Raw genomic sequence first — 114,935 nt, 5'->3', positions numbered from 1 at the left:
CATGATGCTGCTGCCCGGCCACCACATTCCTGTAGGGGAGATTTTTTACTTTTTCCTGTCCAAATAAGAGTTTATTATCTTGGAGAAAGGCGATTAACAGGTGTCACTTTATTATATTTTTTTATATGGAAGATGTCAAAGGACCAAGAATGGGGAATAAATAATGGGCACACAACATTTTTGATTAAGGAATAATTCAAGTAAAAAATTTACACAGTGATTTCATAAGTGTGTTTTGTATTTTAAGCAGCACAACTAAACACGTCTTGTAAAAAAAAACGACTGCATACAAAAAGCTTTTTTTCTTTTCATTTGTGTACTTTATTATTTAAACTGAGATTCAGACTTTTCATAATTTGCCACTTTCTAAAAATCTCCTAGCTAAACATTTTTGGCAAAAACAAAACAAAAACTTGCAAGTAATTTTGCTGACAAAGACAAACTGACAAAATATAACAAAACATTAACAGGAAACATAATAATTACAAAAAGTTACATTCAATTTTCAAGAGATGACGCCTGCTTCTCTTTAGGGAGGAGCAGCTGTGGGTCCCCCTGAGTTTGACTGTAAATGACCCACAGCGCTCCCCCTACATTATTTAAACTCAACATTACTGCAGTAGGAAGAACAAAGAGCCAGTCTGCTCATACACAGACGAGACTGTGTTTTATCCCTTTAAATTCACATGCTCGAACAGGAACACAACTCAAACATAACACCATTCCTGAAATGAAAGGCAACAGGACGACATCCTGGTTCCTCTCTGTGTTATTGTTATCTCAGTCTCACAGAAAATAAAGACAAAGTGTATTTCATCTGTACCTACAACGCAATATGAAACAATTAAAATCACTTCTGTATCTGTATAAGCTGCACGAGGCCCAACCAGAATCTGTACTCCACTACAGCTGTAGTTATTGTGGGGTAGGAGGACAGTATCTTATCCCAGGTAAAATACTTCACATCACATGGACATAGTGTTTTTGGTTCACAAACTAAGCATGAGTGTCGTTTTCAGATTCTGGATTGATGAACAACACAGATAATATGAATACATCACAGGATTTGAGTTAGAATGGAAATGTGTATCCTCCTTTTCAAGATAACAATGATCCACTGTATCAAAAATCCATTTTATCTTGAAAAACAACCGATTTAAAAAAGAGCCAAACTTGATTTTGTGGAAATTAATGATTAAGAATCGCAGAGTATCGTTTTCCTCCTGCGTTCCTGGAGTACAACACATGATACAGTCGTAAAATGAGTAAGAGAACACTGGAATTGACAACATTTCACACAAAGATAGGATGCTTTACAACGAATCTCTTGCCAATATACAACGGTGACCTTATAAAAAAAAAAAAAAATCTTTGGTTTACATTGTTTGCTTTTTAAAAAAAGAAAGAAAGCTAAACTGATTGTGTCACATCTCAGCCCAAACGTTTCCTCTGATTGAATCCTCTGCAGAATCCTCTGATTAAAAATACAGCATTGTGAAAACACGCGTACATCCACTGACCTTTCTGAAATCTCTCATATGCAATACAATCATTAAAAACTGCAATCATTACCATTTGTGACATCGTAAAGGATAGTCTTTTTAAAATGAAAACATTAAATCTGAATAATAGAATCATATACTTCATAGATTGATTGTTTAAAATGTACTTTATATATAGCTCTAACCAGGAAATATCTCAAATACAAACTTTAATATCATCTTAATAATTTTGTAAAATTTATTTTTCACTCATTCACAAGGTGAAAAATCAGTGGGTGCACATTTACACATGACTGCACTGTTGCAACACAGACTACTATCAATATAATATATTGTATTTAACGCTTATTATTTTGAGCTACAATGTACAGATGTCTGCTTGCAACAGTTTTCGAGGAACTCTGCGAGAGGATAATTTGGTTTGTGTGCATAAGATTGATTATTAATTGTCACTCCATCGTCATTAAGTGCCTGTGAATCCTGCTGGCACTTTCCCAGAGATTTAACCCGCAACTCTCTACTCTCATTTTGTCGCAGGTCAAGGCCACTAATGTGCAAGGCTTCGTTTGTGGAGCAGCACTTCAACTGATCTCCAAGGCCGCGTTTAAAATCTTTGGTCGAATGTGTTCTGATTATTTCACCACTCCTCAGTAACCTTCTGCCAGAGATTAGTTGAGAGACTAAAATAAACTTGGGTAGCAAACAACTCTTTGGGTAAATAGCGTCACGGTCACCGCTGCACATTGGCTGATAATATAAAACTACTTGGCAGACAAGTGCTAATCTTTATCTACTCTACAGCAAAGCAAAAATACTACTTGGAACAAAACTACAATGTGTACTCGGTAGTACATATCTTCTAACAAAAATATAGATTTTTCATGGTGTTCATTCAATTCTTCACTTTCATCTCTGATTAAACACTTCCATTGCTTTTCTTTTGTAAAATCCTTCTTCATGTGATGCATCCTCATGTGGAGCATCTCCCTCAGAGAGATTAGGCTTTGGTTTCAGCCTCCGAGGGGCTTTTTCCACATTAAGGCCAATTGTAAAGCTTTTCTGTACCGGCATGCCGCTGTAAGCACTTCTGGTGTGAATTTTTACATGAACAAAAAGGAAGAAGTCAACAAACACGAGGGTCTGTTGTAAGAACAGACATTGTCGGACCTGAGGAGAAACTACAGAGGGGGATTCCCTCTGGAGGGGGGGGGGGGGCACACACAATATCTGAGATACATTCATTGCATATTCTATTAGGCAATTACACACTACAACAGTTTAGTACTGAGAAGATACCCTGTCAGTTCACCATGTAACACTACATGACTTTTCAAATGTACTAAACCTTGTTCCCTGAGTTTAGGAAACCAATGAGACAATAAAATAACTTGTTAAACGAGGTAGTATAAAACAGGAGTAGCAAGGGCAGCTGCACACTGACACACAGACATTCATCATTCCTTTCATTCCATTACTCAATAATGGACAAAATGAACACAAAAAAATATTAATACTGGCTCAGTACCTCAGCGACATCTGAGGAGATAAATAACAAACTGTTCATGTGTTTTACATCCTTCAGTCCACAGCACAGGTGGAGCGAGGAAGAAGCGGCAGCGCCCTCACCATCCAGTAAATCAGGACAAAGTAAGAGAAAAAGACAAAAACAGGATGACAATCAGAAAGAAAGTCACCAGGAAGTATAAAATGTGTTGGAGCTGAAGCCCGTCAAATAACGTAGGTATAAGTAGTTATTAAATATACATTGGAAAGTTTACCCGGAGGTAAACTGAGGTAGATAATCAGCGACAGGGACTCACTCTTCCCTTTCGCTCCAGTGATAAAACTCTCTTAAATAATGTCGGAAATGTCACTTTTCACATTTTGGACAATCTTCTTTTAACATTCATGGTGGGTGAGATTTTTCTTTTCAAAAACAAACAAGCACAAATTAAGAGAGAATAAAGAAAAAAATACATTCATTAAAAGAAAAAACAAAGACGTGAAAGAAGTCAAAGTACCTTCACTGCCAACATTCTTTATAGTGTAAAAGGCCAACAATGGCATTTTTACACTATAACAAATGAGGAATAAGGTAAAGAAAAAAAAAGTCTCTCTACACCTGTCTCTCTCTTTCTCTCTCTCTCATACGGACATTCAAGCCTGTGGTAACTTCCAACAGGAAATAACTTCAGCGGTGTGACATCGATGAATTTTAGTCAAATCTGTCTGTGGCGGGCTGAGTTAGTCCCTTTTCTATTTCTTTGTGTTATTTTCTTTTCTTGGTGACTACTACATTGTTGTATCATGTAGAATACCCCATGTCCCTAAAGGCCCAACTATCCCTTTAATATTTCTGTTATGGAGTGTAAATAAACAAAATGAATACCACTTCATTTACACTCACTCTCTCACTCTCACACACACACACACACACACACACACACACACACACACACACACACACACACACACACACACACACACACACACACACACACACACACACACACACACACACAGCATTGCACACAAACTCACAGACATTCCTACAAACTTAGAGAGAAAGTGCAGATTGAGAACTGCCCTGAACCTCGTGGTGACAGCAGTCATTATCAACAGACTTCATTAACTTCGGGTCGGCCTCCGACAGCTCGTTGGGTTCTTCAGCAGGGCCGCTGCAGTCTAAGCCTCCACTGTCCTCCGCTGTCAGAGATGGCGGGCGGCTGCTGGCACCAGATGACAGGTTGGTCATCTCTGTCTCGTCGTGAGAGTAGCGACCCGAGTCACCTGTTTCGTGGCTGCCCTCGCTGTTAGAGGATCCCTCTGTGTCGCCGTGGTGTCCGAGTAGTGCCTGCAGGGTGCAGGGCTGGTCCGGAGAAACTAGCTCGTCCTCGTAGGTTAACATTGTGTTGCCTGACTGGTAGGTGACAGAGCCATGTCTCATATTCTGCAGCAAAGACAAAGTAACCAGTGTTTTTAGCTCATTGTTTAATGAAAGAGAGCTCATTTTCATTTTACACTACCCTTAAACTTAATATTTTCTATAATCCATATTTATGTTTACTACTCAACAAATGTGTTTCCTTTCCTCTAAATCGTATTGCTTTTACATACACAACAACCTCAGTATCCCTCTGACTTCTTACTTGGTTCTTACTTACAGTGGAATCATAATCACCAATTAAGGAGCTCTCGAGCTCTTGTTAGCCTGAACTGATTTGTGTAGTACTTCGTCCTGAGAAGAGCACAACTTCCAACCACCTGAGGCTGAGGTTTGGTAGTCAGGCTTATATGAGACTCAATTGAAGGTAAGAGAATCCCTTATAGTTTACAACTGTGTTGTGGGAACTTTTCTCTACCAAACTACAAATGGTGGATGACAACTGAAACAGCAGGATTTATGATTGTTAATCTTACCTGTACTGCTTTACTGTCCTTCTTCACATTATTGCTGAAGGAGAACCATTTCTTTTTCATCTCAGCACTGGGCTGAACCGGACCAAGACAATTGATCATGAGGCTTGTTCCACCCTACAAGTAAAATACAGTGAATACGATTAAGTCATATCTGGTATGAACTATAAAATAATATGAAAGTGATACGACTTCGAGTGGCTTTACTACTCTTGCAACTACATTTGATGTGGTTCTGATAACTTCCACGACCAACATCTATTTTCCAAACATCTAATTTATACGAATACAATATGTTACTGTTATTTTGTTAACATAACTTATGTACGTTTTAATTACATGTTCCTGTAATAAGTGTTAAGTACCTTTGCATCAATGAAATGGTTCATCATTGGCACAGTCACATCAGCGTTCTCAACTTGTCCGTCAGAGCCCAGCTGTCCTGCAGCCGAGGCCGATGTGCTCACACCTCCTCTGTAAGTTTTAGCAGCTAAAAATTTCCTGCAGGGAAACAAACATGACGTCATTACGGACTGAAAATTCTCCAGGAAACTGTTTTTTTTCTTTTGTTGTGTCCACACAAAGTTAAGTACCTGTTTTTGCCTCGGCAGACAAGAATGAAAGCGCATATGATGATGCAGATGAGAGCAATGCAGACACCCACAGTGATCCCTGTCATTGATTTTTGGTCCAGGTGGTAGAAGCCATCAGAAAAGCCTGCAAAGGATGAGGAAACACAGTCAGGTTATAGCGTATACATCATGATTACCATATATCAGTTTACAAAAGAACCTTGAATAGTTTCCCATCATTAGATATCAAATGATTCAATCAGGACAGTGTTGACGGCACTAACCTGTGGATTGCCGAGGGTCAGAGGAGAGATCTGAAAACACTGTCAGCTCCACTGTGTGAGAGAATGGTCCATCACCCATGTGGTTGGATGCAGAAACTTTCACCAGGTAAACCTGACCAGGCTTCAGGTTCTCCAACAGCGCCATGGTGATAGTCCCTGTTGGTCAGATTTAACTCTGATGTTTAACTGCACATTGTGAAAATATTATTGAAACAGGGCTTTTATCTTCTTAACATTTACTTTTACTGGTGACTGCACCAGTAAAAGTGGTGTTTATTTTATCACATGCTACAGCACAGTGTTTAACTGTGTTTAGTGGTACTTTTTGAATCGGTAGTTCAACATTTTGAGACATTGGTTTATTTTTCTGTACACTCAATATAAAGCTGCAGCTAATTATTTGAGCTTTTCATAAAGATTGATAATACGGGGAATACAGCCAGCCTGACCCTGTCCAAAGGTGACAGGGGATCGTTCCCGTATCCAGTACCACCAAGTCTCTAAGCCACCAGGGTCCCAGAAGAGACTGAAGGGGGTTGGGTGTTCAGTGTGAGTTTATAGGGGGCTGGGCTGAGCTGGTTAGGCTTTGTGAACACTTTCACTTTTGACCCCTTTCCCAGTAAAAGGGAGACAAACTACCTACTCTGACTTAAAAAAAAGAGCAAATATTAGAGGTTCTACTGTTTGTTTCTGAGAAAAATGTCTGCGTTACAAATACACAATTCCCACTTATACAAATGATACTACACAACTATTCTCTAAGCATAAATTCTAAGACAAAAATGATAAGCGTCAATATGTTACTATGTTTTTCTACAGACAACATTACAGGAAATTGTGAATCTTGTTTTAAAGTATGTAAGTACGACCCGAACATCTGCTGAAAATTATAAAGTGAAACTCAAAACATATTGTGCCACTGACTAATTATGGACACAGTGATGTCTGAACATAGAGTAACTAGCAACTCTCTACAGTTACATAGTAAATGGGGTTTCTCCACAGGGACAGAAGATCCAGCTTTTTACAGCAGCACAGAAAACACACAAGCTAAAATCTGTGGGGTGCATCTGGGAGAGAGAGTTGAAAGCTGCAATTTTTTGTATCACTTAGATTAACTCAGGATCGCATGCAAACAGATAAACATTGAAACAGAGAACTAGATGCATTCACCACTGCTGCACTTTGATAGGAATCTGTGGTCTTTGTGTGATCAGGGTCAATAAGTCTGAGCTTGACCAGTCATGGCACCATTCAGAGATCACAATGAACAGACATGGAGTGGATGATCAAATGAGTTACTGATTTCCAATGGACCATTTGTCTGGGACAGGATAGAGGCTTTGTGTCTGCGCCCTCCTCTGGACACCTGTATAATGTCTCTACTTCTCTTCCCACTTCCCTCCTTACCTTCTCTTTGCAGCACTTGCCACTCCCCAGCTATCCACGCGTTTCTGGAGGCGAACAGGATTGTGTAGTGTGTCACGGCGATGTTGGATTCATCTGGAGACTTCCATGAAACCAGCGCAGTGTCGTCCTCAATCAGAGTTACTTTCACGTTGGAAGGGGGGAGCATGGGAGCTGTGGAGGAAAAGAACAAGGTCATAAAATAAAATATCATATATACTACACACAAAGTGTCTTTTCAAAACTCCGACCAACTTTGTTTGTTCATGCAACAACAATAGTTAAAGAAGTACCATTTAAATAAATTTCTACAATAATATTAAAAACAGCACCTCCATCTGTGGCGTAACACCTCAAAAGCACATAAGAACTTACTGAATGGTACAGAAGAGTATATACAGTAAATAATGTTTCGTGCTCACGTTCAGGGAAAGTGCTCTGATAGACCACAGGGCTCCAGGGGCTGGAGAGCTGATCAATGTGAAGGCGAATAGCAAATTCATACTTGGTGTTGGGCTCCAGATCTCGCACCAAGAGGCTCTGCTCATTCCTGCAGAAAAAAGACAGATCAGTTGACTTGAAACCTCTTTTTTTCATCAAACTAAGGTCAAAGCAGAAGAAGTGTCTGAAAATATGTTCATCAGCTCCCCTGTAATAATGGCCAGCAGGTGGTGCTATGGAGCTGTGCTGACTGATAGAGGAGCATCAACACAGAGATACTGTTGAGCTGTGAGCTTCTCCACCCTACAGGTGTGAGGAAAGCATCTGTGCTGTTAAGTGTCATAAATAAACACTTTAGGTGATGTGATTCAGCTGAGTTTAGGCTGTGATGATGGACTACTGCTGAACAGTGAAATTACAGCTAAACTACGGTGTGAGCAACAAAGGGAAGCCATCATGCAGGACGTCACACAAAACCCAGTTACTAGTTATACATGTGGTTTCACTTTACAGTGACACCCTCCTCTACAGACAGGTTAGCAATGAACAGCAGTCACATGAATTTATCGTACTAATCAATAGTAAAGCTCATCAAGTGACCAGGAACAAACATCAATAGGATACAAATGGGCTAACATGTTGGACAAAACTTCATAATATATATAAATCAAACATGTTAAGTTCAGCTATTTGTTTAATTCTGCAAAATAGATTAATGCTGCTTTGAATGAATCGTAGCCATGTGTGTAGAAGATTTTCTTACGTCTGCAGGTAGAGCACCAGGGAGGCGTTCTGCAGATCCACAGGGTTGCAGCGGATGGTGTAGTTGACTGCATTGCCGGAGGTGAAGGCGGGTCTGCCCCAGTGCAGAAACATGGCTGTGGAACTGTTAGTCTTGGCGTACACGTTGTGTGGTGGAGGTGGAGGAGGCACCATTCGATCTCGAACAGCTGAGAGAAACATTATAATGTTATTTTATAATAATAACAACTTGTATAGCACTTATCTAAACAATGTTACAAAGTGCTTCACACAAACAATCCATGGCGAAATGAGGAATGAACTATAATAAAAGGTATTAAGTTCAGTTACATTTTAAGAGCCAAATAACATAAAAAGGTCAAGACCTTCAATTTATTGAGAGACCCAACAGTTCCCAGTTCCATGATCATATATACATGGTATGATCATGCTGCAGGCACACTGAAATAATATCTTCCCAGGTATTCTTTATGACTTACAGACACATCCAGGGGTGCTGATAGTCTGGTCCGCCTGGTAGCCATCTCCGATGAAATTGTAAGCCAGAAGTTTAACGTGGTACTTCTTCCTTGGATCTACATTTAGAAAAAGAGAGAAACCAAAATGTGTAAATAAATCACATCACAGAAACATGAAAAATTGCTTCTAGCCGTAAAATACTTAAGTCTACCATTTGTGGTGTCTCAGATCTGGACTTCGAGTAACTTGGATTTTTAACTTTGGTTTTTTTCTCACCATCACTCTGAATTCAGTGTAATAATTCAATACAGGCCTGATGCCTGGTGCCAGATGACAATGTGATTCTTTCGGCCAACAGGAAGCAGGGGTGCTACATGAAAGAGAGCTGGACTGTGTGGGTGTGGGGTCAGGGAGTGTTTTTTCCAGTTTGATGGTGTGGTGGGAACGAGAGGTGAGGCGGTGTGACAGATGCTCAGTGCCGTGAGTCCTTTGGTCAGTTTCTGCAGCACTCAGGGCAGCAAGAACACAAGAGCTCCTCCACGATCCATCACCCTGTCACCAGGTCTTTTCAGCACCAATAAGACGGACCATTCTCCAGCCCCAACAGGCCTGCTGGTCAGTGGTCACTCCTATTTAGGTCCAGAATCTGGGGGTTAAATCGACTGACAAAATCCCCTGAGAAGGACGTGGCTGATGGTCAACAGCAGTTCCAGGCCTCAGTGACCCTCAAGACCCTTTCCTAAATAGAAGCCATCTGACCAAATGTCCCTTTTAACTTTACAAGTTATATGTTGCATACAATATCAGTTGTGTAAGTCATACATGTTGAGTCTTGACAACATCTAACAAGTAATGTGTTTTGTGAAAGTGTTTTTAAATAAGAACTTTTCACAAATGAACACAAAATCTTATGCATATCACTAGTATTGTGTTCCTGCAAAAAACAAAAGACAAAAAGGCAAACTAACTAATGTTGCAGTATGAGAAATTTAGGAGGACGAGAAAAGAAGGAGACCACAGGAGATGAATGTGTGTCCAGGGAGGTTAAAGGAGTTTAGGAGGGGTGAAGTCGAGTTACTTCCACCCCCATGCAGCCCTGAGGAGTTTCACTGGAGCCAGACCAGGGCCAGCAGGTCAGGCCAAGATAAAACTTTGAAAGAATCTGGGGTCATGGGTGTGGAATATGAGATGAGCCTCTTTTTTTTGCATTTGGATTCTCGCTGCCTACAACTTAACAATTACTTGCAATTCGAATTAAGAGCTACAAGAAAAAACGTACACACTAATCTACAATATAAAGTGTATCATGAGTTGCTGGCAGAGTTATCTTTGCAGAATAGGTTAAATGTTAACTATGTTAAGACTGAACAAAGATATGATCTGCCTGAAAACGAGACACTTCTTTTTGCATGTGTCCACTTCTTAGATAGATAAATAGATGCAATAGATAAATAAATCCAGAAGGTAACTTTTCGTACAATGTCCAGTTTAGTATCTAGAGTTTCTGTGTAGTTTATTACGCCTGTCCACTTCTTAAGAGAGGAGCAGGCATGTATGCACCTCTACCCAGCCCCACATTACAATGGGCCTGCCATAATTATGCGAGAGAGGAGCTCTGAGAGGGGGGAAGCTGTGACATCTGGGCCATGACCTTTGACATGGAATCTTGGCAAGCTAAATCCTGCAAAAGGAGGGGTTACAGGGCTCTTTGAAAGGGGGAGGGTCAAGCTGAGGAAGTGAGTGGAAAAGCAGGGAAACGCCAAGAGTCAAAATAAAATGGCACTTAATAGGTGGTGACAGTGTCCTGATAAGAGAAAACACAGCGGACAGGTTTGTTTTTCACCCACAGTGGAGGAGACACCTGAAGCTCAGCAATGTGTTGGGACCACAAACACTCTTTATTACATCCTGTGGCCTCCACAAACAATGGCATTATATGAAACCCCTAGGATGTTACTTATCCATCCATGACATAACATAACATACCAACTGCACATAATGGCTGCTTATTTTGACTTATTTTTTTCAGTTTGTTTGTGAAATGTCAAACGCCCAACTTCTCAGAGCTAAAGTTAATGTTTTCAACTGCCATGTTTTGTAATTTTACAATGATATGGAAAATAGAAAAAAGTTAAAAAGCTGGAAAGGCTACAATTTGCTGCTTCACGACAAAATTTACAACATATAAATAAAAATATATATGAATGTAGCTGCATTCGTACACATTATATTCTTAGAGCGCTGCATTCTGATTTAGATGCCATTCCTCAAGTAAAGATATTTCCCTGTCCTTCCCACTGGGAAAGATCTCACATGACCTGACTCCATAAATTATGTTGTTGTATTAAAGGGGCATTTTTTTGCCATTTGTGGTCCCCCCCCATTTTTTTTTTTACAACCAAAATGCAGATCCTGTTGGTTTTGTTCAGCCCTGTGAAAGGCCCCCCAGGCCGCACTCAGTAAGCCAGGCCTGAACAGAGGCCATAAATGTCCACTCCTGTATGAACCCTCACACCAGCATCTATCATCTCTCTCTCAACCCCCCCCCTCCCTCTGTTTTGCCTTTACTCATACAAATCAACGCACACATGTGCACACAAACACACAAGCATGTTAAACACCAAAAAAACTTAAAATAATGGCTAGAATACAAAGCTAGTTTTCCAACTACCATGACTAGTTTGAAGAAAGGATTGGAGAAGATGCAACATGGCCTGCAGCTGTGAGATAAATCTACAGTTGTGCACAAAGCTTTGCCTGGTGACGACAGGTATGAGAGGTACTCAATCCATGAATACGGCTAACCGTCCTTCTCATGGACCAAGCAGAGAATACACACAGGAGGAAAGGTCACATCACTGTGTCATTTATACCCAACCGGAGCCCCTCACACACATTCCTCTCGCTCAGGGTGGGCTTTCATTCACTTGGGTCATCATAAGTGATAATTCAACGGCCAGCTCGGAGCATCTTCTGTGCAGCAGTGCACAGAGCTGAATCAACTGTATCCAGTTTTGCCACAGCTGATAGTTCAGAAATCAATGTTATTGGCAAAGACAGGATGGCTGCTGTGTACAACATGACGCTGATTATAGGAAATGCAATTTACAGTACAAGCAGATTTAATTAGCAGAGATCAGCCGCTGAGAAAAAAACACATTCAGCATTCATGTGTCTTGAGGACATAAAATCTGGACTTTTGCATTACAGCATGTGTAGCTTTAAATCTTCAATATGCAGTTAAAAAAATACAGCATCAGAATTTATCTGCAAAAAATAGTTTAATATAAAAGGCATAATATTCTCGCATAGAAGCGAAAATAACCTAAATACTTTGTATTGATTGAAGCATAGAAGTGGCAGAAGCAACATCTACATAAATTATAAAAAAAACAAAGTTCCCTGTTCCCTTTAATTCAGGCCATTTGTTAATTTGGGAGCCAACATTATTTGATGTCATTGTTTGATAGAGGTCTAAAATACATATGGATAGGATACAGGGGTTTCCACAGTAGTTGTAATACTAATATGCTCCACACTGGTGGAAAAGATTACCACAAGATTTAAGGTGAGCACTATAAAGGTGCTTTTTGTAAGTTTTCTCTGCCACAGAACTTGCCATGAGCATCAGCCACGATTGCATTTATAAGAGAAGAGGTAGTAAGGTGTTTTCTGAGCAGAGCTACTTTGCTACTTGTTCAGGGCAGACTGGACGCTACAGTGACTCTGCTGGAAAGCAAAGGGACAGGCAAGGCTAGCTGGTTAGCATGGTAATGAGTTGGAACAAAAAAAGAGTTTCCATTGGCTGTTAATGCAAACACTGGCTGTGTAGCTATAACAAAAACTTACATATAAATTTATAAAGTGAGATTAGGCAACTTTTCCTCTTGTAAGCAAATATATATGCTCAGTTGTGATTAATATGCTCAACTCAGTACACTCTATCATTGAGTGAGTCCACTGACTTTATGACTCCACTCCATTTGTGCGACTGTCAGATCAAATTTTTTTATTTAGCATGGAATAATATCAGGGCTGCTTATAAATCTATATACCCATTTACATTTGTTGTATTCAGTTTTTTTAAAGTTTGCTTTCATTTTAAAATCTAGAAGTTTTAAAGCACAACTTCCTCTCATATACATCAACAATTTGTCTTCCCTTCAATTGATGGTATAGGTACAGTAGTCTTGAAGAAATAAGTAATAATTGGTAATTGGCCTCAAAGCTAATTAGTCAGATTCCTCCGCATAGTGAAGCCTTCTCTGCTGCAGGAAGTGTGTCCTCACAGGAGGTCAGATGCTTCACCTTACACCCCTCTCCTCGTGCAGAGCGCTGCGGCTAATTCGTGAGACAGAAATCTACGAAAAGTAAAACATTGAGCTCACAAGACACCGTCAGTGTTTGGCCTACAGCTTCGTTGGTGACAGGCTGTATTTCCTTAAAGTCTTGGCTAATAAACTCTCTCCGTGGCTTTCAAAGACGAACACAATGAGAGTCTTTGATGTCAATGCTCCTCCAGCAATACATGCTCACAGCAGTCATAAAACACATAATAAATCTGCCTCCACAAAACAGCTTCCCTCTCTTCAAAACACAGCCACGCAAAGCTCCTTTATCAAAGAGGAACAAAAAGATCATTCTTTTTATCCGACTGAAGCTCTATTTTTGTTGTTTGATGCTAATCTTACTGATCGGCTTAATATTTATCTTCAGCAGTGACTGCAGCTTCCTCTTCCTCTTATTCAATAGTCAAAGTGATCTCATTAAGCAAGAAACAGCCTGAGGGGAAAACTCAAAAATATTCTAAAAATATGTCATAACCATTATGACAATAAAATTAACTTTAAATTAATTCACTTATTATTCAATCTCATAATGTCAATATTAAAGTGAGTAGTAAATGCATGTTTCATGGTAAGTGTTTTCTGGCATTAACATAATTCGTAGTTCTGTTTAAATCATTAAACTAAATAACTAACCAAACGCCTGCAGGAGTTAGAGTTGACACCTACAGTAATTTAAAGTTCCTCCTCGTCTTTCTTTCTTTCTTTCTGATCCTGATCCAGCACTGAGCCTCCTGATTTACAAGTCAGCTGCTGACCACCTGGTTGACCCCCTCTGGCCACAGATGGTCAGTTGTCCACTTCTTTGGCCTGAGCCCCCCCCCCCCTTCCTCTTTCAAATGAAAAAAAGGTCAAAATGAATCTGACCTAAAGGCCACTAAGGCTGTGATATCCACAAACACCATCCAGCAGCTGATGAAAAGACACACACACACACTGAAACTCCACACAGAGGTTGGGAGGTCATGGAAGTGGGATGTGATGCTCTTCTGTTCCACACTTCGTCAACCTCTGCTCAGCACATGACAGGACTTGGGCTAATTAATCACTCATGAGTTTGGCTGACAATAGATGCAGCTTTGAAAGACATTCGTCCACCAGGAACTTTACACTTAAGACTTTTTGAATGTGAATAATGTAGTTGACATGCAATTCAAAATCTTTGGATTGTCTTGGAGTAATTTGTAGGAATATATGGGTGCATACTTAAATCCTTCCATGTTTTTTTGTGTTTTGTATCGTGTACATGTGTTTTTCTTTTTATATATATGAACAATGATTCTTCAGCTGGCTAATGACCAAATATAACCACTAATTACTAACATCTACATTCATTAAATGCAACCACTTATCCTCATAAGGTCAATAATTACCCTAATTAAAGTTGGAGAACTATAATTTCTGTCACTGTACTGTTCTCCTCAGTACACCGGGCAATATTGATAAGAATATGTACCTTAAACGTTTATACCTAATAGACAAAAAAACAAACAATCAAACAATAACCTAAAGATATTGCTTTAAGTTGCATGTTCCTATCAGTAGTGCCTGTGTATGATGTGAAGAAAAGTGAGGAAGTTATCTAGCTTTAATTAGCGTAAGGTGTATAAGATGAATGTATGAAATCTAGATGTAAGTCTATGCAGCAGAATGCATCAAAATCCAACTAAATCAGAAACATGTGGCATTAATAGGAAGCTTGTGTCACATGTTATTGAGTGATGGTGTATGTTCACATGAAAACCATGAAATTACTGTCTATAATATCCTGCCTACACAATATACAGGTAGCACAGAAGCAGGAGGATCTCAAATGATCTGAAACCAAACTCACCAAGGCCTCCGATGGTGTGTGTATTATCTGAGGCGCGCAGCTGAACTGGTGTGTTCTCCGGCTGGCTCTCCTCATGATAGAAGAGTCTGTAGCCCTGCACACTGACTGAGTTTCTGTTCGTCAACTGCCAGCGCACCACGATAGTGGTGCAGTTCAAAGGCTCCAAATGCAGCTCAGGAGCCAGAGGTACTATAGAAATAAAAGAAAACATAAATTTTTGTTTTTAGTGATTACTATTTAAATGGGTTTACAATCCTACACTGAAACAAGTTATTTCAGTTTCATGATAATAAAAACACTGGATAAACAGCCATGTGATCAAAATATAGAGTCAAACCATATATTTCATCATCATTTTCATACTGTGCCACATCAAATTATATTAATATCCTTCATACACCTTCATTCCTTCATCCTTCATTGCTATTTATACCACATGACTGAAATTTTTCAGGAACAGGAAGTTGTTCCTAGAAAATTAGAAACTGTTAATGTGATGGACAGGCCCCTGACCAGCTTTTCCTTTGAAAAGTGAAACTACCAGCTGTTTCACACTCAGTGCACACCAGAGGCAACAGCTCTAATAGTCAAGGGAGTGATTTCACACGTTTTTCCTTTAGGAATGAGGGGAATGAAGTTTACCGAAAGAGGACTTCTGTCCTGAGTTTAGATTGGAGACAGGGGGCAACAGAGATGGGCAGGAAAAACAAATCCACCCTTCCCCCCACCACAGAGCTTCAGATGTAGCTCTAAATAGCCAAATACTCTTTCCCACCCGGAGGCCTGAGCGGTTCCCTTTATGACCCATGACTGAAGCCCTCCAGTGTTACTGACAGTGGAAGGCAAAGGTCACAGAGTAACAAACGCAATGCCTTAACAAGATTATTTGAGCAAGCTCTTCTCTTGGTTTCTGTCTGTTTTGTTGCAAGAGTTTAGACAATTCCTCTTTTTAGGTCAAATTCTTCAATGTGTACATGAGAATATTTTTCCTTCATTTTTTTAAATCACAGACTTTTATATCAGAAATCGTTAAGACCGTTCCTAATGCTGTACCTCGTGCACTGGACGCCTTGGGAGTGCGGTGGGATGTCCAGGCCGACTGCTCACCAAACCCTATGCTGGTGGCAGCATTGATACGCAGAAGGTAGATGGTGTCAGGCTGCAGGTTTTCCAGTAGATGATTGGTCTTCTCTCCAGGTAGCTCTATCTGTGAGACTGTATTCTCAGCACTGGTGCGATAGGACAAACGATAGGCAGAGACTCGGCCGCGGCTCAGCTTGTCTGGAAGAGGCTGCCAAGACACCTGGATGTCTGTGGGGCTGCGGCTGGTGAGGCTGAGCTCAGGGGCTCGGAGGGGAACTGCGGACAGAGAAAACAAGATAGATTTGACTGAAAGCAGTTTTGTATCACGCAGTAAAACTAAGATGATTGACCTACCAGATAATACACAAAAAATAAATCATATTAGGGAGCTACAGTTAAAATATGAAAAATATCACCTTTGTTCAGATTTATAACATACTGCTCCAGTTCAAATTAAAGAAGTTAAGATACTAACAAAGTTGGGCAATGACAAGGTACTTGGCGTGACACAGAATAATTTTGTAAGCCATTTATACCTGATCCATTAATATCACTGGCTTTATTAGTACATTGTGGAAAACCTTAGAAATCCATGAATCAACGTTTCATGGCTTGTTTGAATCAATATGATAAATTACTTTGACTGATCAAGTATCAAATTGGATGGAGTAGTCAAAACAGACATTCCTGTCTGGTTTTATTATCCATCAACCGATTTTCAGTCCATTTTATCCATATTTTTCACCCTTATGCAAACTGACCTCGTGGCAGCTGCAGTGTGTAGTGGAAACAGTGATATTTATGATATTAACAATAATACGTTACAGCCACAGATGCTGCTTGAAATGTGAACATTGACATGCAAATCTGACATCAATGATCATGCATGATCAACTTATCTTTACTTTTCCCTGATTAAATGTGGATTACAATTTCTTTACCTCGGGCCCACAGGCCAAGGCCGTAAACAAATGAGGTTTGCCTAGGTTTAAAAAACACCCTAGTGGGATGGGACGTCCAGAACATAGACAGCATAAATATACATGAGCCTGTGTACAAAGACACACACATACATGTACACACACTGTGCACACAAATAACTTGTTTCTTATGTCAACAACAAAGCTCATTCACTGCAGTTTAAACATCTGGTAAACAAACAGTCTCTGAGCTCCCGCTGCATTAACAGTCTAATTAAATGGTAAAAGATCAATTACTCTACCACCCCTCTGCGTCTGATTTTGTATTTACTGTGGGATCGACTTTGTTTATGAGCGTCACTGGGTATGAGCCTCACCATCCTCCAGCGTGTGCTGGAACACGTGGTCCGACATGCGACTGGCTCCCATGGGCATGTAGGCCACAACGTAGAAGGTGTAGTTGCGAGCTGGCTCCAGGTCATCAATAATGTAGCGAGTCGTATCGTTTCCAATGACAACTTGATATTCCTCGTTGTTTAATCCTTGAAAAATGACAACATTGTAAAATGAGTTGAAATACTCAAAATTTCCAATTCATAAAACAACCTAAATGAACAGTATCCCTGCCCTGTCAAGTGATAAACCAATTTTTTCATATTTTGATATTAATTTGATAAATTACAGCAAATTTCAAGAAGATTGTAGGTTTTACTTTATGTACAAGTATATAAAGTGGGACACAAAATCCTATCAATTATTGAGTCCACCAAAAAAAGAGTAAATAATGGCAAAGGTTTAAATTACTGATAACAAAACCTTGTAACAGCTTTTGGTGTGTATGTTTTCATAACAGAATATGTGGCCGGTCTTATCACCTGTGGAAACAAACATTTTGGAAGGCGAGATGCCAGCACAACCATTTGATGCTCTGATAAATATATTCATGTTACACTTCTTCTGGAAGAAACATTACCTTCCTGGAAGGTAAAATAAATAAGTTAAAGAATGCATTAACTGGTGTGTGGAGATTCTTGCCTTCTGATTTTCATCACGTCCAGCAACTAAAGTTTCTATTCAAACTATCAAGTTTGAATGTGTGTGCTCCTGTATAATTTCAGAATACAGTATTTTCCCATGCTTACTAAATTTGTTAAATGGTAACATTTTGTCTTCAATTCAAAATCTTTTTTTTGCATGATAGTGTCATTCAAAATTATTGCAAAAATTAAAATGTTCCCTTCCAACAACAATAAGGGAAACAAATTTACATTAATATCCATGTTCGCATGCACTAACTTTTCAAATAAACCTCAGTGTAATAGTGATTTAATTAGTGCAAAGTCGAAAGAAATGTATTTGTTCCCTGGGTAAAAAGAAAACACCTGGTCTAATTTTAAACCTGGTAAATAAGGTACATAAAAGTTTTTTGAAAGCACTCTCTGTCAGCTCCTCACACTCTGAATGAATCAGTTAGCCTTCCCTGAAACGTGTAACAAAGTCTGCCTTACAGTCCAATCCCTTTACTCTCCCATTGCCCTAACAGAAAACACACTTTAGGACACTCCATCACACAGACTAATTAGTTCCTCTTTTTTGTTAAAGCCTCCATTTACTGCCAGGCCTCTCCGACTGCAACCTCAGGTGAAGAGTGCACTGTCAGATACTCTGTCAATGTCAGTGAATAGCCACTCTTTGTGACTGGGACTGAGGAGATTGTGAAACTAGATCGAAATCAAGTGCAGAAAATCCTTGACAGTTATAAAAGAATAAAGCAGGAGAATTTGTTCAACTTGTTCTTTTTATTTTGACCTCTTTATCCTCAACAAAATCCAGCAGGTGTTTCTTTTTTTCTGGGTGAATTCTGTATGTCTTACTTCCCCCAATTGGAAGTCAGTGGCATTATAATTAAGTGCAGTGCTTGAATGAACAAGCTAACGTTTTTTTTTCTGAGATGCTGTATTGTTAGTATGTGACTCTTGTCAGTTCCCAGGGAAGCTGACAGGCTTTCAGGCTTTTCTGCTGCCACACTACAACCCTTGTGCTTTTTGTGGTTTTGTCTGCATTCTGCTTTTTATCAGCCAAAGGGACCCTGCATCTTGAAACTCCACAGGACTATGGCCTATGAATTCACATTTTAAATGCCAAGAGGGACGTTCAGACTTATTTTAGCAAATTTGAACCTGTGTCACTATTTGGTTTTATTTGAAACCATAACCTGCAGCCTGGATATAATTCCCATGAAAGGTTATTTACACAGTTACCCAGTATTTTAATGATTCTTAATAGATCCCCAACAGAGGGAATATTTCCTTCCAGTTTTAAACACGCTGTGGTCCAACCTCTTTTAAAGAATCTTAATCTTGATCCCCTCTGCTTTCCTATCTCTAAACTTCCATATATATCAAAACTTTTAGAAAAAGTGGTTTGGACTAAACTGTTGTCTTTTATGTGTCAGAATAACATCTTCGAGAAATTTCAATCAGGTTTTAGAGCTTAACACAGTACAGCAACTGCCCTCCTTAAAGTAACCAATGACCTCCTTTTAGCAGCTGATAGAGGAGAGAGCGCAATTTTAATCCTCCTAGACCTAAGTGCAGCCTTTGATACAGTAGATCAAAAACCTGGGTTTGCGTCAAGGACACTGCACTTAGTTGGTTTGATTCCTACCTTTTAGACAGAACCTGCTCGGTCACCAATCACCATAGGTAAATACATATCCTCTAAAACTCACATTACCTGTGGTGTACCACAAGGTTAAATTTTAGGCCAAATGTTATTTTCCATTTATGTGCTTCCTCTTGGCCAAATCATCTGACGCCACAACGTCTCCTTCCACTGCTATGCAGATGACACCTTCAGCTGAGGCCTGATGACCCTGAAAGCCTAGCTGTTGTGTTAGACTGTCTAAATTATGTCAACTGTTGGATGGCACAAAACTGCTTGCAACTCATCAACTCAAAGTCAGAAATAATATTATTCAATCCAACTAAACCCATCAACCACATTGAACTTGGTCCATGGTCGGTCAACGTGAACCCTGTTGCCAGAAACCTTGGTGTACTGTGTGACACAAAACTAAACTTTGAAGCACAGCTAGAAAAGTCCTGTCCTACTTCCTACAAATTGGAACCATCTCCAAAATTAAACCCATACTTTCACACCCAGACTTGTAAAAAGTAATTCCCACACTAGTCTTCTCTAGACTGGACTACTGTAACTCCCTCCTCTCTGGCATAAGCCATAAGTCACTCTCCCCCCTCCAAATAGTTCAGAACACAGCAGCTCGGCTTCTTACTGGTTTTAACAGATGACATCACATCTCCCCCAGCCTCGATTCTCTCCATTGGCTGTTACATTGCTTCCTGCCGAATTGTTATTTCTCTTGTATTTGCATTTTGCTATGCTGTCAAAGCTCTTTGTTAACTCTTTTTTTTAAAAGGTGCTATATAAATAAAGTGTGATTATAATAATAATTATAATTATTATTATCGTAAATGACAAAAAAAGAAGTTCCTTCATTTTCTAGTTTTTTTCAACCTTTGTCCACCAACGGACCACATTTGATTAGCTTGAACATTATACTTTGTAGACAGGTAAAGACAAAGTTTAAGTTCCTGTACTGCTCATGGACAGTAAATGTCTTAATGATTTAACAATTTCCTTCCACCAATTTTGTCCCTGTGAGAAAAAAAGACCAATAAAATGCTCTCTTCTTTGTTTACACACCACTCACCTTCAGCCTTCATGTAGTGCACCGAGTAAGCAATAACTTTATCGGAGTTATACAGAGGTCTCTCCCAAGCCAGAAGGATCGCAGAGCTCGACACGGTGTCAGCTCGGAGGTTCCTGGGTGCGCTCGGTCGATCCTCTGACATCACCACAATGAGCCTCGCCATGGAGAGGACCGATCCCTGCTCATTCTCTGCCTGGCACTGATAGATGGCATCGTCCTCAGGTATGATCTGGTTGATCACCAGTTTGCTGCGGCAGACACACAAACACAGATGGCTTTATCCTGGGGCTTCTTCACTAGGGTCTTTTCACACTATAATTACCACTAACAAGATGGTTGAATAAGGAGCAGGAGCAAGTTATAGGAAACTCACTAAAACCCCATTTGCACAGCTTTAAATTATTTAGTTTCCTTTCTACTGTAGGTATTGTAGTTAATTATTTAGTCCAATTTTTTTTCCCCTTGTCAATAATGACTGTTAAATGAGAGGAGTTACAGCTCATGTTAATTATATCTGTGCAAACAAATAAAAGACATTTGGCATGTCAGAAAAGCAATTTATTTGATCACAGGAATGAATAAATAAACAGAGAGAATAATACCTGTTGTACATCTTGATTCGACCATTTGAGTGAACTCTCTCTCCGTTCTTGAGCCAAGTGATTTGAGGTGTTGGAACTCCTTCAGCTTGGCACACAAAGCGGGCGGTGCCAGCGCGTGGTCGGGTCAGGCTCTCCGGCCACTCCACCAAAGAGGGTGGTGCTTTGGACGAGAACACCAGTGAAACAAATTTAAATATATGAAGCTTTTCATTTATCAATCATCAATGGATAATCCAAGCATACACAAGCAAACTTCTGTGTACTCAGTATCTACCTAACACAGTGACGTTGGCTGAGGCAACAGTAAAGTTCCGTGTGCCAGGAGTGGTGGCTCTGCACAAGTAGACTCCTCCATGCTTGGGCTTGATGTCTGTGATAATGAGGTTGCCATTTCCCAACACTTTAGTGGTGTAAACATCAATGGACTTGCTGTCCGCTCGGCTCCAGGAGATGATGGGTCGGGGATTGCCTGTGGCCATGCACTCCAGGATGGCACTCTGGTGGAGGGACACTGAAATGTTCTGGGGCCCAGTGATGATGCGCGGCCTCTGGGGAAGCTGGGGGCTGAGAGCTGCAGAGAGAGAGGTAGAGGGGGAGGGAGAAAGCTTTAGAGCATATGTTTTTTGTAGGTTCGGTGAAAATGCCATCTCTCTGTTGTCCCTTTAGCGAATGAATAAGCCTTTCAACAAACTAAAGCCGTTTTCAGACATGACCAGACAATAGGCTACAGAGTTTACCCAGAGTTTGCCTTTCACACATGCACAACACAGCAGCAGGTTTTCTGCACATACGCATTCACAACAGCATCGAATCCTTAGCGTTATTCAGGTGAGAGGTGGAGCAGCCGGGTGCAGCAGACAGAGACAGGAAGTGACGTATTACCTCCGCTGCTTAGATCACGTGATCATGTTCACAGCACCCCGACACCGGACGGTGTCGGCTCTTATCACCACAAACTCTCTTGACATCTTGTTATGTATTCATGATCTTTACAAAATACATTTATCCAACGCGAGTTAGGTGACTTACCTGGGGTGACAGTGAGGGGGGCCTCCGTGCTGCGGCGCCGGCTGGCAATGTTGGTGGCAATGCAGCGGTAATTTCCAGCATCTGCCCGCTGCACCCCATGTATTTGAAGAACACCACTGGGCAGGACTGTGATTCTGAAAGAAAGAGACACACACAAATATGGTCCAACTTTTATCACTGAGAAGATTGTGGAACTAAAAAACATGTTCAATGTATGGCTTCAAAAACGAACTGCTGTAGAACAAGGATGTGTGAAATGTCAACAAAAGAGTGCATACCTTTCAGTGGCAAGGGGTAATGTGACCCGATTGAGTTCCCAAGTGATGATGGGAGGAGGGTGGGCACTGATTTTGCAGGAAAACCTCGCGACTGAGCCTTCAGTAACCACTATGGGTGTCGGCTGGATTGCAAAAGAGGAGATACCTGCAGTAAAACAGACCAGAGGGTTTTTTATGTTATGAACTGATATTGATCCAGATGTATGGCTTCTACTAACACATGAGATTTGAAGGGATTTCTCTGCTACAATCAAAAGAGTAGCCATGCTTTTATTCCTCAACACGTTGCCTTTACTGATTATGTCAAAGGAGAATCCTTTCCCTTGAGGTGTTTCTTTGTTGTAAAAGCCGGTGTTGTGTTTCACTCCATTTGTTGTTTCAGTCCTTGCGTTGACACTACCGCACGTTACGAAGTCAAAGCACAGACATGAAATCAGGCTTAAGAGGAATTCCCTTCAATCAGGAAGGAAACATTTTAAATCAATATTATCATAAAATTTGTATTCATGGAACAAATGATTAGTGTAAGATCTCGGATGAATTATTGCCCTCCATCTCCAAACATATTGATGTATTTCAGCCACATCCAGTGGACGTCAGAGAACAGAGATGCCTGCCTATTACCTAAAGCTACAGACCTGCTGAGTGCTGCAGGAAGGTACTGACTGGATTGGAACAGCTACATTCCCTGAGACTGAGCTGTTGCCAGCTACCGGCAAATAAGGCCCAACATGAATTACAACAAGGCCTTTTATCTTGAAACAAAAAAGCCAACCGAACTGTATGATGAAGATTTAAGTTGTTTTGAATTCTTTTTGTTTATAAATGCTCTCTTTGGCAGTGGCTCCTCCTAGGTCATAAAAGCCATTAAGGTCACACACACACTTCTGTCCCATCCCCCTCTGGGCTCAGAAAGCTGCCGAAGCCCGGGATCAATCATTAGTTAAACCAAATCAATTGCACTGATGTTCTGATAGAGAGTGAGCACTGAGAGTACCAAAAGAAAAGAAAATCTAAAAACAATGGGCATCACAGCTGCTAACATTAAATCCATCATCACAAATCAAACCATCAAGGTACAGAGATGCAAATATCAACACACATGAGGATTATTCCAATGGAGCAGAAATATTAAGCTGTATAACTTTTCAGTTATTTGCATTTTCTAAAGCTCCATTTCAAAATGTCTGTGAAACCATCACCACCTAAGTAATAGATGATGTTTAACCTTCTTGCAGCGTGTCATCAGCAATCAGCAAACAAGAGACAGAAACTAGTAGGACATCAATTTAAAAATAAATCTGTTAGAAAACATAGAAAATATCCCAAATGGTTCTATTCTGCCACAAATAGAAATACACATATGTGGACAACTTGAATATGGAAGCTCATTATCTACTTCTGAAGTCAGACACCACACAAGAAACAAACACATGACTTTCTTTGTGACTTGCCCATTGCCTGCCTCAATCGTTAGTGTTAGGGTAGTGAATTGGATATGGACATTTTAATCAGCAGATTCTTCCACAGACATACAATACCATGCTGTAGTAACCTTTGCTTTCAAGAGAGGAAATCCCTCCACTGTCATATATACACAGCAGTGTTTATGAGGGCCATGATGGATGACGGTGTGTAGGCAGTGTTGCCAGGTGTTGTGGTGCTAAACAGCAGTAGAAGTGCCAGAAAAATTTTTAATCAGCTGAATTATGACTTTTACACAATGAACAGCAACGTACCTTAAAATCTCTTAATTAATTTCAATAATGCGTTAATGAAATATAAAATTGTTTACTAAACATCCGTTTCCCACACTTCGGTCTGTGTGACCGATGTCGTTTTTGTTAAACCACAGACAAACTGTCGTCTGATCTTTTTACCAGGGACACATTTAATTTAATTAATCCTGACTGCTTACCCCTCTTAGCTCCGCTGTGGTTGTTTGATGTGAAGACAGCAGTGGACAGAGACCCCCACCCCTCCACACCACCCTCCTCCTCCACCCCCTCAGTTAACGCAGGCTCTTACAAAAATGCCATTAATGTGCTGAAGTGATATGACTGCAGGGCATGAGAGATGAGCTGCACTGATCCTCTGCCTCTCTACTTTGCTGCTCCAGTCGCCAAATGATGGTGGATTGACAAACAGTGAGAAAATCATTGATTATTGATAAAATACTAAGATAATGTGGAAAATCTATATCCAGCTTTGGCCAGAGCACTCCCAACTGAAATTAGGAGGCTGACCTTCTACTTTCTGCCAGGGAACATATAATTTGGAGATTAAAGGATCTTTGTTGCTAAAGGGGTAAAAGAAAAAATGGCTTTAACTTTCCCTCTGAGTCTATACATAGAAACACCTTAGTTTTGTTTGCCATAGTTATTTTCACACCTCAGCCTTTCCCCCAAAAGCATGAAGAAAGAGTTCTGACCATCTGCCCTTCCGAGCAATCTCACCTCTGACCTCTGACCACCACAAATCCTGGCTAGCACCCAACTCAGGCCAGAGCCCCCCGCATGACCACCCTGAACCAGCTCTGCTGCCCTGCAGACTGCCTGCAGATCTCTCACATCATCTTCCAGCTGTTTCAAATGCTGTTTTGTAACAACACCCTTCCCTGCTGTATCAGTGACATCTGCCAGTTGCTGCCAATACAACAACTAAAATAATACATGCATCCCAGCTGCTGCAAGACAGAGCTACACACCTAGAAACGCTCACTCAACACTTTCGCTTTCGGAATCTGCATTATTTTAATACACACAAGTTGTGGCATGTTGAATCACAAAGTTAAAACACAAAGCACGCTTGACTAAAAGTGAGAGTAATGTCATTATAGCTTTTTGGTTCATTACACTGCGTTTTCTTAATGGTCCGAAGGAGAGAAGCTGTATTTGCTTCCCATCAGCTTGCAACAGATGGGCCGGCTGATGGCAGCAGCTCAACAAACTGAAGGTCAGTGGACAGGTCAGGCCCAAACAAAGGTTCCCTTACAAATACCAGGAATTAGTTCAGCCCTCTCTCCTCTGATTACTGTGGTCAGTTTCTGAGCCAGAACACAACATAGCACTGCATACCTTACCTGAATGTTACAACTAGAGGAAAACAGACTTGTCGCTCTCTTTGTGCTCTGATGTAATACTGCAATGGAAGTATGCCTACCATGCTTTTCCTGCTACGAATAACTTTCAAAACAATTTAACTCTCATCTTAACCACAAACCACCTGAATCTTCTTCAGACTTATAAAAGGATATTAGACCTTCAACAATCGGTTTCTGTTGGTTTAGTTGTTTTAGTTGTGAATATACTTTGCAAGGAAGGTGCAGGAAGAAATTCAACCTGTATCTTCAAATACTGACCTAACTGTCGTACTGGTTTGCCCCAGAGCTCATCTTCCACAACTCATATTTAAACAATATGCACTTTCTATATCATACCTAAAATTGACAAGTTCGGGAGCAATATATTATAATGAAATTGTCAAAAAATAATAGTTTTTCAAGACCTAAATGCAGAATGTTTATCAGGAATAAGGCAAATTATTTTTCTATGGAAGAGGATTAATCTCATCAACAGTATCTGTGACTTTATTGTCACCCCCACATGGTTTCAACATTGTAGCTGACAGAAGCAGTTTGTGTTCAGCTCATTAACTATGTGGATGGCATTGATGTCCCCCAACCATCCCTAACCCTGCCCAACCCCCAGGGTGCCGTCTTTTAGGAGACATTAAAATTGATCATCCTCTCCCGATCCTGCAGGCAGCATGTTAAATTGATGGCCTTCAGCATCAGGAGGCCTATGAAAAACCTTCACTGAATTACTAAGATAACCCTCAGAAGTTTAAAATGTACTCATGGGTCCTATTCCTGTGAACTGGTTAAATCTAAATAATTGTATTTACTCATTCCACAACTTCTTCTAAGAAACACAGGTATTTGATCATGTTATAAGTACTTTAAAGTGTTAAATGACACCACAGAAGATTAAAATAAGGCTCTGGGAAAAAAAAAAGAGGGCTGATAAGCAAGAAGGCGAAGAATGCAAAGCTGAAAGAGCCCACAAATCAATCACTCGCTGGTTGGCAGATGTGCCGCTGCTCCACACAGGCTGCAGGATAGTCAACTGACCACTGGCCTGGCTAAACAAAGAACTATTCCCATGAGCAGGGTGACCTCTCAAAGTGCCGGCCGGGTGGGGGGGGGAGTGGTGTGAGAAGGAGCATTTCGACCCCTCCTCCAACCCCTTATCTCTGCCACAAAGTTTTCCAATCATTCAACAGCAACTCTCCACTCACCACAGACAGTGTCTTCATTGTCTTTAATCTCAACCTCACGACACAGAGGTAAAGAAGTCAATGTGTAAACATCTATATGTTGTCTTAACAAAAGTTTGATCCTTTGTCAGAACGTATTCTAAAAATAAGTTGGTGGCTGATAACAAAACAAAACTTGTGTGAATGTTAATATGACAAAACAGAGATAGAAAGACATTTATGAAAAATAAAAGTAGACCCCTCGATGACTATTGCAGCAACTGATAAAACTAGACTCTGTCTCACTGCGCTCCACGTATTGAACAATTAAAGAGACCTTTGACCTCTCGGCCTGCCATTCAGGGGAACCATGGTAACCTTTCGTGTCCAGCAGAGGAGAAAAACAAGATTCCAGGCTTTGCGCGCTCTCACTTAAGGGCATTTCATTCACTCACATCACAGCCCACCCTGTACAAAGTTTGCTTTCGACTTATTGGGGTTTGTAATTGAACCGAGCCGGCGAAAGTCAGATGTATTCCTTAGCAACTTAAATAAAGCTGTGGTGCTGATCTGACTGCCTCTGGACACAGCAGCAAGTTAACATCAACTTTTAAAGTGAACTGCAGCAGCTAAATCTAAAACCTTTTTTGGGCTGAAACACAACAGCTCTACCTGCAACTGACCTCTTGATTATCTAAATTTGCTCATTGGCTTTTGCTTTTTTTAAATGATTTGGCACGAACAGGCACTTTTACTTCACCAGGTAGTGAGACTTGTATCTGTTGGCGTATCCAATCCTCTCAGCTCCTGTGTCAGGTGTTTTGTGGGTTTTGCCTGCATGCTCATGGCAGGAATGCACAGAGCTAAAGCTGAAACCAGTAGTGTTATGATGAGTGAACTGTGGCTGACAACGCTGTCAGCAGCCCCGACAGGAGAGACAGTGTGGTAGAGTTCTCAACTGAGCTGTGACCAAGATACAAATTTCATGTGTATAAACAAGGAGCTGAATCTCCGATTTCCTGCCCATACACAGTCTACTTGTATTAAACTTTACGTCATTTACACCAACCTGAGCCGTACCTGATGATAAATCCTCTGTTTTCATGCTCTACATGCAGTCACATGGTGCAAGAAGCCCCCCCGAAAAACACATCCAACCAACTCAGGAGGCAATCTCTCGACTGAAATCCCAATCAATCTGAGGTCTATTGACAAAAGTCACATGCTGAGGCTCATGTGTCACATTCCTTTTAATCAGGTCCAAATCCCATCTCACCTTTGTGCTTTGGCAAGCCACCGTTTAAGGTGACCCTCCATCACCATCACACTGCTAAATGAACGCTGGTCCACAGTTTCAACAGATGAGCATACAAAGCTCACAGGTTCCCCATGATAATTTTGAAAGCATCATCAACTGCATCTTTGTAAAAAACTAAGTTAATGGGAAAAGAGAGGGCTATAAGAGGCATTTCAATCTACAGCTCTGGAAAAGAGGAACTGAGGCTTCAGGACATAGTGACACCGAGATCAAAATGTTCATAATAAACACTATTTCATTTCTTTCTCTGAAGTTAAAATATACTGGATTTAAATGACACACACATTGCCCACATCCCTGAGCAGACTGTGATGCAACAGGCAGGTGATACAAGAGAGTCATGCTGTTTAATGAGGATTGACACCCCGACATTTTAATCAAAAACGTAAACTTCAACCTCCAAACTTTAACTTTTACAATTAACGTAATTAAGCTTGCGGTGGTGAACAGGTCCGGCTGTTCTATTCCCCTGATATCAGGACAAATAGTTGCCACCAAGGAAAGCCCCTTCTTTTGCGAGCATGGGGAGGTGGGGGGTGGTGTGGACAAAAACAGTCAGAGTGAAAAGCTTTTCACTCTTTCACCAGAGTAGTGAGGCAGAAAACAATTGTGTGCAAAGCCTCCAGCTCCCTCTGACCTGGCAGGGTCTGCCATAAAGTTCGGTCATTTAGACACTCAGGGTTAGGCCAGGGTACTGGGAAACAGCAATTCACATTGGTGTGTGTGTGCGCGTACGTGAGTGTGCGCACACCGCCTGCAACAACCCCCACAGCTACCTCTGTGTCCTTCAACTGAGCATTTCTCAGGTATGTGCAAATTTTATGAGCTTCCAGATAGACCCTCAAGCATGTCTAAGTGCCATTTTAAAACAAACTAGTAAAGCTTACTGGCAGCCTTTAGCACCTCTTAACTTCTATAAAGCAGGTAAATCACTCAATTAATTAATAAAACTAGATTTACTTTATGTACCAGGAAATATTAGCACAACAGCAGGGATGTCAAACCGAGAGACTGTTAAGTTAAATACTACTCAAAACATTTAACTCACACTAATTGCGTCAATTAGTACATGAAGTTTCAGGTACAGACTTTAAAACCAAAACATCCAATATGGAATTAAATTGAAAAAAGGATTATTATTCCAAGAAAAGACATGCAAATCTTTAATCAAATTAAATCTCAGCATCTTGCAAAGTAAATAAATGCATCTTCAAGTGTGAATGCCAACGCAATGCATGAGGGGTAAGGGGGTTAATATACATTCTGCAAAAGTGGCACTGCAAGATGTATGGCCTGTAGGGCAGGAGGAGGGGATATGCGGTCCGAAAAAACTAACTCTGCCTGAAGCTTCTCTACTCCCCCCTTTAAATTACGAGGCCAGTGCTGGAGGAGAAAGCATTCCAAAAGAACAATTCCTCTAGCGATCAGGGTGCAATAACATGAAAGCCCTGGCCTGTGAATAGGGGTCATCTGCTCTTTAGCACTGGAGAGTCGGTATCCTGGACAGCTCCTAACCTTTAAATTCTCCTGCTCCTTCATTTACACACCAATGGGCATATTCCCCCTTACAAACAGTATCTTTATCTTGAGGCTCCAACCGTACAGACTTTGTCCAACTCCCTGCTAGCTGCCCGAAACGCAACACTGAGCAGCGGAAAGTTAAATAAACCAAATAAACAGTAACGTGTACAGGTTGACATTTCTTTGGATGTTTGCTGCAGGGGGGTGGGGGGTTGTGATGTAAACATGATTTGTGCATGGAAATGGTAGCAAACAGAACCAAGTCTTCAAGATTTGACTGCCACCATCACCCTACATGACACCACATGCAACTTTTACAATGACAACACACGATACTCACTTGCGATTGTAAGACGGGCTTTCTGACTCAGGATTGCTCCGTACTTGTTCTGAGCCAGGCACTGATAGAACCCTTCATCTGATTTGTCGGCTCTTCGGCTCTCCACTTCCGAAATATACAGGGAGCCATTGGAGAGAAGATACACTCGCTCGCTCTCCGCCACTTTTACTCCATTCTTGAGCCATCTGAAGTCGATGGGTGCCTCTCCATGCGCCTGACAGTTCAAAATAACAGCTTCTTTTCGCATGGCGGTGACATCATGCGGCTCCTTGATGAAAAACAGCTCGCTAAAGCATAGAACACCTGTAGAAAGAGAGAGAGGAGGGGGGGGAAACAGAGGTAGTTATCAGGATGGGAACTTCTGTAAGGGAGGAGGAGCCCAATAAAGAGTTTAAAGCATTTACACACTAGTCAAACCACTGGCTTAAAGCGATTTAAAAGGCGAATTGTAAATCTGTCTGCATGCTTTTCCCTATCCTCCCTGTAGATATTATCTGCATTCACAGTGTTAGAAGGATTAAAGCTTGACACGGATTAAAACGTCTCCTCTAAAGTGAGGTACCACACTGGACAGGAGGTGTGCCAGCAGGAGGTCCACTGTCCTGTACAGTCATCTCACCGCTGCAGCTTCATAAACTCTTTCTACTCCGCTTTAATCCAATTACTCATGGCTCATAATGTCACATGCTGAAGGTGAAAACAGCTGATCCAATTAGTCCCTTTGGTTTACACAGAAATACACGGCCGCGCTCTGAACATGGACTTTACGTAATGTTTCATTAATCTGAGATCTGAGGGGCCGAGGGACACAGAGACACTGGGTCACTCATAATAGGACACAATCAGGATTCATTACATCAACAGAAGGTTCGTCACTTCTAATTCAAAAGAACAACATAACAAAATGCAAATATTTTCATTTGATAATAAGGATTTTCTCCCAAGTCAAAGGCAAGGAATGTGCCTGAACCCTGATTATAACATGCATCTCTCTTCAGCCATTTATCTCTGTATTGATTTTATATTGGTAGATTGTTTATTGGACAGACACACTGCTTATCCCACTGTTCTGATGTGTCACTGATCAAATCGGTCACAATTAAATACAAAAATACACACATTGTTAATTTTCCATGTTATGTGTTTGGAAAGGAGATGCTGCATCTCAAGGGGGTTCATCCTCTAATTTAGTTTTTCAAAAAATATGTACTCTGGTCTCCTCTGCTCTAACTACTCGTTGTGATCATCAGTGTTTACAGATGATGATATAAGTCACATGTTTGGACACCCACCTTAAACAGAACTGATTATATCTCTTTATATTCAGCTAGTAGAGCCATAGAGTTAACAAGGGTCTAGAAACAGAGCTGTTTCAATGAAGCAGTGAATAAAACCACAGCTGAAAATATATTAACTATTTAAAGTATGTACTATTTAAACAGTTGACAAGTGAACGTAAGAATAAAAAGATAGTTGACTGACAGTCGAATTAGCTGAAACAGGACGGAAACGAGCATTTGGTGTCATGGATTATTTGGTCTTCAGGCTCGTTTATCAGCGGATGTAAAACTTTTTTTCCTTTTTAAGCTGTTTGATAAATGTTGTAACTTCTCAGGAGCTGGAAACTCAAACGTGGTCCGCTCCTGCTGAAGCTCCACAGCTCCGTCCCTAACGTTACTCTGTGTGTTTTCCATCTCACACGAAATGCCCAGGACGTGTTTTATCCTTACCTGAGAGCGGGAGCAGGACGAGGAGGAACAGCAGGCGCTGCTTTAATTTCCCTTTAACAGGCGCCATTTACGTGAGTTGTCCGGGCATCGCTAACTACAGCTGCTCTCCCATGGCTGTTCCCTGCAGATGAGCTGCGCTGCTACTGAGCTCAGGGACCGGGAGAGAGTGCGGAGCTGCATCTTCCTCCTCCACCTCCTCCTCCTCATCATCATCACCGCTGCTCACAGGACAGCTCAGTGCAGCGCCACCTGGCTGCGAGTCACACACAGGACGGTAACAAACACCACGTGCCTCCTGCTCCACATCAACACGTCACACCGCGCACAGCAGCGTTCACACTGCTGACACATCACATGGAATCATCCTCCATAAACAGAAATCACATGATAACTTTTACATACAAGAATATATAGTAAAATGTAGGGATAGACAGATAAATCCTTTATTGATCACCCTGGGGGGGAATTCTCTTTCTTTCTTTCATTTGGCTTCTTTTTGATTAATCATTACTTGACTTTTAATCCCTTTTTAATCTCTTTCATTTAAAAAAACACATAATTTGATTACATTTAATTACTTTTCATGTTGTCTTCTAAAGCCCTTTGTAACTTTATTTAGAAAAGTCCTATATAAATAAAGTTTATAAGTGAGATATTATTTCACAATAAACAATCCAGCAATACGGCTCAGTCTAAGATGTATAATGTAAGTACAAGCAGATATATCCACTCTTAAGCTGGGCCCACCAGGCTACTGTGATTGTAACCCTGCCTTGGCTGAACCTCTTTATACTTTTACACTCTTTATTCAGTATTGTGCCATATTTCACAATCATACCTTATATTGTACCAAAATATACGTATTGATCTGCAAAGATCTCTCACCTGCCAGATACTGTAAGGGTAGATAAATAATTTAAAAAAAACCCTTTCCCTCTGAATCACCACATTAACCAGGAGAATATTGCATGTGAGCTCCAACCACACCTCTCCTCACGATGCATATTTCCACACAAAGTCTATTTATAAGAGAACACAAGTAAAATTAAATTTAAAACTTTTGGCTGCAAAATATATCAAATTTCAGTTTCTTAGTTTCAGGTTTCAGATGTAATCTGTCTGGAATATTAATATTGAATGATCTGAATTAATAACTTAACAGTTGTGAAGTCTGGACCTGACAACAAAACCCAGATCGACCCATGATGAATGTTCTGTTGATCTTTTAACAATGAGACTTGTCCTCCTGCTCACTTTACCAATAACCTTTCACTTTGCCTTATCAATACAACTGGAGCAGTATTGATGAGAGCAGATCTCTCAGTATCAGAGACCGAACGGTCTCTACAGATGGAAAGAAATGTTAATGGAAATGAGTTTGTCTCTTGTTCTTTAAAACCGGGCCCTGCATTACCAGGAAGCATTGATAGGAGCAGGACAGCTGCTGTGTCAATGTCGATATTGATCCGATGTCCATCACTTATTGTGGAGCGAGATCAACCCCCCCCCACACTCTCCAACCTTTATTCAGCAGCTAGACCGCAGCCCAGCTGTGATGTCCACTCAGTCAGAAAAATATGCAAAGCGCTAATTCAGTCACTGGGAAAACTGCTCTCTTTGATAAATCTGGAAAATACAAGAGAATTATCAGTGATATTAACTGAAGCAACAAACAAACAGACACTTGTGCTTATGTTCCATTAAAATGCAGATCACTTTCAATAGTTCTAATTGTCTCAATGAAGTTAATTTTACATGGGTGCTTTATGTTTGTTTCCCATGAGCTTTTCTTATTTAATTTTCGGATGCCATTTTCTCTCTGAAATTGTTTGGGAGAAACGGATGCATGATTTGTTTCTTCAACGCAACTCACGTATAACTTTGTGCAGATAAAAGTCCACTATAAAAGAAACAGTTTTGAGTTTTCTTCCAAAGTAAATGTAGAATCTCACAGTGTTATCTGCATGAAGAAATGTACAAAAAGATGTTGATATCAATGCTAGTTTGAATATATACTTGTTTAATGTAAAATGCAATGTGATGAAATGTAAATGTAAAATTCCCACATTAATCTTCACAATTGCCTCAAGTTATTAAACAGTTAATAATAACATGACCAGTCATAACACATGTTGTTAAAATGACATCCTCTACCACAACATCCTCTCCCACACACACGCACACACACACACACACACACACACAATCAATAACCTATTTGTTTGTTACACTTCCCTTTAAAGTACTTACACTGTGTTACATAACCTAATAAGTGAGCAGAGCCTCAGTTTAGGTTGCAGGCTCCTTCCTTACATAACGTGAGAAAGTGAGAGCCTGGCCTCGTTCATGGTCAGCAAAGTTCTCCCCAGGGTGTTTAATTAATCAGGAATTCAGTATCGGCACCTGCCAATATGGCACAGTTTGTGTGTGTGTGTGGGGGATGCTCGGCCTGCATGTGAACTCCGAAGCCAGATCGATGCAGTAAAAGTCATTATCGGGTTATGAATGTTGGTAAGGTTGTGGGTAAAGGGGGAGCCAACTTCACCAGTGCCTGCTGCCATTGGCCGAGGCCTGTGCCTTGCTGTTACCACACATGCCCATCCCCACTGACCCCAGGGGGTGTCCAAAAGGCCGGCCTGAATAGTGTGTGACCTTTCCACTGACCTGCGTGGAGGGAAGGGGGATTTAGTGCCACGGCAGGGGGAGGGGAGGGGTTGGAGAAATTAGGGCTGTGGCTGCTCATCGGGGTCACACAAAAAGCTCCGACCACAGAGATGTTGACAAGGCTTTCCCACAGCGCTGCTCGTGTTAACAGCCAACAATACATGTGAAGGAACAGTCCAGAGTGTAGGTCGGCAGGCACAAGGGACGATCACAGATTGGTATCTGACTACAAGCGACATGTAGTTTAAATCCAATCCCACGATGAACCCTGGGAAAGGAAGTCAACAGTTCCACATAAAAAAAAGCATAAACAATTATTATAAGTAAGAATAAGTAAAATTCAAGTAGAATTATTGATGTAAGCCTTTAATATGATTTAAAAAACAACAAGTTTTAGTTGACAGAAGTTTTTCAGCTCAGGGAGTTTTAATCCTCAGGGAGAATACAGTGTGTTTCATCTCCCCCAGGTGGAGCAGTTCAGCACTGCATCCAGCTCCTCTGAACAGACTGTTAGTACAAGTTGCACAGAAACACAGTGTGATCATACAGACACAATACATCTAGGGAATTAATTGATAATTTAAAAAATATAAGGCATCAGAATCAATGCTCACAAACAACCATTTCAGGATATTAAACTACTTTAATATCCTGAAATGGTCATTTTAAGTTTTTCTCCACTATTTGATACAGTATTAGATTTTGTGACGCAGAAATCCTTTCGCTCCTGAAGGTTCTCCAACATCCTGACACAATCATCAAAATCACAATAAAAAGGAAACACAAAAAAAAATAAAACCCCCAATAAAAACATAACCTGTTCTGTGCAAGTAATTAAAATAGGTGTGTTCTTTTTATTGGGTAATAATGCAATTCAGCATTGGTTTGGAGTTAGTTGGTCATATGACATGGAAGCTATGGAATTAATAGTTTTTTAGAAAATGTTAACATTCATATAAAATATAAGAAGCTATAATATCTAATAAAAAGAGGTGTGTCCTGTTTGTCTGGGGCTGTAATACAATTTGCCACTTGTTTGGAGACAGATAATCACATGACATGGAAGCTATTAAAAGGTATGTGCTTTTTTAAATATTAACATTAATATAAATAGAGGACACACTAAAATAAAAAGAGGTGTCCTTTTAGTCTAGGGTGGCAATAATATCTGATATCTTTTGGAGTCAGTGGATCACATGACAGCTATTAAAACATCAGTAGTTTACCTCCACCAAGGCCAAACAGTGCCCTCATTAAACATCTAAATTCACTAGATCTAGATTTTTATTTGGATCTGCACTAGATTTCACACACTTTAAACATGCCAGATTTTTTTTTCAAAATTAAAATCCATTAACATTTTTTGAAAATTAAATGAAAATGTTGAAAAATGCCCTATTTCGCAATTTGAAATTAAGTAAAACAAAATTCCTGGACCCATCTATTTATTCATCTAGTTCATCCGTGGGAAACGTCCCACCACTCTGCAAAATTGTAATCAGTTCAGTAGATTGTGCGTAACCCTGCTAAAAATCCTACGCTGACAAAAATATAACCTCCTTTGTAATTAATAAGAAAGTTAGAAATGAAGACACTACATGATTGTTGTTTCTTAATTGTCTTTATTCTTCAGTTATATTTATATTTAATTTGGTGTTCTACAGGTCATCAAATTGGCATTTAACGGCTTTCACCCTCTCACCTGTTGTAAATATGTTGCATGCATGTTGTTGTTTTAATGCACTTGTAGGTGTTCTAATTAAATTCTACAATATATCAGAAATAAAGTGTTGATCTATTCATATTCTTCAGTAGAGAATGATACATACATAACAGTACTTCCATTTAGAGATTAGAACATCAATAAACACAATTAAAGTCTACAGTATATTACAAACAAAGGCCTCCGTATTTAACTTGAAATCAGTGAAAGAAGAGAATGTGCTTATTTTCAGCGATGTTCACATGTAAACATTTAAAACACATGTGCACTTGAAGCATAGGATCATGTTTTTTCAAAGAGGGATTTAAACAGTCTGCAGGTGACAGATTGGCCAAGAATCAGACAGTTTAGAAGTAAGACTCATCAATATTAACAAAGTGCTTCACTTTATAAAAGCGTAAGTATAAAACTGTGTCTTCAGAGACAAGAACCAGCCCATGATACCTTCCTTTATCAAGGACCTGTAAACATGGCAGGCAGTGTAAACACATGTTTTACCATTCAGAAAAAGTTCAAACCACGGCTTAAGTACGGCTACTCTCTTACAAAGGTATGATAAGTGATATTGAAAACAATTATCTGTACACGTTTCGACAACCAACAAAATACATTTCAAAAGTTGTACTCTTAAAAACAGAGCACCACGCTGCAGTTAGACACCCATGATGAGTAGACGAAAACTAAAGACGTTAAACACAGACTATCTGAGAAGATTTCTAAAAGCCACAGCCCAGGACATATAATGTGAATCTATACATATAATTATTACTTTAGTATGAGTAGCTACTTATCATGAATGAAAAACTAAAAAAGATGCATAATGTGGACATGCACCAATATCGTTTTTTTTCTTACTTCAGTTTGACAGTTTGCTTTTTCAGTTAATAGACGGCAAAGTTATATTTGTATGTACAATATATTTTTCTGATAAACTCAAAAATCAAGTGGTATTCAATCGTTATGTCAATATGTACAATTATGCATAGTATTTCAGCACAGTCTAACACTGCATGTAGTCACTTCTTTTCACCTGTGGAAACACCGATACAGTATAATAATTAGTTTAGCCATTTACTGGTCCTGGTACTGGTGCGTCGCTACTATAAAGCTGAATTCATACACTTTGTTCAAGTGTAATCACTCCCACTTGGATATATCTGCACAGTTTCTGCTACAATTATGAGGTGTTAACATTGTGGATTTCCTGCATTAGAGGTTCTAATATACTGGAATGAAAAATGTATAGTTACGTAAAAGAATTCAAATAAAGGAAATGGGGGAGAAAACGTCTTCACATGTGATTTATTTTGGGTTGAATTACCATTTGTATTATTTTCAATCTTCTGTGTGATTTCTTTAAGCAGCTGGGCCAATTTCACTATTCACATTTAGTTTTAAGTAATTTTGGAGTTTAATAGTTCTGGACAATAGACATGGGTGCAAGTCTCATTCATACATCAAACACAGTATACTGTCTTTATATAAACATGAACTTCACCTCAGTATCTTTGACTATTCTAACCCATGGTCCAACTCAACACCCCTCATATGTTTGTATTCATTTAGTGACAGGGACAGGCTTATGGCTAACATAACTACATTAAGTCTCTGATGTGAGAAGCTGAGCATTAAGTGTTTCTGAGGCTGTTCACCCCAAATTAAACTGATGGTTTTACATTCACATTAAATTCTGTAATATTGTCATTTCACCGAATCATGACCTTTAAATATTAAATCTTTTAACAGAACAGATAAAAGTCGATCAACTTTTGAGCGATGTATAAAATGACAACAAAAAAAAAATTCGAATAGTAAGAAAATCTAATTTGTAAACATTACATTCCGTGAATTAATTCCTCGGTCTCTCCAGATTTTAAGTCCTTTTCTCCACGCGTCTCGACAGACGAGCGAAGTGAGAGTTGTGCGACTGTCCTTCATCTGTCACACAGCTGGATGGTTAAGACCCGAGTCTAACGCCAAGCTCGTGTCTCTGCTTGGCATCAGCTTTACTCTGATGGCAGTAAATGTCAGTTCATTCACCACACCACGGATTAATCCACCCCATCGAAACCATAAGCATTCTCAATGGCGATGTGAAGTTTCTCCCTCAGTTCCTCAAATGACTCATAAGGAGGAAGGTCCAGACGGTTGAAGCTGCAGGAGGGTAAAGACAGGAAGTGAATAAAGGTTAAATATCCCATCCGAGAAGAAGTCATAAAAACTTGCATTTGCAGGAATCAACTACAGAATTTTATTTGAGATTTTCACAATTGTCAAAACAACAACGACAAAGTCCTGTATCAAATCTGGTGTGATTTGATACGTGAAACCTTCAATATCAAATAAACAGGTGACCAGCGCTCTGTAGCAGCAGCAGCAGCTCGGACCCATCAATGTAAGTGATGTTACAACAACTGATTCTCCAGTTCAGGGTTCTGTGTACGGAGTCGAGCTTCACTGAACCTTGATTAAACAGGTTAACAGGTCTTTGTGCAGCAGTGTTTGCTCCATGGTTCTGTGGACTGAGTAAAGCAGCCGGTCTTTACCTGCTGTGGCTCAATTACTGCAGGTCACTTTTACTGTTTCAGAAAGAAAACTGCAACCATCATCACCACAGGCCAAATGAAGAGCCCATTCCAAACAGGCAGGTTTAGAACGAGGAGTGGACTAGTTACATATTAATTTGAACTAGTCCTTTTTATACGTCTGTTTTTATTTCCACGACACAAGCTGATAAAAGCTGTGTATTCTTCTTCATGCGTCAATCAGGGCTGATATAGAAATCACCATTTATGATCCCGTATTCTTTCTCCCTCTGAAGCCGCTGAAGCCAGCAATTATTATTTTCTAATCCTATCTCTAAGTATAAAATTGGATTAGACAACATTAATGGTCATCAAGATATTGATCTTGTGCAAACAAGTTAAAAAATAAATAATTAAAAAGGAGAAGGAGAAGGAGATCCCTACATTGTGGCCACATTACAGGAGCATAATAATAGTGAATGTTACTCAGAGTTGTGATAAATCTGATACTACAAACATGGTCTAGAGCAGGGGTCTTCAACGTTTTTCAGGCCAAGGACCCCCAAACTGATGGATAGATAGAGCAGGGACCCCCTACTATATATATTGTATAAAATTGTGTTTTATATTAAACTGGGCCTAGTGCCATGTATAAACATAAATACCCTGTTATTGTGCATTCAATACTAAGCTATTCAAATAATACACAGGTTCATATATTCATGTTTTTATTATTGTGTGTCGATGAATGTGTGCATTGCTGACTGAAAGATAACGTCTTCTGCCTCCATTTATCCGTTCGCTACAATATGTTGGATTCATGTTAATGTGTATTTAAAGACATTTAAATTTGCGGGGAAAAAATTGGTTGCAAAAAAAAATTTGTAATTAAAAAAATATAAAAATTGTCTAATCAACCCAAAATCTTGCGACCCCCCCTGCAGTACCTCCGCGGACCCCCTAGGGGTCGCGGACCCCCTGTTGAAGACCTCTGGTCTGGAGTACATTGCTTAACACAACCATGTTAGATGTTAGAGAAAAGTCCTTACCATGTGTGGGCTCGGGGGAGTTTATCGCGTGTTCCCCACTGCTCAATGGTAAACAGCTGTGGTCCATTAGACCCTGGAAAATAAGACCATCAAATATCAGACAAACAGACATCATCTCATTTGGAATTAATTTACAAGAAACAAAAGTTCAAGCCCCCCGTGAACTGAGGACAAGAGAAAACAGTACAGAGAGAGAAATGTGATGCTCAGTGGACGAAGAGGCAAAGATTGGACACAAAAGACAATAAATATTTGTTTCAGTGGAAAAAGGACAATGTAGAAAGAAACGCAGACATAACAACAACACAGTGGGTGGTAATACAAAATACAATAGATGAGCTCACCATAGAGTTCAGCAAAGCCATTCATAGGGACCCTGGATGTTCCCGTCACAAACTGTAAGAGCCGGATTCGCTTCTCTGCATCCATCAGTAGCACTGTCTAGAATAGCACAACAGAAAACATACAAATAAACAACTAATGCAAACTTAACAACTTCTTAAAAGGAGGAAATACGCAGACAGGTCCATGCCATCCAGCTCCAGATTATTAGCTCCAGGCATGGAAAGTTGACTTACTTTCCAAAACCACTGGATAACTACGAAGTTGGAGCAATAGCCATTCTTGTACTTGGTGTTCTCTCTCCAGTCGTTCACGTCCACGTCTCCGAGACCACACATGAGCAGCTGTGGAGTTGAAATAAGGCAGGTAGACAGATCATTAGTCATCTTTCTAGAAGGAATTTGATCCATTTCAGCACATCAGAAAAACAAAAACTCACCTCGAGCTCATTCTCATCAAAGATCTTGATCAGATCTTGTGGTATCAGCTCAAAGAATCCCTAAAAACACAAAAGTGCCATTTTTATTCAAAGTCTCTGGCAGCTAAACTGATGGTTATGCCACGAAAGTTTTCAAAAGAATTGATACCTCTTTGAATGCAGTCATCTGCTTCTGAATCCTGTTCACAAACCTCCACTGCATCACCAGACTGTCAAACACAAAACAGCAGATCAGCATCAAACCACAACTAAACCCTTAAAAGATCTGTGTTTTTTTTCTTTAAAAGGTCAAGCTCCCATTCTTACTCAATGTATTCCTTCTTGTTGTCATTAGTGATGACAATCTCACTGCCGCCTGGCTTCAGTTCATGTTGATGAGTCTGAACAGGAATAATAATCACATCAATTTACAGAGACCACTTATCACAAAGGGAAAATTGTTGAGGCAGAAACGGGACATTGAGCAAACCTGTCCGAACAGCTCTTCATCGATGGTGAAACTCAAATCCAACTCTGTTGGGTCATTCTCCAAAATCCACATCAAGGAGTTGAAATATTCACTGTCCTGCAAATAAAACAACACAACAACAATAAGAATTAACTTTGTTAGTATAAAACCTTCAAGACAAAGTGCCATTGGAAATTATCTGGATTATTAAATTATTATTTGGATTAAAACAACTAAAACTTTTTTCAACTGAGTTTTAAGAGATGATTAAAACATGTTATTGAAATTGGCCCATTAACCTAAATAAAAATTATGCAGATCATCTGTAATTTGAAGATCTTGATATAGGTATTATTTTCTATTTTAAAAAAGTGATACTCACCACAGACTCCATGTCCTGGAGGGTGATCGGCTTCTGCAGCATCATCTTGTAGAAAGGCCGAATGAAGAAAGCTTTTGAAGAAACAAAGAACGTTTTAGTCACTGCTGTCCTTAATAATATATTTATGATGATACATTTCATAAGCACTCACCATCCAGCAGTTTTCCATGATACACAGCCATGCCTGCCACACGGCCGATGAACTTGAAGTAGGAAAAGTGGTCCTCATTACACAAACCTGAGTTAGGGTTAATCTGCAGTGTGTAGTTGTCCCTGGAAAACAAATCTCATCGTAAATAACACAATAACACTTGGCCAGTCCCTCTCTATAGATAATTGTAGCTCTTTTTTAAGATATCTTTTTGGCCTTAAGCCTTTAATGATAAGACAGAATATAAGCGAGAATGGGGACACATGCAGCAAAGGTGGGAGCACTGACAATTACATCCCTTTTATCTGAGCGATATCTCCAATGATATGACTTGAAGTATGAATTTGATGTAAGTAGCATTGAATACAACCAAGAGAAGTGGATTCTGACTCGGATTCTGACTCAAATTTATAGATTTAGACAGTGAACTAGGATAGAACATCTGAGTCTTTATATATGGCCGACACAATGTAAACTAGAATTAATCTTCCTAGCAACAAATATAAGATGGTGTTCAAATCAGCCAAGGGACGCTGGATTCAGAAGATCTGTCATGAATGTCTTTAATGTACATTTATATATTTGGATTAAACAGGCTCTTTAATGTATGTAGAACACTCGTGCAACCTTTCATTCCCCAAATCTTGTCTTAATTTTTACAGCTAGCTGCCAAAAAAAATTACAAAGTAAAAAACTAAATATAAAACAATACAGATAACAAATGTATCACACTGATCTGTTTTAGACAAGAGACAATGTTTTGACTCACGTGGCAGAATACTCGAACAGTCCGTAGTACGGGTTGAACATCTCCTTGGACATGAGGAAGAACCACTCCCTGGACAAGCCGCCATAGTCCAGTCCTTTCTCTCCCTCAAACTCCAACCACAGTCGTGCCTTCAGCAGATCTGCCCTCTTTACTGAGAGGATGCGTCGGTATGAGTCCTCCAGCACAGCGCTTCGTCTCAGCTTCATCTCAAAGCGATTTGGGATATCAGCCTGCATCAAAATATATTGAGGTCCTTTAAGTTTACAATCATCCGCAGGATAAATAACGAGCGATTTTGAAAGTTTAGACTGAGAAACTGATACAGAGTTTAAAGCAATGCCAGTTTCATCAAATATTTGATATATAAACAACAACAGTTGTCCTTTGAAGACACTCACTGGTTTCTTCAGCTTCTTCCGAAAGTAGTCATACTTCTGTTTATAATCTCTGGAATAAGGCACAGCCTGTAATGAACAAAAAAAAAATCAATTCTAACCTTACAATCTATAGTGTGGCCGATGATTATATATACACACAGGAAATCTGTAAGCTTTAAAGAAAAAACAGTTTTTACTCATACTCACTGGTCCAGTTATAGCTGAGTTCTGTAATCTGGGATCATCCCATTGTGTGGTCTTGGTGTCTGTGTAATAAAATACATGAGAGTACATTAATTAACGAGGAAACACAATTATAATAATATTAGTTCATGATGTGGTTTTTTTTGGTATTAATTGTCATACTCACTGTGATCTATGTAGAATATCCTCCCATCACTGTGAACTCTTTCCTCCCAACCAGGCTAGAATGAAGCAAAATTAAGAAAATAGGGTGGATTTAGACAATTAAATACCATCATGTCTGATCATAAATTACAACTTGGAGCAAATTAGGGTGCCATGTAAGTCTTTTGCCTAAGATCTAAAGCCTAAAGTCAATAAATGCTTTTCAGATGATTGGTTACGGATTTTCGTAACCGATTAATTTACCGCCAGAGGGCCAAGATCAGCAGGGTCAAGTGAGGGTCTCTTCCTCATGTGTACAGGGATCTTTAGTCTGGGGTCTTCCTGTTCAGAGGAAAACAAAAGACAGGCAATGTTTACTCAAGAAATAGTCGTATAGATACTGATAGGGACTCTGTTTTTCACATTTTTATGTTGAGTTAAAGGAAACTATCTTGTTGTGGAAATAAACCCTTGGCTTTGAATTTCTATAGATAGACAGTCTCGAGACTATAGTGGCCATCAGAAGAACTGCACCCCCAAGAGGGTTGTCCCCACTCGGACACAAGAGTAAACAGGAAGCCCTCTTGTCCGCTGTGTTCTCACCCAGGTAGTCGTCTTTGTGGTGTGGTCGATGAAAAACGGTCTTCCATTGGGAGCACTGCGAACTTCCCAACCACCCGGCAAGAATCCAGATTCATATGTGGCCTCTGGGCTTGGTGTGTGCTGAGGAGACGCCTCAGGGGATGTAGTGGGCAGTGGCGGTGGCGGACTTTGGGGTAAACTTGAACCACTCTGTGCTGCTGCTGCTACTGCTGCTGTTGCTGCTGTTGCTGTTGCTGCTGCTGTTGCTGCTGTTGCTGCTGCTGCTGTTGCTGCTGCGTCTGAAGTTTTCTGTCAAAAGAAAAATACATCAATGAAGATTTAGATCAATAAGAGACTAGAATTATTGATAATAATTGGTGGATAATATTGGGGATAAAAATTGTCACGCACAGTGCCAGTATACACCATTTAAAGAATGTACCTGAATGACAGGTCGTGTCCAAGTTGTAGCTCGACTGTTGTGGTTGACAAAATAGCGTCTTCCTTTACTGTCCCTCTTCTCCTCCCACCCTGGAGGCAGGCCAGATGAGGTTGGAATCAGCTGTTGAATGACATGAAAATTGAATTCAGTGATCAATAATCAATCAATCAAATACGGTAATCAAAGTAAAAAAACACCATGTTGGCTTTCTGGCAGAGTCAGAGAACTTGCCATGACAGCAGCATTCTGATGAAAGACAGGTTTGGTAAAATGGAGGTTGGTGTGATTCCTGAAACACTCACCACAGGACTAACAGGATGTTCCTCTCCAGTTGAATTCTGGGAGCTTCTTCTAAAACTGGAATGGCTTGAATTACTAGCATGATCCTGCGGCAGAGGGAAAGGATGCCAAAGACAACAACCATCAATTGGCCATTAATGCATACTCCACCTCCCTCCCTCTCGCCCTGAAAGCTCATTGTTCACATTAATCAAATTACGAGCCTCTCTTCCTCTGACTTTGGTAACCAGAACCTTATGCTGCGCACAACATGACTCACCGTGTGGGAGGTGCGCTGCTCGCCAGCTGTGGCCCCTGAAACTTGCAAGTTTCTCAGCTCGCCACAAAACGAGTGGAACTCCGCAGGTATCTGGGGTGGAGGTGATGCGAGCTGGTTGTTGCTGTGGTACATGGTGGACTCGTCCTCTGTAATGATCTCCCAGCTCTGGAAAACAAGAGCAGGAACCAAAGTCAGATGTAACGATGCAGCTCTGCCAAATTACTCAGTTTTAGTATGCAGTGTAAGTCAATGTGAGTTTCATAGTTAGTTTAATGAGAGTTGACAAAAGTGGTTTTCTTTAAGTGTTTATGCTAAAGCTCTTAGAGGAGAAGCCACAACGTCACTGATACGATTACCACGACAACACCAAGCCACAACATGGCATCTACTGTAAATAGAATAGCTACCAGGACAGACTTTACTATTCCTCTCCCATTCACCTAAAAAGCATTTAAAAAAACTGTTGTAATACTTTTATCCTGCTGAAGTCTAACATTGATTCTCTTTTTAGCTCTGCTTTTGTTCTCTACCACTCCTTAGGGAGAAATCTGGTTCTTTAGCTGATAAATTCTCCACTACGTTCACCAGATAGTAGCTAATTGTGTCCATCTGCCATTTGGTGCTGAGCATGTGAGATTTTACCAGTGAAATGGAACCAAGCTCTGTAGAGTTGAGACATTTTTGTGATTTGAAAACACTTTCACTTCTGTTCAGTTTTGTTACTCTGAATGAACTTTTACCATTTAATACTCATTGTATATTCCTCTAAACAGAAAGGAAAAATACAGGATGGTATCAACAGTGACGGAGGAAAAGCAGGACTTCGTAGAAGGCATGCAAATTCACATTCATCAAAAGAGTTAAATTTACCTCGGGAGACTCTCGTGTGGCATTTTCATCATGGTCTGAGATCTGTCTGCGTGTACTTAACGCATGCTCCACATCTATATCAGTGTTCTGTCTTCTGTGCATCTCCAAATCACTGTCCCTGTTTAGGAAAGACACATACACACAATCAGAACTGCACCCCCAGAAAAAAAGTGATGTACCGTTGCTGGGATTATGGGAGAAGTCTTACTGTATTGTGGGTCGATACCACTGTGTGGTTCTGCTCTCGTGGTTGACAAAGTAGATTCTTCCCAGATTGTCTTGCCGCTCCTCCCAGCCAGGGGGCAGAGGAGGCAGCAGCTGGCTTTGTCTGGGACCTGACATGTCCTGAGCCTCGAGCAGCTCCCAACCAGGCTGCGCAACATTAACAGAAAGTTTCAAAATGGGCGTCACGAGACAGACGGAGACAATATCTTAATAACTGCTTCGTGATTACATAAACCGAAGAAGACTTGCAAATGAGAAGAAAATTCACAAGCTAGGATGAGGACTAAAGCACTGAGTTGACTAAGTCTCATCTGAAGACATCAACAGCATATTTTTAAAGGCCATGGACACACTGTGGGTTAATCATAAGATGGACTTAGACAACCCGTGCTCTAAGAGAGGTCATGTTACTGCTATAACGATTGTTTTAAATTTTGGCATTGGTGAAAAAACTATTATAATGCCAGGGTTATACTATACATGGGTTTTCAATATTTGTTTTTACCTAAATAACTCAAGGTTGCAGATTAATAAGCATGCAATAAATGATTTTCGATTTTTTTTTAAACTGCAGAGAATTGTGCAAATTAACCTATATATATAATGTGTATATTCAGTGTCCAGTCACAGTGACTCTACAAGCTGTAAGGGATATCTTAAAGAAAACATTTACATCTTCATTTAGATTTTTGGGTACATTTGGGTACAAGTAGAAAACCAGAATGACTGGGAACTAAAATCTATGATAAAAAAATTGCAAGAGGATTTGTGATAACTGTGATGGTCACTGGAGATACATTGACTTGTTGCTGAACAAACATTAGCCAAACTTACATCGGGTTCCTCAGTCTGATCGGCTGTTTCCCCCTCTGAACCAGGGTTTTTTGGCAGATAGGTCATTTTGAGACGTAGATGACCTTTAACTCTGGACTTGTGGCTGTGTGACAAACAGAAATTGTTTTTGGAAACAAGTGAGACACTAATATGGTCAAGGATGTTTATAAATAAAATATGAACTGTGAGCTATAATTTCTCCTGCAAATAAACATATGTCAAAATGTAAAGTAAAAGAGGGAAAGATGAAATAACCATGGAATCATGCCAACCTTCGTGGATGAAGCAAAAAATCCTTGAATGTGTATGGCCTTTCTGTGTTAGGATTTTCTGTCTGAGAAAGAAACAAAACAATAAAAAACAGGAAATATTTTATTCCTCAAACACTTAAAGATCTGCATAAATATATCTCCTGCTCAGCCCAGTATCCTGACAAGGAATATTTAAAGATACAGTGACATGAAACAGGGATGACAGTTCACCAAAGGGGCTAATTTGTGGGTGTTGTATTTATAATAAAACATAAATGGATTCAACATAAACATGACAGGCCGTGTTTCCAAAACTATAGACAACGATGTGGAACGGACTCCCGAATAAGGGTGTACATGTTTACATGGTGACATGGGTGAAATTGGTTGTACAGTAACAACCACAGCAAAAACAAAATATGCCTAACTTACAGAAGACAGGGATCTGAAAAGAACAAGGACTCACCGGTATCTGATTCAAGGGGACATCCACCTGTCCCAGAAAGTCATCACGCGTCTGACGGAGAGAGAGAAAGTCACACACGTCAGGATCATGCCAATATGATCTCTTCCTGCACACACGCACGCACACACACACACAGACACTCACACTGGCTGACACATTGTTATACACTGAGACTATCTCTGTGGTGGTGCCATGGTTTTTTCCATTTCCAATCATATCTCTGTCATATCAATACATCTATAATTTTTTCTCATTTGTCTGCTACACTTCCTTTTCGTCACACGCCATTTTCTGCAGCAAACCATATGTGATCATTAGATTAGACAGATAATCTAATGAGAAAATCTCATCCTCGGCACAAACACTGAACCGTTTTACTTCTCGAAACAATGAGTCATATGACTTTTTCCATATATATTTAGCATGTAGCCTGGGTAGGAATGTGTTTATCAGCTCATGATGAATGGCTGCACTGTTATTGCTGCAGAGACTGCGACCAAAATAATGTTAGCATTTGTCAGATAATTTGTCTTTGCTTTGAACACTTCACGCGTTCACTGCATGACACACAGCCGTAACAGCCTCGAAGGCAGAAGGCAGCGGGGTAACGCTCTGCGCTGTGGCAGCCAGCTTTGGGACCAAATTAACGCCCCGGCAGGTCAGACTGTCTAGGCGGTATGGAGTGTTTATGTGAACAAATATAGACGGAGGCCCCCGTTGTCCTTGTACTTCTTATAAGGCATCCAAGAAAAACGGTGAAGTCTCAATTATGAGGTTAACCTGCAATTATGAGTCTGAACAATTAATTTCCCCACATTTTTCAAACCCATTTCTCCCACATGCCTTTTATATTGTGCAAGAATTCTTCAAACTACAATGGAGGGACACGTTTTACAGCTACAATGAAAATCTCAAGTGTACAAAGCCGGACTACACATATATGTATACATATTTAAATGTTTATTTTTTTCTTTGGACGTTTCTAGCTTTTTTATTTATATATTTTATTTTAATAACTTACAGCACCAGGCAGAGACAAGAGAACTAAGAATTTCATTGCATTGATAACTTGTTATTTCTGCATATGAAAATAAAGCCTATGAACCTTTGAACCTTTGATCCTTTAAATAACCACTGCTTATATTATGAACTTGTGTGTATTTTCTTTCCTTTGTTTACAAAATATTTTTTTTTATATTTTATTTTATTTATTTTTTCCCAAACAGCTACAATCCATAAAAAAAAAATCCAGTTTACTCCTAGGTCACAGCAAATAAAGGCAACAAATCAGCTCAACAGAGAAACTGTAACTGAGAACTTTTAGCTATCTTAACTAACACAATTAATCAACAATCAATTTACATTAGAAGTGCAGATAGTATTATGTATTTCAATGTTTTATGCAATTTCCTTTCTTTTTAAATGTTTTGAATGCATTATGTAAAGCACTGTGTTATATAATGAATCATATTTGTGTATACAATGTGCCAAACTTTCCTGCTTTTATAACTGCTGTGCATTTTGAGAATGTATTTGTACAATTTCCTCGAGAGTGAGGTCTTCTAGAATATCCATCTTTGAGGAGGCATCAGTACTCTACTTTATAGACTTAGTAGAATGTTGTATTCCCTGTTGTATTTATGAGTTAATATGAGGTTCTCATCTCATCATCTGTAACAAACAGAATGAACTCTGAAGTGAAATTAATCCATGGAACTTCCTGGACTACAGGGTGAGGTGAGGCAAAGCTTCTAGAGTTAATTCATGCCTTGGACAAGTTTGTCCAATGTAAATGTGCGTTCAGACCATCCCTGAATGTTCATGTGACTCCAACTGCAACTGCAACTGAGTAGAGCATTTGGCATTTAGCAGAGCTGAGCACATACTGTATGAGGCGGTGGCAAACAGCTACAGACGCATGTTTTGGTGTCTGTGAAGCAAGCTCAGTGATATCTATCTCAGCTCGGCAACAACAACGACTTTTGACAGGTGGACTGCAGCTTGTGAAACCTAAACTTCAGAGGAGCTACACAGCTAACGTTATCATTGCAGGCAAATAGTCTGTGATGAAACTGATCGGGGGCTTGACAGTTCAATCTAGTTTTTGAACATTTTAAAGCCTGTTCATGTTGGTTTTAAGCACATGGGGGGTAGGGACACAATTACCTGGGCTCTTTTTGTAAGAGGTAAGTGTTCTAAAAACCACATTATCCCGTATGAAGCAATTTAAGTTCCAACTCGGACTCTGGGCTACCAGCTGACACACTGTCGCCACTCTCCTCACCATGGCTGCTGAGGCTTTCCGACAGAGGGTCCAAATTGCTCTTCCTTGACTCAAATGTAAACTGTTCCCACTTGAAATACAGCGACACGGCTCGACCACAAACACTGCAGCAGCAGCACTGTCAAATATTGACAGTCCATAATAACAAAGATAAAGACCTTGATAAAGATCTAAACTGTGCCTTCATTAGGTTATGACTTTGGTTTTGTTTTTTTTAAACACAGCAGAGGGATCTGTGATTCATTGTCACCTGCCATGTGGTCACACCTGGCCGTTCATTAACTGATGACATGGCATACAGGTTACGAGTGCACTAAAGATAACAACGTCAGACCATGAGTAACACTTTGAGAAGCCACATTACTGGTACTGAAATGAACCAATTATTTGTAGGAACGAGGTAATCCTCTTTATTTCTGCTCTATGAGGAAGGTCATTTGTGAGTACGAAGCTCATTTAGCCACATATAGAAAATAGTGTCAGCACCATTTTTACCTCCACCAAGGAGGTTATGTCTTCAATTCTTGAGACCTTTATTAGTTTTAGCACTTTTACATGCATTTCCTAGTTATTTGAATTATGATGTACTATTTGACAGTCATGTTAAAGCCTCCACACACGTATAGTCCACCCATACAGGTATTTTCTGATCGACCTCTTCTCATGACAAACTGGGTTTGACTGACTCCATTCTCTCCTGTGTAGCTGGGATGACTTGTTCAACAGTTATCACTCTCGGTGTATTGTGACATCATAAATTTCCACAATACCTCCTCCCATTCTCAACCTGTACAGGTTGAATCACTCAGAGCTCTACTTTGAATGAACACAGTCTGAATGTAAACAAAGGTGTGTATTTGATGCAGCACTCTAAGAAGGAGATGTGTGATAGGACACTGGTCTACATATGCATGAAGGTCTATGAACATGAAAGTTAAATAAATAAATACAAGTGCAGCATACTTGATACTTGCTTCCTTCAGTCATGTCTGATATGTTTGGGTCAATTTAACAGATGAAAATACAATCTATATTTAAAAAAGCTAATTTTGATCTTTAAAAAGTAAGAAGACTCACTAATTACTGGAGGAGACCTCCTTACTTGACAACCTGCTAAATGCAGGGGGGTCTGACACCTGATACTTCACAAACACTGCCTGGCAGGGGGACGCGTAGGGAAGGGAACACACCGGACATTTACTGGGAAAGACTCACGCTTCCAACCTGCCTACATTACCATCAACACACACACACACACACACACACACACACACACACACACACACACACACACACACACACACACACACACACACACACACACACACACACACACACACACACACACAATGTCCACAGATGGCTGGCATGACTGTGCGCTGCTCTAGTATCATGCTGTTAAATTTGAATCCACGGGACTGGGCAGTGCGACAGACCACCAGACTATCTGGAGTCAGGGGGAATATTTCAGAGGCACTTTATTTATATCAGCAAGGGGCACTGCTTTTCCCACCACTAAAATTAGCTTGGGTAAATACTTAAGACGATTACTCATAGCACTAACAGAACATCAAAAAACTATTCTAACGTTGAGCAGAGGTCCACACACCAAAAGATAAAACCGCAAATGAAAGACAGGCAATTTTTTTCCTTCTCCTTTGCCCTTTTCTCGGAAACTAATATGCTAATGGATTTACCATAATGTAACCAAATACCTCTGAATGTTTGTCCACATTGGGCTTGTTAATTGCATGACTTAGCTGTAGCCATCTTCTCAGTTACCGAGTGTCGCTCTAGCTTGTGGCGAGCCTAATGGCTGACCCTGAGTAAACAGAGTTTTAAGGATTTGAATGGTGATAGCAGTAAAGGAGAGAAGTACATTGCAGCATATCACCACTATCAAAGATATGTGTAGTATAATAGTGTCAGAAAAATAATCTCTTGAATGCTAAACTTTCTTTTAGGACAACAAATTTAGCAATGAGCCTACATTAATTGATTTGCTGTATTCATGACAGTCAAGCAGTCAAACCAAAGCAGTATGGAATCTACTTTAACCAGTTCAACAACATTAAACGGTATTTAACGCTATTGCATTCCTCCATAGGGCCTTTATGTGTCATGCATCTTCAACCTTTTCAAGTTGTTTGCCTCTAGAAGTCATTAAGAAGTCATTATATTCCCGATGGTAAGAGAGCATTAATCAATTCCAGAATAGAAACTTTACACTCACCTTGGTGATTTGACCTGGGCTCTTTGGCGTATTATTCACTTCAAGGCTTGTGTTTACATCAGTAGCAGAGTTTGGTAACTTAGCAGGACAACAAGGAGTCAAATGTATGTGCACATGTGGGGAAAAGGGGCTACTGAGTTTTGGATTCGAAACATGACATGAAATTCCAGTATTAGCGTAAGGCACCTCCAGGGAAAAGCTCCTTTGTATGGCACGATGACATTGGTTTTCCTCAGCCTTTTCCTGGCTTTTTCCATACGAACAGACCTTCTGGTTTTTCCCTGATGATTTAGTTGAGGAGAACAAACAAGCAGAGGTACTACGATACAGTTTTCTGTGAGGTTCATGTTCGCCCTTAGGGTGTGTGGCTGGATTAAGAGCCCCAGGATATTCCACATTAACTGTAGTTGCGCTTGTAGCTCCTTTCCTGGAAATCATTGGTCTCTGGTGGGCAAAGTGTAGTAGCACGCTGCTAGAGTGACGATTCGATCTGTCTAGGGTTGATGACAGTTCCATTACTTTACTCTTGTCCTCCATTTTGCATTTTGGTTCATCCTGTAAAGGAATATTAAATTGCACCATGTGTTTTGTGTCCCTGAAGTCGCCGGAAAAGCTTCCTTTTGGGAGACGATGGCCAATTACTGCCGTGGTGGTGGACCCTTTGCAGCTCACATCCTCATCATCTTGTGAGAATTCACTGGCAGATGTCTGAAGAGATGACTGGTGAGAACCCAGTGCTTGTAGAAGAGCAGGTAGAGCCACAGGACTTACTGGGGAGGCAGGTGGGGTACTGCAGGGGCTCTCTGGAAATATAACCAAGGAGGAGCACCGTCTCAGTGGGACCTTGGACTTGCAGCGAGGTAGACTCCTCTCCTGGGTGGTCCTGTGCTTTTCTGGAGCCTCTGGCTCAAAGATGCTGTTGCTGCTACAGTACCCAGCATCGCTAGCCATGCTGCTGCTGCACGAGCCTCCATCAGAGGCAGTACCTGCTCCTCCTTCAACTCCCTGCTCTCCATCCTCTGTACTGCCATCCACTTCTCCACTGAACTTACCACAGGGCTGCAGGGAGATCTGCAGAATACTCTTCTTATTACATCCTCCAACGTTAACCCTGGGTATGAACACTGAAGAGTACCGCTGTAGATTAGCATAGTCTGGTGACAGAGGAGTCACCTTCAAGCGGACTGAACTGTGCGCCAGACTCTCTGCGGGGCTGCGAGCTGACACACTGTCTCCACTCTCCTCACCATGGCTGCTGAGGCTTTCTGACAGAGGGTCCGTGTTGCTTCTCCTTGACGCAAAATGCAAGCGGAGCCGACGTGCCATTCGTTTAACTCTCTAATCCCTGCAGCGCCAGTGAGAGTTGCATGATCAAACTTGCTGGTCGGAAAAAAGGGAAGCAAAGCAACTGCTCCAAGCTCTGCTCTGTGATCACAATCATTAGCGGCTGTACATTGCCAAAATAGCTCTGGTGACAACCTACATTCCTGTCCAGGCTGATCTCAGCTTTTAGTCAGAGGAGGTCAGTGGTTCTGTTTGGAGACATGACCCAAACATACGACCTTTGAAACTAGAGCATTCCCTGAGGTTAGCCCCTTTAAGGAGCTTAAACCTTACACAAAATACTAACTTATACAAAAAACTACAGTTTCCTCAGCTGACCTGTTAAATAAGATTAGCTTATTTTAGCTCCTGGATAACTGAGCCCCAGTCAGATTAATATCTACAGCTCCTGTTTTTTCCAGTCTCCTCACTCCCATTTACCCCTCCGGAAAAAAGCAACAGCAACATAGTGGCTCTTTACATTGCATCTTAGATTGAAGCAAACGGTTACATCTGCTTCAGGCCACTCACTCAAGAATCCACTTCCTGCTGCAGCTCTGCTTCTAATGTTTCTGCTGCTCTGTGCCCCCCAAAAATATTTTTACCCACTGCTATTGAATTACAGGAAATTAAGGCAATGACTTTCAACATAATCCTGAATCCTGCATAGCCTCTGAAAATATGCAGGAAAGATTGTAAACGGTAAAACTCATCAAACTTAGTTAATGCAGTACAACTTAAGTCATAAAATGTTTTTTGTTGTTTTTAAATTAATGTTGATTAATGTAAACTTTGCTGTGCGTGTCCTGTAGGGAAATTAATCTGTGAAATACTATCTCTCCAAAGACAAGAATGAAAAATAACTGATTACTTTGACAGTGACACGACACCTGTTATTTGACACCTCATGTAACAGTCATTGATGGTCTGATTTCCACTCCAAGGCTGTTGACAGTCCTATTTATTAATGGCTGCCTATTGAGCCCGGCTGTCCTATTTCAGGACATTACTCTTCAACAGAATCAGTGTCAGTCTAATGTTTAATAGTAGGAGGTACAGCCAGGATAAAGACATGATTCACCGGAGGACACACAATGCTGTGGTAGAGCTCAGAATTGCCATGAAACATTGTGCTTGGATATTATTTGATTATCCAGCCAAAAGGAGCTTTTATTGATGTTGGTGTGGTGGGCCATCAGATAAGATTGGTTACTCACACCACACAGGTCATGTAAGTGGTGTAATATGCCAATAATAACGCAACATAAAGTTGGTGCCCAAATAACACTGTGTCAAAGAGAAAGACCGAAGGACAGGCTACGTTTGGTCTTTAAAGAAAATGTTTGGATTGCTGAGTAAAGTGTTACAGTGGGGTGTGGTTAGAGTAGGGACTGGACATGAGAGACAGGATAGCTCTGTCAATCAACAGGTGCAAACGTAACATGACGTTTTGATACCCTCATTGATTCACGTAATTAATGTAGTACTCATGATTAAAAACTTGTGTGCATATGTATGTGGATAAAAAATTAACAGATGTCACACGTTTCATGGTGATTAATATATTTTCAAAATTAGCCACATTTGTGAGCATTACCCCAAAGTATTCTTAAGATCTCATGTTCACAAGACAAAAATGTGTTTTGTGAGGTCAAAGTGAGCATGACCTTTGACCCTCAAAATCAAATGGGTTCATCCTCCAGTAAACGTGAAGACGTGTAACAAATTTTAAGATATTCTGCGGAGACGTTACTGAGATTTGTGTTAGCAAGAATGTGGTTGCCACGCTTGGAGGCTCATCTGGGCCCTGTTAATATTTGTGGTATCACTCCCACAAAACACCATTTTGAAAAAGGTAAGGGCAACATGTATTGATAATGATCTGTATGAAGTACCACACTGAGAACTCCCTATGGACACAGACTGAATCCCTAACATTTAAATGTACATATCTTTTCTGTTACAAGCAGTTAGTTTCATTTTCAGTGTGTTGCTTGTAGAAACCACTAGAGTAACAGCTCTATAGCAGTTTAACTGACGCTGTTACATCCAGACTGTGTCCAAAATTACTTCTTACTACCTAGTGCTTTCCGCAATATTATTTGACCAATTGATAAAATATTATTATGTGGCTAAAAAGTGTCAGTAATGATAAGTCAGTGAACAAAATCTCAATTTAAAGCTCACTACAGTGTAAACTATACAGTGTTATTATATAGGGAGAAGTGAATGAAAATATTGACAAGAATCTTTTATCAACTCCCCGCATGCTCTCATTGGAGGAATGTCTGTACATACTGTATAACAGCTGTCTCAGGATCGCTGTGATTTGGCAGAATTAGTTTTTTTCTGTGATCAGATTACTGCTAACCAAGCTAGCCACTACTTGATATCTGGAGCTAATGTGTTGCTAATGCATCATTCTCAGTTAATAAGTGCTGAATTACTGTTGACTCCTTGACTTTTTTTTCACTCTCAAGTGTGTGTGTGTTTACAATTCTATTGTACTTTGTATGTGGCCTTCGTCTTGATCTTGCACAACAGCCAGCTCTTTATCATTTAATCGTGTTTTTTTTTCTCCATAACATTTCACGGTGGTCTTTCATTGACGAGGGAGTTACCATGGTAACTTCTGCAGGCAGTGATGTCATGTTCATACCCAATATTCACGCTGTCTCTAGAAGTGACCCAGAGGTCCTGTTCAGATGTGGCATTAACACCCATCCTGAGTGATAAAATCATAAGTGGACAGCTCTAAGTTCATGCGTGAACGCTCTCAAGACTTGAGGACGCACTTGAGATCTGACACATGGCCGCATTCCTTTAGCTGTGTGAACGCAAATGTGTCCATGGCCACATTAAAGGACCTCCTACTCAGCTGACATCCTCTGGCTCGAAATAACTTCATAATGAACTGAAAGTATTTTTAAACTTCTGCGGTTCGCATATATTGTTTTATCTTTGACCACCAACACAATATTAAATATAGAAAAAAATGAACTAACATAATTTGGTCCTTGCATCAATAATGTATGTGTTTATGTGCATATAGAGCAGGGGAGTGAGATGTGATCATGAATGGTCACTTAAGATCCATGTTAATTCCAGGTATGAACACACACTTTCATGTTTGACAGGACATATTAGAACTGAATTATTTTTACTCCACTGGTCCACTGGTGTCTGTACTTGTTTTTTTCCAGATGGTCGAGAGACAACACCTTTGCTAGATTATGGATTAGCCTGGAGCCTTCACTCTCTTCCTTCACCAAACAGTCGAACCTGTTCAGCAAGCACCAGACGTGCTCAACTCAGCATTATCGCAGTGTATATTTTTTACTTTTAGAATTTACAAAATGACTGATCAGAAGCTGCAATGTTCAGAACACACAAAATACCAGTGTAGTGTTGCTTTACTTGGCTCTTTCATATCATCTAACAGTTTTGTGAAATTGGAAAAGAATGAGACTGTGTCTGCATTACAGCATCCAAATTTCATGTAAAAAATTATTTGCATCTACATTTGTGTTTTCAGGCAGTTTTGTAGAGACCTCTGTCCAAGACCTCAACGACAGCTGGCCTGTATAATCAGCTGTATTGGTATTTAAAATGTGATTCCAGTAAAAGTTAATGACAAAAGAAAGTTATCATCTTGACTTTACTGTCACACAGCCCCTGTCTGGGCAACACACTCTTGTTTTCATCTTTACAGTGTTTTAATGCAGTCAAATTCAGTAAAAGGTTGTCCCATTTACATATTTCCGAATATTCAGACAACTGAATAATGAGAATAAAAGAGTCATTTAATAGCAGCCCAGAAAGAAAATCGAAATCCTTATTTCATAATGGCAGCATGAGAGAAAGTGTCAGAAATGGATAAAGGTCAACCTCTGCCAAAAATAAACGCACAAAGTTCTTGGCAAACTGCGCATTACACTTTGATATTTCTTTGATGAAAGTGGAAACAATCAAGCACTGTAAGATTATCCAAAACAATAAGGATTGATTCTGTGGGGACCGCAAACTTCATTGGCGTATTTTTTGTGTATTGCCTGGTCAGATTGTGAATCACAGAAATTACTAGGATTTTTAATTCCTGAACAATTATAATTCATTATATAATGAACAGCACATTTCATTTATTGTAAGGGACATGCCATCAGATCAGGTTTCTCTCTCACTCTCAAAAAATAAACACGTTTCCCACCTGCTCTGCCCATTTCTCTCTGTCAGAGCAGCAGTGACACACGCACATACATACACAGAAACAAGTTTCTGACACACCCTGCAAATTAACACAGACTCTACCTGGAGCATGACAAGGCAGATTTGAATCAGTCACACCCATGTTTGCTTTATCATGTGACTTGTAAACCTGTCATGTGATCAGAGGTTCTAGAAACATTCAGCCAAACTAAAAATAACAGTGATGAAGGAACCATGTTTATAAAGACTATACTGTATGTGAACGTACCGTTTTATGTATGGACCTTGTTGTGTTTCTTTGCTTTGACCTAAAGATGGACTGTAAATGAAAATAAAATAAGAGCCAAATCTCTAGCAAAGTATCAAACTGTTGGATGTTGTTCAAGCTCTACATTTTACATTATATAAGCCAAGAAGAAAACATTACTTCAGTGAAACAAAACACTGCAAGATAAAGACAATGATCAGAAATGCAACAGTTGAGAGGGAGCAGGGTAAAACAATCACATGATTTGCTTTTCATAGCACAGCATTGTTCGTTCTGTGCACAATCTCTTAGGAATGTGACATATTGTGCACGAATCACTAGATCTATAAAAACAAGTGGTTGCAAATGGATGACTGAGACAGTTGTGCACTGACTTGTCTCTTCTCAGTCTAATTTGCTGCTTCTTGTTATAACCACTGAGCAGAGTTTAACATTGAGACAGGTTAGAAGATATTACCCACTTCAATGTTACTGCAGAGCTCCTAAGAAGGAACACACTAATCCTGAAACTGCATGGTGGAGTTCATTCTGTGAGATGTATTTGAGCCCCACCTGTTAGCTATACAATCAATTCAGTTTAACTGCAATTCAGTAAGAAAACAGTAGGACATGTTTAAATAACTACTACAACCTAAATACTAAAAACACAACAGTACAAAATATCTCCTAAGAAATCTGGAGCATGGACAAATGCCGAAATACTTGTTTATTCTAGTGCAGGACACCAACGGCCTCAAATGTGTTAGCGTTTCATACAGGAAGCTCAGTGTCTGACAGCACTGGTGTCCTCTGAACATCAGATCAGCAGGAAAGTGGGTCAGCGGCTCATCTGATAGTATGCTACAACCTGGCACTCCATAAACCTTTAACACAGCTACGCACTATGTGTGTGATCAGTAAGAGAACACTAGACATTGGTGTCAAGAATGTGCTCATGAAACATTCAATCTAATGTGCTAATTGAAACATGATCAACTGTGATGGTTATCGGTTATTACTGATCAAAATTAAGGAGATAGACCTCCCACAAAGATCGTAAAAACAAAACCGTCTGCTATTTATCTGAAGAGGATCTCAACAAACCAGATTAACTTAAAACCAATGGCTATCAGGCAATTATTAAGATACATATGATGGACAAGCAAGACTTAAAAACCATGTCCATTTAACTTGGAAACAAATATGATTTTATTTAATTAGAACCTTATCAACCACACAACAACCCGAACCTAATTTCTTAAAAAGCTGCTACTACACACAGGAAACGTATCCTCGTGTGTCACAACAGAAACCAATTAGCAACATTAGCAACACTTAATATAATATCTCTATTGCACATAACACCCAGTCTTCAAATGTCTTTCTACAGGTGTAAAGCAGCAGGCGTTACAATGTCCTTAAGGTAGCCAGATTTGCCCATATTTACAGCTCTGAATATCAAGGTATCTCGGTTTTCCAACAATATCACACACATCAGGGCAAAATAAGGGCGACTGTATGACAGGCAGAGAAACCAAAGTCAACCTTGCATTGACTGGAGGATATCCTTATCTTCTGAAACATGACACATTCCCATGTTATTCATGGTGTTTCATGGTATACACATAAGGCTACAAAAAAAGATTTATATTAGATTTTGTCTGATTATTTGATTGGGACTCTAATTTGATGAAAGCAGGCAGCTATACACAACATGTGCACATCTGTCTTTAAAATTGTAATCCTTTGTGAGACTACTTCCTGGTTTTGAATTGTGTCCAGCCACTATCAATAATAAAACCATTCATTATGATGCATGTCCCTCTTTAACAAAGCAGCTCTTAAAATTGATCTCCAATGGTTGAAGTAAACACATTAATTCAAAGACATCTTCTAGGGCTTTAAAAAAATATGTACCAACATTTCTTACTATTTCTTGACACTAAAATATTATTTAAAAAAAATAAATAAATCGAGCAACAGATCAATTGATAACAGTATCATTAAAGTTAAAAAAACACAAGTAGAGCAATTCAAAGGAAAGGTTGAATATAAATTATTAACTTACCAGTCGGTTCTCATCAAATACTTCCAACAGCAGACGATGTTTCTGAGGATTAACCTGAAACATACACATAGAGAGTAAGATCAAAACATTGTTTTGTCAACTTTTAGCATTTTATGATTAAATATGATCATGTACCCAGTAGTGTTATGACAGTATGTCAAAACAAGTTCCTGTTTTGTTAAAGCCAGAAATGACTTCCTGGAACATACACTACACTTCAGAGTAAATATTTACACAAGAGTATAAATATTAAGCATTTTAAAATGTTTAATGTAAAGTTTCACTTACTCTGAAAAAGAATTCTTCATTCCATTTTGGGTCCAGCGTCTACAAGTAAGGAGAGGTGGAAAATAATCATTAAATTAAATCATAATATCCAAAAGTTACAAACCAGTGTAACAACAAATGCAGATATTCCCCATCTCACCTTTTTTATTGTTTTGGTCTGAAGACTGGTGATCTCTCCATTGGCGGGGTCATAGAGGGACAGTCTTGTATATGGATCACTGCAAGAAAAAGACAGACATTCAGATGGAGACATCACTCTAGAAATATTTATACAGTCATCATCTACTTTCTGCTCTCTGTGTATTAGTGGTTTGTGTGGTTCTTCGACCACGGGTCTCTGAATTATCTCTTAGGGAAGGAAACACTTTACATCCTTGTATGATCCGATCAGACTGAGAAACGTTGACATAATGGTTCCAGCTCACTTTACAGTCAATAGAAAGTTAACAATTATTGTTATTTTACAATGACTTTATAGAGGCACTGTGACGTGTTTTATAACCACTTCCATCAATCACATTACCCAAATTGCAATGCCACATCAGGCCTGCAGCAAAGTTTGTTGTATTAAATTACTTGTGATACATTAGCGTGATAGTAAACCAGCAATTTTGGCTGTAGCATGAACAAGTTGTTGATCAAGAATTTGAAAGAAAACAAATGTAGGACATAATTATGAAACATAAACGTATTCATGGTTCACTGGCAAATGATTGTAGCTTACATCTACTGGATGTTCGTAGAAAAACTAAATACTGCCATCACTTTCCATTCACTCATAAGTAACAGGAAATTCTCATTACATAATGTACAGGAAGATATTGAGTTGACTTTTACAGGAAAAGAAAAACACATGGCATAAACAAAATCATGAAGACAAAAATCTGTTGTAGCTTGTCGAATGTGGAAATTTGTTGATTTTCTCTTTGATATAGTATTTGTTCTATTAAATATATTTTGGTCTTTGATTGTTGGTCAGAAAAGACATCAGGGTCTGGGAAACTGATATTTTTCAGGATATTATCTATTTATAGACCAAATTGTTGAAAAGGATATTTCTTTTTAGTTTATTCATTAATAAGTCAATAGACAGAAAAATAGTTTTAATTGTGAGGATTTGCTTTCATTCAGGATTGTATTAGCAAAAATATTCAATAGATAATGAACAATAATGAAACCAATGGTTAGCTGCATCCCTACTTTAAAGTTATACAGTATACTGTGAGTGAGCATTACATTTCATAAACTAACCTGGCTCCAAGAATATCTTTTTTCGCCAGTCCAATTCCACCGATGACCTTCACTTTTAGGACTCTGGAGTCCTCCTGAAATAAAAAACAAATAAAGAAATACTGATGAGTATATGAACATATAAATCACAAACCAAACAACATATGACACTGAAAGAGGAGTATAAGGGGAGAATGACCCATACCCTGAATCTAATGATACATAGTGATAAAGACACTTTGAAATCAAGCAGATGTCACATGTGGCTTTAGAAAGTTTTAAAGGATGGTTTAAATAAATCGTTGACATTTAATGACCTAAAAAATTATCGATAATGTATTAATTTTGGGCTTAATTATTTTGTCAAGAAAATTCTACAAAAAAAAAAATTACAATGTCCCAAAGAGCAAGGTGACATCTTTAAATGTCTTAGCAACAGCCCAAACCTCAATGATATTCAGTGTAAGATAATGTGCGACAAAGAAAACACAATCCTCATATGTGAAGAAACCGCTAATATTTGACTTCATCAGAAAGAAAAGCCAATCATTTATTCAAATCATAATCAAGATACGAACCAATTGACCTAGTCCTAGTGGTGATGTAAAGCTTCTTTATTTGAAAATGAATCACTGTCACATGCTCACACAATCAGAGTCTGATGTAACATCCTGACAACACTTTGCACCCTTGTGCATTTCCCATTCCCAGCCTCATTCATGCTTTGACAGTAAAGTTTGTGAATCACCATGAAGTGTTACAATCGTCACACAGGCTGACAGGAAAAGACAACGTGGGCCCTCAACATATTAGTATCTAGTTCGAGACCAGTGACAACGTGAATTATTGAAACATAATTTGGTTTGTCTGCTTCTGGTGTGTGTGTACTGTTTCTTATGTCTCTGTGAGGACCATGTGGAGCAGAAGACCTTACGGAGCAAGGACATTTTGGTCAGTCCTCACTTTTTCACGGGGCTGGTTTAGGGTTTGCTTTAAGGGTTAGTTTTAGAAAGGTTTAGGTTAGGGTTGGATTTAAGCATTTAGTTGTGATGGGTAAGGGGCTAGGGGATGCAATCTGCAAATTAATCCAAGACAGAGGGACACTGTGTGTGTGTGTGTGTGTGTGTGTGTGTGTGTGTGTGTGTGTGTGTGTGTGTGTGTGTGTGTGTGTGTGTGTGTGTGTGTGTGTGTGTGTGCCTGCATGCATGCTTATAATGGGTATTTTGATATCTCTTTAGGACCTTTTCCAGTCTACACATTGACCTTGTCAGGAACAGAAGACCTCATGGGGACCAAAGCCTGGCCCTAATGAGGAAAAACTGAATTTCAGAGGTCCTGGTTAAGGCTAGGGGTAAGATGTTAAAGGTGGTAAGGTTAGGGTTAGGTATGAATTGGTCGTGGTTAAGGTTAAGGGAAAGATGTTAATGGTGGTAAAGTTAGGGTTAGGTAGGAATTGGTCCTGGTTAAGGTTAGGGGAAAGATGTTAATGGTGGTAAAGTTAGGGTTAGGTAGGAATTGGTCCTGGTTAAGTTTAGGGGAAAGATGTTAATGGTGGTAAGGTTAGGGTTAGGTATGAATTGGTCGTGGTTAAGGTTAGGGGAAAGATGTTAATGGTGGTAAAGTTAGGGTTAGGTAGGAATTGGTCCTGGTTAAGGTTAGGGGAAAGATGTTAATGGTGGTAAAGTTAGGGTTAGGTAGGAATTGGTCCTGGTTAAGGTTAGGGGAAAGATGTTAATGGTGGTACGGTTAGGGTTAGGTATGAATCGGTCCTGGTTAAAGGGATAGTTCACAGAAAAATGAAGATTCACTCACTTCACTTGTATTCTGCTGAAATTCTAAAGGGTTTTGTGGACTCAAACACTTCACCCACCACTCTATCGGCATAGTGCGGAGTAGATAATGAGTGAGTTTACATTTTTCGGTGAACTATCCCTTTGAGGTTAGGGGTAAGATGTTAATGATGGTTAGGTTCGGGTTAAGGTTAAGGTTAGGTATGAATTGGTCATGGTTAAGGTTTTCTGGTTAGACTGTTGACAGGACATTTTGACCGGTCCTCACTTTTTGACAGGGCTGGGGTGGGGTTAGGATTTGCTTTTAGGTTTAGGGTTAGTATTAGGTTTAGGGTTAGGGTTAGGTTTAGGGTTAAAATTAGGGTCAGGGATTTAGTTGTGATGGTTAAAGTTAGGAGAAGGGGGTTAGAGAAAACAATACTGGATCCAGTTTGTGTGTGTGCGAGTTTGGGTGTTTCTATAGTTTTGGGGGGCATTTTTTTAGATTAAGGGTCAGACTTAGGCTCACAGCAACAGAAAGACAAGAATGTAAGAGCGTTTGTGTGTGTGCGCGCGCGTGCGTGTGCGTGTGTGGACGGGAAATGGCCAACAGAGAGGCGGTAACAGCTCACAGCCTGTTGTGTTTCCTGCCTGGGAAAGGGCACAGCTGCTTCCCACTAACTCACTGTTACAACTGATCAACTCCATCAGAAAGAAGCGCACTTTAGCCAACAGGAAACTCCCAGTGTAGTGTCGTAAGTTAGCCAGGTGTGAAGTTAGCTGGCTAACTTAACTACCGAGCCACATGCGTTTGACAGCGTGTCTGGTTAGCCGCGGTTAGCGTTAACTAGTTAGCCAGTTAGCTAACGACGGGGTTAAGGGCTGGAGAAATGTGAGCGGAGTGGTCGGTTTACCTCATCTGACTGAAGTCCACGGATCTGGGGGGAAAGTAGAGCCATGGTATCCTCGCCCTTCTTCTTCCTCCTCCCAGAGAGCGACAACAAGAAGACAGTGGTCCGGACAACAGCAGCCTCTCCTCTGGTGTTTAGTTACTACTCCGTATCTGTTATTCCCTCGGTGTCGGTGACGTTAGGCCTGAACACCCGGTCAACCTGAATCAGTTGTTAACTGTGACACCGTCGTCACACCGTGTATTCATCTTCTTCCTCCTCCTCTTCCTCCTCCCCATACTGTTCCCTCCGCCTCTTCTGGTTTCCTCCTCCTCCTCCTCCTATTGTTCTATTTGCCCAGTTATAGATTCAGCAAACCCTGAGGAAGCCCTAATAAAACCTGTAGGAAACGCTGAAGAAACACTGACAAACCCTCAAGAAACCATAAGGAGACCATAAGGAGACCCAGAGGGAACATTGAGGAAACGCTGAAGAAAACCTTTAGGAAACCATGAGGAAACCCAAAGGGAACACTGAGGAAACGCAAAGGAAAACATGAGGAAACCCTGAGGAAACGCTGAAGAAGCCCCAAGAAAACTTTCAAGAAACCCTGATGAAACACTGAGGAAACCCCAAAGAAACCCGGAGGAAATACTAAGGAATCAATGAAGAAAACGCTGAATAAACCCTGAGGAAGCCCTAAGAAAAATCTTAGAAAACCATGAGGAAACCCAGAGGGAACACTGAAGAAACCTTGAGGAAACACTGATGAAACCCTCAGGAAACCATGAGGAAACCCAGAGGGAACACTGAAGAAACCCAGAGGGAAACCAGGAAACCATGAGGAAACCAGAGGGAACACTGAGGAAACGCTGAAGAAGCCCCAAGAAAACCTTCAGGAAACACTGATGAAACACTGAGGAAACCCCAAAGAAACCCAGAGGAAATACAAAGGAATCAATGAGGAAACCATGGAGAAACGCTGAATAAACCCTGTGGAAGCCCTAAGAAAAATGTTAGGAAACCATGAGGAAACCCAGAGGGAACACTGAAGAAACCCTGAGGAAGCTCTGAGAAACATTTTAAACATTTTAGGAAACCATGAGGAAACCCAGAAGAAGCACAATATATATAATTACTCAAAACATGTGTTGTGAGCTCACAAGCTTTGACATTTTACCACAAAATTCCAATTGCTTTATTCATGAGTTCATGAGAGTGTTTTTGCCAAATTTGAAGAGATTCCCACGTAGTGATCCTGAGGAATCACGTTCATGAGAGTGAGACAGACGTACGGACAGAAACCTAGAAAACACACTGCCTGTGGCTGTCACCAGCACGGAGGCAGAACTGGTGTCAGTAATGATCTTACCATGTCTGTCGAGCTGCTACTCCAGCATAAACAGTGGTTGGTCAGAAAAGGGCAGAGGTGTCATCCAACAGTCAGTACAGGTCAGAGCACAATGCTGGTGTTTTTACTACAGGTGAGCAAACAGCACAAGTTCAAGTTTCTTTAACTGCAACACAAACTAGATGGTTGGAGCTGGTTTCCAATGTGGTTACAGCTCACCAGAGTTCTATTATCATCAATCCATCCATCATTCATCCATTCATCGTCCATCCTTCCATTTATAATCTATACTGCTTATCTTTTATTGGAGCCAAGCTCACCAGCGCACTGCAGATTATTATTATTTGTATTATTATTTCAAAAAGAGGAAAAGTATGGTAGCAACTTTCTTCTTTTTCGTGTTGAATTTACCTAAAGATATAAACCTTATGATAAATACACTAGTGAATAGTAATAAATATTATTTTCTTATAGCTCAAGCAAAATGTGAATTTATTCTTTTTTTTTTTTTTTTTACTTTCTGTAAAAGGTGAAGAGAAAGATGTTTCTGGAACATATATATTTGTGTGCATAAAAAGTACACTGTGATGTAGGAGCTACAAAACATGAAATGGATAGGAATAAATTCAAGAGAATCTGGAGGCAGCTTAGAGAAAACAAATACAGATGTACTTAAAAATGTTTATTAGTCTTAAAAAGTATTTAAAAACCAGTATTAACAAGCACTTCCCCCTTATAAAAGCACTTGCTAAAATGCAGAGAAAAAAAAGAATCCTCTACACACTGATCACAGCAACATGACTACAGTGGAGGGCAGCTCTACTGCTCTGAATTACTCACAACAAGAGGAAGGGTAACGGCTTTATCAAACACAAACATCAGAGCTAATGACATTAAATGCACACGTTTCCACAGACACAGTTAAACATCAAAACTGAGAGAAAAGATCCAAAAGCTGAATATAAATAAGAAAATTTGTCTCGATAACTCAATATTAAATTAGACTCAAAATGAGATTATATATTACAATGATACAATCTGCTTTTCCAGAAGTTCAAACCTCTGTAATCTGTATAAAACATCAATTTATCAACACAATCAAAGATTCAATGTACTGCCTATTCAATATATATGGCATTGATATTACGCCATGTAATTGTTTTATACTTTATAACCATGTGCAAATGTTTTTTGGGATGAATCCCTGCAAAAAAAATCCAGTTCTAAATTGTTTTACAGAACAAGCTGAATCTTGAGGATAAAAACAAAAAATCCTATTCATTATTCACCCGCATATATTGAACAACTCATGTTGACAAAATAAGCGCTGTATATGGGTGGTAATATTTAACGACACTTAAAACATACTGTCTGCTACAAAACGGTGCTAGTCAGATTATTGTGGATACACAGGATTATATGGTTTGAAAGGTTACACCTTCTGTACAAACAACACATTCTGAATAAATAACCACAAAGACAAACAGGCCACACTGACAACAATACAGTTAGTGCGACCAACAGTGTACACTCAGGGACCTAAAGCTAACACACAGAGAAACAATCCATGAATGAATTGGTGTTTTTTGCCTTAGAAAAGCATCATTGATAGTAAACGAAGAAATGAGTTTTAGAAACAAAATGTTTTTCCAGTGCTGCAAATATCCCCAATTTTTCACTTTGTAACAGACACCAGAGATGTTAGTACATGTTATTGCAGGTTATATTTGAAAGGTAGTCTTTGGTATGGATGGACTTTAAGGCTCAGGATCCAAAAACCCGCAGAAGCACCTTTAAATTGCTGGTTGCATCCCTTCTTCAGACGCGACTCTTCACCAGTGGAAGAAGCTGTTCTGCTACAGGCAGTGAAAATATTCATCCAAACCAAACACAGTGCATTTTTCTAAAGAATCTCAAGTATTGCAGATTGTCAGTGCAGTACGATGACTTAGTAGTTAGAGTTTCTTTAACTTTTATCTTTTTGTTTTAACCTACTTATTCAACTAGTTATTGGCACACTGTGTGAATAAGTTCAGTTCTAAGAAAAATGGCTAATATTTCATTTTTATTTAAAAATTCCAATAATTCTTATTCATACTTTCAAAGTGCAGGAACCCTCAGTCAAGGGCTTAAGGTGAAGTCTTAGGTACGTGGTTTCCCTTTCTCCGAGTGGTTGAGGCCTCATCTTTCTCTACATGTTGAAGATATCACATAATTCATCTCAATACGACCATACACATGCCATCTATAAAGATCCATAATTAAAGCTATTTTTAGGACCTCATTGCAAGACAGGGACTTTCCCTCTCGGCTTAATGTTTCCACACTTGACAACTTTTGTTTTTCTTTGACATTAATCTGTTTTTTGTTTTTTTTGCATAAAGTGTATTGCTGATATTTTGAAATATATCTATATAAAACAATTATCAAAAGATTTGCATATAAATTAAAGGGATTCATTAGAGCTTTATAAATATCTTCATCTAACAAGACAATTTCATTCAAATTTAGCAAAATATGACATATTAATAAAGCAATGTGCATACAGAGGCCAATTATTATTATTATTGACATCAAGTAAAACTTAGTCTGATTCTGAAAAGGCTCAAAATCTGTGACAATAAAAAAAACATATCCAAGCTTGAGAAATGAGGATATGCTAAATCTGATTCTGTTATAAGCTCCAAGCAAACTCTTTAGCATAATATTAATTATGGGTGATGACTGACCATAAGAATATAGTTAATGGATTTACATGGATGCATTTGGCTGCATTTTTGTCATAAAATTATTTTTGTATTAAGTGTTTGTATATTTTTCACGTCTGGTTGTTTTTATCTTTTTCAGCTGCACTGAAAGCAGACTGAAGACTTTTTGATGCTTCAATTTTTCTCAGATACTCAGAGGAATTAGATACTGTAATGACTTCGAATAAAGAAATATTGTTGTAAAAGACTAATATTATCAATATGATCAATTTCCATATTTCTTGCATAATTCATGGCTCTGTTATGTTGATTTTTTAATCAGTGACTCTTTAGTGAAACCTCAAACACAACATAATAAAACAGAATTAGGATTAGGTGTGTTCAGGAACCTAAGTTTTTCTTGCACTTAATACAACAGTATAAGGTGATGTTCTCGGATTAAAGGGAAGTGATTTGCATTTTGATCAGTGTGTTGCAGCATCTTTACAGTTCAGCCTGGCACTTAAACTGGACAAACCTCACTGTGTCCATTGTTGCATTTTAGGTGTAAATGCCTGAAAACAAGTACAAACAAACAGCAACCCCAAGTTAAAATGACTGATAAGATAAAAAAAAAAGCTCAGTTCTCAACCCATCAATCCAACAGTTGTTTGATCTTTGCTTTCCAGCCAGTCAAGTCCACTCGAATGAGCCGTCTCGCTGCTGATGTGCTGAAACAGCGGATCATTCACCAACTCCTCTGGGGCAGTGTTTTGATATTGCCCTTGCTGCTGGTTGGGGTCAAACAGAAGGTTTGAATCCAATGCATTGAGGTCGTTGATGCTACTGGAGAACTCTGACGTCATTCTGATTTCACATGGGAAGTCTGCCCCGCCTGTAGTCAGCTCTGATGCCTGTTCGACGAGCTGACCGCCGGCGGCGAGGCTGTGGCCTGTCAGGAGGTCTTTGACGGTGCTGCTGAAATCCAGCTGCTGATGCTGATGCAGTTCTTCTCGCTGCTGCTGTTGGTTTAGTGTTAACATCATAGACTGGGCCTGCTGATGCTCTCTAGAGGCAGATTGTACTAGGCTCTCACTTGCAGAGAAATGCATTGGTTCATTAATGGCGCTTTCGATGAGGTAATCTGGCCTCTGTAGCCTGCAGGGGCTGGTGGTGTCACAGGTCATCATGCTGAGGTGGTTGTCAGCGCAGGAGAGACTGGGGTCAGACTCCAGGATCTGAGTGAGGTTCATGCGCGCAGTGTAGCTGGAGGGTAAATTACTGATGCCTAGACCCCGCAGAGCATCATCGTGGTCACTGTCCAGCTTGCTCAGAAGGACACTGCCAAGGTTTTTGTTGTTGCATTGTTGGCCTGCCATGGGACGGACCTCAGTTTGCATCATGATGTTGAGCGGCACGGAACGGCTCCGCTGGGCCATGCTGCTCACCCCAAGATTAGTCTGGCTGTTTGCAAAGATGTTCAACATCTCAGGAGTCACAGGAGAATTATAGGGAGACACCACTGAACGAAGGACATTGGGATGGGCGCTGTTTCCTGTGTTTCCACAGAAGTTCCTCTGATGCACCGCGGGGCTCACGCTGCGACACCGAAAATTTGTAGCGGGTACGTTGGTGTTTTTATTATCCAGTGGAGCAGGCACAGCGAAACCCTCCTGCTTGGTCATATTAGCCATGTTAGCTACCTGCTGCTGCACAGGTGAGATGGGTGTCAAGCGGCCGAAGCTGCTGTCGTGGTACCGCGCATGAGGAACGGCGAAGGCATGAGGTTTTTGAAAATGGTCATCTATCAGGCCTTGATAACCAGGGAGGATTCCCATTCCGCTGTTTGACTTGTTTAAACTCTCACTGCTGCTGTTGTAACTGTTATTCATCCACTCCAGCCTGGTCTTGTCTGGGTGGGTGGCCATCGGCCTCTGCATGGGCTTGACGGGGCTGCTGGAGACAGTGCTGCAGTCATGGAAACCAGTGATGCTGGAGTTGATGGGTGTGAAAGCAAACGGATTCCTGCACTCCACTGGACTGGGTGGCACATTGCTGCTGCAGCTGGAGTGTGGGGTACCGAGTGGGGTGTGACGACTGCTTCCCAGCGCGCTGTCCACGGGGGTTGGGGAGGCGAAGTGGGAGCAGGGACTCTCGCCGGTGAAGCCTTGAGCTCCTCCCATCATCTCTGACGTTGGTGTGGGAGTGGGTGTCGGGGTTGGTGTATGGATTGGGTTGCCGCTGTTGTTGGCAGAGTGATAGAAAGCAGTCATTGACTGATTAGTGGACATAACGTTGTCCGGCACCACGTGCTGCTTGCCTTGCATTGTGACTCCGAACCCACGCAGGCTGTTGAGCTTCATCTGCTCCTCCATCTGCACCAACTCCTCCACGATGCTGTCCTGAGTCACATCGTCATCGAAGGGAAAGTAGTCCATGTCTGTCTGCATAGGGAGATGATTGGACGATGAAACTTGACTCAAAAACTCTAAGGTTTCGGTGGCAGGATTGGACTGAGTGTAGCTCTGCTGCTGAGCTCCTTCCAGGATTCCTGTGGTGGAGTTTGAGATCCTCCCATCACCTGAGTGCTGCTGGAAGCTGGGGTTATTAGGTATGACATGCACATTAGCCACTGTGTGCCCCTGCTGTTGCTGTGTTAATGCGTGACTGACTGAGCTGCTATTTTCCAAAACAGTAGAGGTGTTTTTCCTCTGGATTGAGCTCTGTGTTTTGGCAACAGAGTAAAAGCCACTGGGTCTGAAAGAGGAAGTGCAGAGTGAATGGACTTGAGTGGTCGAGACAGAGTTCATTTTCCCTTCCACCTCCCTGGTGGCCGGTGCACTTTCGGGTCGAGTCGGAGCTCCCAGCCTGGAGAAATAACCGACTGGCTTTCTGATGCCATATCCAAGAGCAGCAGTGCCCCCTACAGGCTGCTGGGGCATAAAAACCCTTTTGACTGGGGAAAGTTCTGGGCTGACGCTGGAGCGTTTCCTGAGGCTTTTGTTGGACAGGAAACTTTCCTTTGTTGGTGTCACACCACAGCTCTCCCGACATGAAGGTGCTCCGCTGGTGTTCAGTATCGAAACAGTGCTGGTATTCTGAGGGGAGGGAGTTAAGTGCGAAGTGCTTGTATTGTTGGCGCTTCTATTTCTGCTTTCGACTTCTGCCGTAGCGTAAGTGCACGAGGAGGACTCTCCATTGCATTTAGTGAGAGATGTTTCTTCCAGAACCAGGAAGCCTTTCGTCTGAGGAATGGGAACACTGGCGGCCCTCTGTACAGCCCCTCCGCTTCTATTTGCCATTGCCCCTTGAGTCAAAATGTGACAGCTAGGATTTAGCATTTGGCTGTTTTGATGTATTGCTTCGACTTCCATTTCAACATCGATGCTGTGAGCGGCAGCTGTCTGCCCTTGCCAGGCCACCGGGGCCAGAATTGGGACAGCAGAAGCACTTCTTGTGGTTTGATTAGAGCTGATGTCTTCTGCAACAGCAGAAGTGCTGATTCCTGCAGATGCTGACCGCAGAGTCGCATTTGTGAAGGTCGTGGTGGTGTTGCCGCTGTTGGGTGCCAACGATATGGCCGTCATCTTGACCAAACTGACCGGGCTGACATGACACGTGGTCATCACAGTTTTAAGCGGGCTGTTGGCAAGGATCATGGCGGAGGGCGAGTGCAAAGTGATGGAGGTCGTGGCCAAAGGTTTGGGCAGGATTTGAGCGTAGCGCTGCCGAGCCGTGCGTTCTCCCGCTGGACTGGGCAGAATATTTTGCAGGGTCTTTGGGCTCCGTGTCATCGGCCGTGTCACCATTTGGAAGTTAAAGGGCAGCACTTTGCTCTCAACTGTTCCCACCGGACTTGGGGACATCAGCTGCCCACTTCTCTGAACCTGAAGAGAAAGAAGCTCCATAAGAAAGTAGTAGAACAGAATTTTCTTTCTTATATTTTATTTACTAATCTCTTATTACCTACAAGTAGAGGAAGGCAATGAACGTGTAACAGCTAACCGTTATCTTTTTGTTTTGCACCAGTCAGACTCTACTGATATTTACAAATTCATTCATTACGTAACTTATGAGTCCTGTTTTCTCACCGTGATGGGGCTGGGGACAGCAGCGACCACAATGCCTATGGTTGGCTGAGGTGACGGAGGTGGGGGGCTACCGGAAGGCACACTGTCATCTGACCTCTTGGTTTGTCCCTCTCCAGGTAAAGGAGAGTGCAGCTTCTGTTCCTGTTGTTTTCTCTGGATCTTCCTCTGGAGCTGCTGCTTCGCATCGACAGAAGGTGACGACAGGCTCGTCATGTGAGGCTGGAAGGAGTGAGCCTCAGCAGTGGGGATGAAAGCTGACGCAGACTGTGGAGTCTTAACGTCTAGAGAAATAAAACAGGAGGACATTAGATGTAGCAACATTGGTACTTTTACTTAAGTAAATGATCTGAATACTTCCACCACTAATAGTTGTCAGGAAACATTTAGTCACGTCTCATTATTTCCCACTCTTTGTGTTTCTTGGTTTTTGTTCGACGTCACTAACTTCCCCTCTCGTTTCAGATCTCACTTCCTGCCCTTATGTGTTTCACAATGTCGTGATTCTCTTATCTGCCATAATATGTAACACATGTGTCTCTTCCCATAGAGTATTCAGTCACCGTGCTCAGTTTGTCGTCTTAGTTCCCTAGTGTTATTTTTTCTAGTGTAAGTTTTCCGGGGGCCGTTTACTCTGCTATCGTTCTTAAACCGGTCCTCTGCCTGATCCTCTGCTCTGTTTGCCTGTGACCTTTGACCTGTGTCTACATGTGAACTGACCTGTTTTGAGAAAAAACTAAGATGTTTGGAACTTTACCTTGTCACCGAGTCGTGCATCTGAGTCCTCTGACACGTATAAATAATATGTGTATATAGGCTTGAATCACCAAATTTGGTTTAAACACAACTTGAAAAGCCAACAAGCCGGCAGCGCTTCGGTAAGTTGGGTTCTATTAAGGTTAATTTATGTTCTTTCAGTCTCTTCTGTTGTTTAACTAATTTTAAGTTAGTTTTAAGTTCTTTGTATAATTAATTAAGTTGAAACTAAGTAACCTCTGCAAGCTTTTTGTGGCACTTCACTGTTGTGTGTTATTACTTATTTAACTACTTTATTTTTGCTGCTATGGAACTTCCCTGCAAAGGTTTTTCACACGGAGCTTGAATCAACATTTGAAGTCAGTAACTGCAGTGACAGACAGTTGCCACTAGATGTCATTTACCAACTACAGTTTTAACACGCAGAACATGAGGCCAGCAGCAGAACCGTAGTGCTACCTGTGGCTGTGCCGGTCACAATGGTGAGAGCTGCCAGAGACTTGTTGCTGATGTAGTGGCTGTCGATGAGGAAGCGGGCCAGATCCTCCACGGCATCAAACTGGCGTTTCAGCACCTTCTGGGCCCACTCACACACCAGGTCACAGGCTGCGAACCGAACCTCCTCCTTGATGCTGCTGAGCTGACCTGGTGACTCCAGGACATCACACTGCAGCTACACACATTAGATAAGATGTTATTTGCAAAGAGAAACTTAAGATGATTCTGAAATATTTATAAGAAGGCTGTAAATGTTCTTACTCCTTCTGGTGATTTATGGAGATCCAGAGCAGGTAACGATGGCATGTGAACAAAGGGTCTCTTCCTTAATCCACTATAGCAATATGTGAACTGGTGTTAAGATGAAAAACATGTGATTCCAGAACATTTACATATGCTGCCAATATACAGGATAATATCGTAAATGATTGGCACATTTAACACTTCTGAGTTTAAAATGATCATGTCATAATCAAGCAGTTCCGATAGATTAAAGGTCATAAAAGAAAAGTTTTAAAATCATGAATGAGTCATGAAGGTCAAGATCACAGTGACTCCCTGTGCGTCTCTGTATTATGCTTGTGCTTCCGAGGCAGAGAGGGGACTTTATTCCATTTCACATCTATATTTAGAGAGGGGCTTATGAACTGCAACAGCAGATGGTCTGTGACCAGAGACAGAGGCCAGACTGGCACAATCCATTCCACCAAAGGATATTTTGATTTTCCTCTCATGCCAAGTCGACGCGCCTTCATGTTCGGGAAGACGTTTTTCATCATTTTTCCAAAGTCCGCAGCGCTCAGCGGGTGGTAGTTGAGATTGTCACAGAAGCTCCTGAAACACAAGGCAGGCAGAGTTAATGTGATGAAGAACACGCAGAGAGCAAAGTACAACATGTCAGTTTTCAACCAAATCACAGCAAATACCTTGAATTATAAATCAAAGTCATGGTACAAGTACAGATGTTCCCATAACAATACAGCACCAGAAATAGTTCTGATACTGCTGAAAATACTGGGTCGGACATCGGAGAGTACGTGAATCTATTTACCGATCAGCTACCACGTCTTTAAACTATATCAGTTTCACGCAGATGAAACTGTCCTTTTCTTTTTCCAGAAATCACTTCTTCTTCTCAGCTCAAAAACAAAAGTTACGCTGTACTGTCACTGACAGGTGCTGCTTTTAGAGCGGAGAAGAAGAAGTGATTTCTGGTAGAGATAAATAAAATAGTATTTCATACTGGAAAGTCCCACAAGTAAAACGGCAAAGTGTACTGTGTGCAAGACTTGAGTTTCAAGGGCACAAGTGTTGCCAATTACAACACGAGCAATCTCATAAAGCATTTGAAGAACCATCATCGAATGTGAAGTGATAAAAGTCTTTAAACTATTCGTCTAATTTTTCTAAAGTTAATGTTGTTGCTTTGAAATAATGAAATGAGCTACAATAAATATTTGTATCCCAACAAGGGATTAAATGAATTGACCAACTGTCAGAGAATGATCACCTGCCTCTGCAGGTCCTCTTGGCACATTGTACTGTTTCAGCATCTTTCAGTCATTGTTTGTTTTCACTGTCACTTCTCTCATCAGTAAAAAGCTCCAGAAACCCAATGTACCCACAGCACCAGACATATTATTATGTTATTATATAGGTTAATATAGAAAATGTGAAGAATTCCCACAATTAAGTTGTAACAGCGATTTACAGTTGGACAAACTTGTAAGATGAGATGCATGGAAACTAAACTGACAGCCACATCTGACATTATTGTATTACGGTTCATTGTACATCATCCATTTCCCATCTAACATTCAGCGTTCTTAATCGTTATATATCCAGAGTATGTACCACACAGATACATGTATGTATAAACATGATGTATGTATAAACTGTAGTCATTTGTCTTTGTCATCTAAAAGCTCCAATGAGTTCTTATGATACAAAGTCTTCTCATTTACTTTGATAATAACTCCCTTAGAAATACTTTAGTGGTGTCATGATTTTTGAAAATGATCGTATAGACTTAATGTGATTACTTCATTCAAAAGAAACTGCTCTTATTGTTTTCTAGTGCAGCACATTATGTTTCTCTGAAGCCTTTTCACCTGTCAATCCTAAAGGCGCCAATATTTCTGGGGGCCACTGTATTTCTGTTCTGGTGGAGTTAAAAAGACAGTTACATAACACTGTCAGAGCATTTCAATGACTGTCTCAGACTTTCCATTCTAATATTACCAGCACATGCTGCCGTGATTCTCATGCCTGCGGCGTCTATTTATATTGACGCTTTAGCCGGCAGCAGTTTAGTGGAGAAAGAGACTTGAACACGAGGAGCCGTGAGGTGAAACATCGCAGATAAAGAATGAAATAAATGATCAATATTAGTAGTTAATTATTTAGAAAATAAACCTATCCTTTCAGCCTCACTGTGCTTTGTATTTTAATGGGAAACTTTAAGTTTCAGCCTGAAATTGTTTAGTTATGGAAGTGACAAAAAAGGGATTCACTGTAAATGTGTGTAATGAAAGAAAAGAGAAAAACCTACTTGTATTCATCGTAGACTTCCTGTTTGGGGAGAGATGTCTCCGGGTATTCCTCTAAATGATTGCGGATCCAGTTGAACGCATGCATCTGCTGAGTGCGGCTTGAAGACAGGGCGCTCTGGTCACTGAGAAAAGATGTGGATCACTGATGAACAACTGTGCCGCTCTATATTATTCACATCATATAGCAAATAAATAATATGTGCCAGAATCAATGATCAATCCTTAAGTGGTTTGTTATTTTAAAAACATTACAGAGTCCATTTCTCTCTAAATCCTGTCAGAGAGCAGGTGAAGCTTTACCTCTTCTCAGTGCTGCTGCTGCTGCTGCTGCTCGGACCAGAAGGCAACTTAAGGTAGAGGTAGAGTTTTTCAATGTCGGAGAACTTCTCGACATCTTGCTGTGGAAAAGAAAAGAAAAAGCGGGTTTTAATGTTTCTTTCCATCAGCCCAAAGTCATTTTCTGCTGTGGTTTTAAAAGCAGACACGGTTTTGTTACACCTGAAGAACACACACAAAAGTTGGAGTTATTCTTGGACAGTTACCTCAGCCAAGAAGCTTGTTTGTTTGTCAGCAGGATTACACAAGAACTACTCAACTGATTTTCATGGCACTTTGTGGAGGGGTGGGGGGGCATGACCCAAGGAAGAAGCCAATCAATCCGTATTGTTTCACTTTCTTTAAGATTGCTAGATAGGATGTTTTTCAACATTTTCATTGATTTCTCAAAGAATAATCCATGGATCTTGACGGAAGATGATTGATGAAATACACATCCTGACCTGCCGTTGATTAAGAACCTTCATTAGCTAAGTATTTAATCATTTAATCAAAGACCAGCTTCTGATGGAATAAAGTAGGAAACATCTTTCCTATCGTAACTCGTGAGATCCGAACCATTTCCATCCCTTGCTGGGGTCTTAGGTGCTGATCTATGGAGAAGTCAAGCTGCAAATCAGCCTCACCTCCACAAAGTAAAACTTTTTTATCAACTTTAACAAAGCATATTGTGTTGTCGAGCCCTAACCCGTTTTAGCCAACCCAGTGAATATGGTGCCTATAAAAGGTTTTCAGCCTCACGGGAAGTTTTAGTATTTTATTGTTTTACAGCATTGTGTCAAAGAAGATTTAAGGTGCCATGCAAAATACTTGTAAGCATTCATGTATTCATTATCGTTAATATGACACATTTAAATGATTGTTGGCGCAGCCGGTCACATAGGTGAATGGAAATCTGTTTCCATTGACTGTATGAGTGCATCTGTATCTGGAGGTCTGAGCTTTTGTGTGTCAGTGTTGTGGCAAAACCTGCAAAGATGATGCAAGACAATGAAAGTGAACGCCTGTAATCCAAGGAACATCCTACAGTCTAATAATCTGCTAAAGTTTGGACGATGGAAAATTGTGTACCTAAATGTTCGCCGACTTTCCGAGTTGTTCTGACTTGAGGTGGCGGGCACATACATTTTTGCCAAGTCAGGAACTTATTTTTCAGATTATTCCGACACCACGTAAATGCACCTGCATCTGCCGACAGCAGCCTGTCCTTAAAAACTGAGCGTCCAAGAAGGAGACTAGTGAGGGAAGTTATCAAGAACCCTCTGAAGGAGTTTTAAACTTTAAAAGCTGAGATTGAAAAGACAGAGACAAAAGAGTTGCATGTCATCTCAGCTATAGTTTGACAGAAAGCGCGTGGAGGAAGGTTGGATGGTCTGATGAGACGAGGACGTCGCTTTGTGGGTATCATGGGTCAAACGCTGCACCTACTCATAAACAGCAGTGGGTCTAGGACTGAGGAGATTCACTCTGACTTTCATACTGCATTCATTCATACAGCTGCACAGACTGAGACACACAAACATGTGCACACATTGAGCACAAACAGCTGCAGACAGACATACAGAGACAGACGGACTCCTGCAGAGCCTGTAAGGTGAAATAGAAACTCCTGCCACCCGCCCGCCCTTCTCTCAGGACGGCTCGCTGCACGGCGCGGGCACAGACACACACATGCACACACACTGCCAACACATTCCTCCACTAGGACATGTCCCCCCCTTTCAATGGCCTCTCGGAATAAACTTTATCCAGCTCATCTGTTCTCATTAACATCTTTGACGTGAGGGAACCACAAGTCATTGACACTGAGCAATACAAGTAGAATACACATAATTTTCATAAATGAGCTCACAAGTCATTTAAAAACTGGGCTGAATCCTTTTTGTGCATCATTCCGAGGACATCGTCGGCCTTTTCAGAGTGACTCACGTCGTGGACTGTCAATGTAATGTTACCATGTCAACAGTCCTGCACGGTGAGCTCTACTCCCCCTTCAACTCATTTTACCTTGACACTAAATGTGTGCAGGCTCAAATACTAATTGATAAGTAACAAGAAACAGAATCTGGAATCACCCACAATATGTCCAAGGCCTTTTTCACAGCAGCAGACATTTAGACATGTGACAGTAGGAACCACAGGTGCTCATGACAACGGTCACATCCGCTCTGTTCAATACAAGTCATTCATGACAGTGTGACAGTGAGTCAGCATGCAGCCTGAAACTGAAGCAGCTGAATGGAATCCAGCCATCATTCAGTTAATCATCTACACGGGTAGTTTTTACGACTGTCACATGTCAAAATGTCTTCTGGGAAAAGGTGCGAGTGCCACAAGTCCACTGACGACTTAATTTTTCAACGTACCTCTAATTACACATCTTGGTCACAATTCTCTGATAAAAGATTTAAGGTTCCAAATTCTGTTTATATTAAAAATCAACTGATTCATAGTCATTATTCATTTTGGAAATACCCTCAATTAACCTCCAGTATTTGTTAACTTCTACCAAGATGGTCCACATATGACTGAAATATTTATTCATATTAAAAGTACATTACTACAGTTTTTCACCTCCTACACATATTTATTTTCTCCAGGTCAATCCATGTAATCGTCCTGATTCTGACTTGTGTTGAACTTTTGAACGACTTGTGATTCCTATTTGGACCCTTTGAGGACAATTTTTGCACTTCTGGTGTGTTTGGAACTTGTTGTGGCCTGTTTGAACTTTTTGTGGATCTTTTGTTGGACTTCTTGTTGTGTTTATTGACTGTGTTTCCCAAAACCTCACAGACAGTTTGTCTTGTCAGGTTCCTGGTCGACGTGTCAGTGTTTCCCAGGGTTTCTTCATAAGTTTAATGACCAAGTTTTGTATTTTTTTACTTTGCCTTTGCTTCAGTGTTTTTACTTTACCATTCTGACTACTGACTGCTGTTTGTTTAATCTGTCCTCAAGTATTGTCTGTAATTGGGTCCTCACCAGTTCCTGGATGTAACAGTAATAACATGTCTGCTCCATTATCATATGTCTGCCAGGTTTGTTGAGCCTCTGATCAGAACACACACTCTTTCCTAACTGGCAAAGATTACTCTGCAAATATCAATTCAATGCAATGGATCAGGATACATTTTTGTTAAGTGGAAATGTAATGCTGTTTTCAAGCAGGACTGGTTCAGACTCAAAGTTCAGACTTTTGCCCAGCCCTTGAAGTCCTCATTTCATTATTATGGGATAGCGTATAGACTAATGAAGCCTGTCTGAGAATCATCAGCAGTGGTGGATCACAGGATACAGGACTGGGTGTAGGGTTACAACTTTTTTTACTTTCTTTTTTTAAAAGGCATGGCCGGGATTAGACTAGATAAACTAGTCTATATTAACAACTACATGACATCATTAATTATATATAAAGAGAGATATATTAGAGATATATTAGGCTACATAAGGACAACAGAAGGCCCAGCTAATGTCCACAAGCCTTGGTTTGGTTAAAAGGTTTCATTTATTAAAATTAATCTGCTGTTCTTCCGTCCAACATTTTCCTCTTATTGGGTTTTAATAAACACTGTGATCAGTAAGGTTTGCTAAATGGGATCTTGACTTAATTTTTAACTAATATTCTTTCGCAATGTTACCTTCGACCTATAGGGGGTGCAACATATGAATCATACTCTGTTTATAGAGGTGACAAACATGACACTAAGACAGCCAGGCATAGTTATAGTCAACCATCTGATGAGTTAACTCACACAGGTTAATTACATGTTGCCACCATTCAAAGGTTTTCGATGCACATCAGTGAACGTGCTGTCACATCACCCACATTTAACCCTAACCCTAACCCTAACCCCCTAACCCTAACCCTATTGAGCTTTAGTTACACATAAAACTTACTTTTCTAAGCTAGTGGATATTTTTACAGATATAAGTCCTCCGTGATTTAAAGAATTGAATTACAAAGACTAAAATTGACCTTATAGAGCCCTGCGACATCGCTTCAGACAACCTATGGAACTCAGTACAGTTTATGCTCAGATTTGCTGTCATTTTATATAATGCCAGAAAAGATTTCCACACATAAGAAAACAATGAGATTTCAGCTCTACACATGATAACCACTAGTAAATTACCATCAAAATCAAATGACTTATGGCCATTATTACTTATTGTAGATGAGATTTTAAAAGGTTAATTCAAAATGCAATCCATATGAATAACATGTCAGAAATACTCACCAGAATGTTTTCCACTTTTGATTGAACAGATTTGCTGCAAAATACAGACAAAGTATGAATTAGTATGAAGCTGGTGTAACATGAGCCCTTGTGTCTAAAGTGTATTTATTTATAAAGCAAAAGAATGTTTGGTATGAGACGACCCTCCCTTCAGCATCTCTCAGGTCATGTATCCCACCATTGGGAACACATGTTGTCATATGTAAAAAGAGGGAGACGAGCGCTGCGGTAACATTGTCTCAGACAGAAGGATTTTTATCACTCAGTCATATATTTTCAGTCGCTGAGAAAATCCACTATAGTTTATCTCAAATGAATAATATTACAAAACTGTGAATGGAAAATGTTGTCATGTTTTCTCGACAATATGTTAAAAAATATTTTAAGAAAAGCAAGAAAAACAAATTCCTGTATCATAATCATATATACACATATAAAATGATCTCAAATGTTTCATTGTGAATCCTGATATTATCCATAGACTTATTCCTACTATATATATTTTACAACAAATAGAAATGAGTAAATAAAGTACATAAACAAAGGAAAAAGGAAAAGGAAAATTAACTTGTCAATCAGTAGTTTTAAAGTAAGAAAAACTCAAATAGATAAATAGACCACGCGGTCCAATGAAAGACACCTTATTTCAGCTAAAACAAGCATGAGATGAGTCTTTGCTGATTCAGAGCTGTGCAACACGACAACGAGTCAAAGCAGATACATGAATAACTTCTCCAGGACTAATTCCTAATCTGCAGACAGGTCAGGTTGTTGCCTGGTCGACTGTGAAGCAGAAGGTAGGTCACACTTAAAGACACCGGGCAGGTAAGAATCAGGAGATGACTCTAAGCCATGACAAGAACAGTTCACTTTAATTCACTGTTACCAGGAGGCCCGGTGCTGAAAGGCTGTCATAAGCTGTTTGTGAGGCAGATTTGTCAGGTTCACTGAAACACATCCGAAGGTGTTCACAGGGACTTTAATTAGAAAAGAAAGGAAATAACCTGAAGAGATCCTTTGACTCCCATTGTGTATAATACTATCCAGGTGCACCGTAGGTCTAACTGAAATCCAGCAGGAACAGTATAACTGTGTAGTAGCACTTAATTATAAACCATTATTTTAAATGAAAACAGGGTGACAGTGTAATTATAAATGAACTTGCTGACCCTGACTAAGACGTTCTCATTCTACCATAAACCACTCAGCGGCAGGTCGCTGAGGTGAACACCAATATTTATGCTCTAATCCTCTTAGAGGTTAAAGATGGAGGGAGAGAGACAGATTGTCAATATCTCAATATGTTATTGACAATCTGGCACAAGCGATGCACAAGGTTTCTGTCGTGGTATTTGGGGCAGACGTTTCAACTCTGAACTGTTGTCCTTTCTGGTAATTCGGCCTTTTGACATTTTATGGCTATTTGATATTTAAACTAGAGTGGCACAAGAGTGCATGTTCCTCCGCTGAGGACACACAAGCCGACACATGTCTCTTGAGCTCTTATCACATCCATCTGCACCACATTGTGCAAACTGATAGAATGTATGTTTGTTTGTTTGTTTGATTTTAAGCAAGATTATGCAAAACTTAAAGGACAGATTAACATAAAACTTGGTATGAGTCAGGGAAGAATCCAGTAAATTTGAAACTTGATGAAAACAATCAGGCATGTTTAAAAGACTGACATCTATAGGTGTGTGAAATTTGGTGCAGCTTGATTCTAAGGGGACTATTTGACCCGTGTTCACTAAATTAGATAATTACACTTAAAAACCAACTGACTTAACATCAGTTAGTTGGTTTGGAAGTGTCAGTCATAGTTGATGATGGAAATAGAAGGAACACAGTAAATAAAACAGTCAGACAGAAAGTAGATGATCGTTACTGTGATGATGCATTTAACAAATCAATGCACAAGCAATTCATATGGAGGCAGGTGTGAAGTGAAGAGGAGGAAGAGGAGGGTGAACTTGTGCAAACAGTCGACTGCACATTTATTCAAGTACTGTACTTGAATGCTCTTTGACGTGCCTGTATTAAAATTTTCGCACATTTAATACTTTTATTCCCCTGCATTTTAGAAGGATATATTGTCATCTTTACTTAACTGAATTTACCTAGCTGCTGGAGTGACTGATATAAATTCAGTTTGTATGATATGATGCTTTGTTGTTGAAAACTGCCCACAGTATCCAATAAAACAACAACAAAAGTATAATAATCATAATGATAACACTGAGAAAATAATTGACCAACTTGAAAACAACACTTCAGTTGGTAACAACCAAAATAATTTAAAAATATCAACTTATTTACTTTAATTTGAACATACTTAATTAATTTGTGTGTTGCTTATTAAAGTAATTATTTTAAGTTGGTCCAACAATTAGCTCTCAACAGTGTAACAAAGGTTTTTTATCAACAGACCTTATTGGTGATACTTTACTACTACTACTACTACTACTTTACTACTATTCTTAAGCTGAAGAAAACATTTGTGAGTATTATAAAATTTTGGTCTTGCTACTTTTATTCAAGTAACAGGTCTGAAAACCTCATCCACCCCCATCTCCTGTCATTGAGAAGGAAATCACGTCAAAAACAGCCCAAAATCACAACATGTCCCCACGTGGTTTAACAACCTGTGCAGCATGAAGACGCTTGACAGAGACGATGAGTCTCTCTACTGGGATCAGTTTGCTATGGGGCAATGATTCATTTCTGTATAATCAAACCGTGCACAGTAGTATATGTGAACACGTCCTCACCAGATGGAGTTCTTGATCCTGAGCTGCAGAGCACTGGCCTCGGCGCCCTGCAGCCCAGGGAGGAGCAGGCCGGGCAGGCTCCCCGCCCCGCGGTCCGCCTGCTGCTGCTGGGGGTCCGCCTCGGCCATCAGGGCGGGCCTCGGGACGGGACGGGACGGGTCTGGACTGGAGGCGTGGACGGGTGTATTGGCCCGGCGCGGTTAAACGACATGGACCGAAGGACGCTGTGATGCTAACGGGACAGCAGCAGCAGCAGCGGCGCGCCGTGTTGTTGTTATTGCCAGCCGGCCCTCCTCCTCCGACATCGCTCCGGGTCCGGGTCCCCGACACTTGGTGACTTGAAGAGCCGGTGTAACGAAGCTACGCGCCGCTGTCAGGCCCGAGCCGGTGCATGGATATGAGTGAAGGTGTAAACAGAGACAGGGCAGCTGCAGAACTACTGGCTCGTCCCTCCGGTGCGCTGCCCCTCACGTTGTGGGATTTCTCTGCATGTGCATAGTGAGTAGAAGCTGCGGGGCAGGCGCATGCGCACTGACAGCCCCGCAGCCCCCCCATAAAGACATGTAAACATGTAAGCAGGGGACATTACTGAGCATGCTATTATGAGTATGTATTTATATATGGGTGTTATTAATATTATAGATGTACATGCTGCCAGTTCAGCCCAGCAAAAAAACAAATAAATAAATGTCATCGTGTGACTCGGCGGTAGAAAGTAACTAAGTACATTTACTCCAGTGCTGTACTGAAGTATAATTTTGTGCTATATGTAAATCAGTGTTGCAGGAGGTTTGGCAATCCTTAATAGAGTAAAAGTACTAATACCACATTGTAGAAAAGGAAAAGTCCTGCTTTGCAAACATTTAAGTAAATATTCTAACTATAATCAGTGAAGTGACGCCTACTTAAAATAACTCAAAAGTAAATGTAGATAAATAACCACTCTGTATGTCCACTCTGTACGTCTCTGTGTTACTATTATACATTATTTAATAGATTATTACTGCATTCAGATGTAAACAGCATTTTACTGTTGCAGCTTGTTGGGTTATAGAGGTCATTTCTAATTATTTTATAGGCTTCAGCTAATTATTATTTTCATTGTGGATTGGCCTAAATCTGTTGGTTATTTCTTGACTTATCTTGTAAACAGTGAATAGAAACCTCCCAACGTGCACATCACCAGGGACACTCTCCAGTGTCTTGTCTTGTCCACCAATGATTTTTGTAATTCCAATAATTATAATGACAAAATTAATTATCAGGATAAATACAAGGAATGCAGCATACCCTCTCATTTGAGAGGTGGGAACCACGAAACATGTGTTGCTTGACAAATTAGCCTACAGTACTTTAAGGATTAGATCTTTATTTTTAAAAAAGCTCAAGTTAATTTTCTATCAATTGACAAATCAATCAATTTAAAATGTTTTATATCAACTTGTATGTACAAAGCATCATATTCAATAAACTCGTCATGAGTTTTGAACATAAAATCTTCATTTGTAAAGCAAATATCAATCCGTGGCATCTTGTTAAATCAAGACATTTATCTATTAAACACTCAACTTTCACTTTTTATGGTAAGGTATGAAAAAACCCACATCCACCTAAAATGTCTTTCAAGGGCTACCGTACTGCAGAGTAGTTGCTAGGCAACCGGAGCTGCGTTTGCTTCCCCTCTTTCCGTCTCAATGGCTGAAAGAAGTTTGAATAAAAAGGCTCAGTCCGCCGTTTCACAGGTTTGTTGTCGTTTTTCATCTTTATCTCACACAAGTGTTTTTATGTTTCCATCATAAATTTAAACCGGATCACTTGTTTTTTACCAGATTAGGTTTCTCAGACACTGGGACTGCTCACCGTCCCTTAGCACGGACACTAATGTAGAACGCCATGGATTATTCTAACCAGGTGTTATTAACCCTTTGATGCACAAGCTATGCAAACCCCTTCTAATGCACAACATGGGTCAAAACTGACCCGTATTCATTTCCTGTATTTCATGCATGGTTGGGTATTTCTTCTTTTATAGCTTATTCTTCCTTCTTCATTTAGGAGAAGGCTCCTTTGATGACATAGAAGATGAGTCTTCTATGACATCAAAGGAGCCTTCTCCATTTAGGAGAGCTGGATTCCAAGACACACCCACAACTCCAGCTTGATCCTGTAGAACAAACTCTAGGTCCTCAGCACCAGAGATTTCAGACTCAGAATCAAGACCAAGAATTGCCTCCTCATTTTCCTCCTCATTTTCCTCGTTCAGCATCTTTATGAACATGTCAACCGTAAGTCAGAAATGATTGCGACCAGCCGTACTAACACTCTGGATAAAGAAAATCGAAAGCATATTTTCAAATGCATATCAATCAGTCTATTAAGTATACACTGTTATATTTCAAGTTTTATTTTGTTGATCTAGCTATAGTTAGCTAGCCAGAAGGGAAGCTAGCTAGCTAACAGCTAGTGAGTACTGTACACATTTCTCTTTCTCACTAGTAATGGATTGTAAAATAAGACTTACATGCATCAAATGTGCAAAAACAGTTGTGTGGGTAATTTTTGACCCATGTGTGTAAAAGTGATGAAGAAATACAAAATTTACGTTTGTTTATAAGGTAAGAAAGGAAAAAAGTAAAATAGTGATTTAAGGTAATCAAAAACAAGATATTTAATGAATACTTAGAATATTAAATGATAAAATACATTTATTTCAAAAATATAGCAAAGAAGCACTCATAAATAAAATAACACAGGTAATGACTACGAGTCAGTTTCGACCCATGTTGTACATTAAAGGGTAGTGATACAAAAATTATTTTTATTCCAAAAGTAATAAAGGAAAAAATTAAAATAAGGATGTGTGATGATCAAAAACAAGTAAATTGGGGAATCCCTGAAATACTGAAAGATGAAATTCATTCACTGCAAAGATATAGAAAATCAAAACTGAGCGGGGTCACTTTTTAACCATGTTGTGTATCAAAGGGTTAAAAATGGAGAGGGCACTGACATGTGGTTGTGGTTTTATCCACAAACACGTGTCACAAACAACAGGTAGCACAACAAACAATCACATCAAAACAAATGTGGGCACATACAGCAGCTAATACAAGTAAAATATGGGTGACTTGATATCGATCATGGATGGAATATATCCATTCTCTTTTCTGTTACATTAAAACATCAGGCAAAATCAAGGTGAAATATGAAATATCATATCTTGTAGTAAAAATGTATGTTAAGGGGATTATTGTAATAATATCTACTGCTCTGTGTTGTTTTGTTGTTAAGAAACAGAGACGTCCATCCTCCAGGTCGACCAGTGAGAGGTCTAAGACAGCTGAAGTAGGACCACAGGTCACATCTGCTTCTGTTCCCAAAAAGAAGCCCACGGGTGAGCAAACAGGTTGTCACCTGCTTGCTCAGGAAGAAAAATACAAGTAAGTCTTTCTGCTGCCTTGTTATGATTCATTTTGAAATATTTTCCTATATACCTGTATTTAATGGACATACATGACTTTACCTTGACTTTTTACAGATTTTTATAATCGCTCACTCAAATTGTCCATTTTCAAAACTCTTCACACACCCGACACAAGAGCTGTCAACATGGACTGAACTGTTACCTACTGAGAATCAACAGCCACCAAAAATATGTATTTATATACACAAGTTACATTAAAAACAACATTTTTATAAATTAAAGAAATAGATTTTTGTTGTTATGTTATCTTGGTTAATGCTGAATAAATAAATAAATTAAAAGGTGCTTAAAAAATAATGATGGTACATATTATAATGCCACACAAGAGTTGATATTTAAATGAGATGAAGTGTTGGGGTCGTGTTTAGAGATGAGCTGCATGTTGGTAAAGAACTGTGTGAGGAGTTTTGCAAAGATGACCTCAGTACAGAGAAATGTGAGTTAGAAATTGTGAGAAAAAACTGTAATAAATGCCTCTCAATACCACATCTAATAATATTAAACACCTACTAAATCGTGCTGTTCAGGTCAACATAACACTGTTACCTTTCTCCTTCAACATTTAAAGAGAGAATTTTCTACAAAATATGGTGGTTGAAATTCTACAACACTAAAGTCCATGTTCATGATAAAATAATGTTTATCTATCATCTTATTTTCATCAGACTCTTAAATGCAGAGCTAGAGGCCAAAACAACAGAACTAGTAAAGCAGGCAGAACAGCTCATGGTAAGTTATTCACCCGTTTGCATCATTTAACTGAATCTGTCACAACAGTAGTTCAACTGATGGGGAAAGTTGAAGGTGAATCTTTAGGACCTGACTTGCTGTATAAGGGAAACTTCTTTTTGGTGTTTTTTTATTTTAGAGAGAACAGAGTAAAGTTCTGTCAAAGCCGTTATCCACCCTCCTGCTTTTGGACAATGAAGACGAAGAGGATTCAAGGTAAGAAATATCTCAGGCTCAGAACCACAAACATGGTTGTACACTTTTTGAGGCTAATTTTCTCAGTCACCACCTCTTCAAAAGTTTAAATTTATTCCAGTGAAACAGACCAGCCTCTAAATAAAGATACACTTTTTAAATGAAGGCAGCGTAAGAATAGTAACTTATTCAAATAACTTATTTCCTCCTTGTCTTTCTGTATATTTATCTGTTCACCCACAGAATATCACGCATCATGCGTCCTGGAACAAAAGGAAAAGAGCCTCACTGTAAAACAGCGTAAGTTGGATTTTATATAGTTTCCAAATCCATTCCAAACTATTTTGTTCATTAGGCAACAATTTGTAGGTCATGACTTTTTAAATATCGTTGACATTAATATTCTCAACATTTCTTGTTGTTTGCTCGATTTCAGAAGCTTGTCTCGTGCAGATGAGTCAGCAGCTGGTGAAGATTTATTTCTAGCAAAGTTGATTCATGGCATGGAGGAGAAGATGAAGGACACTGACATTCATGACATTGTTGGGGACGACCCCGATGTGTTTGATGCTGGAGACAATGTTGGATCAGGTAAATCTTTATATCATTTTACGTAATGTAAACTCCAGTTAATTATAAATAAAAGAACAATTAGTACAAATACTGATAAAAGTCATGTCATTTTGTCTTAAAATGACCCAAAAGCCTCAAACTATTACATTTGAATACAATCTTTATCTTTTGGTAAGAACTTATGATATGCAAGTTCTGTTTTATTAATTGTTTCAAAACAAAAGTTTATTCTTTTAAAACAATAAATGTTTTAGTTGTATGCATATCATTTTCTTTACTTCAAAAAAAAAAAAAAAAGATTGCCCTGCGATCGGAAATTCTGGATTTCTTAAATAAGAGAAATGATCTGTTTTTGTTTTTTAGATAAACCGTGAGTGAAAACCACTTCTCCTGGTTTTGTAAATGTGCTCTTTGTTCTGTTTTGTTAAGCCGTTTCAGAAGCTCAGATGCGGGTTCTCAATGCAAAGCTACGGATTATGCACGAAGAACTGGATCAACTCTCATGTGAATGTTACAGGAAGGTAATGTGAAATTTGTACATGAACAATATGTCAACTAGAAGTGTCAAGAGAGAGGGGCGGACCCTCAGGTGTACACAAATGACACCTATCCATTAGCTGGTTACATTCTTGTTTTTTAACTGCTGCTTCTAATAGATTACTTTAAACCTAAATATTGAGAAAATGATACAGATTTAACTCTATTGTTCTGTTGGTACAGGATGATCAAAATGCTGAGCTCAGTGCAAAGATTAAGGAGATGGAGGTGGACCGAGCCAGAGTACAGAAGACCACAAGCACTCAGCAAAAACAGATTGAGAAGCACAGAGCTTTAGCAGAGGAGTCAACCAAAAAATGTGATAGTCTTCAACTGCAAGTGTCTGGATTAAAAAAGGTTTGTGTCACTGCAAACACACAGTGTGAGAGACGCCACAGACTTAATAACAAACCGTAAAATCTGACACCGTCTCCCACTGCCCGTGTGAGATAAATCCGTTGTGTTTACTTCCTTTGCTCCGTGTAGGAAATAGAAAATCTGAATAGGTCCAACAAACAAACAGCAGCCGTCCACAGCGCCACAGAGGTTCGTCTGAACAGAGCTCTGGAGGAGGTGGAGAGGTTAAAGACTCAGCTGAACAAGATGAAACAGGCGAATAAGGTAAACTGATAAAAAACATAATCTAGGTTTAATTACTGTAGGTATTCAAATGTGGTGTTTTTGATTATGTGCAGAAAGTGTTAAACTTTGACTAATATTTGTTTCTTAACTGTAACTATAGTTTATTTACAGTTGCTAATATTAGTCTTTTTGTAAATTGTTTTAATTGTGATTTCATTCTTTGCTGAACCTCATTTCCAAAGAGCTACTTGAAGGTGGTTGACTTTCACCACCTCTTTTTGACATGGCTCTTATTTTGTTTGTTCACAACCAACACATTTTAGTATTTGAAGAGCAGACTTTTATAAATCAAAACAGAAGCAGGTTTACAATCAAAATAATGTGAAATGATAGAGATTGAAAAATCGGAAATGAATAAAGTATCACAAACATAAATCAAACACGTAATGAATAAAACTTAAAACAACAGAACAAATAAAGAATTTTATCTTTAGTTTAATATTTAAAACAAGCCATTTTGGGTGTCACAGTATTTTACTTTTAGAATGAAAAAGTATGATTAAAGTGAACTAATGTGCAACCATCTCTTAAGTAAAAAAGATAATTCATCCTATTAATAGACGATTCCTTGAAAACAGAGATAATAGCCTCACACAGTGATGATACAACCTCAACACTAAACACTAAAAAACTGAAAGTGTGGAGAACAGAAGTCTTTCAATTAGAGCAGCTGAATTTTAAGCAGCAAGTTACCTAAAGCTTCAAATTAATTTTACTACGTTGCATAAATCTAACTTGTTGCAGAAGTAATGTAAGTTCTGTCTAACTTGTACTAATTCAGTTTCTTACCTTCTATTTGTTAAGGACAACATAAGCACGGACCATCAGAGCAAAGAAAATCTACTTGCTGAAAACAAAATGCTGAAAAAGCAGAAAGCAGAACTCGTTGTGGGTTTCAAGAAGCAGCTCAAACTGATTGACATTCTCAAAAGGCAAAAGGTCAGTGTATCTTTCATACCCCGTTAATACAAACCCTGTTCATAGTTTTTGATTAAATATACAATTAACAGAGTTTTATTGTTGTGTGCGTGCAGATGCATTTTGAGGCCGCCAAGCTGCTGTCGTTCACGGAAGGCGAGTTCCTGAAAGCTCTGGACTGGGGGAAGTCGTAAACACTGACAGACTCAGCATATCATTTTTTTGGTTCAAGGTGTCCAGGTCAATTTATACATTTATAAATAAATTCCTGTGTGTTGTTAAGTTAAAGTTGTCACCTTGGAGTCCTTCAGAATCCAGTTAGTTTTACTAATAAAGTTTAGATTTGGAGATATATGATCACATTCAGTCTTTTTAGAAATGATTTAATGGTTTAAAAGTAATGCAGTATTCACTGTAGCCTTGAACTGCCCTCTAGTGGCAGACTGAAAGAAACACATTTAAGCGTCACCATCCCAGCTGTCTTCAGAAGCTACTGGTTTGAAGGTATTTCTGAAGTCCTCATCAAAGTACTGCAGGTCATCCTCACGGAGCAAACCCTGAATGAAGATACACTGGTGATCAGACACTCGTTCGATGCACAGACGATATGAAGCTGTGTAAAAGGATTGATGATTCACACACTGTCTCATACCTTAGGGAAGTATCCGAGCAGTTGAACCGCGTGGCGCTTCAGAAGTTTCTTTCTCTCTTCTTCAACAATCTGTCTCCGCTGCGCCTCCCTCTCCTGCTCCATCGCTCTTTCTTTGGCCTCCAGTTCCTTGAAGAGAGTGATGAACATATTATGATCAAATCAGGTTGTTTGAAACGGACATGACAATCTGAAGCTGACACAGATGAACCATGTATCATACATTATGTGTTTCACTTGTGGAGCTCAAATAAATCTTGTCTTCCTGTTCGTATGTCTGTTAGTCTACTTTCATGAAAGTTACACAACGTAACTTTTACTGAGGCAACAACGCCCTCTGGAGCCACACATGGCGACATTAAACTCTGTTCACAATTCTATATATCCTAAAATTTTCCTCAATATATATTGGAGATAAACACGGGTTTTGAAAGATTCTTAGTCTTTTTAACATCTACAGTTCAGCATTACTCCTGAACTTGCTGGACCTGATTCAAGCAATTTAGACTGCAGCTTTCAGTCAGCTACACACTTCCCACAGGAGATCGTACCCACTCACCAAAGTTACACAGAGCAAGAACAGGCGCTCAGCATGAGCAGTAAAACATCGGACAGTGAAGCTACACCAGTGCCACCTTATTATTGACGTGATTATGGAAACAGAGAGCCTGGGACGTACCACATCAGCCAGATGCTGTCGTCTCTTGCCCTCTATCATTTTCTCCACCTCGCGTTTGTGCTCAAGTTGCTTCATGCGTCTTTTCTGGGCATTCATCTGCTCGATCCGATCGTCCTCTGCATACTTAGCCATCATTGCCTTACGGAAGGCCTCCTCTTCCTCTTTCTCCGCTCTCTTCTTCATCTCTTTGAAAGCCAGTTGCTCCTGGCAGGCCTGCTGCATCGTCAGCCTCTCTCTGATTTTTTTCTCCATTTCTTCCTGTTAGAGCAGACACTGGGGGGTCATTTAGGTAAAAGCAAAACAATTCTAGTAAAACTTGGTATGATCACAACTTAGCTATTATAGTGCTACAACACTAGCTGATAAGTCATTTATTTATTAAGCCAAAAGCTAAAAGCCTAGAGCTGCGCTGAACATGGACATATAACGTAGAGTGCTTCCCAGGCAGCAATTTTCTGTCCAAACCCAAACAAGCCTGAGAGAAAATTAGCCGAACCTGACAGGAATTCTGTTTTTTGTGTCCAAACCTGATCTGTACCTCATGTTTTCTCTGATTACAGGCAGTAAACAATCAAGTAGATAGTCCGGCCAATGTGACCGAACTAGACCCCAACCCGAATATCGAGTCGTGCCGGGTTCAGACAAAAAACCCGGCACGACTCGTAGGGTCATGACGGGTCCTGACGGGCTTGGGTCAACTATCCACACTCTGGTATAACAGCAGTAATGATCCTTACAACTTCTCTCTGCCTGTTCGCTTCCTCTTGTTCCTCTAGACACAGTTCCTCACGGATTCGTTCCATCTCGTCACGCTTCTGACTCTCCTCTTCGATCCTCTTAGTCAGCTAGAGAAGAGAGAGGAGTGATGTTAGTGATACTTGGTACCCGATACGGAAATGTGTTGTTGACTGAAAAACGTTGTCTCAACTATTTTTTGAAGATTCTCTTTGGCTTCCTCCGTCTCTCTGATCTTGGCCATTTTGTCCTCCTCCATGTGCTGCTGCTGGTTCATGAACTCCATGATGCGCCTGTTCTCGGCCTCCATCCTCTCTCGCTCTATGCGTCTCCACTCGGCCTGCTGCCTGTGGAATTCCTCAATGTGCTGCTGGGTGGCTCTGACCTTCTCCAGCTTCAGCTGTCTCTCCCTTCACCAAGACAACAACAGTTTACAGTAAAGCCATAATTCTTCCACAGTCTTTATGTTTTCTATAGAGAGAAATTGCTGCTTGTAGATTCTGTTTTTGAAAGGCATACTCACGCAGAACCAGTGAATTAAAATATCTTCAATATTAGATACACAACTGAACATGACTCTTCTCTCTTTAACTGAACAGGCTAATCCAATAATTAAAGTCAAGTTCTTGCTCCTCCTTAATTAATTGTTGGACTGTGTTAAAGAATGAATGATGAGCTCACATCTGATCCTCCTCATAAATCTTCCTGACGATCTCATCCACCATGAGCTTCTCTTTAAGGAACTCCTCGTAGGCCTCTTGTCGGCTGTGCTCCCTCTCCATGACCTGCTGCTCTAGCTCCTTCTGATATTGGAACAGCTCCTTTTGGCGTTTCTGCTCCAGCCTCTGCTGCTCCACAGCCGCTCGCTCTCTTTCGCCGCGCATTTTGCGAGAATAGTCCGCCTCCTCGCGCTAGTGAAAGCAAAAAGACATACACAGTATATATACAGGATCCTTAAACACTTTTCAGTATAGTTCTCAATACTTGAAATCAACAGGGACGGTGCTCACCATGGTCTCACACCTCATGGCCTCATGTTCTGCAATCTGTGCAGCTCTCTCCTTGTTCATATACGCAGACTTCAGTTTCGACTCCAATTCTCGAAGCTCCAGACTGAAAAGAAGTCCAAAGGCGGGTTTACAGAGACCACAGCAGAGGAAGGATGTACAAAAGCACAATTGCTGCATGTCCGACAGTACGTGAGTGTGTTCACCTGTTATCTTTGATGTGCTGCCTCATTTTCTCATCTCGTTGTGTTTCAAAGTTGATGCGAGCCAGCTCTTTAGCCATTCTCTCCTCTTGTTCAAGTTGTTTGTCCCTGTTTATTCTGTCCTCATCTGCCTGCAAGTCAAATTCAGTTATGACCATCTGCATTGATTAGGTAACAGTTCACACCTTAATGATACAGCAAAGTGTTATGTAAAACGAGGCTTTTCAAAGTTTGAATCCTGGCGCACTTCTGTGTTGTGGTGATTTTCAATAAAACAGAGGATAAATTACATACGATTGCTCCATGTTACCGACAACATTCCTCAATAAGGGACCATTTTTCACCCGATTAAGAATCTCACTCACATTTTTTTTCAACAAAGATGAAGTGAGAAGCCTGACTCTACAGTACTACAAACATTCACTGTCAAAAGTAAATACTGCATCTCTGTCGTACATTGTTCACTCTATTTAATATTCCAGTTAAATCTTTTTGTATAACCCCTTTAATTGATTCATCACAATACAAGATTTTAAGCTACTCTCACACTCTCTGTACCTCATATCTTTCAGTTATTCAGTAATATTGTACATATTAGGTATTTTTCTGCATGTAGAGTAAATAAAAGACCTGGTGCAAAGTGATGAGGAGTGTCATCATGATTGTTAAGACCAAGGAGGATCAGAAGCTAAAATTAAATTTGAACAAAGTAAGATATCTGGGTCACACCGTTAGGATGAAGACAAGGTGCCGGTTGAGATTTGTAAAATGTATGTACAAGCCAACATGTTGGCACACAAACTTTTCTATGTGTACAGAATACAGATGATGTTAAAGTTATCCTTCTAAGAGCCTATCGTATACTGTACTCCATTTTACACACCACACTTGTGCTGAGGATTGTTGATGTTTCGATTAAGGGAGTCAAAAAAGTGATCATAAGGGTTTTAGCTGAGACAAGACTAAGAAAATAACCAGAAATAATAATCTTTGGTCCTGATCAGCTAGCAGGCAAACTCCTCAGTCCCCTGGCAACCGATAATAAAAATAACTAACAGATGTAGGTGTCACATTTGTTTCCCAATTGAATTTTAAAACACATGTTAATGAGTTTATTAAATCCTGCTACTTTCACCTATGAAATATATCTGTTGTGTTTTCTTCCTACTCTACTAGAAGAAGATCTGTTTACTTAAACAAATAATTCACTTTTCAGTCTAAAATATCAGACAATATTGAAAAAGGCCCCCACGCTGGTTAACATATTCACATTGTTATGTCAAAAACACAGATTGCTGTGAGAAACTGGTTCAGGTGAATGTTTGGGCATTTTTGCTTGAAATGGCTCAAAGGACCAACACATAGCTTTTTTCATCTGTCATTTGAGCAATCGATAAATCACTTATTGATAACGTCAGTGCTGGTGGGTTCGGGGTCGTGTATTACAGTCATAGTCATGATCGCCCACCTTGAGCAGAGCGCTCTCCATCTCTCTCTCCCTGGACTCCTCCTGCTCCTGCCGCAGCTCTCTCCTCCTCTCCCAGCTCTCCTCCTCCCTCAGGCCGGCCAGGACATGCCTGTCTCTGGCCACAAACTGGGCGTCATCCTGCCTCTGCTGCTCCTGAGCGCGGCGCTTAGTCACGGTCCTCCGATTGACCCACTGATTCTGTCCCGGGGAGAAAACACAAGTGTTAGCATCAGCGACGACACACGAGCAGTAACCGCTCGGTCTGTAGCACACAAGCTAACTCCTAACGTCGGTTTCCCAGCCAGGACTTACCATGTTGGCGGTGACTTTCCTTCAACTCCGCCGTCGTTAAGTAAAATCCTCTCAACTCTGACACTCGTAAACAACTTTAAATGAATGAAACGGAGTTTCGCTGCTCGACTCTCTGCAGCAGTAAGGACCAGCTCAGATCGTGGCAGCGGTTGCTCGTAGAGACACTTCCGTTGTCAACAGAAACGGACACCGATATGTAAAGGCAGCTGCCTTTGATCCCACACTGTTCAAAGGCAGCTGCCTCTGTTGCCACCATAGACTGTTCGGAGGCAGCTGCCTCTGTTGCCACACTGTTAGAAAGCACCTGCCTATGTGCCACACTGTTTGAAAGCACCTGCCTATGTGCCACACTGTTTGAAAGCACCTGCCAATGTGCCACACTGTTAGAAAGCACCTGCCTATGTGCCACACTGTTTGAAAGCACCTGCCAATGTGCCACACTGTTTGAAAGGACCTGCCAATGTGCCACACTGTTAGAAAGCACCTGCCTATGTGCCACACTGTTAGAAAGCACCTGCCTATGTGCCACACTGTTTGAAAGCACCTGCCAATGTGCCACACTGTTAGAAAGCACCTGCCTATGTGCCACACTGTTTGGAGGCAGCTGCCTCTGTTGGCTACATTGTAAGCCCTTGGGGGTTTGGGCTCCAAATGAATCAAGAAGAGTTCCACATCTATCAGATCCATATGGACGATCTTGGTGTCTATGTATAACTCTATGATAGCAATGATGCAAAGAGATGCCACTGCTCATGTATCATTTTATTGACTACAACTGTACCAAAGTACAAAAAAAGGGCTACAGAGCTGCAATAACAGACACAAACAGTGTTAACAGACACAAACAGACTTAGTATTCGTAATATAAAACACTCTAGGCCAACACAGCTTGAAATTGTCTCTCCCGCGAGATGTAAAGCTACTAGACTAAGACTAAGTGAATTTCTACTAATTTAGCAGATAAATGGAAACTAACAATACATTCAAAAAACTATCTAATTTGCATATCTGCAGAAAAAGACCAGATATTGAATCAGATAAAGAAATGCACAATAGGCTACATAAATGTATATGGAAATACCGGAATGTACAGATGGTAATGCAAACTTTAGGGCAACCTTGTGTGGGTAGCCCAAGTGCTCATCTACATTATCTGCTGACTAGTCAACTTCTTTTTCCATGGAGACCGGATTTCTTTGGCTTTGAAAAAAATATGATTATGTTATTTGTTCTGTGTCGATGTTAGGAGTCTGAAGTGTAGCACAGGCACATCTTATAAATGATCAGTAGACAAACGTCAAATAATTAACATGGCACGGACCCTTAAAATGCCTAATAAATCTTATTAAAGTTTAACTAAACCCCTAAAACATTTATATTCAGATGAAAACCAATACATCTGAATATTTAGTAGAGATCATATTCATTTGGGAATTTGGCCGAATTAAAATACAGTACATACGAGCACAGAAAGTAGAAAATAATAAAACCGATGTGAAGAGATGACCCCATAACTGTACACAGCGTCTCAACCAGCCATGCCCCGGAACAATGACAAACCAGTCCAAGTCTCCCAGAATAAGTCACAAACAGCGGTATTGCTCTCCGACAGTGTGGCAACAAAGGCAACTGACAGCTGCCTCATATCAGGGCAACTGCCTTTACAAATCAGTGGCAGGTTCTGTTGCCCCCGGAAGTGCCTCTGCGAGCTGCCGCTGCCACGATGTGGGCTAGTTGTTTCTCAGCGGTTGTCCTGGGAACAGCGCGTCGCAGCACGAGCAGCCAATAGAAATGAGCGTTGACAATGACGTCAGGTCCGGGAAAATCAAAATGAATCCAAATCAATTGTACAGTAATTTCTATGATTGAATTCAATTTGTACACGGAAACAGTTATCCCTATCAGAAACAAACAAGTGCGTGTACATTGTTGTTTATAAATGTTATCTACTAACTTTATTATTTATGTTATTTACTTGATATCTTTTTATTTCTGTGACCGTGGATAATGTTATTTTAAACATTCAGGTATTTCATTTATCATTCATCAATTTAGCTTGTTTGTTTTTGTGTGGTGATATTTGATTTCATTTGAGTCACATTTTATTTTATTGATCTTAATTATCCATATATTCTGTAATTTTTTGTGCTTTGGGAAATAAAGTCTCTGGGGGAAAAAAAATCTAATTCAAGTCTACATCTTATAGTGTGTGTAAATATATAAAGTGTGTATATTTGTGTCCAGGTATTACTCGTGCTGTTAAAACAACCTTATTATGGGGAAGTTTGAAGTATTCAAGAAAAAAGGCTGAGAAAAAGCTGAGAAAGTGTGATGCTGTGTCAGCATTGACACTAATAAACAGATTTTATCTCAAGGAACCATGAAATCTTGTTTTACTGAATTAAATCTGAATATCTGACTCTTGCAGCTGCTGAACACATTCATTGCGAACTTTCCGCATCTGAAACCAAACATTGTTCCCAACAGTCCCTGAAATGAATTGTTGACTTAAAGAATCTAATAATGATCTGGCCATCTTCATAGAATAATGTTCTGGGGGGGGAAAATCACTCCAACCCTTTGTATTAAAGATTTATTTACATAACAAACAGAACAACACTGATCCAAACCCAGTGGTTTATACATCTCAGAAGAAAATGTGTCCTAAGGGGAACACGATATACATTTAGAGGAATGTATTCAAAACAGACTCAAGGAGGGGTGGTTACATTTACATTCCCCTCATAGACATAAATGCATTTACAGACTTGCTCTAAAGATACTATATGCACAAGTAAAAACCCGTTTGAAAAACCTATGACATAAAGAATATCTTAACACTTTAAGCCACACAAAGTAAACAACCACATTGTATGAAATATTCCCAGCACCACAGGGAACTTTTTTTCCCCACTTAACGCAGAATAAAAAGGAGGCTGGGACATGGAACAACTTGATGTACCTGCAGCCAAGAAAACATACATTTGTTTTACAGGCTGGCACTCTGAACACAGTTTAAAATCAAACAATAAAATCTACTGTCCATCCCACGTCCACTTTTTGTTGCTTTATTTTTCTCTTTATGGAATAGAATTTAATGTTTAGATTTTCTACACATGTACTGCTGTATTCCTTAAAGTTGCTCTCTGTGTGTCAACATAGAATACTCTCTTTTAAGTTCACCCCTTAACTCTTGACTCCTGATAAAGTGTAGACAAATATTTCTGGCAGACATCAGGAATTTCCTCTTAATGATTTAACAACGATTTTCAGTGACAATGCATGTTTTTGTTGTTGATAATACCTCATTCAATATAAACGTAACAGCCTTCTTATTAGATCTCAAAATAAATCTACACATTATATAATGATAGAAAACCAAAGATTAAAGAATAAAAATCTAAAACTTAAATCCAGTTACCAGCTCAAAACTGTGTGCCATAGAAATTGGGCTCAAACTACATCAAAAGCAATATTATTTTGTGTAGTTCAAAGGAACGACACAGAGATTTTAAATATATACTGAGAATGTTTTTCAGGGAAATTTGGTGGATTTGTCACATCATTGGTAAATGTGTATTTTCATCTTTCTCAGTAAAACGCATTGAAAGCTGACACTGGGGATCAGGAGCAGAGCCACATACTACCTACCATCCTTTAGCAGGTGGTGTTTACTTAAGGATAATAAGACTTTTAAAGAAATACAAATGTAATTTAAGTCAAATGAGCAGCTGACACTGAGGTCTACGATAGCCCAAAATGCAGAATGATGATTTCTGATGTTTTCAAGGGCTAAAAAGATTACAGGGGATGTTTTTATTTATTTATAAATACTCTACATTTATTTAGGCAAAAGGAAGGTTTACAGAGGAGATTAATATTTTATCCAATGGTTGAAACTGACTTTCCTAATGTAGGAATCTGTAGTTGTAGTAAATACCTGCAGCCTGAGCATGTATATTTGTAAAAGGAATGCTGAGGTGTGGCTGATGAACTGCTCGTTTCGAGGTCATAACTCTAGTTTGTTATGTGCATTAGTTTGTAATTGTGTTTCATTCGGATTTAGTTTGCTGTTCCCCAGTCTCGTGCTCAGGGACAACTTCTGAGACAGGGAGCCGCTCTCCGACACCTGCGCTCTCTGAGTCACCCACTGGCTCATCTCCCACCGGCGCATCGAAAGCGCCATCTGATGTCGAGGGAGACGAAGTCGGCGGTGACGACGGCTTTACATCTTCATTGACACTTAATCCCGTGGAGCCCTTTTCCTGATCAACTGTTGGTAAAATTGGCTCTGGTTGATCAACAGCAGCTACAGTAAAACTTTTAGATGAGACCTTTTCCTCTAGTTTCATGTCCGTTTCCTTTGGTGTCGGAGGAGAAGGTGTCGCCATGAGGTACACGACTTTCGTTGGCTGCATCATGACGTGTTGCCTGCATGAAGAGGAGGGCGGCGTTAGTAAAAGCACATTTCAGGTTAACACACAACATGGTAACCAGTATTAAACACATGGGCTACTTAAACCATTTACTCATCACAGGGAGCCATCTGTAAAATGTCCTCAAGTTTGAATTTGAGCAAATATCATTACTCATCATTGTGGTGTTCAATTTTCCTTTTTTCTATTATTCTCTTCAACAAGGAGGTTATGTTTTTGTTTGTGTGTTTTATGAAAATACTACTCTACTGAATTCCATGAAACAGTTTGGAGGGTTGGGACATGACCCAAAGAATTTTTTTAAACGGCTCCAGATCAGTAGACAGATCCAGGAATTTTCTTTCACTTTCTTAAACATTGAGATGTTCCTAAATCATGATCTTGATGATAAAAAAAGAAAACAGGCATGTTTAGGTGACTGATATTTATGTGTGTGGGAAATTTGGTTAAGATCCAAATAAAAATCTGGATCTAGTGAATTTAAATGTGTTTTCATGAGGGGGCTGTTGGACCTTGGCTGAGGTATCCTCTCTACTGAGTGCCATTCTAGTATGTTTATTAATATCATAGATATTGTGCAACTTAATGGAAGTGTGACACTCAATCCATTGTGTGCACCTTCAAGAATGTGTTTCTATTTATGCTCCTCTACATTGTCAAGCATTTATTTTAGATTTCAGATAATATGGTGATCAGATGTGACGTGTGCATCTGTTTCTACTTACACTCGCTCTTTGTTTTTGACGTCTGCTGGGATAAAAAGAAGAAACAGCCTTTGAGACACTTGCATCACAAAATACTGAACATGATTCAGCTGGAACTAGAGGAAAAGAAAAGAAACCTACCTTTCTCCTGAATGACTTTGCATATGTGATCTGGTCGATCATTTAAATGTTTGCTCATCAGGTCACCGCCTGATGCATCCATGAGGAGGTTGCAGTTGAGACAGACCATAGTTAATCTGGGAAAAAACAAAGAAATATTCTGTCATGCTCAATTTCAAATAGAAAACACTTTTTTGTTGTACAAAACGCAAGGTATTATTCATACGTACTTCAGTTTGGATGAATTTTTCTTACTTTCCTTCTTCAAAAATCTGTTTTTGGTGATGGTGCTGTGATACCTTCATGAGAGGAAAGGAAAGATTTGTCAGATAAAGACTGAGGACATAAAAGTATCACACAGAATAAAGATTCAATAGGATTTGTCACTCACCTGATCATGTGATTCCCAATTGAAACTTTGCAACTTGTCCGATATTTACACGCACCACAATTGGAAACCATTGGGAAATGAGAAAACAAGTCGTCGACTTGTGCGTTGCACTCGATGCACGTGTGAGTCCCCTGATTAATTCTGGAAAGTGGAAATGAGGACAAAAAGTTAGTTGTGGTTTTCTTTTAATAATTTAGACTTCTCATTCATAGGTCAAGTGAGATTTAAAGCTCCTCATTTTCATTAATTTTAGCACATCTGTGGACAAAAGCGGTAGTGTTTCCACTGTCCACTGTAGCGAGCTGATGACGCTTCTAACAAAAATGATAACAAAATAAAACAAATATCCCCGGGTGGAAAAGTTGTGACACACACATAGAGGACACAGAGAAAGATGTGAAAAGTGTTTGTGGTGATAATTACAATGGTGTTGGGCTGCTGAGTTAATAACACAGCGGAGTTAATACATCACTTCCTGTCTCTGTCTGCTGCACCCGGCAGCTCCACCTCTCGCCTTAATAATGCGGAGGATTTGTTACTGTTGTGAACGCGTCTGAACCTCCTGCTGTGTTGTGCATGTGTGAAAGGCAAACTCTGGGTAAACTCCAGAGCCAATTCAACAGGTTTTACCCGGAGGTCATGTCTGAAAACGACTTGAGAGCGCACATACCAAAGCGCAATAAGAGGGGTCGGGATTGTTTCATAACCAGTTAAAAATTCCTTGTAGAGGCTTTAAAGATACTGCAGTGTACAAATGACTCAAATGTTTGGTAGGATGTGTCGTAATCAATTATCTTTTTTGATCGTCTGCAGAAAGGTTCCTAATGTTATCTTAGTGTTGTGAACCACCTCATTATTCTTTGTCTCATCAGCTTGAAACAGCAGATTAGTTTTGATTGTTTTGTCTAATTAGTCAAACATTACACACTTTTTTAATTAAGAAATACCACTGTTTAAAATACACCGAAATATTTTTAGCCTGCTTAATGAAGTGTGTCTCAAAAATTAGCAATTGACTGCTTTGTGTGTTTCTAGGGTTTAATAGCATCTATTATTTTGCCGTCATAAATCCTCAGGAGGGGGAGGCTCCATACTAGTGGATGAAGGATCCTGAGTGATTTAAACATGATCAGCTGATGGGATCATGGATCATATATTTTCGGCGGACCAGTTTATTGAGCTGCTCAAGAAACAGTTCTGTTCATTTAAATTATCTCCACAACAAACATTTAATCAATTCATATAATACAGACTTTTTAAAAAGGGTCTTACATTTTTAACTGGCATTAAAGGAGTAAGCCACGAAATTGATGTCAGTCTGTGTTTCTTGAAATTGAGCTCTCATTCCATGCATTCTTCTCCCTACACATTAACATTATCCTTCATTTGTTTCAAACTAAATGCCTCTAATAGCATAGATTTGTCGCTTTGTTGATTTTTAGTCGCTGCATAAATTTCCAGTTTGTGTTACCAGAGAAATGTGTGAAGGTAAATACATTTTTTTTAAATGAGATGTTGCTGTAGAGTCTCTGACCTGAGATTCCTGAGGGCCAGGTTGTGCTTGGAAGGTCGAGTCTCTTTCTTCTTGCTCTGAGTCGCTTTGCCTTTTGCAGCTCCGGCCATGTTAGACTTTGCCTTGGATACACTGACTGGAGGGCTGGTGGGCGAAGTGACGCACATTATTCCTGGAGTGACGGTAACGGCAGATCGCTCAGGGGAGGTGGGCGCTAGAGGCGTCTTTCCTGAAACGGAGGCTCGAATGGTCACCTGGAAGGAAAACACAAGATGTAATGACACTGAATTAGAGAAAATGTGTTATAATCAGGTTAAAGGTTAAAACATGAGGGTCTGAAATAAATGGTGTGTTGATCCAGTTATGTCAGACCTTTGTACCCGGAGGAAGACCCTCCAGGGCTTTAGGTTTTCTGAAAGTCTTGTGGAAGTGAGTCCTGTGCTCTAATTTCTCCTTGTAGGTGAGGAAGTTCAGTCTGCATTTTCCACAGCGATGGATCCCTTTTTTCTGGAAAACAAAAAAATAAAAAACAGGAAAACAAAAATGAGAATAATAAGCAAAGTGATTACAGCCAATTGTCCTGCAATTTTTACGAGTCTGAAAACCACTCTTGATTCACAGAAAAAGTGTAAAGAGAGCAAAAAAGAGCGACCTTAATTTCTAAGAGCAATTAATTTTGATTGACTTCAGATCTACCATATTTACTGCTCCTGTAAGTAAGGTGCTGGGAGATGGAGCTTAAAGAGCAAATAAAAAGCAAATTCAAACTCTTGCAAACAGACCAATTACGGCTCTAAGAATTTAAAGAATCAGTTGAATAAACATATTGACCTTGAATCTGAGTTAAACTTTTTAGAAAAGTGTCACTGGTTTTACCACAGACTGGATGAAAAGCAGCATCGTACCTGATGTTTCATGTAGTGTTGCATGTACATATGACTCGTTTTGAGAACTCGGAGACAGAAGGGACAGAGCAGGTCTTTAGTGTTTTCGTGGACGGTTCGGAAATGTGTCTCCACATCAGAGAAGAAAGACGACCTGTAATTGCACACCTGAGGAAACAACGAATGAGAATGTCAGGAATCCGAAAATGTTTACTTCAAAACGTTAAACCAAACCACCTCTCGGTAACAAGCAGCAGACCTGGCAGACATAAGGCATTTCCCCGGGCTTGTGGTTGTCCTTCATGTGTTCCAGGAGCACCTGCTCAGACTCAAACGCCAGCTCACATATTTTGCAAATGGCTGAAAAAGGAAAGAAGAAAAGTCACACATGAACACTGAGTGTCTGACCAAACTGTCACGTGTGTACGTGGAGCTGTGATGATCATATGTTTTACTTGAGGATTCCATCGAGCTGTGAGCGCTCTCGATGTGGCACTGCAGCTGGAACGGAGTCATATACTGTCGGTAGCAGTGCTGGCAGGTCGTGTAGCTTTCCCAGCTCTCACTGTTCTGCTTCTCCAGCTCCAGGTGATGTTTCATATGGTTCATGAACCTGCACAACAACGTGTACACACACACAGCAAGGAAACGTCACACAACCCTATATTACAAAGGTACTGATAAGTAACTGGACAACCTCGTCTCTGTCGGAAAACTTCACAACTGTCATTTATCATTTTTGGACAGTTTGTTTTAGTCGGATAAAACAGACATAGGAAAATGTCACCTGAAAATCTGATGAGCAAGATTTATTAATATCTAGAGGATATGTCTTTAAACATGATGATGTACAAAACGTTAACAAGAAAATAGTTTTTTTTCCAGGATTTGCAGATTTTCTAGGTCTTAGACAATATGACAACCACTTCCAAATTGTTGGGTTATGGACGACTGGTGAAACAAAACAATCAATTTGAAGATGCCAAACCCGCGATGGGCTTTTTGTTACAAAAACTTTAATGAAAGAAATTCAAAGAGGAATTTAGATTATCTGAGGTAAATAATGAAAAGGTCACTTATATTTATGAATTTGTGTGCGCATGCAAATTTGTCAGCAAACACTGGGCTCAAGTTTGATTAAATTTATACCAAAAAAATATATCTGTGGCCTCATAATCTACATATTCAGGAAATTTGACACGTTAAAACAAAACAAATGTCAAGCAGTGGGGGAAAAATGTAATATTAATGGACTGTGTATTTTGTAGCAGTTATGGTCCAGGTCCCAAAGGGTTTAAAGATAAATGAAGTAATCTCCTTACACCTCACTCTCTAAGCATGTATAATGGCCGTTATAATATCACCAATTACACACAGATCCTTGTTTTGCCTAATGATGTAGTGCTCCGCGGCAGCAGCTCCACAGCTTTCTGCCACGGCTGCCCTGGCGAGGCACGGCTCATTTTTCAGCCTGTACGTTCTGCTACCTCAGCTCCCCTAATAGAAATTTTTATGTGGACGAACTATGACCTCGACTGTCAGAGTGCAGTTGCAGTACAAATGTGTTTCCCCATTAAAAGCAGCTTACAGAAGCTTTTTTTCCGCTGTGTTCTGAAGCAAAGTTATTTAATCAAGGGAGCAGTTCTTCCACCAACTAAACCAGCACTCATTTTTCATCTTTAAACCCAAGAGGGAAAATGCTCCGATACTGTCATCCATCTGAGAAGAAAACTGCAGTGAGAGACAAAGAAGATGTCCAGTGCTTCTGTACTGGCACCGGACAGATATCTTTGCCGGTGCTTCAAGTCCCAATCTGCTACTTGAGAGAATATTAATCATAAGATGTGGACGGTTTTTCATCTGAGACTCAGGGAACTTTCACACCTACATCGTTTGGTCCAGAACCTCTGACTTTTCAGTTTAGCTTGAACCAAAATAACAGGTGTGGAAGATGCCTCGATCCAGACCAACAAAAAGAAATTTAGATTGACCAGAAGAGACGGTCTTGGTCCATCTCAAACGAACGATGGCTCTGATCGTTAGCAGCATGAAAACATTTTTTGGGGGATAGTTCAAATGTTTGGACCTATTGCAGGAAGCTGAGACAGCATTAAACAAAAGAAAAAGAAGCGACGATGATGTTAATGTTTCTGGTAGTAATACCGTAGTGATATTACAGTGGCAACGAAATTCAGGAAGTGAACTGGTTCATTCACTTTCTCCAGTCCAACGGAAACACTACTTTATTCAAGAAAAGTTAGCATATGCAACAAACAAACACCGATGTTGCCCATCAACGAACCAATCAATGTCAGGTCTAGACACAGCCAAACTGACCGGATCAAATGTAAACAATGTAAGAGACATGAACCTTGGCTCAGATTTTCTGGTGTGAAAACGTTTAGGGTTTCCTCAAATTTACTTGCAACAATTGATTTAAAAACAACACATGCAGGTTTTAATCAATTTGATCGGGTTTGTTGCTCATTAAGCGTAATGTGTAACTAAATCTGTTGCTTATCTTGGCTTTAAAAGGGCTTTCTTGCAAGTTTTCACCCTAAATGTTCAGCTGCCCCGTGGCAACTCCTCATTTAGGTTCACTCTCACCGCTCTAATTGCTAACATTTACAGCAGGAAGCTGTTTAAAGAGAAAAGGCTCTAAGGTTAAAAACACACAACCTGGTGCAGACACCAACTTCAAGACAGACACCGTTAGAGACAAGCTGGTGAACAGAGGGAAGCATTTAGCAGCTAAAGAAACAGATATTTCCCTTAAAGTGAGAGAGCGCTGGAAGAAGAGTGAATATTAAACTCCAAATGAATGAAAATGTTTCTACAAAACAAAACATTCAGAGCTGCACTGTATCCTTGCTGTGTGTCAGCGGGTTGATTTAACAAAGAAAACCATAACAAATGGATGAAATTAATAATTAAACTGTTATTTTACTGAGGGTCCGAAAAAAATAAACACAATCTTACCTGATATTGTTCTTGAGAATTTTCAAACAGCTCTGGCACTTGAAAGTGCTGTTGGTCCTCTGCACCTCCATATTGTTCCCATCTCCCTCAAAGTGGCCGTAATAGAACTCAGAGACCAGCATGATGCGCTTGTTTGCACTCATGGCTGATTGAGCTGCACTTTCAACCTTTGTACAGCAACTCTGAAATTAAGAGGCATTTAGAGGTTTAGAGCATTTTCCTCCAAATCTGTTGATGACTAGGAGCACATTTTTATTTTCTATTTGAAAATCTCTTTTATGCTACTTTAACGTTTCCAATAAGGGACTAATGTCAACAAAGGTTTGACTCACCCTCATATGAAATTTCAAAGCTTCTGGCATTGTGAATTCTTCTTGACACTTGGGGCACTTTGTCTTGATGCCGTTTTCCAGTGTGCCTGATACATCTGTTAGATGTGACAAATAATAAGATACAAATATGAGTGGACCGCAGATTAGGTTTAGGGTTTGTTTACAGTGATGAGATGACAAAACAGTGTCTGCTAATGGTCACTTACCCAAATTGAGCTTTGCTTTTTTTTCTACACTGTCAGTTTGCTGCAGTATCAATCCACGTTTGACTGGTGTTTGATCTGTGTGAAATCAAAGAGCATTAACATTTTAATCACTGCCAGCACATTGAGATGAGAATATGTTTAAGTAAATCTAAAGCCCCTTGTCCACTGGTCAAAATAAACACTAACATGTGGCTTTAGTCTGCAATGGGAATAGGTTCAATCTGCATCCACTCCCAGGTGTAATGAGTCAGTAGACAGGTGTTTAGTTGGCTCTGATCGGCAGTGATGGAAACAGGACCCCCGGGTGTACACCCACTAATATTGGTGTAGAAGAGGAATGAAAAATGTACCTGTGTTGAAGCTATTGGCCTTTGTAGGCACAGAGAAGGCCTGAAGAGAGATCTGCTGGTTGGGTTTCAGTTGATTTGGTTGTGTTGAGTACACAGTGGGACTCTGGACATTAGACAACGTCACAATGTTGTTGCTGATTTGTTGCACCTGAGGCCTATGGACAGCACTGGGTATGATTGTGCCTTGACTGACCTGCTGAAAGATCTGCTGCTGACCAGCTGGAAACAGAGAATACAAATTCTCAAGACCAATTTGACATGAAAACATTAAAAGTATTAACTTCATACTAAACTTCACTTATATTATACTATAACACTCAGGTTTACCTGCTACGATTGCAAATGAAGTCCCAGGGGGATACTGCCGACCAAGAGAGGCAATAAATCCAGGGTTGTTCACTAATTGCGGAGAAGTGACAATAAAGCCCTGGAAAAAGGTTAAATCCATAATTTAACAAAGTAATACTTCATCATGCATCAAGCACATTAATTAACATGAAAAGCTCTTCACTCCATAGAAAACAAGATTGCAGTCAACTGACAGTTGCTCTTTGCTAAATATTTGGAATATTAATGGCATGATACCTGGTTATTTACAATGACAGGTTGCGGCGTGACAGTTGTCATAGTGGGTGTTGCAGTAGTCACTGTATTTCCAGTGATATTCAGTGGCACCATTATTTGTGAGGAGCTAATGGAAGGCTGAGGATCAGGACGCTTTATTTCTTGTATTCCTGCACTGTTCGTCTGAGGAGGTTGGGGCGGCGGCACACTGTTCTTCTGGTTGTTAGCTGTAAGAACAATGAAATGGACCAAAATAAGCACTTAATCCAATTATAATAATAATAGCAATCATTTGTGCCTTTGGGGCTTCAACATCAACAAAAGTAGGTGTTAAAATTCTTCACATTAATGTATAAAAAATGTGCTAGAACATACAGAGCACTCCGACGAAGATGGGTTCATCATCATCATCCTCGATCATGTGAACTTCAGGAGCTTGTTTCTGCCACGGCTCCAGCTCCTCCTCGACACACTCCATAAAAAGTTCAGACATTGTGGAGCTGCAACAGAAAAACACTATTAGTCAACTTGATACAAGAAACTGCAGACTTTAATTAACATTACACTTTAAAACTACTACTATTGCAAAGCAGTGAAGAGAAATATGCTAAAACTAAAAGCTTAAAGACCGGCTGCTTTAAAGATCAGTAGCTTAAAAACGTGATTACAACACAGACTAATATATTTTGATACACTGAAGTTGAGGATGAATTGTTCAGCTTAACATCAAGGCTGGGGCTCAAAAAGATGGGAGCGAAAACAAAAACACTAGTAAAAAAAAAATCGATGATGGCTGATTTAAATTCTATTACTTTCGCCAAGGACGTGTTTTCGACTGCGTTTGTTTTTTTTATTAGCAGGATCACGCAAAATTCCCAATCACCCCATTTCCAAGACATATTGTGGAGGAGTTGGGGCATGACCCAAGGAAGAACCATACAATTTGGATGCGGATCCAGATCAGGGGGCATAAGTAAAATGCTCTGTGGGGGGGAAAGAACTGCAAAGAGTGGTGATAATAACAATCTGTGGGAACCAGTGCATGTGCAACCATTACAACCGTGCATACAACTGTGGCAGTGGGACTGGGGCCCCAGTATTTACGGTGGCTGTTTATAACTTGAACATGAATGGTATAAATCACATTTTAAGATGGCGACACTATTGGTTGCCATAGGAGACTGCTGATGCAGATGTGTAGGACAGAATAAACAGGGGCCCGAGGTGTTACATGAAGAACACTTTGCTAAAATGACGTGGGGTTGAAAACATGATGTCTTGGTTAAGATCCAATTTTGGCGTGTGTGCTAATATTGTTCCATGTACAACTAAATCCTACAACTACTCACAATTCAATCAGTGCGATGAAGAGAAATCTGCTAGCAACGCTCCCCTGATCCCCACTGGCTAACGTTAGCATGGGTTAGCTCAGCGCTGTTTTGTTATTAGCTGGCCGGACCCCCTCTACAGCAGCGGTAGCTAATGCTAACCAGCTAGCGTCCGTGGCTGAGCTGCTGTAGTCTGAGGTGGGATTACAAATAATTTGATGCTTCAAGACTTCGATATATTTTTGTCAATCCCCGATTCAAAGTGTCACGCTATCAGGGGTATCGGTTATCGATCACCGCGCCATGACATTAGCGAGGCTAATGATGGTATTACCTGAGCGGTGGATGCTGGGACAAAGACTGTGGGAGCTCCGGCTGCCTCCCCTCTCACACACAGCTCCGCAGCCGGGTCGAGACAACCGAACTTCGGCTAAGTCCTTTTCCACAGGACGACAGAGTTCAGACAGTGCGGGACTATTTCACACGGGGAGAGGGGGAGAAGTCTTTCAGATGGCCCGAGGCGGCGGAAACACTCCGCTCGCACCAATCACACAGGACCTCGCTGCGTCTGTCTTCTTCTTCTTCTTCTTCTCCATGTGCTTCTTCTTCATTTTTATTTAATGCTGGGTGACAGCTGGTGTTTATGGCGCATTACCGCCACCTGGCTACTGGAGAGGGCGCCACACTTCTCTGCAGCCACATCTCTGTTCACAGTCTCCTCTCTTTTTGTTTCTTTTCCTTTCCTTTCCTCTCCCTCCTTCCATTTACTTTCTCCTTTCCTTTCCTTTCTTTTCCTATCCTCTCCTCTCTTGTTGTTTCCTTTACTTTCCTCTCCCCATTTTCTTTCTTTTCCTCTCCTCCTACCCTTGTTTCATTTCCTTTCCTTTCCTTTCTTGTCCTCTCCTCTCCTCTTGTCCCCCTGTTTCCTACCCCTCCTTTCCTTTCTTTTCTTGTCATATCCTCTCCTCCGTTTCTTTTCCTGTCAGTTTTTCTCCCCTCCCTTCCTTTCCTTTCTTTACTCTTTTATTATACTTTCATTCTAAAGACTTAAATTTAACCATGCAGATGCCTCATTTTGTAAAGTGCTGTCTGTTTAGGTTCAATAAATTAAAAGTAAAATCTCACGTATGATTTTGATTTAGCTTATTTCCAAAAAGTACAATACTTAAAACGCTCACTGTAAAACAACTACATTAATTCATTCAATTACAACAACTTTTGAATCAGAATCAGTAAAAACTTTAATCATGCCCACAGGGAGAATATGTTACAATTGCACAACACACAGGAAAGTAAAAGTAAAAACAAGTGATACACAGTAAAGCAAGTGAACAGAAAAAAAATCTTACCTCACATGTGTGAGGTAGAGTCTGCCTCTTTATGGCACCCAGCAGGTCCCAGGTCCTTTCCTCCCTGGTGGTGCAGTCCTGAACTGAATAAACGTGGGGAGTCCCTGGAGATCATGAAGAGTCTGGAGTCTGGCTGTAAATCAAAGAATACCACTCGCAAAGCAAAAAGAGGGAAATAGTTGCTGAGTGAAGGTGCACTGGCAGAGGTGGGATAAAACTACTGTCTCAGTGCCTTTACGCAAGTTTACATTTGAGGTAGCATTTCCATGTGATACCATTTTATACATTCTTGTCTACATGACTGTTTAATATGGCTGCTTGATTTAAGTGCAAACAGTTTGGATGGGACTGGAGGCTTCTAAAGAGGCAGCATAAGAGAATCACAGATTTAGACCAACGTTTATAAAACAGCCATGGTGAGTAAACACCATGGCTGTAAACACCACTCCTTAACAGCAAGTCGTTTATCTTTGTATCAGATTCCTCTTCTCAATCCCTGTAAACATTAGTGCATTATAGAGAGACTATGAACTAATAACATGCATTTGAATATGAATAGGTTTTGACATTTTGGTCTGACAATGGTCTGCACACAAACTTCAACATGCAGATAACTTAACATTCTGTGTCTCGATAAAGACGAGACATGAGTTTGACATTCTGTTGATTCAAGTTCAATACGACAAAGCAAGGCAGAGGACAGGATAGAGAGGGAGTCTGGCAGCTGGACCGGTCTGTCTGCAGCTGGTTAGACGATGTTGTAGATTCTGTAGCATCCTGGACTCTGGATAAAGACCCAGGGTTATTGCTGATTTGGGACCAAGGTGTTTCTGTGGCTGTAGTCACTTTATGGAAAAGCTGCTGATGATCATCTGGAAAACAGACCAACTCATATGTAAAACAATGATAATTATGATAATAAACAGTAACAAAAAGATATCAAAATCACCCCCCAAAAAATAAAGGCCCCATTGAAATGTCATGAATAACTGAAAATAATTAAGGAAAAGTCTCCTCAAAGCTGTCCTCAATTTTACCTGGTGCTATTTCAAATGAATTCCTGGGAGGATACAGTGTTCTGAGAGAACCACGATGAATCCCTGGGAAATAGAAAGAGAATCCATACAGTATCTTAAAATACAAGACCAGTATCCACGTGAAAAACATTTTATAAATTAAACAGCAAGCTATAAGTTATCCAGCTAACCCATTACAAATAAATACATAAAATAATTCTGCTAAGATCATTACTTGGTAGTTGAAGACAACAGGTTCAGCTGTTTTCAACGTAGGTGGTGAATTCACTTGATTTCTCTGAAGATGTGACAAAGGCTCCAGACTACAATCTGACTGTTCATTCTCTGTAACAACAAACAAAAAGACAGAATATGATACAAGTTAATATTTGGAGAATAACATTTGAGCATTTGTAAGTATTGTAGTCCAACTCAACTCCTTTAATTAATACCTCCTCTGTTTAAAACAACATTCAAATATCAATTTATTCTTCATACCTAGTTCTATTTGACCAAACCATTCTAAACTGCACATATGATGACATGTTTTGACTCAACAGTTATTTGTTAACACCAACACGTAAGAAAATGTCGTCACATACTCAACTCTCCGACATCATCCTCATCTTTCGAGTGAACTTGTGAAGTTGGTTTCTGGCACGGCTCCAGCTCCTCCTCTTCACAATCCAGTAACAGCTCAGATGTTGTGGAGCTGCAACAGAAAAAAGCAACGTGTGACACAATAAAAGAGACAAATCTTCATGGATATCTTTCTAGTTGTCAACATTTTTATACTATATATCTTACAAACGTATAAGTAATCCTCATGTGTAAGATAAGTAAAGAAGGCATAAAGGAAAAGAGGTTCAGCACATCATCTGTGATTTTGAGGATGTGCAGCAGATGTGTAGCTATCCATCCATTAGCCCTACCACAGGGGAGATGGAGCCCATCCCAGCTGACATTGGACGAGAGGAAGGGTAAATCCTGGACATGTCGCCAGCATATCACAGAGCCCACACACAGGGGCTAAACCCAATGTGGGACGAAGCCCCCACAGAAGGAGCAAACATGTAAACTCGACACACAGGGATTCGAAAACAAAGAACTTTCTTGCTATGAGGCAATACTGCTAACTGCTGCTCCAGCGTGCAGTCCCCTGTATAGCTATAGTGACTCAAATAAATAATATATTTATTATGCTTACTCATTATCTTTTTTGCCACTGCTTATAATTAAGAAAATACCAAGCTTCTGTTCAGTAACTAATGAATCAGCTGTTTTCACTCTTAGCACTTTTTCCATTTAGAGAGTTTTATTTTGGTCTTGCTGCAGGTTTTCGGGCATCGTTCAGGTACCTCTGAGTATGAATTAGTGGAACGTAGACGTCCTCATCGTCATCTGCTCCTGCTGCTCTCTGTTCAGTCGTTTCTGTGATGTTTTCGACACGATTATCCAAGTCAGATCTAAAAAAAACAACATATGATGATAGAATCAAATGAAACACACGAGCACAAATTAACCTGCAATATAATATTGTGTAAAATGACATGCTGCTCTCTTGAATGGTACATTCATCCTCGTCAATGGTGACCCCCATCTCCACAACACTGAAAATGACATTACAGTGGGGACATCTGTCCTTCTGACCTTCATCCTTCCCATGCGTCCTGTCTCTCCTTGCTTTAGATTAAGCAAAGGCAAATGTATGTTTTATGATTCATTAAGTTATCTGTCGTGGTCAGGGGGCCCTGAGCCTAGTTGAAACATACTAGAGGGAATGTGTGAGTGACGTTTTATAGTTAAATATTATATATATATATGGCCAAAACAATGTCAATGGCTATACTTAGTCAGTGCAAGTGATGTGTTAAAAACAAGGCAAAGATATGACTTATTACCTTTCAGGGGCGGATTCATTTCCAAGACTCGATAATGTTCTTTCATAACTGTAAAATAATAGATATAATCATTAGTAATAACAGATGTAGAGAATTTGAGATGATCTGTGTTTGTCCAACAGGTGGCAGTCTGGAATTAATAATAGAGGGTACAGGTGCCTCCCATGGATTCATGCTTGAGTATATTAGAAAAACTGATTTAGATGAAAAATCTTACTTTAATTTCCTACTGTTGGGCTTTTTGGTTCTGATTTTAAAGTTTAAAAATTTCTATTGACCAATAAAAAATGTCTGTCACTCTGGTCCACATCTGAACATTTAATCATAATTATTAATAACTCCACCCTTGTGAAACGTAGGGTCACCAAAGTCAATACAGACATTAATGGTATCGTCCTGGTAAGTCTAGAACCCTCACTCCCCAGGGGTGAGTTATTAATTGTTATCAATAATTAAAAAACATCAAAAAACTATGCTAAGGCATATATAGTATATATAGTATGTCGCTGTGCTTTCTCCTAATTCTGATCTTATTGGATATTTTTAAAGATTTTATGTTTTACTTTTTCTTTTTTACTATTTTCTCAGGTGTAACTTTTATTTAAATGTTTGCGCTCTATTGCTGTGTAAATGTTTCTTGCTTTTTAACTGTTTCCTATTGTTTCACCTTGTAACTGTGTTGCCAAGTGCTGTATAAATAAAGATTATTATTAACGTATTATTATTATATGTGGATCGCATTTAATGTGAAACACGATGTTGTTTTAAACGTGTTATATCAAATGACGACTTATTGCTGAAATAAGGGTCGTCATTCGTCCCTTTTTGGCCTCTCCAAGTACCCGTACCGTAAAACCTGGAGTAGAGGAGCGTCAGAATCCAGCACTGACCTGGCTCTCTGCAGACGAGGAGGAGGAGTGAGTTGCTTGGACTGTGGATATTTCATGTTCTCACAGTCTTCCCAGTCTAAATTGGTGGGACCCACCTTTGGAGCAGAAACCATGCAAACTGCGCGTCCGTCTCCAAGCCTGTTGCCCCTCGGATATCTTTCCAAAGCCGGAAAGCTTTACCGATGTAAATGCGGCTCTTATTACTCGCCTTGTCACATAACTTCTTCTTCTGTTTATCTTCTAAAGTCATTCGTTGTCTACAGGCCATCATGCAAAGTGCTTACACAGTGGAATTGAGCATATTATTACTGCTAAATTGGCCGCTTTTGCTCCATAACCTGCTTTTTTCTTATTCTCCCTCCTGTGCGTGGTCCTGTGCCGGAACACGGGCGCCTCCTGTTGTTGATTGGCTGTAACGAGCAGCACCACTGATAATTGTTCGATCATATACACTGAAACATCGGTAGAACAGACACAACTAAGTGGAGTATTTTTTTAATTAATTATTAACAGTTGTGACAGAAAATGGTTCAAGAAAACATTTCATGCAGACTTTTTTTTTTGTTTGGATGTGGTAAACTGGAGCTCCCAGAGTGAATCCACACCCCTTCAGTAGAAGACACGTATATGCGCGTCCTCATTTAAAGCAATAGCATTTCTACCGTTTAAAGAATCTGCTCAAAGAGGAGAAGAATCTGGACATTCTGCCGGGTTTTTTGGACATGTGGCTTTCCATAGAGGCGGC

The 114,935-nt window shown here is 40.0% G+C and overlaps 6 protein-coding genes across 13 annotated transcripts; 1 reads left to right on the top strand and 5 right to left on the bottom strand.

Annotated features, from left to right (window-relative positions):
• Positions 1 to 3,996: 3,996 nt before the first annotated feature.
• prtga (protogenin homolog a (Gallus gallus)) lies at positions 3,997 to 32,006 on the bottom strand. The gene is made up of 19 exons (XM_034581012.1): positions 31,836 to 32,006; positions 30,106 to 30,408; positions 22,670 to 22,814; positions 22,392 to 22,525; positions 21,637 to 21,933; positions 21,363 to 21,522; positions 20,761 to 21,008; positions 17,405 to 17,569; positions 16,078 to 16,383; positions 15,025 to 15,213; positions 8,865 to 8,960; positions 8,387 to 8,573; positions 7,605 to 7,732; positions 7,186 to 7,356; positions 5,776 to 5,931; positions 5,513 to 5,636; positions 5,285 to 5,420; positions 4,923 to 5,036; positions 3,997 to 4,452 (listed from the first exon to the last, which is right to left on the bottom strand). The coding sequence occupies exons 1-19, from the start codon at positions 31,900 to 31,902 to the stop codon at positions 4,060 to 4,062; spliced, it is 3,519 nt and encodes a 1,172-aa protein (XP_034436903.1). The 5' UTR covers positions 31,903 to 32,006; the 3' UTR covers positions 3,997 to 4,059.
• Positions 32,007 to 37,064: 5,058 nt separating this feature from the next.
• Positions 37,065 to 64,904, bottom strand: nedd4a (NEDD4 E3 ubiquitin protein ligase a). Of its 5 annotated transcripts, XM_034572153.1 has the most exons (31): positions 64,680 to 64,904; positions 63,844 to 64,628; positions 61,182 to 61,255; positions 60,070 to 60,148; positions 59,931 to 59,969; positions 59,643 to 59,696; positions 57,596 to 57,646; positions 47,282 to 47,332; positions 46,837 to 46,898; positions 46,565 to 46,667; positions 45,714 to 45,877; positions 45,506 to 45,623; positions 44,636 to 44,800; positions 44,379 to 44,462; positions 44,077 to 44,196; positions 43,656 to 43,943; positions 43,317 to 43,394; positions 43,075 to 43,129; positions 42,912 to 42,970; positions 42,726 to 42,791; positions 42,328 to 42,557; positions 41,559 to 41,680; positions 41,408 to 41,478; positions 41,047 to 41,142; positions 40,884 to 40,957; positions 40,726 to 40,786; positions 40,578 to 40,637; positions 40,375 to 40,482; positions 40,141 to 40,237; positions 39,797 to 39,869; positions 37,065 to 38,376 (listed from the first exon to the last, which is right to left on the bottom strand). In XM_034572153.1, the coding sequence occupies exons 2-31, from the start codon at positions 63,886 to 63,888 to the stop codon at positions 38,274 to 38,276; spliced, it is 2,850 nt and encodes a 949-aa protein (XP_034428044.1). In that variant the 5' UTR covers positions 63,889 to 64,628; positions 64,680 to 64,904; the 3' UTR covers positions 37,065 to 38,273. The 5 variants fall into 5 exon arrangements, with proteins under 5 accessions (XP_034428044.1, XP_034428054.1, XP_034428034.1 ...); XM_034572163.1 differs by lacking the exon at positions 57,596 to 57,646 and having other exon boundaries at positions 64,680 to 64,903; XM_034572143.1 differs by lacking the exons at positions 57,596 to 57,646; positions 59,643 to 59,696; positions 59,931 to 59,969; ... (2 more) ...; positions 63,844 to 64,628; positions 64,680 to 64,904 and adding an exon at positions 51,799 to 54,541 and having other exon boundaries at positions 43,656 to 43,879; positions 43,928 to 43,943.
• A 933-nt stretch (positions 64,905 to 65,837) lies between these two features.
• LOC117753776 (DNA-binding protein RFX7-like) lies at positions 65,838 to 83,601 on the bottom strand. Its single transcript, XM_034572115.1, has 9 exons — positions 83,097 to 83,601; positions 80,326 to 80,359; positions 76,052 to 76,149; positions 75,751 to 75,873; positions 73,917 to 74,033; positions 73,461 to 73,545; positions 73,161 to 73,374; positions 71,949 to 72,229; positions 65,838 to 71,744 (listed from the first exon to the last, which is right to left on the bottom strand). The coding sequence occupies exons 1-9, from the start codon at positions 83,222 to 83,224 to the stop codon at positions 68,505 to 68,507; spliced, it is 4,320 nt and encodes a 1,439-aa protein (XP_034428006.1). The 5' UTR covers positions 83,225 to 83,601; the 3' UTR covers positions 65,838 to 68,504.
• A 1,155-nt stretch (positions 83,602 to 84,756) lies between these two features.
• tex9 (testis expressed 9) lies at positions 84,757 to 90,522 on the top strand. The gene is made up of 11 exons (XM_034572190.1): positions 84,757 to 84,838; positions 86,388 to 86,536; positions 87,246 to 87,309; positions 87,449 to 87,525; positions 87,748 to 87,804; positions 87,941 to 88,095; positions 88,507 to 88,598; positions 88,798 to 88,971; positions 89,101 to 89,235; positions 90,061 to 90,195; positions 90,291 to 90,522. The coding sequence occupies exons 1-11, from the start codon at positions 84,791 to 84,793 to the stop codon at positions 90,366 to 90,368; spliced, it is 1,164 nt and encodes a 387-aa protein (XP_034428081.1). The 5' UTR covers positions 84,757 to 84,790; the 3' UTR covers positions 90,369 to 90,522.
• A 27-nt stretch (positions 90,523 to 90,549) lies between these two features.
• On the bottom strand, positions 90,550 to 95,430 carry mns1 (meiosis-specific nuclear structural 1). Its single transcript, XM_034572177.1, has 10 exons — positions 95,228 to 95,430; positions 94,916 to 95,113; positions 93,451 to 93,578; positions 93,248 to 93,350; positions 92,919 to 93,148; positions 92,431 to 92,647; positions 92,240 to 92,347; positions 91,503 to 91,760; positions 90,827 to 90,952; positions 90,550 to 90,731 (listed from the first exon to the last, which is right to left on the bottom strand). Exons 1-10 carry the CDS (start codon positions 95,228 to 95,230, stop codon positions 90,633 to 90,635), a joined length of 1,470 nt encoding a protein of 489 aa, XP_034428068.1. The 5' UTR covers positions 95,231 to 95,430; the 3' UTR covers positions 90,550 to 90,632.
• Positions 95,431 to 98,298: 2,868 nt separating this feature from the next.
• znf280d (zinc finger protein 280D) lies at positions 98,299 to 109,620 on the bottom strand. 4 transcript variants are annotated; one of them, XM_034581239.1, is made up of 19 exons: positions 109,369 to 109,620; positions 108,082 to 108,206; positions 107,728 to 107,933; positions 107,470 to 107,569; positions 107,336 to 107,361; positions 107,143 to 107,245; positions 106,793 to 106,867; positions 106,587 to 106,681; positions 106,255 to 106,436; positions 103,731 to 103,888; positions 103,535 to 103,635; positions 103,297 to 103,443; positions 102,764 to 102,898; positions 102,413 to 102,645; positions 100,879 to 101,019; positions 100,718 to 100,786; positions 100,509 to 100,624; positions 100,389 to 100,413; positions 99,280 to 99,658 (listed from the first exon to the last, which is right to left on the bottom strand). In XM_034581239.1, the coding sequence occupies exons 2-19, from the start codon at positions 108,197 to 108,199 to the stop codon at positions 99,280 to 99,282; spliced, it is 2,409 nt and encodes an 802-aa protein (XP_034437130.1). In that variant the 5' UTR covers positions 108,200 to 108,206; positions 109,369 to 109,620. The 4 variants fall into 4 exon arrangements, with proteins under 4 accessions (XP_034437127.1, XP_034437128.1, XP_034437130.1 ...); XM_034581236.1 differs by having other exon boundaries at positions 98,299 to 99,658; positions 107,143 to 107,361; XM_034581237.1 differs by having other exon boundaries at positions 98,299 to 99,658; positions 100,389 to 100,410; positions 107,143 to 107,361.
• Positions 109,621 to 114,935: the final 5,315 nt, after the last annotated feature.

This window comes from Hippoglossus hippoglossus, chromosome 3 (genome assembly GCF_009819705.1).
Source record: "Hippoglossus hippoglossus isolate fHipHip1 chromosome 3, fHipHip1.pri, whole genome shotgun sequence".
Classification (NCBI taxonomy): Eukaryota; Metazoa; Chordata; class Actinopteri; order Pleuronectiformes; family Pleuronectidae; genus Hippoglossus; species Hippoglossus hippoglossus.
The sequence above is the reverse complement of the archived record's forward strand: the minus strand, read 5'-3'. Positions and strand labels throughout refer to the sequence as shown.

Bases quoted from the DNA above. Each gene is read 5' to 3' on its own strand.
- mns1 (XM_034572177.1), bottom strand. The intron at 93,351-93,450 runs GTGAACACACTC...ACTTCTTTTCAG, and splicing joins CAGCACATCAAAGATAACAG to TCTGGAGCTTCGAGAATTGG. The intron at 93,149-93,247 runs GTGAGCACCGTC...TGCTTTCACTAG, and splicing joins CCATGAGGTGTGAGACCATG to CGCGAGGAGGCGGACTATTC.
- LOC117753776 (XM_034572115.1), bottom strand. From the start codon at position 83,224: ATGGCCGAGGCGGACCCCCAGCAGCAGCAGGCGGACCGCGGGGCGGGG. The intron at 75,874-76,051 runs GTAAAGCTTCAC...ATCTTTTCTCAG, and splicing joins AGCAGCAGCACTGAGAAGAG to TGACCAGAGCGCCCTGTCTT. The intron at 73,546-73,916 runs ATATCCTTTGGT...ACACCAGTTCAC, and splicing joins GGCATGAGAGGAAAATCAAA to ATATTGCTATAGTGGATTAA.
- prtga (XM_034581012.1), bottom strand. From the start codon at position 31,902: ATGGCGCCTGTTAAAGGGAAATTAAAGCAGCGCCTGCTGTTCCTCCTC. The intron at 17,570-20,760 runs GTGAGTGGTGTG...TCATTTTTCAAG, and splicing joins GCACTACATGAAGGCTGAAG to GATTAAACAACGAGGAATAT. The intron at 5,421-5,512 runs GTACTTAACTTT...GTTTCCCTGCAG, and splicing joins GTCTGCCGAGGCAAAAACAG to GAAATTTTTAGCTGCTAAAA.
- nedd4a (XM_034572128.1), bottom strand. From the start codon at position 53,124: ATGGCACGTCGGCTCCGCTTGCATTTTGCGTCAAGGAGAAGCAACACG. The intron at 41,479-41,558 runs GTGAGTGCTTAT...TTTCTTCAAAAG, and splicing joins TCATGGAAAACTGCTGGATG to CTTTCTTCATTCGGCCTTTC. The intron at 41,143-41,407 runs GTGAGTATCACT...TTTTATTTGCAG, and splicing joins TCCAGGACATGGAGTCTGTG to GACAGTGAATATTTCAACTC.
- znf280d (XM_034581236.1), bottom strand. From the start codon at position 108,199: ATGTCTGAACTTTTTATGGAGTGTGTCGAGGAGGAGCTGGAGCCGTGG. The intron at 107,934-108,081 runs GTATGTTCTAGC...TTGTTCTTACAG, and splicing joins CATCTTCGTCGGAGTGCTCT to CTAACAACCAGAAGAACAGT. The intron at 99,659-100,388 runs GTAAGTAGAAAC...CTCTTCATGCAG, and splicing joins GTCAAAAACAAAGAGCGAGT to GCAACACGTCATGATGCAGC.
- tex9 (XM_034572190.1), top strand. From the start codon at position 84,791: ATGGCTGAAAGAAGTTTGAATAAAAAGGCTCAGTCCGCCGTTTCACAG. The intron at 87,310-87,448 runs GTAAGTTATTCA...TTTTTATTTTAG, and splicing joins AGCAGGCAGAACAGCTCATG to AGAGAACAGAGTAAAGTTCT. The intron at 87,805-87,940 runs GTAAGTTGGATT...GCTCGATTTCAG, and splicing joins GAGCCTCACTGTAAAACAGC to AAGCTTGTCTCGTGCAGATG.